The 135,487-nt window shown below is 36.4% G+C and overlaps 10 protein-coding genes and 1 pseudogene across 11 annotated transcripts; 6 read left to right on the forward strand and 5 right to left on the reverse strand.

Annotated features, from left to right (window-relative positions):
- The first annotated feature begins 4,175 nt into the window (after positions 1–4,175).
- Positions 4,176–21,359, forward strand: LOC115953816 (regulatory-associated protein of TOR 1). Its single transcript, XM_031071614.1, has 23 exons — positions 4,176–4,934; positions 6,836–6,938; positions 7,753–7,835; positions 7,911–8,069; positions 8,248–8,364; positions 8,481–8,629; positions 11,938–12,092; positions 12,200–12,344; positions 12,423–12,501; positions 12,791–12,892; positions 13,342–13,425; positions 13,503–13,613; positions 14,964–15,317; positions 15,413–15,602; positions 16,122–16,742; positions 16,849–17,181; positions 17,301–17,424; positions 18,000–18,130; positions 18,237–18,382; positions 18,505–18,606; positions 18,911–18,996; positions 20,220–20,295; positions 20,444–21,359. The coding sequence occupies exons 1-23, from the start codon at positions 4,623–4,625 to the stop codon at positions 20,780–20,782; spliced, it is 4,101 nt and encodes a 1,366-aa protein (XP_030927474.1). The 5' UTR covers positions 4,176–4,622; the 3' UTR covers positions 20,783–21,359.
- A 1,435-nt stretch (positions 21,360–22,794) lies between these two features.
- LOC115952917 (TOM1-like protein 6) lies at positions 22,795–28,615 on the reverse strand. 2 transcript variants are annotated; one of them, XM_031070269.1, is made up of 10 exons: positions 28,259–28,615; positions 27,460–27,538; positions 27,195–27,293; positions 25,923–26,036; positions 25,233–25,396; positions 25,028–25,109; positions 24,851–24,936; positions 24,386–24,679; positions 23,670–24,205; positions 22,795–23,627 (listed from the first exon to the last, which is right to left on the reverse strand). In XM_031070269.1, the coding sequence occupies exons 1-10, from the start codon at positions 28,375–28,377 to the stop codon at positions 23,140–23,142; spliced, it is 2,061 nt and encodes a 686-aa protein (XP_030926129.1). In that variant the 5' UTR covers positions 28,378–28,615; the 3' UTR covers positions 22,795–23,139. The 2 variants fall into 2 exon arrangements, with proteins under 2 accessions (XP_030926129.1, XP_030926128.1); XM_031070268.1 differs by having other exon boundaries at positions 22,795–24,205; positions 28,259–28,613.
- A 7,467-nt stretch (positions 28,616–36,082) lies between these two features.
- LOC115952213 (protein LURP-one-related 10-like) lies at positions 36,083–37,519 on the reverse strand. Its single transcript, XM_031069292.1, has 3 exons — positions 37,019–37,519; positions 36,693–36,920; positions 36,083–36,340 (listed from the first exon to the last, which is right to left on the reverse strand). The coding sequence occupies exons 1-3, from the start codon at positions 37,478–37,480 to the stop codon at positions 36,197–36,199; spliced, it is 834 nt and encodes a 277-aa protein (XP_030925152.1). The 5' UTR covers positions 37,481–37,519; the 3' UTR covers positions 36,083–36,196.
- Positions 37,520–38,731: 1,212 nt separating this feature from the next.
- Positions 38,732–42,855, reverse strand: LOC115953940 (protein LURP-one-related 10-like). Its single transcript, XM_031071772.1, has 3 exons — positions 42,278–42,855; positions 41,714–41,941; positions 38,732–39,171 (listed from the first exon to the last, which is right to left on the reverse strand). Exons 1-3 carry the CDS (start codon positions 42,542–42,544, stop codon positions 39,025–39,027), a joined length of 642 nt encoding a protein of 213 aa, XP_030927632.1. The 5' UTR covers positions 42,545–42,855; the 3' UTR covers positions 38,732–39,024.
- A 16,509-nt stretch (positions 42,856–59,364) lies between these two features.
- LOC115954237 (protein LURP-one-related 15-like) lies at positions 59,365–71,156 on the reverse strand. Its single transcript, XM_031072145.1, has 3 exons — positions 70,813–71,156; positions 69,857–70,084; positions 59,365–59,675 (listed from the first exon to the last, which is right to left on the reverse strand). Exons 1-3 carry the CDS (start codon positions 71,104–71,106, stop codon positions 59,541–59,543), a joined length of 657 nt encoding a protein of 218 aa, XP_030928005.1. The 5' UTR covers positions 71,107–71,156; the 3' UTR covers positions 59,365–59,540.
- Positions 71,157–74,642: 3,486 nt separating this feature from the next.
- Positions 74,643–76,502, reverse strand: LOC115951195 (protein LURP-one-related 15-like). The gene is made up of 3 exons (XM_031068384.1): positions 76,233–76,502; positions 75,563–75,790; positions 74,643–74,915 (listed from the first exon to the last, which is right to left on the reverse strand). The coding sequence occupies exons 1-3, from the start codon at positions 76,476–76,478 to the stop codon at positions 74,763–74,765; spliced, it is 627 nt and encodes a 208-aa protein (XP_030924244.1). The 5' UTR covers positions 76,479–76,502; the 3' UTR covers positions 74,643–74,762.
- Positions 76,503–83,093: 6,591 nt separating this feature from the next.
- On the forward strand, positions 83,094–85,361 carry LOC115953567 (pentatricopeptide repeat-containing protein At2g38420, mitochondrial). The gene has a single exon (XM_031071298.1). The coding sequence runs from the start codon at positions 83,194–83,196 to the stop codon at positions 84,724–84,726; it is 1,533 nt and encodes a 510-aa protein (XP_030927158.1). The 5' UTR covers positions 83,094–83,193; the 3' UTR covers positions 84,727–85,361.
- Positions 85,362–88,157: 2,796 nt separating this feature from the next.
- LOC115952846 (F-box/LRR-repeat protein At4g14103-like) lies at positions 88,158–97,769 on the forward strand. Its single transcript, XM_031070176.1, has 2 exons — positions 88,158–88,225; positions 96,165–97,769. The coding sequence occupies exons 1-2, from the start codon at positions 88,212–88,214 to the stop codon at positions 97,672–97,674; spliced, it is 1,524 nt and encodes a 507-aa protein (XP_030926036.1). The 5' UTR covers positions 88,158–88,211; the 3' UTR covers positions 97,675–97,769.
- LOC115952845 (putative FBD-associated F-box protein At3g50710) lies at positions 88,200–105,724 on the forward strand. Its single transcript, XM_031070175.1, has 2 exons — positions 88,200–89,559; positions 105,447–105,724. Exons 1-2 carry the CDS (start codon positions 88,212–88,214, stop codon positions 105,641–105,643), a joined length of 1,545 nt encoding a protein of 514 aa, XP_030926035.1. The 5' UTR covers positions 88,200–88,211; the 3' UTR covers positions 105,644–105,724.
- Positions 101,491–103,399, forward strand: LOC115952847 (putative FBD-associated F-box protein At3g50710). Its single transcript, XM_031070177.1, has one exon. It carries the CDS (start codon positions 101,659–101,661, stop codon positions 103,174–103,176), a length of 1,518 nt encoding a protein of 505 aa, XP_030926037.1. The 5' UTR covers positions 101,491–101,658; the 3' UTR covers positions 103,177–103,399.
- A 318-nt stretch (positions 105,725–106,042) lies between the features above and the next one.
- On the forward strand, positions 106,043–107,531 carry LOC115952264 (annotated as a pseudogene).
- The last annotated feature ends 27,956 nt before the right edge of the window (positions 107,532–135,487 follow it).

The raw sequence follows: 135,487 nt of genomic DNA on the forward strand, positions 1-135,487 counted from the left end.
TAAATCTAAGAACTCATAGATGATATGAGACCTTAAGAACTATTAGGCCAACTTCTTAAAATTTAAAGATATTAAAATTAAAATTATCAAAAACACATTCATGAAATATTTGATCATATGAATTTTGCTTATAATAATTGAGTTAACTTATCCCTCTAATATTTCAAAAAACAAAAAACAAAAAATCAATTGAACGCGACTAAATCTTAAACTGATTTAGATAAGTCATGCATATTTTTATTGTTGTTTTAACCAGTAAAAAATCATGAATCTTTATTCTTAATAATATAGTTTTCAAGTAGCATAATGATCATGTAACATGAGATGAGTCTTGCTATGGAGTGGGGACATTTGGAAAATTAGGGACTGTTCGGTAGTGTAACTAGAATAACAATTTTCAGTATTTAAACAACATTACACGTATTTTCACACACTTTTTTATTTACAAGTATTTCAAAAAAATACAAACAACGTTATTAGAATAACATTATCAAAAACACCCCCTAAGCTGTGTAAAATTAAAATATAGTCTAATAATATAAATCTCATTGCACTAGTACCACAGTGAGAATTGCTTACATAAAACTCATAATTGTTGCAGTAAGTGGTAGAAGGAGATTTAAATTCTAGTCTTTTCTTATAAAGGAAACCAATCAATGTCATTGAATTTTCAAATCTTGTATCATCTATTAACTACAACAACTAGCTACTTTAAGGAAATATGACTACCATTTTATGCTTATATCAATATTACTTTTTTTCATTAGCCGAAAAAGAAGGCAAAAAAGATAAAGAATACAACAACTGGCTACCTAAAAAACCCTCGACTCTCTCACATTAGGACTTAAGGAACAACCTAGACACATAACGATAGATGAGGTCTTGTTAGGACTTAAGGAACAACCTAGACACATAATTATAGATGAGAGTTAGAGCCCATCTGCCCAACAAATCGATAATGATAAACTAACACTAGGCCTTGAGCACAAGAAGTGAGTATCTATATTGGTGGTTAGAGCTCGAGTATAAGAGTGTAGCACAAGGACAAGCTCGAGCTCAAATAACCAAGCATAGTATCCGGATACCGTTAATCGCATTATGAGAATCGATGGATATATACCCAAAATCTTGATTATAAAATGAACAATTACACACCTTATTACAAACCCACTTTAACCATAACGATAAGGTGACTGAAATCAAGTAAATCTCTCCAAGAAGAGATCCATAAATCAAGGTACTCAAAAAAACATTAATTCCACTAAGCATTGGAGCAACTATGCCAGTACCACTTCAATCTCTATTCATTCTTAGAGCTACCAAATTGTCTGGTCAACCATCTAACCATGAATCATTACAAACCAAAACAATAAACAACGATCATTCACATTCTCCTCTTCTCCAACTTTTCTGTTTATTGCACTTTAAAGTTTCATGAAAATAGCCACAAACTTGTTGCTGACAAAAATAGCCTGTATAATATGTTGATGCATCGGAGTCCCATCTGCACTAAAAAAGGTAAGAAATAAAGGCAAACATAGGGCTTGAGAATCTTAGAATCCTAGCTAGAAAGGGCCTCTATATCATCGTAGAGCGTGGAGACCATTTCACCTTTTCTTTTCAATCTTTGTGCTGAGACATAAACCATTCGACATGCTGTAGAGAGTCTAGAGACACATATATAGTTTACTACATCATTCCTTCTTCGAATGTAAGCATCTTTGCTGACACCTCGAGTGTACGCATGTGCAATTAGCTGTCTAATGTCAAAAACGACATCGATGGCTCAGTAGCTTCTACATTACTATTATTATTATTATTATTATTATTATATTTCAAATTTTCAATCCAAATTGCATTAAAAAAATAAATTTAAAAGCAACCCCCTAAAAAAAAAAGGATAAAGTTATATAATCCAACATGCTTTACATGGGTTTTGATTATATATATATATATATATATATATGTATTTTTTAGTGCTCTGAGTCGAACAAATTGGCTTAAAACTTGATATTGCTAAAACCCCCTAAAAAAAAAGGATAAAGTTATATAATCCAACATGCTTTACATGGGTTTTAATTATATATATATTTTTTAGTGCTCTGAGTCCAACAAATTGGCTTAAAAACTTGAAATTGCTAAAAATTTTGGGCAAGTTGCTTATAAAAATATATTTTGAGAAAGTTGCATTACACCAATGCGTCCTATTCTCCCAGAATTTTTGTCATTTGCTTTCTAAATATTAATATTATAGCTTGTAACAGAAATTCACGGGCTATTATGACATTGTGTAAACAAAGATTGTAAATTTGTAATCAATGAAATTGATTGAAAAAGAACAAAATATCAATTTCTTTACGTTACGCATGCACAACTCAAGTCTACGATGGGTCAAATGACTCAAATTATTTTATCTTCAAAGAAGATAAGTACGTTCTTTACTTAAGCCAAAAGAAAAAACAGAGATAAGTACATTTAAACCATACAATATTCGGTGCAACATATTTGAAATAATATATATATATATATATATATATATATATTGTTTCAAATAGATTAGTGGGACAAATTTAATGAAGATAATGCTGGCTACCATAATAGTGAAAACAACGTTAATTTGCAAAATGATAGAAATGGTTAGGAGGAATTAAAAGATTTCTAGTTTGATGACATTGTCTAATCTCCTTTATAAGGAGAAATATGATTCAAATCCCCTCTCTCATTTATCATAGCAATTGAATTATAAAAAGAAAAAGAAAATAATGATGAGGATAGCGTACATGTTGATTAATTTTGTCACTTTTAATATGTAAGTAATACTAGTAATTACAATAGGAAAGATGGTAATATATATATATATTTTTTGAGAATTAGGAAAGATGTATGGTTGAACTAAATTGTAAATGCAATTATTAAATATCAGCAAAAATATGATATATTGACAAAAACAACAATAATTATAGTATTCACTTTGATCAATTTGGTTAAACGTTTAATGTCATGTTAGTTTTGTTATAATAAGTATATATATAAAAAAACTAATATAGTAATAGCCAACAACAACCATTATACATTCACTTATCATGCTGATTCTACCAAATATTCAATTTTTATTATGGTTTATTATAGTTAGCTTAATTGGTATGCTTTTTTGTTTTATTGTAAAGGATTTGAAATCTAATATAACCTACACCAAACAAAATCCAATTATTATGAACTATACATCACTTGTTCAAACAATTACATGGTGTTTATTTTTTCGAACATCAAAAAACAATTCTAAAAGATAATAATTAAAAGGTGATTGGCAGCTTATGTAATGGTCGGTCTTATAAAGCTCGCTATGCTTCTCTCCCCCTTCCCTTATTAAATGAAGTGGAAAGTCTTCATTTAGCAGTTGGCATTCTATAAGCGACTTGTCAAGTCTATGAAACTTTGTCTTTTGTAATTGGCCCATAAGGCCTCCACTTACTTGCCTCCTTCCAGCTTGGAATGCAAAAAAGGAAGTGACAATTTTCATGCATTTTGCAAGGTATAATCATAGCGTTGCTCTCTAACCAATAGAGAATTTTTTCTTGCTCGAATGTGAGCAAAGCCGATTAGGTCATTGGTCCAACCGAGAAAGGCATAGGAGAATTTATTCCAAAGAGAATGAAATCCGACTAGTGTCCCTCTCGCTTACACTCTCCTAAAATGAAACTCTTGTAACTAAATAGTTTTTAACACAAGTCATCAATCTACTTGCCCACCCATGTTGGTTTTGAGTACAAGTACTTTTGTCGAAGGTCATTCGAGCCTTTCATGACATGAGTGACTACTTCCTAACTAATTCAATTACATATAATTTAGAGACAACATGAAAAATGAAAAAAGAAAAAGAAAGAAATAAATCATATTAATAAAAATGTAAGAGAAAGAAGAAGTGATTTATTACCTAACAATACTGGTGGGTTCTAAAGTTTCTAACATAAAAAAAGGAAAAAAAAAATTCATAATTAATTCTATTACAAAAAAGAAAGAAAAAGAAAGAAAAAAGACAAGCACAATATACACCAAGCGCTGCACACACTTTCACTCACTCTCACTCACATACACATACACATATACACACACGAGAGAGAGAGAGAGAGAGAGAGATTTATATTTATATTTGTATTTATTTTATTTTTCTGGGGGTTTTGTTTGGTTTGGTTTGGCTTTTGTTTTTCTTTCTTTTCATTTCGTCTATTTGTTGTGGCCGCCACGGTTTTTATATGCGCCTCCATCTTCATCTTCATCTTCATCTTCATCTTCTTCGTCCTCGATACCTAGGGTTTGCTCTAGGGTTTTCACAGTCTCTCTTCTGCGTTTTCCGAGCTGGATTCTCTATCTTTCCTCAGACGAATCTCCATGCGCCGCTGGTTCAGCGGCTTTGTTGATTAGTCTCCCTTTCTTTCTATCTCTCTATCGATTTCGATCTTTGCGATTCGATTTGAACCGGAAAAACCTAGGGTTTTTTGTGTGAACTTTTTTTTTTCTTCTGTATTTGGTTTCGTTTCTGGTGGAGTATGGTTTTCCAATTAGGGCAATTGATTGGGTTAGGGCGTTGAGGGAGGGGAGGGGAGTGGGGGAGTGGTTTTTGAATGGCATTGGGGGATTTGATGGCGTCTAGGTATTCGCAATCTCCGGTGGTGAGTGCGGTGGTTTCGAACCATTTCGATGACTGTGGCTCGAGTCACGAGGATGGTGATTTAGCTTCTTCTTCGCAGAGAAGGGATTCGGAGACTGCTAGTAGTAGTACTCATGGCAATGCCTCGGGTTCTACGGCGACTAGTATGGCTTATCTGCCTCAGAATATGGTGTTGTGTGAGCTTAGACACGAGGCCTTCGAGGCTTGCGTGCCTACTGGCCCGTCTGATAACGGATTGGTCTCGAAATGGCGGCCTAAGGACCGTGTAAGCCTGTCTTTCGCTATCTATTTGCAGCTCCTTTGTTATTGCTTTTGATGTTGAATTGAGATTGAAATTGATTGTTTAGTTTTATATATATATATATATATTTTTTTTTTTTTTTTGGGTAGGAAAAGATATGATCCAAATGAAAATATATATCTGGGTTGTCCACCAGTTTCAATAGATTGGGGTTGTATCAGGTCCTTATCATGGGTTTTTTGTCACCATGTGATTTAAACCATTTTATGGTGTTATAATGTGTTGCATTACAATGGCTAATAATATTAGTAAGAATTATGCACTTTTTTGATAAGTGAAAAGTATTGTGGTATTCCATATAGTGCATTCGGATTAGCTTTTTGCTGAAATCTTGTTTTTCATATTTGCTGAAATTTGGCAAAAGTATAGTTGTACTGTACCTAGAAAACAAATTAGGTTTTAAAAAGCTGTAAATAAGCAAATAAGCTAAAAAGCTTAAAGAGAAAAGCTAATCCAAGCTCACACTACCAAATGTGGTCTATAGGCGATACACAATGTATTACATGGGTGACAAGTACTTTGAGAATGTGAGGAGATTAAGATTTCAGATCTTCTTAAGTCAGTCTTGCAATGGAACCAAAAACTTCTATGTTCATAATTTAGTTAAAGTGGTTTCCAGCTTCATAAATCAGTTCATGGACTAAATAGACAACAACATTGAAATTAGGGTCTATTGCGAAATGGGCAGAGTTTTCCTCCAAAGTTGTTGGGAGAAAAGTTCCTCCAACCCACTCTGTGGCAACTTAAAAAACTATCTGCGTGTATTTTTAGTCACACAACCTACTTAAAAATCATATTATGTAATACACGTGGATGGTCTTATAAACAGCCACATAATGGGTTGGAGGAGATTCCTCTGACCCAGTTTGGAGGAAAACTTTTCCTTGCTAGATTATTAGACCCTTGTTGATTTATGAGTTTCTCTTTATAGAATTAAAATATTTTCATGAACCGTACCTATTTGAGTATTTGACAAAGGATGGTTGAAAGGAATAAAATCCAGATTCTAAAAAGTTTGCATGGATTGGGAAGTTTGTAATTTATGGATATTACATTCATTCTTAGTCAATTGTTTCCACCCAACCACACAAATATTGACTTTTAAAGGAATTAAGGATTTCCAAATATGCTTTGCTAGAAAAGAGTTGTCCTATGTGTTGCACCAGTGATAAAAATGATATGTAGTTAGCAATAATTATATTTTGCAATTGTGTAAAAGATTTTGGCTAAACAGAGCTTAGTCATATCGACAGCCTAAACTTCTACTGCCTGGGGTGCTGTGCTTAACTTCTTAAGATAGGCCCTAGCTATGATGATGCTGTCTACCTGATTGAAGTTTCGTTGTTATTGTTAGATGGGAATCTGTAAAAACCTGGGTGACTTCTTATATGTCACAAAAATAGTAAAATGTAAAGTATTTAATTGTCACTTAATTGCATTTACCCAGTACCCAGAGTGTTGACAAACACACAGAGAACAAACAATAGAATGTATTTGATTTCACAGTAGTTAGAGTTTCGGAATTAATATCATCACTTCATTATTGGGCAATTTGTTTATTTACCTTTAGGGCACAAAATTTCCCCCCTTTTTTTGGGTTTAAAAAAAGAATATTAGAATTTAATCAAGAAAATAAATTGTAGTATACAATTATTCTTGCGCGTAGAAGATTTTGTGAAAATATCTTTAATTTCAATGCCTTGGTTTTAATTTCTCAGTGGAGTTTTCTCTCCCTTGCTCCTTTTTTTTAATTATTATGTTCATTTTTTGTTATTTTTATCTAGTCTGGTAAATGGATCTTTGGAACAATTTTTTCTTATATACATGCATGTTTGCTTTGGATTGACTCCTGATTTTTTATGCAGATGAAGACGGGATGTGTCGCTCTAGTTTTATGTTTAAACATTAGTGTTGATCCACCTGATGTAATTAAGATTTCTCCTTGTGCCAGAATGGAGTGCTGGATAGGTGCATTTTAAGTTGCTGACTCCTTTCTATTCCTGTTGTTTTATTGTATGTGTACCAGTTAATATATTGTCATCTTAATTTTGTTCTACTTCGGTTGGTCTCTTAAGGCAGCTTTTTGGTCTGAGCTAACATATGCTGAACTTCCAAACACTTGCTGCTATTTCTAATAATTTGTGATAGAATTTTTGTTAGTGAGTCCTTATGTTCTTTGCCAAATGTTTTTCTTTCATTGTAATTTATTTATTATTTGGTGAGGTGTGCTGAGGAGGTTGTAAATGGTTTTTCGAACATATTGGAAACAGCTACTGTAAATTCTATTAGAACTTTAGAATCTTTATCTATTTTTAATGAACCTATTGTTTGTTTTCTTAAAGTAAATAATTGAAATGTTTAAAAGTAGTCATTGTCAATGCATGTGTCAGATGAACTAATTGTAAAATGTATTTAAAAGAAATTCATTGTCCTTGTTCAGTTGTAGTATTTTTCAACTCTAATTCATGCTGTTTTAATTTTTAAATCTTGATTTATTCTTGGAATTTTTTTGATGACTCCTATGCTGTGCTTATCTAATATTGTTCTTATTATTTATTAGATTTTCCTGTTTTTAAAGCTTGTGTCCTAGCTTTTTTTCATTGCCAAGAAAGTGAAGAAAAAGGCAACGCATTGCAAATTTTAGTCAGACTCAAGTTTCATATCATTCTTTTTCTTGGAAATTAAATGAAATATGATGTAGAATAGTTGGGACTTTTTTTTTTAAAAAATCGCAGGCAAGAGCCTTTCTTTATCAATTTATATCTTCTATCCATGTTTGCAGATCCTTTTTCAATGGCACCTCAAAAAGCACTTGAAACAATTGGAAAAACCTTGAGTAGTCAGTATGAAAGGTGGCAACCAAGGGTAAGAACATTTTGTCATGTATCTATGACATATTAATGTATCAAGTTTAATTTTAACTTGTTGAAACTTTGACAGGCTCGCTATAAATGTCAACTTGATCCTACAGTGGAGGAAGTGAAGAAACTTTGTAATACTTGTCGCAGACAAGCCAAGTCTGAGAGAGTTCTGTTTCATTATAATGGACATGGTGTGCCAAAACCAACTGCTAATGGTGAAATTTGGCTCTTTAATAGGGTCTGTAACAGCGTTCAAACCCCCCTTTTTATTTTATTTTGTCATAAATTAGGTGCTGTTTTGTTGTGATTAGTTGACCCCATAATTTTGGGATTACAGCTTGATTGTTGTTGTGCTGTTTTATTGTGTGATTATTTAAGAGGTTGCCATGTTTTTCTTACCAATAGTTTAATTGCAGAGTTATACACAATATATACCCTTGCAAATCAGTGACCTTGATTCCTGGTTGAAGACACCATCAATATATGTTTTTGATTGTTCTGCTGCTGGGATGATTGTCAATGCATTCAATGAGGTAGCAACAGTGTATTGTTTATTATTTTATATGGTAATTTTGTTTTCATGATGCAGGAACAGGTGTTATTATTTATTATTCTGACTCCTAATAAATGTTGGATTCTTCCTTGATAGCTTAATGATTGGGGTGCTTCTGGATCCTCAAGGGATTGCATTCTACTTGCGGCTTGTGAAGCACATGAAACTCTTCCTCAGAGTTCTGAATTTCCTGCTGATGTGTTTACTTCTTGCCTCACAACTCCAATAAAGATGGCATTAAGATGGTGACATTTATCTCCTTTTTAGTTGTTCAGTTTGACCAATTGTTGAAACTTTTATTTCATTCCAGAAAATATGACTTTTTTTTAAATGGATGCTGCCTCTGATCTGTGTTTCATTCAAGATAATATTGCATTGTCGCAATACAGTATTTTAGTTGTGCTCATTCCCTGGTGAAATATTATTTGCCGTCTTTGGCAATGAGCTCTAGCTCTTATCTCATCTCCACCTCTATAAGAGCAAGGTAGAGGATGGGGTCATGGGTTCAAGATCCACTGGGTGTCTATGTAATTATCAATAAAAAGGCTACATTATGAAAGACGTTGGATACATTGAGCCATAGATGTGATATCATGCATGACTGACAAAACTTGTGTTGTGCCCTTGTTATAACTAAGCCCTCTCTTTTGAGGCTTTTGTGAGATTAATTTTTTATCATTGTATTTGTTTTTGGTAGGCTGTAATTTTTGGTTGTTTGTTTGACAATTCGATAGTTGGGGGAGGGGGGATTTGAACTCTAGACGTCTTCGTTGGAAACCTCAGGAAGTGCCAGTTAAGCTACAACCTACAAGGCTCTTGGCTTTTGTAAGGCTGTAATTTGACTTTGATTTGTCGTAACTTCTTTTGTGTGTGAGTGTGTGTGGTTTTGCTTATCTGTTGTTGTTGTTTTTATTTTTTTTTATTTTTTTTATTTTTTTTTTATTTTATTATTATTATTTTTATAATAGTTGTCAAGTGCACCTTTATATATACTGAGCATACCTGTTGACATGTATTAGTTGAACTTAATTAATGATGCTTTCAGGTGTTAATCTTTTCATGCCTTGCACACAAGGCACCAACTATATGTTTCCTACTCTCTTTAGTCTGCACATAGAACATGACTTATTGGTTAATTCTCATAAGATGTACTCCTGTCCTGAATTTATAGTCTATTTGAGAGGGAAAAATATTGAAGGAGAGTATGCGTTAAATCCGTTCTCACTTTTTTACTTTCCCCATTTTGTCGCAGATTCTATTTCTCATTTGAAAAATGATTTATTTCTAAATGTTGTTTTTACTTTAATGGAGGTATTATGCAAAAAATGAGCATCAGTTTTTTTTTTTTTTAGTGTAAAAATATTTGTGGGACATGCCAAACAAAGCATGGAACACATGATTGGAAAATTGTTTTTGATAGCGCAGTAAATTAGGACAAAAATAGAGTTGGAGCAGCCCCCTACAGTATTGTTCTATGAGTTTTTCCACTTACACACTGAAAAGTAAATTTAATACCCATATGTTTTGTATTGGTATAAATGGTTTAGGGTGAAATACTAATTACACCCTCTTAAGTTTGAGGTTTCTTCTACTTGGTCCCTTAACTATAAAACATGCAATTTACACCCTCTAGTATTACAACAATATCAATGTGCCCTTTCTATCTAAAACTGTTAGAATCTTGCCGTTAACCCACTAAAAAATGGCATCATTTAGACAAAAAATAGATTAGAGGGTGTAAAGGGCATTTTAGTCATCTTAAGATAGTGGGCTTAGTATGGACTTGGGCCTTATCTATATCACACGTGGGCCCAGCTCCGTCATGTCCTGTGTGCGTGATGTCCAGATCAATTTTGCTGTGGGCTTTTACCTGTCAGGGTGCAGCCTAGTGATTGGAGGCTTGAGATGAGCTTTAGACCCAAACATCCTGGTTTCGATTCCCTTTAGGAGCCTTCCTGGATAACCTGATACACGGTTTTGGCAGGTGGGGTTCTGGATCTGTGGTTTACTCTCCAAGGGTGGGTCCAAAGGGTCCTGCTCACCTTGGTGAGGTTCCACGTCATAAATAAGGGCATTTTAGTCATTGGCTAATGTAAGAACCCAAGTATCTATAGAGTAATAACAGTGGGTTGTGGTCCTAAAACATACCAGAAACTTAGATTATGAGCTTACAATTTTTTCTGATATAAAAATTAGCAGAAGATTGTGTCATTGAGCAGTACATTTAGGTGTATAGCAAAGAATTATATAGAGGGAGCGCACCAAATAGGTACTATGTCTCTACCGTATTTGTAAGATTTGTTTCTTCCTCTTTACTTTGGTATTCAGTAGGTCTATGATATTAGCTTATATCAACTATGCTAATCATATTCTATGAGAGGAATTTTTTTTTTTTAATACCAGGTGCACCCTTATAACAGTCCTATTTATTTTCTCCAATTACCTAAATTGCTGGGTATGGTTATGATCCTTGTAGTCAATCCAGCACTGCCTTACAGAAATTTCTGTTGTTTTCATCTACTTTTGCTGCATTTTGGGTCTAGGCTTGCTTTGCCCTTCCAACATATGAAGCTTGGTTCTGATTTTATGCCATCCTATTCTCTTGTGGCATCCTTTGCATTTGAATATTTTATTTTGAAATTCAAGCTAATAAAATTTATATAGGAGTTATCTATTATCAAATCCCAAGTGGTAGCACAACCAGGTAGGGACCATGCCGCATGAAGTAGACATAGTTCGAACCTCCTCTATTCTCATCAAACATGAAGAAATTGTGACTTCCATCTACTTTGAATACATTCATCATTCATCCCAACAAAAATTGTGACTTCCATCTACTTTTTTGTTGGGATGAATGACGAATGTATTCACCCTCTTTTTCATTCATTATTCAGTTTGGAGTCTCCGATTATTCACCAGAGGATGTTTTCTATTTCTCAGAGTTTTTACAGTACATCTGTTGGTAATAGAAAAAGATACAACTATATCATCTTCTAGGGGAGTAACTCTATCCTTGTATTGTGGCTGCCTATAAACAGATACACCCATAGTTTCCCAGAGTTGCTGGGTTGGTTCTTGTCAGATGATGTGAACATTTGAACTGTAAGTTTATGTGTTCACATATTGCACTTTTACGTCTTGTGGAGTTGGCCATGTTGGTTAGGATTTAGTTTCTGGATTGGTTTGTGTGAATCAATTAATGACCTACATTTTGGTGTTTGATCTTTAGTTGCTTTTTAATTTGATTGGTTGTGAAGCTGTCTTTGCTGCATTTGTAAACCCCTAGTAAGTAATATATTCATGTTTCTGACCTTCATTGTTGCGTGTGCTTGGTATCTGTTTTGAATTTATATATTAGTGCTTCTAGTTTTCCCTGTATTCTTTGAGCTGTTGCTGATTTTTTGTGGAACATTTGAACTTTAGTACTGTGTGGTACTTTTATGATCTGCAACTTTGCTTATTAGATTGTTATGTTGTCTACTTTCTTTTTGTTAATAATCCATGTGTTAATTGGACTTGTCTGTATTCTAATTTTTAACGTTCTGTCTCCCAGGTTCTGCAGACGTTCCTTGCTGCGTGAGTCTGTTGATTATTCAATTATAGATAAAATTCCAGGCCGCCCGAATGACCGAAAAACACTTTTGGGTGAATTGAACTGGATTTTTACAGCTGTGACTGACACAATTGCCTGGAATGTTCTTCCTCATGGTAGTTTTTCATTTTCCTGATTTAGTGCATCGAGGCATGGTTTTTAGCTGTTCATTTATGGTTGATTTTGATGGTATATGTAGCCAATAGTTAGTTTTGTGCTGCAGATCTTTTTCAGAGACTGTTCCGACAAGATTTGCTAGTTGCCAGCTTATTTCGAAATTTTTTACTTGCTGAGCGAATCATGCGTTCTGCTAATTGTTCCCCCATTTCTCACCCAATGTTGCCGCCAACCCATCAGCATCATATGTGGTACACAGATCCTTTCAAATTTAATTTGGTTGTGTGTTTATCCAATTCAATTTTCACTTTCGATTTTGCACATTGCAGGGATGCATGGGACATGGCTGCTGAGATCTGCCTTGCTCAGCTTCCAACACTGATTGATGACCCTATGGCCGAGTTCCAGGTGTGTTCCTTGGGTTTTTCTTATATTTATTTGAATTACTCTGGACTGACATGATTTGTTAGAATTTAGAACCCCAAGGGGTAGCACTATTTGGAACCCTGCCTCATGAAGTGGAGGTCATTTGTTTGAATCTTCCATTCTCTCCCCCTTGTGGCAAAAAACTGCTTATCAGAAAGACTTGATAGAGTTTAGCTTAATTGTTAAGAGCAATATGAATATGCTGTAGTTTACTCCAATCACACTCTTTCTATTGGTCCTCTTTAAGTAAAACATGTTTGTTTTGTTTCAGCCTAGTCCATTTTTCACTGAACAATTGACGGCTTTTGAGGTATGGCTTGACCATGGATCCGAGCATAAGAAACCGCCAGAGCAGTTGCCTATTGTTCTTCAGGTGTGGCACTTCTCTTTAGATCTATAATTCTGGCTCTATCATTTAATCACCTTTCCTATATTATATTTTCTTTAGTTTTTGGCAGGTTTGTTAGTGGCATAGCCTGTAATTACAGTATAGTGTAGTAAGAGTTTTTTTTTAAAATTGGTTTACTAGTTCTAATTCTCTAATTAACTAAGGAAAAATAAGATAGAAGGCTTGGGTAGTGATGGCCATTGTGTCATGGTCGATGTAAATTGCTTTAAGTGGCGCCATTTGAAGTTGTGCCTGCTGGTGTGTAATGATTTTTATTTTTTCAAGATTAATTTTTGTCTTTATGTTCTTTCCTTCCCTAGCTCATGTCTTGCCTTCTTTTTACCCCCATGCTGAATGGATTCTCTTCTTAATTGGGTCAGTGCTTGGTGTTTCCTTCCTTATAATAACAAGTCTGTCAATTATCTTTGTTCCAGGTTTTGCTTAGTCAATGCCATCGATTTCGGGCACTGGTTCTTCTTGGAAGATTCCTTGATATGGGACCCTGGGCTGTAGATCTGGTAGTTTTTAATAGCTTTGTTGCTTCTCTGTTTCATCTTGTAGTGGCGTTTTATGTAATGATTAATTTTTTTCCCAGGCCTTGTCTGTCGGAATATTTCCATATGTCCTGAAGTTGTTGCAAACAACAACACCTGAGCTACGACAAATTCTTGTATTTATATGGACGAAGATTCTAGCACTTGATAAGGTATATACCTAAATCTGCTTCAAAATGTTTCAGCAAATTTTGGTTTTTTTTTTTTTGCATGGTTAATTTGCAGCCTTTGATTGATACATTGATGGTTGGGGGTAGGGAGATTTGAACTCTAGATGTTTCTATTGGAAATGCCAGGAGGTGCCAATCTGCAGCTTTTTTTAATAGAATTAATTTTGGTAAAATTTGTTTTCACCAATGTTACATGTGCCTGCCTGGCAATGTCTGGAATTTTGTTTTTCACTAGAATTTTGTTCTCTTTTTAGCAGTATTTTTATAAATGTGAATGTAATTATCTTTTTTTACACGCATTTCATGTGCAAGTCAACCTCTACGGCCTATATCATCATATTAAATATCAGTTACCTATGAACACCACAATCTAATAATGTTCTGATGGGTTATAATGAACAAAATTTTAGTCAGTGACCAAACAGAGGAAATTGTTTGTGGTGTGTATCATCCATTGTGATTTGAATTCAGTTAACATGACACAGAATAACTTAAGTTTTTAGTTTCATTCCAAACCCAACAAAGTCAACATTATGAGTAATTCTTTTTGAGTTTTCAAATGTTGTTATTGTTTTATGTTGCAATAGGTTTTGATTGATGCTATGTGAATTTGTTAGATTCTTAGTAATTTGTTAAGGATCACCTTTTTTTGGAAGATATTGAAAACAGTATCTGGTCAAAATCACATGCTAAAAGAGAAGACTACAATGACCAACTTTCATATGATGCTATAAATCTACTAAGGTACTGATAACTTTTCATTAGTTTAGTAGTCCCCGTAGTAGCTGTTCATGTGGTCTGCTAGCTTGGATTGTGTTATTCATTATGAAGGGAAAAAGATGATGGTTCAGTAAGATTATTTCCTGCTATGGATTACTGTGGAATCTTCACAACTTGCCATAACTTTTCCCATCATTATTGGCAGTTAAAGGAAATTTAGCCATAGAATGGCAAGAATGAAATAGATTAGATTGTAGTAGTCTTGAAACTTTGGTTCTACAACCACAATTTAGCAAGCTGAAAATGGTGAGTTGTTCAAGTAGATCCTAACTATTTTTTATTATTTATTTTTACAATATGAGATGCTGCACATTCTGATAAATGAGTTATTCTTGTTCTAAGAATACTTACGATATAAATTCAGATTGATCTCTCTCTTTCCTCTTTACAATATGAGATGCTACAAATTCTAATAAATTTAATTGCGGTCGCTTCTTTATCTCTTTCCCCTTCCTGGTTTTTTGTAACGAGGTTGTAATAAATCTCTTTTTTGTTTGATAAATATATTCAAATAAAAAATTGATAATGCTATTTTGTCTTGTGGGACAATAGTCATGTCAGGTTGATCTAGTAAAGGATGGGGGTCATACATATTTCATTAGATTTCTTGATAGCATGGACGCATATCCTGAGCAGCGTGCAATGGCTGCATTTGTTTTGGCTGTAATTGTGGATGGGCACAGAAGGGGCCAGGAAGCCTGTATGGAAGCCGGTTTGATTCATGTCTGCTTGAAGCACCTTCAGGGTTCAACTCCAAATGATGCGCAAACTGAACCCTTATTTCTTCAGTGGCTTTGCCTCTGTATGGGAAAGCTGTGGGAGGACTTCCCAGAGGCCCAAATAATGGGTTTGCAGGCAAATGCCCCTGCTATATATGCTTCTCTACTGTCTGCACCCCAACCAGAGGTTTTACATCCTACTCTATAAACTGTGTCTGTGTGTGTGTTTTAACTGATGGGTGGTTTTCATTTTGCATTACAGCTCCATTTATTTATTTTCAGGTTAGGGCTTCTGCTGTATTTGCACTTGGTACCTTGCTTGTTATGGGGGGTGACTCGTGTAGAGATGGTGTTGGTGGAGATGAAGATTGTGATGATGATGAAAAGATTAGGGCTGAGATTAGTATTGTTCAAAGCCTTTTAAGTGTTGTTTCAGATGGAAGCCCGCTTGTCAGGGCTGAGGTTGCTGTGGGTACGTGAGCAGTCATCAAATTTTCCATATTCATCTGGTTGGATTGTTTTTTGCATCTGAAAATTTTTAATTAAGTAAATATTTTTGTTCTTATTTGATGAAAATTGTAGAGATTGGACACTTTCAAAATGATTTGAAGGCACCACTTTTCACACATTGAAGTTGGACAAGTTATATTTGGTGGAAAATTGAGAAAATGATGTCATTTCTCTCATCGTGTTTTAGCTGTTTCAAACTGTTATATGGTGATATTCAAATTATTTGAAGATTTGTTGAATTCTGAAGGCCTTCAATTGATAATGCTTGGCCACACGTCTGACCAGCAATTTATTAGAACTTTCTATGCCCTCTCTCCTTTCACACACACACACACACACACACACACACACACACCTATATTATGTTATGCTTGTATGTCTCTCCTAACTCAGCTACACCCTTAACCGTTATATATTTTAGTTTGGATATTCTTAGTTGTTTGTGTAAGCTCAGTCTAATTTTTTCCTTGTTTCTTGACAGCTCTGGCACGCTTCGCCTTTGGCCACAATAAGCATCTCAAGTCAATTGCTTCTGCATATTGGAAACCTCAGTCTAATTCTCTGCTGAATTCCTTACCTTCTTTGGCTCATATAAAAAGTGCAGGCAGTAATTATAGTAACTCAAACCAGTACATGCCACATGGAAGTATCGTTTCATCCCAAATTGGTTCTCTGGTGAGAATTGGCAATGACAGTCCATCACTTGTTCGAGATGGAAGAGTCTCCACCAGCAGCCCTCTTGCTAACGCTGGAATTATGCATGGTTCTCCTCTGTCTGATGATTCATCTCAACATTCTGATTCTGGAGTATTGAACGATGGTGTCAGCAACGGGGTTGTTAACCATTCAAGGTCAAAGCCACTGGACAACGCCATGTATTCACAATGTGTTTTAGCTATGTGTACATTAGCCAAGGATCCATCTCCACGCATAGCTAGTCTTGGCCGGCGGGTACTGTCCATTATAGGGATTGAACAAGTGGTGACAAAACCTTTGAAGCCAACTAGTGGCAATGCTCGGCCTGCTGATCCCACAACAGCACCTCCCACTCCTAGTTTTGCTGGACTAGCTCGTTCATCTTCATGGTTTGACATGAATGGAGGTAAATTTTTGTTGGTGAAGAATATGGGATCACTTTTTTGTTTGGAATTACTATATGTATGCACTCTTTTATGCGAATCATGATTTACTTATGCTGTTGTGAGCAGGTCATTTGCCTTTAACCACCTTCCGAACTCCTCCAGTCAGCCCTCCGCGACCTAGTTACTTAACTGGAATGCGAAGAGTTTGTTCCTTAGAGTTCAGGCCTCATTTGATAAATTCCCCAGACTCAGGATTAGCTGACCCTCTTTTAGGTTCTGGGGGCCCCTCTGGGGCTTCAGAACGCAGTTTGCTTCCACAATCAACAATCTACAATTGGAGTTGTGGCCACTTCTCCAAGCCACTTCTTACTGCATCAGACGATAGTGACGAAATACAAGCTCGAAGAGAAGAGAGGGAAAAGCTTACGTTGGACCACATAGGAAAATGCCAGCGTTCATGTGGGTTTTTTTTGTTTATTTATCTTCTTTTCCTTTTATTATGTACTCCTGATAAGCTTAGAAAAAGTTCATTATAGTTTTTGATTATGAAGCCAATATGATTTTTGTTTCTTGGTCAGCTGTTAGCAAGTTTAGTAGTCCAATTGCTAGCTTGGATACGAAGTTTGAGACTGGTACCAAATCAATACTGCTGCAACCTTTCTCTCCTATTGTTATTGCTGCAGATGACAATGAACGGATCAGGTATGCAGCTTTGCATTTATTATAGTTTCTATTCGAGCAATGCTGTGAACATGCTTAGTATGTCCTGATTACAATAAATTGCATGTTGGGTTGATGTTGAATTTATAGAGGTTCATATTTGAGTATGAATTGATATAAATGGGAACCTGGCGTTCTCTCTCTTCTTTGGCTTTGGTAATGGCTTTTATATTGCTACTTTATGTATCCAGTTATATTATAACTTTTGATATTGCAAAAACTTGAAAATGGGAAAAAGGGAAAAAAAATACTTGAAAAACGAGGAAAATTATGGAAGTTGGTTATTTTGTATCTTTCATAAATTCCATTCAATATGGCTGATGGCTATTATAAGCTTTGATTATTTGGTTTAATCAATTAAACTTGAAATGATATTTTTTTTTTTGGGGTGCCCTATATGTTTTTATATCATAGCTTATATACAATATGTTTACTTGGTTTCCAATTATTTTAGATGCTGTCGCTTTATTGAATGAAGTCTTGTGATTCCTTTGTTTATTGCCTTGGCTTATCCACATCTTTATAATTATTAACCATTTGTGTTTGTTTATTTGCAGGATATGGAACTATGAGGAAACCACAACTACCCTGCTCAACAGTTTTGATAATCATGATTTTCCTGAAAAAGGAATTGCTAAGCTCTGCCTTGTAAATGAGCTTGATGACAGCTTGCTTCTTGCTGCTTCATGTAATGATCTTTACAGCTGCTTTAATGAGTTTATTGTTGGTTACAGAAGCTTATGTGTTGGAATGTCTGAAATTTTGGGTCAATCGAACTACTTATGTGCATGTAGGTGATGGAAATATTCGAATTTGGAAAGATTATAATGTGAGGAATAAACAAAAGCTTGTAACTGCATTCTCTTCAATTCAAGGTCATAAACCTGGTGTGCGAAGTTTGAATGCTGTTGTGGATTGGCAACAGCTGTCTGGATATCTGGTACTTGATTTGTTTAAAAAAAAAAAAAAAATGTAAATCCAGTACTTTAGGACCCACTCTTTGTATTTTGAGCTTATATTTTAAGGCTAATTGTTTTTAAATATTTCAATGTTGTTCATTAGTATGCTTCTGGTGAGATATCCTCCATTATGCTTTGGGATCTGGAAAAAGAACAGCTTGTTAATTCCATTCCTTCATCATCGGATTGCAGCATCTCAGCTTTGGTGAGTTTTATGCGTTCCTCATACTCATTTAGTTATACTACGCTGTAGCTGGGTCAAAAATATTTGTTGCCTTATTTTAAAGTCAACTTGCTGCAAACATGTCTGTTTATATGTAACATGCCCTAGATTCACTAAAGAAATATTGGATTTCAGAATGAATGTAGTGAATCACACACTTCTCTCTCTTTTTTTTTCATCAAGATCTGTTGTAATTTTTTTCTTGTTCTGTTAGTTTATCTGCTATGGCCAATGTGAAGATTCACACTTACTTTTCTGGCTTTTTTTCTATGCATGTAATGTTTAGGCTGCTTCTCATGTTCACCGCGATCAATTTGCAGCTGGTTTTGTGGATGGTTCTGTAAGACTCTATGATGTTCGGACGCCCGATATGTAAGCTTTCACGTGGAATATTTTTATGGCATGATAAAAATGTTTAGTTGTCTATGAGCTGTGACATTGTGCAATAGTGCAGTCTTTCCATAGTTATAATGTAAAATTCATATGCGACATGGTAATTTCCTAGCATTTTAAAATAGAAATCTTTACTAGGGTTTTCTTTCCTGCAATTTCAGAAGATATTGCAAATTGTGTGGAGAAGAGGTGGCACACGTACAGAAAAATTAGCATATTTACATCCAAACATATCAATTTTTGCTCAGTTCAGTCTACTATTAAAATCATCCCTTTGACTTGTCAATTATATGTTATTTTGACATTGCTGTGGTCTTGAGTTTCAGATTATTTCAGCATTTTGTTAGACATGATGTAGGACAATAAAGGACCTGATCAATGCACAGTAGCTATTTGGACATTACTATGGCCTTGAGTTTCAGATAATTTCAACTTTTTGTTAGACAGAGGTGTAGGACAATAAAGGCCCTGATAAATGCACCATATAGCCATTTTAGACCATCTTGTATCCCAACTCTATTGTTTTAGAACATTGTTGCGATTTACACTGCAAAATTAGATGGACCAAGATGTTTAGTTCATTAGTTCCGTTCTAGATATTGTTAAAAGCCAATTTATTGTTGTCTTCATTTTTGTTTTCGCATACATGATGCCTAAATCTCTATATATATATATACATGGTTGTCCTGGGCATGAGCGTAAACTACTTAGCCCGTTAGGGGGAATGCCCATTATCCGGCAACTAGTTCTAGCGGGTGGGGTTGGCCATAGGTTTTACCATCTAAATGACTCTTCTTTAGAAAGGTTGTCTACATTATCAATATATATATAAATTTTTGTTGAGACTTTCTTTTTCTATCTGCATATCTGATGGCTATGTGTATGTATCTTAGTGCCTGTAATTCAAAATGTTACCATCTGATGCAGATTTTTGAAGTGTGGGCTATTGAATTAGAGTTAAGCTTATATGCATGCACATTTCATTTATTAGGCCCATCTGAAAGATCATGATGCTGTATGGAGATTGAAAGATACAATATATGAATTGTTGGTCTGGGGTCGATTATAGTTGAATGTCACAGTAACTTTGCTTCTGGATGTTAAATTTGACAATTAGTTGTCACTGTAACTTTGCTTCTGTCCCTTGTATGTGTTTGATTTTGCCTTCATTGCCTTAACATGTCATGTGTTGTAATTCTTAGGCTTGTCTGTACAACACGGCCACATACATACAAAGTTGTGGGGATTGGATTTCAACCTGGACTAGATCCAGCAAAGGTATACATAACTCCTTTTGTGTTACGTGCCCATTTTGAGAACACATTGAGTGCATTGAATATAGAAATCCTTGTTCCTTTTGGCTATTTTAATTCGGTATTTATTTATGGGAAGGTGAAGTGTACCTACTTTACATATTTTCTTTCAGATGATCAGTGCAGCTCAGGCAGGCGACATTCAGTTTCTTGATACCAGAAGTCACAGGGATGCCTACCTCACAATTAATGCTCACAGGGGCTCCCTCACAGCTTTAGCAGTTCATAGACATGCCCCAGTTATTGCCAGTGGTTCAGCCAAACAGCTTATCAAAGTCTTTAGTCTGGAGGGAGAACAACTAGGCACCATTCGATACTACCCTTCGTTCATGGCTCAGAAGATTGGTTCTGTAAGCTGCCTCACCTTCCATCCCTACCAAATATTTCTTGCTGCTGGTGCTGCAGATGCATATGTCTCTATCTACGCTGATGAGAACGGTCAGGCAAGATGAATGCACACTATTTCCTGATTTCTTTTTGATATAGTGTTCTGATCAGAGACATACAAGTACATGAGACTTCCATTGGAGTCACTGATGCATTTGGATCATGACATGCAACACATTCTGCTGCCCTAATTCATCTTCGGTGTCGATGTATCTTGAAATACTGGTAGGGCGCTTTCGACTGATGGTGTACGCTAGACATTCATTAGCCCCCGGTGTAGAGGGTCACAACTGTTGGGAAGAAAATGCTGCAAATTTATTGGGGGCTTTGACAAATAATTTGTTAAATAGGTAAATGCGTGTAAATATTTTCTTTTCCTTACATATATATAATATATATTTCCTCTTTTTGGTGTGTTCTTTTTTTTCTTCTGTCCTCGAAAATTTGTAAATGCAGCACACTCTTTTCTTTTTCATAATTCAAGTGTTGCAGCTAGATAATGCTGTGGGTAGTTGACTCCTGAAAATGCGGGGGCTTCTACTCACACATTTGTCCTTAAATTTGTATGATGATCACTTGCTTATTTTATTAACGATCATTTAACTTGTAATTAATTTATTGAGTTATTTGAGCTTGTGTCCATTTCTTCTCTTCAAATTTTGCGTGTATATCAAGGGAGTCAATATTGAATCGGAAAGGATGTCAATATTGAACTGTAGGTTGTTTCAATGTGGCCAAAGAAATGAAATATTTTGATATTGGTGTATTGTTTCGGATTAGCACTGAAAATAAAAAAATAAAAAAATTGCAATCCACATGTTTGTATAATCCCAATATATTAACTTGATATATATATATATATATATATATATATGTATAGATATAAAATTGTAATAGTTTTACAAAATAAATTTTGTTAGACTTATATTATCTTTTAGTAAATATGGGCCAATATGCATCATTTATTTGAATTATGTCTCTTCCATAAGTCCAACTAGTTCCATGTTTTCAGTTTTCCCATTTCCACCCGCCTATAAGCCATGTTTTTAGAAATTTTAGGGTATATTTAGTAATTGTTTTTATAAATTTTAAGGTATATTTAGTAATTGTTTTTTTTTTTCCTATTTTCTGTTTTCAAAAATAGTTTTCTATTTTTGAAACAAGAAAATTTGTTTGGCAACCCAAAATGAATAAAACTAAAAGTGTTATCTAAAATCAAAATGTGGAGGAAATTGAAAACCAGTAAAATGTTGTTTTCAGTTTCTAGTTCTTAAAAGCCAATGGAGCATTAGAGTTGAATCTTAGTGAAAACCAAAAAAGAAAAAAAAAAAAAAAATCCTGATTTAATAAATCTGTCCCATTTAAGGACTTTTATTTTTCCTTCTATTTATTAATGACACATGGCAAATATATTGACAGATATTATTTGTTCATATAATACCAATTAATTGTAGGAAATTGTCACGTCATTGTAGTGCACTTTAAGAAACGAATTGTTCGTTTGTCATCGTTAAATGCATCCATGTTTGAGATTCTCAAAAAAAAAAATGCATCCATGTTTGAGATTCTACTTTTATTATACAGAGAGAGAGAGAGAGAGAGAGACCTCAATAGTACACAAGAATGTCCACTACATATTTGTGTCTTTTGTAACTTGATGAGAGTGATTTTAGCCGAGAAAATATCCTCAATTTCATTTAAATGCATCATCTTTTAAATTACCAAATTTTAAGAATTTTCCTTTTCAAATTCAGGCAGGCATCTGATCTTTGATTATGAGACTTAACAGTTAGTTATTAAAATTTTGAAACTTGAAAAGCTGTTGCTAAAAGACTGGAAAATATATACCTCAAGCTAAACCACATGCTTCTTGGTGATGGCTATGGGTTAAGAAAAATCAGAAAGTTTTATTAGCCAAGTAACAGTACAAAGACCATCAGGGGAGGTAAAAACACCCCCACATAATTATGGGCCATATGTCCAGGACCCAATGCTACTGCACCAATTTGTTTATGAGAGGAAAAGGGGGAGGATATGGGTAATGACAGTTGCCTCCAATTTATATACACTAGGCAGATACAAGTACGCAAAATAGTATTTTGCAATATAAAGGTAATTTGGATCCACCATCCTAATTCAATGATCCATATAAGCTTCTATTTGAAACCTTGATTAAGAGGGCCAGGAAAAGCCACAGCAAACAAAATACAACGCATGGGCTGGAAAAGAATGTTACATTTTTTTTTTTGTTGGCAATCAGAGTTGCAACCTACACACCAATATTGATTATCAATGACAATCGTAAAACTTAGGATTGTGTCTAAAGAACTTTAAATACAATGTGAGCTCGAAGGTACTGATACCGATATACACCATATTCACATGGATGGATCCCTGTTTTGAAAGCTGTACCATAAACATTTCACTTCCTCCCGCCAACCATACTTTGGCCAGAAGCTCCTGACAGGCTTGATGATGTGCTGCCGCTTGTGACATTGCCAAAAACATTAAGATCTTCAAACAATCTGTACGAGGGAATAAAGGGCTTTGGTGCAGCTGCTGGGGCAGGGTTCCTAGGTCCTGGACTCACCCGTGGATCTCCATTCATAGCTGACCCATTGCTTCCTCTTATGGGGAAAGAGTTATAGTGCTGCAAGCTTGGTCTCGTTCCTTGCGTGGGTGTGTACACTGCAGCTGTATTGGCCCGTGGATTCGAAAGCATATTAGTGGTAGATAAATGATTCTGGTTAGAATAGCCAGGGTTTGGAGCCCAGGGTGGAGGAGGATAGCCAGACGAATATTGAGGATATTGGGGTTGCATTTGTGGCTGGGGTTGAGGTTGAACTTGTTGAAAGCTTTGAGGTTGTAACTGAGGTTGAGGTTGAGGTTGAACTTGTTGAAAGTTTTGAGATTGTAACTGAGGTCGAGGTTGAACTTGTTGAAAGCTCTGAGATTGTAACTGAGGTCGAGATTGAACTTGTTGAAAGCTTTGAGGTTGTAACTGAGGTTGCGGTTGATGTTGAGCTTGTTGAAAGATTTGAGGTTGTAACTGACGTGGTTGTTGATGTTGAACTTGTTGAAAACTTTGAGGTTGAAATTGAGACTGTGGTTGTGGTTGTGGTTGTGGCTGGGCCCAAGGAACAACATAACTATTGTTGGTTACCTGCCCTTGATTTCTGGGATCAGTCTGGGTAGCATAGGAATACCCTTGGGCACTGGGGGAAACAGGCACCTGATGCATGTTTGGGTTAGAGGCAGGTGGAGTGTGGGGAGTATGGGGGGAGGCATATGTTGTTGACAAGGTGATACTCAGAAGGTCAATCATGTCCTGCTCTTTTGTGGTCCTAACTGGTGCAGGTGGATCAGGCAAGGCCAATGCATTACTCGGGACAGAGGTTGAGGCTGAAGAGATTGATGACGTTGATGATGGACCTTCAGGGGAAGAGGTTCCATTGCTTTGAAAAGGCTTTGGCTGTGTTTTTGAATGCCTGCATTGAAAGAACAAGTCAACCAATTATGAACCAAACTATACCAAATTAGATTTCTGACCTACAGAAACAAATACAATATGCATGCATGCTAAACACCAGCTTAAAAAGTGACACTCTTATGATCCCTGGGAGGTAAAAATTAGAAAAAAGAAAAAAGAAAAAAGAGTTAAGAGCAACCTTCGAGCTAGCTGTGCAAATTCATCTTCCTCTTCCTCCTCTTCGTAAATCTTCTGGGCCTTTGTAACAGCGAGAACTGGTTGTGTAGTAGTAGATGTTGGGCTAGAGTCTCTTGGACTAGAGCTTACTACTTCACTTGGTTTAGGACTGGAGGCACTTACTTCAGTTGGTTGGGGACTGGGATTTGTAAGTAAAGCTGGCAGGGGAGATCCAGAAGCTATAGCATCATGTTTTGCAAGCAAACCTTGTAAAATGTCATTTAATTCAAGACCCCGGCCAAGAAGTTCCTCGTCCCTGCCACGTAAACAAATGTCAATGTGAGCAATTCTAAACAAGCCCGAAAATGCTCAGAGCGAAATGCACAGGCATACAGGGACTGCACACATGATAAAACAAACTACAGTGGTTCATGCCTTTGCAAAAACCAAGTTATGCCTTTATAAGGGAAGTCTGGGGGGAACTAACCCAGTCGTGGTAAGCATCTGCATCAATTTTTTCTGGTTGGAACGACAACGGTTGACAAGATCAACTATAATTTCATCTTTTACGGCCTATATACACAAACAGAAAATCAGGTAATAATCCTACTTATTTACTTAATAATTTGCACTAAGGAAATAATTAAACCACCAATTAACATACCTCACGGTCACTGGGGTTCACAGCTTGCAGCATGTCACTTAAAAGCTCCATAACATTCCACATAGAATCCATACTTGACAAACTAATATAATTATGAAAAATCAAAAGTGGCACATACCAATCTTTGACCAAAACCCAGAAAAGAAGGAAGCAGAAAGCAGCAGCAATAAGGGACAGGGTGTGCACACAAAAGTTAAACCCTCACCTCAAACTTTCTATTTCTGTTGCCATTGTTTCATCAAGCCTTCTTGAAGAATTGCTAGGCATTCCATATCCTGCTTGAGTGTTTCTCAGGGTTGGATGTGTTACAGGTGGTGTAAATATAGGAGCTGCATCTAAAGAACGCTTGGGAAATTCTACTCCAGATCGCTGCCATTCATAAAACCCAAAACTTTATTTAATATTTCCTTTTGGTTTACTGCATGCACAGAACTTTATTTTTCATTAACAAGCATGTAAATAATTGTTTAACCTAAAAGGAATAAAGGGAATAGTAGTAAGTAGGCTCATCAAGGAGCCAGGACACTTTTGAGGTCAGTGTCTTAACAGAATAGGTGCAGCGATAGAGATCAATCTTATATGCATTTCTAGATTCGTAAGGTATATATTACTGATGACAACGCTCATAAATTCAACTCAAGACTTAATCCCAACCTGATATAAATCATAAATTGAAGTAGTTTTTCACATAAAAATCTATGAGATGTGGTTGAACTAATGTGACATCCCCTGAAATTGCTATCTACTAGAAGGCACTATGAGATGTGATAAGAGCTATTAGCCTATGGTCAATTGCTGTAATAGCTTGAAAATAAGTCAAATCTACAGATAAATCCAGAAATGCAGGAAAGGATCATTAAGCAAAATAGTTGAGTCTAGGTAGCTATGGGCTTACCCTTAGTTCCTCATATGCGTGGTAGTACTGAGGATATTTTCCTCCTGGCCCCCCAAAGGCTTCTTGCCAAGAGTCCAGCAATCCCAAAATTTTGTCCCTCACCTGCATATCTGCCTGCAAAATCCATCCACATAAGTACTTATCACCCAAAAAAAAAAAAAAAAAAAACCCCGATAATGATGATGACAATAGTATCAACACCAGCAACAACAAGGATCCATCGATGTGTCTTCTACACTGAGGCAGAATCAGTATAACAGAAAGAACTATCAAAAGGAGCAAAAAAACCCATAACAGCCAAGCCTTAATCCTGAAATTTAGAGGTTGGCTACAAATCCTCAACAGACTAGTCAGTGTCTGCCACAAATTATCGCATTACCAAGAGAAAAATTTTAATGACTAAAATTTCTGAATAAAAAATAAAGGGACTTCAACATATCCTACATAAACATTACAAAGATAAAAAAGAAAAATCTTCTTTTAAAGCACAGGTAGAAGCATATAATCAGATTATACCATGTCATGACAAATGCATCTCACCAAACACAATTGAGTTTACCTCAGGTTTCAATAAACATTAATGCTTTATGGGCAATCAAAAACATTCACCAAATGAAAAGTTCTTTCCCATCAAGCCACATGATCATTAGACAGTGATTGCACTAATCAAATGACCTCAGCCTCCTAGTTCAGGTGGCCCAGACTTTAGAGTTACCAACCTCATATTAACATACTGTAAGTATGTAAGTATAATGTCCAAATGTTCTAGATAACAACGATCGCTTCAAATTAACCCCCACAGACACAGAATAGGAGTTCCAAATCAAGTGCATTGAACTACTCACTTTGATTACTTATAATTTGGGTCGAATTGTTAAGCAAAAAGGACCAACTAATAACCCAACAAACCTATTTAACATATATTTTGCACTCAGGAAAAACCGCAGATGACAATTTTCCAAAAATAAAAATAAATTTCAACAAGTCATATAACTTAAGAATATCCTATCCACCAGAGTCCATAGTTAAACCCTTACACATGCAACACAAGTTACTTACCTATCATGGGTGGCTATTACTTATCTGATCCCATCAGTTTCCCACTATAAGTGCTCTAACATGCACATACGCAAATATCCATAACACCATATCTAGGTTCCTTTCAAATGTTTTCTTCCTAGCACAAAATGACCTCTTCAAACCAGTTGCAGCAAGTAACTGATTGCATGAAATCCACAGGCCATCCATTCTGTTAACATGTATTAGACTCACCTTCTTCCTGACAATTTTGATCATCTCCTCCAGTATTTTCTTCTCAGCAATTTGAAAATGGACATAATCACCACAGTTCTTCACCATCGTCTCCAAGAGCTACAAAAGTTGTAGATTTACACAATTAATCCCATTAACAGATTCTCCGCCTACCCCCACCCTCCCAGGAAAAAATGGTAGTAGAAATTTACAGTTTTGACTAAGATAACACTTTCAGATGAATCAAAAGTAAAAGTAAAAGATAAAGGTTCCAAAAACAAAATACCGTCAAAGAGAGTAGTTGAACTTGGGAGTTCCTATTCTGCAATCTTTTCTTCACAGCTTTCACAACATCTTTTGCTTGCCTGAGAAATTAAACACATACCCATCATTTCAATATACCAGCATAACTTTTACTTCACTTTTCCAAATAAAAAAACCATGAAATTAAACCCCACAAACTTTACACGATCCGCTTATTTCAAAGAAATTTAATTATGAACACAATTTTTCCAAAACAGAAAACTTTTTTTTTCCTTCATATACCCAATTAATCTTGTACAGAAATTTCTCAGTGAAGTTTGCAACTTTATCATGACCCTTCAACTAACTATAGCTTAAAAAAAAAAACCTATTTATACCACAAAAAATTCCCACCTACTATAATCTCTTTCTCTGATTAATACAAGTGACTAATTGAAAACCCAAAAACCAATCATAAAATTAATACCTTTCACTTTTCTTGGCTCTGCAATTTCTATCACACACATAAATTTAAACCCAAAAAAAAAAAAAAAAAAAAAACTTTTTCAAAATCATAAATTGTAGCAAGTAATCCAAATTAAATTCTAAACAAGAGACTATATCAATATCATATTAACAAAAAGTAATTAAGTAAAAAATCTTTCAAAAAATAAAAAATAAAAATAAAAACATTAAAAAAAAGGAATATGAGAAAATTGCATGTACAAACACATAGATACATCCAAAGAACCAAACTTTCGATGAAACAGAAACCCTAGACTCCATCAACCGTCAAAGTCAACCCTCCCAAACACCAAAGAGACACAGAGAGAGAAAATTACCATTGATGTGAGTTGACGGAATCGCATATATCGATGTTCATAGTCCAATCAGGACTCATCAGAAGATCGCTCGTCGCTTTTTCCACTGCCACTGTTGCCGATGACGAAGACGACGCCATCTCTCTCTCTCTCTCTCTAAAACACGCGCACACACAGAAAAAAGCTTTAAGCTTTAAGCTTCTTTTCTTCCTTTCTTCCTTGTTTGTTTCTCGAGAAAATTGAAAATTGAAAATTCAAAAGCCTTTTCTAGGTTTCACTATTATCTTCCTGGAGCTTCATAATTTTGGGAATTTTGTTCCTCCTTTCTGTTCTTTGCTCTCATCGCTAAATTTTTTATTTAATATTTATATATTTTTTTCGGTGAAACTTTTTTTTGTCTTTCTATCCCGCGAATTCTGTTTTTTTTTTTTTTAATAATTAAAAAAAGAGAGACTTTTTGTTGTTCTATATTCTAAAGCTTCGAGAAAGAGCAAAATTTTATTCTGTGTCAGTGTGTCACAGTTTTTTAGGGGGGTGTTTGTTACAAAATAATTAGAGTTTTTTGAAAGAGCAAAGTAATTAGAGTAATTTGAAAATGGTTGTTTGAAGTTTTTTAAAGTATGTGTGGGAAAAAAAGTGTGTGAAAATATATATAATATTGTTTAAAATGTGAAAATGTGAGTTTGATCTCGCTTAACAAATAGACCCTTAGTTTTAGTTTTTTTTTTTAGGGATGTGTGGTCACACCTTGGATACTTATGACCTTGGTTTCGTCACTTTTTTTTTTTTTTTTAGTTTTATTATAAGATTTACGCTTATTTAAAATTATTAAGTCGAATTATGATAAAATGAAACTTTGTTAAATCAATAAAATCGTTTAGGTGAAAGTTTTTTAATAGAATAATAGTGAAGGAGGAACGTGGTGCACCGTGAGTCTACGTAGTTGCTTTGAAAAACATAGGTAACATAACCCACTAGCTGGTCATCAATTTTGATGCTACGTGGCTTAAGGAAAAAAAGTAGAGTTTTATTTATGCCTTTATGTTCCTTTCTTGTGCGTAAAGAGTAGGGAGTATTTTTTTTTTGGATGAAAGAGTAGGGAGTAGTTGGTTTCAAAAGTGAGTATAATGTTGTTGGTTTTATTTATTTATTATTTATATTTAAGTTTGGGGAGAGTGGTGAGAATTGGGGAAAAGTATATTTGGCTTTTATAAAAAAAAATCTTTTTTGATATTTTATTGTCTAATAAGTATAATTAATCAATGAAATGGAAAAAAATTTATAATCTTTTATAATTAAAAAAAAAACAATGAAAGAGCATAATAGTCTAATAATAAAAAACTGAGAAATCACTTTTTATATTTTAAAAAAAGAAAATTTTTATATAAAGTCTGTTAGTTAGTGTTGTTTTGAATATATTGATAAATAAATAATATGTTTGAATCTAATTGCTATTTTGTATAAAAATCACATGATTGCAACATATGTACAATTAATTATTGTCAATGAAATATAACAATTTTTGTATTGCATTTGTCGACCTGCGTTTAGATCTTGATTATAAACTATTTTTTTCCTCTATTATTTATAGGTCTAATGTGAGTCCCATAAAAAGAAGCTTTTTTTTCTTTGCTTTTGGTAGCCTGCTGCTGCATAAGCCTAAGCTGGTTGCAGGTCACATTTTTTTTTTTTTTTGGGGTCAAAAAATCAAGTCCAATTAACTGTTTATGGGTCCCAATCTATGATTTTGCTTAAAATGTTAAATTCTTTTTGCTTATTGTGGGCCCACTCTACTCTTTTATTACATCAAAAATCAACCAACTTATTTTATTTAACTTTTATCTAGTAAAAAGTTGGATAAATGGTTCAAAAATAAACACTTCAATAAAAATCACATGATTAAATCTTATCCAGAAATTTAAGGTACTATCATCTTAAACTAATTAAACTGACCTAAATTTATCACTAAAGATTTTGGACAACAAAGTAGGCTTCATTCATTCATTGGTCAAAGGAAAATGTAGAAAAACCAACCGTCAATTTAAGATTTTAAATAGAGAAATGATAGGGGTACAATATTTTTACAATAATTTAACGACAAAATTTATGTGGCAAATTATTAGTGATAGGTAAAAGGTAATGTCAGTGATGGATTTAAATGAAAACCAAATATCAGACTGAAATCTAAGATTTGCTGTAAAAATGCTGTGGATGTAATGCTCATCTTTTAAGGGTCTAGCTTGTTTCTAGTAGTTTTTTAACTGAAGATCTAATTTTGTTTTAATGAGAAAATATCACATCATCCACTAACTAAATTTTTAGTGGAGATTAAAACTCACTACCACATCATTCTATCTCAATAAGAAACTAACTAAATGTTTCATTGAAAAACTACTAGAGGCAAGCTAAACCCCTCTTTTAAATATAGACTAAAACTAGATTTGCCAACATATTTATATAGAGAAATATTATATTTACAATTGAATGCTCGGATTTGTGTGAAAATACAAGAGTTTGTTTAGACCCCCAATAATAAATTACAACTTAATTGCTTTTACTCTAACTTATCTAAGTGCGGAATAAAAGTAAATAAAGTGCAATCACCAGATGTACTCTAGTGTATACACATGAAAAATAAACAATAAAAGTAAAGCATAAGAGTAAGGGAAGAGAGATGCAAACACAAAATAACACCAAGACGTGTTATCGAAGAGAAAACTGAAGAACTCGGCGAAAAACCTTTCCGCAACCCTCAAAGTTGAAATTAATCCACTAGAGAATAAAGTTGGAGTACACAAATAATAAAAAAACCCTCCATGCCTAGTTTACCCCATGTACTTGAGCCCTCCAAACTCCTGCTACCAACTGACTTCTCGGAGACTTGTTTTTTATAGCTCTCCAAATCCCGCAATACTCCCGATTGCATCTGCTCAGCCTCACTGGCTTCTTTTGGCAAATCTCCAAAGTTTCTCAAGTTTCAAAACACTCTCTATACTCTGAAAAGGTGTAGGTTGTGTTTGGGTACAAATCTCCTCTCAAGGTATGACAATGGAAGAGGGAAGGAGAAGAGGTTACAATGATTTCTCACTAAGGATGAGTAGCTCTCTTTGTAAAAGATGGGTGTGTTGTGTTATGGAAAACCTATCTAGGGTTTTTTTCTCTTTGAATGACCTTTCATACTTTTGTGGGTAATGAGGGTATATATAGTATGGGTGAAGGGTAAGAAAGTCACACTTAAAAATCATCCAAGCAAAACGTTTCGCGAGTATTTCGCAGGAAGGTCTTACCCGCGAGATACTTGAGAAATCGACAGCTTGTTATGACTCTTCAGCTTCCAGCATGTGCTTCTCACGTGACTCTTTCACGAGTAGGCTTCTCACGAAACACTCGCGAAATCCACTTGTTCATCCAATATATGCTTGATTCTTCACCAACTTAATACTAAACCCAATACAATAAAATCCCACAAAATACAAGGAACAAAATAATGCAAATACAACACTTTTTATCATGGAATAAAATCAATATAAAATATAGTTGTAAATCACAACTTTACAACAACATTTTCACAACATTATGGGGAGAAAGCATTTCATTTGAATTTAGAATGACTTCGTTTTGTGAGGATAAAATTAATGAGGGGAATGTTAACCAATAACATGACCCAATTAATAAATAAAAGATTTCTTTGTTCTTTTTTTCCACTCTCCAAACATTCTATCTCTCTACCACGATAACTCTTTCAATTCTTCTATTCTTTGTAGTTATTATTGCAACGTTTATAAGATTTTTTTTTTTTTTTTTTATAAGATAGAATTTCTACTCTAACCTAATCTAAGTATATACGCGTGTAAAGCTCTCTCTTGAAGACTTGAACCTCGGCTCTTGCCCCTCAAACCTCACAAGCATTTATAAGGTTTTCAATCACTTAAAAGTTTCTCTCTTTTTGTGGATTAACTTTGCCACTAAGAGCGATAGCTTTTCACTTTCTCAAAGTTAAACTATTTTTCTCTAATGTTATTGATTAGTATGTTTTGAAACAAAAATATCTATGCTAATTATTCTTATTAGTGATTATAAATTTCTTTTGTTTCATCACAATTATTCCTTTTTTTTTTATTTACAAAAAATGAAAATTACAAGGAGGCAGATCAGATCATTGGATGATAGATTGTTAGGCATATTTGAGGTTGCATTTATCTCTGATTAAATTGTGTTTATTTCAAAGTCCAAACTAACCGAATCGAGCACACTGATTGATAGAAAACTCCCCAACATGGAATCAATCCAATACCCACACCAACAACAACACCATTAGTTTTGAATTTATTGACATCAATTACTTTGTTATAGTGTGAAAAACTTCAAAATACTCGACTGGCCACATTGAAGAACAATTTACCTAATTATTAAAAATCTCTTAAATATATCTAACTCTAGAACTCACTTTATCCTTAATTGTATCTTTTTCTTCTTCTTTTTTGCTAGTTAATTTTATAAAATTTTAACAACATCTAAAATTTAAAGTACCAAAGTTTTCAAAATTCTTGTAAGTTCAAATTGTTATGTTTTGTTTTAGAATAGTTATTGTTATTATTATTATTATTATCTTCTGCTAAAGAATAGTTATATTTTTTTAAAGAGCAAGTATGCGTGATGACACATATATGAGGCTAGTAATAATAAATTATAATTTTTGTGAGAGGGATAAGATTAGATTAGATTAGAATAATAGGGATTAGGGGGTTCTTTTAGCCTTTATGGGGTGGTGATAAAATCATAAAAGTCATAGTGGGAAATAATGCACTAGGGTGGACAGAAAGAGATTATTGCAAGTCTCTATCGGGGCCGGCTGTGTCTCTCTTGTTTTTTATGTGTTATTTTTGTACTGGTTTGGTCCAAAAGATTTTGAGATTAATGTTTGGATAATGCCAATTTTGTATAGAATTTAGAGCAAAACCCAAAGCAAGGCATGGAAGAGTCTGAATTTTTGTTACTGTTTTTGGTTTGACCTTTCCTTGTTAAGGTTCATCTAAAATATTCTTTGTTTTTTCAGGAGGGTAAGTATCTATATAATATAGTTTAACGCCGTTCGTTTATTTTTTAAAATTAAAAACACATATTAAATGGGAATTGTTTATCTTCTACTTGATTCTCATGCACTTCATTTTTTTTTATTAGCTAGTTTAATGTACAATATGTTTTTCTTTTTCCTTAAAATTGGGGAAATTTTAAAAAAATTTTGGGGAAAAAAAGCACGCTTTGTAGGTCTTATGATGTCATGAATCCTCGGGCAAGTTTATCAGATCTTTGTTTCTTATCCAATACTGAAAATAATACTATTTAATTCTGGAAAATGCTAATGAATGCACTTAAGACATTGATTAATAATTTATTTAAAGAAAGCTTTTATAGGAAAAGAAAAAAAAGTAATTAATATTTTGATAACTTTTTTAATTTCTCGTAAAAGTAGTATCAAATTTTTTCTAAAATAGATTTTTAATTAATACTCTAAAGACACTCGTTAGCATGACCTCTTAATTATAATGATAATTATTGTTAAAAGGGTAGGATAGACATTATGTTTTTTCTATAAACTTTCCACCATTGAAAATTATACAGAAAGAGATGGAACCGGCATTATTGGTTGGAACTGTAAACCTTTGACTAAAACAATACAATTTGAAATGATTAATAAATATGGTTTACTTGTCAGCTTTATTATTTTTAATTATTTTAAAATTATTTTCTTGATGAATAATTTATACCCACTAAGTTTTTTTTTCTTTGACCTCTGAAGATATTGTGCATCATGCTCTCAGCTCAATTTGGACATGTGAGTCACACTAAATTGTTGGGCCTTGCATGGGCTTTTAAGTTTTAATGTGATATATGAGTTTTAGTTAATTTAATTGGTAAAGTATCTGATTGTTGAATAAGAGATTTAAGATTCAATCTCTACTTACACCAAAAATTGAGTGGTGTTTTGGTTTAATAATAAAGAGTTATCATTCGAAGTGGTTACATAAATTTAAACTCTCTATCAGAGAAAAAAAAAAAGTTTCAATGCGGTAATGGGAGAGTGTTATAGTGATATAACACTAAAATATGAATGTGTAAACTTCATGAGTCATGAGGATATTGCCATTTGATTTAACTGCTGCTTACAAGTTGGTGTTGGTGATGGATGGTAATGCTAAGTTGTGAACCACAAAAAATTGTCAATCTGAACCAGAAAAAAGAAAAAGAAAAAGGCATAGTATGGTTGCAAGAGGGATACCCCCATCATGCCAAATCTCACCACAGAATACAAACCAGTCCAAAGTGATGGAAAAGAATGGCCAAGATTGAAATTTCAATTTCAAGTTTGAGCAAATATTATATTACTTTTTCCTCTTATAATGTTTCCAAAACAAGAGCAGAATTAAAAAAAGAAAAAATTTTGTTTCTTTGGCATCAATTTCAGTTTTTAGAAAAAATTTCCATACAATTCTTTTGATCTGAAGGGGAAGAAAACCCTCATTTGATGGATGTCATCATCACTTTGCTATAGCATCTTTACAAGGTTTGACACTTTCAATGATCCTTAGGAACATTCAAAAAGTCATGAAAGCATATACTAGTCAACAGTTCTTTCTATCAATCATGATCGAACATTTACTGTGATAGAATATGTTCCATGGAAACACAATCACTCCCCATTACTGCAAAAGCAGCAGCCATTTATGATTAGAATTGACTCTTATTTTTTGATGATAAGGCCTTGTCCCAGCCCAAAATCATCATGGGCTTCTAGTATACACCACAATCTACAGAACTCACTGTATTTGCTTTTCAGGACACAACACTACCATACCAATACCATTTTCATTTTGGTTTATTTTGAGAGAGAGAAAGACATAAGATTATTAGAATAATGGTAATATATATATTAAAAATGTTTAAGCTTTTGGGACAACTAAGTATAGTTTGTCATATTCCTTGAGAGTTCTCTATGGATGGAGCTAGCTTAAAGAGGCGAGAGCATCTCTCAAAAAGGGTCTTTGTATGCATTTTAGTTGTTTGTACTTTGTAGAACTTTGATTTATTACAAAATGCAAGACTGCTTGGTTTATATTTTTAAATTGAAATTTCAGAAAAAATTCACAGGAAAACTTCATATTGTGAAAATAAATTAGCTTTTATCCTTTCTCTTTTTATCAATGTTTTGCATGATGTTTCAAACCAACTTGTGATCTTAAAATCATGTCTAGAAGTAATACACCTAATTAGGTATTGAATTGGTTGATGATGACATTTTGGCACTGAAATCAAATCTTTAGAGTCTAAATCACTAAATTCAAGATCCCCAATGTGCTGTCTGTCAATGAAAAAGTGCTCAAACATGTTGAGATGCATCATATAATGGTCCATTATAACAAGGATAAGCCACATGAAGTTGAAAAATCAACATGTATTTAAAATGCGAAGCCCAAAATTCAGTTGGAAGAATTGAAACTTTTTGGTTTTCAGTTATTAAACCAAATATGAAAGCCATGAAGGTCTTAAGAGATTACAATTTTGAGCCAATTCAAGGTGTAGGGTAGTGTTCAATACTAAAATTATTTTCCAGATATTGTAATGTTCCTCCAATGTTCTTATGAGAAATTAATAAAACCAGAAGGACCAAAAAAAAAGAAAGGTACATATCCAATATGCGTTCTAACATGATCGCAGTTCCTTTAACAAGTTAATAAAAAAAAAAAAAATATATATATATATATATATATATATACACACACATATATATTAGAAATACGAAGGCAACAAGCTAAGAACACCAACATATTTATGGCTCTAAAAAAATATTCAGTGGTTATGTTTTTCTTGTACATTACTATTTTCCCCCACTCCTTACCGTACAGCAAGCTTGAAGAGTTTAAACTCTTTATTTAGGCATATAACTGGAATTTCATCATCTCATTCTTCTTTGCTCTCCTGGTTAATCTCGTCTAGAATGACAATAAGTGCGACTATGAATGCGTAATCGATGTTAGGATAAATTGTCACTGAAAAGTTGTCCTTTCCCATCACGATGCTCTGAACGGTTTGCTTCTTGTGCATCTGCATTTGCCAAAATCATCAATTGAATTAGTCTTTGATGCTCTCAATTGTAACCTCCTAAAGAAACATCACTTTTCCTATGATACCTTTAATTTTAATTAAATTCATCAACAGATCAAGTTACACATTTTTTTTTTATTACTACTAAAATGCTTTGTTTTTTTTTTTTTTATTAGTACATAATGAAAATGATGTTAGTGATGGACAAATATGAAAATATTATACTTTCAATAAAATTTGCCACCTAGAAAATTTTTTGTATCACTAGCATTGCTGCCTAAATTTATAAAAGAAGTGATTTATATTGATTGCATGTTACATTAGGAACAATTAATGAGAAATAGGTTCTTACTTGGGCAACAATATTGGAAGATTCTCCATGATAAACGGTACAAGATTTTTCATTCCAACTGCCTTCAACTTTGTAGTCACAAACATCCTCTTGTGTATTATTTGCCAAGAACACATGTAATTTGACCTTGAATTGGAGGAATGAAGATCGCTTAGCGGTAAAGATTAGATTGCTGGCGTTCAGGCTATCACCCCTAAATGCAAGCCATCTATCATGTGCGGTAAGTAGCTACACAAAATTCAAAACAAATTAGTTTTAGTATATACAATTTAATTAAGCTAGCACATATATGTGTGTGTGCGTGCGTGCGTTAAAAAATATTAAACCTTAGGTTTAAGAGTCATAATGGGGGTTCCAGCAGCATCAAGTATGAGACGACGTGTTTTGATGCTAAACAATACTCCTTTAACCTTGAATATGACGTTGCCACCGGTGTCTGTGACAACAAAGTTGCCATCGCTTATGGTCAGGACCTTTCTAACAACTGAAAGATCTACAGGGTAAGGTGCACAATACTGAGGACCAATGACTGCTTGGGGTTGAACAAATTGTGTACCACTTGGTTGAGGTTGAGGCATTGGGGGGTAAGAAAATTGTGTAGCATTAGGTTGAGTTTGAGTCATGACTGCGGGGTTTACAAATTGTGCATCATTTGGTTGAGCCATGATTGAGGGGTTAGCATATTGTGCACCATTTGGTTGAGCCATGATTGCGGGATATTGTGCACCATTTGGTTGAGCCATGATTGAGAGAGGGTTATCAAATTGTGCACCATTGGGTTGAGCCATGATGAGGGGGAGCACAAAATTAAGCCTTAATCTATGATAGGTAGCCCTCTTGTTCCAAAATCCAAACCCTCTTCCCTCTTTCAAATTACTATCATTCTTTTGAAGAGAATGGTTTAATAAAAGAGCACTTTAGAAATATTTGTTTGAGATTAGGTAATTATTTGTGGTCATAGTGCAAAGACACAATATTTTTAGAAAAAGGAAATTGGCCGTACAGCTGTTATGTACAAGAAACTGGTTGAGAAGAACTAATTCATGCTTTTGAGAAAAAACTATTATCAATCTGTTCAGTGTGCGTTTGAATTAGTTTTGTTTTTTTTTTTTTGATTTTTTGTTTTTGTTGTTGTTGTTAAAATTGATTTGTTTATTAGTTGAAAACTTGCAAAAATACAATTTTACCGCTAACAAGTGAGGTTTTAAAAAGCGTACATGAGCCAATAAGAGAAAAACTTATCCAAACGTACCTAACCCTTGTCTAAGAAAAGATCACAAAGAAAAAAAAAGTAATCCCATAACTCTAAGTAATAATAAAGTTAAAAAAAAATAGTGTAGCAATTTTTTTTTTCTCTTTTAAAACTAAATGTACAGGCGATCAACGCACTCTATTTAAAATATATTTAAATTTCCAAATTTTTTGTGAAGTATGATTCTTTTCAGAGTTTTAAATAATACAAAAATGTTTATCAACAAAATGGTGAGGTATCACCTTAAGAGAAATAACTCTACGGATACACTCATCTTAACATATTGTGAAAAATATGTTAAGATGTCAAATTGTAATTAAAGTAACATACTATATCACTTTTACCTAGGTTTATCACTGATATTACTTTTATTATAGGGAAAAACTTAGGTACAGTACTTATGTGTTGTTCTTTAGGTTCCCCTCTTAAAATTCAATCATGCGACTTTACTTAACTAAAAATATATTTTCACCCAATGAGAAAAAAGTCATATATATGAATCTTAAGAGGGGAATCTAAGAAATAATACCTAAATATTATATCTAAGTTTTGTACTTTATCATATAGGATTAATTATAACTTAACACCTTTAACATGTAAAATTGATTGTGAAATTAGGTTTGTTCTTAAATTTAATGTAAAAGAAAAAGTAAAAGAAAAGAAGGTGAAGTAACAGAACAACAAAGTGGTAACAGTAATACAATCTGGACAAAATGTTTGGGTTGAACGATTCAAAAGCCATCTCTCACGATGTTACTTCAGAATTTGCTGAAAGTGGCTTTACTGATTAGACTCAACTCTGTGGTGGCTTTATTATTCAATGTTCACACAAACTACCATAAGCAAACACACCCAACTCATTTCCTTCAATCATACAATACAAGGATAACATGAGATTACAATTTACAAGAGACCTAGTGGCCCAGACCATCATACAATGCAATACAAGGATAACATGTTCAACTATAGCTACAAACTACAAAGCCCATTATTTAAGTAAATAGAGGAAAGTGCAGTCGTGGTGAAAATAACAAAGTGGCACACATTAATTTCCTTCTAATTGTGCTGTTACAAACCATCTCAATCGTCGACTTTGGCCTCATCGTTAATGTCATCAAGAATCACAATAAGCGCAACAATGAAGGCATAATCGATGTTAGGGTAAACTGTTACCGAGAAGTTGTCTTTTCCGAGCAAAACACTTTGTACGTTTTGCTTCTTATGCATCTGCATTTTCCACATTAACCAGTTGAATTAGTCTAACATTTAAGCCTGCTAAGTGAAGCATGTAAATCATTAATTTCACTAGAACCAAAAAGGTGCAAACGTCTCGATATTTTGGAAGTACTCAAACACTAATTTATTTAGGCTAAAAAGTCAATTACTTCTACAATATATTATCACTATTCACATGTCATATCACATTCATAATAATTGCAAATGTGAGTTTCGATTAGGTTAGTTGCAAAATTTATTGTGGTCATGAAAAAAAAAAAAAAAAACAAAGGGGGTCTAATCTTGCCTACATTCAGCATCTTGAACAAGAGCAAAACCACAATCTTTTTTAGTAAAGCAACAAATGTTGAAGCGAAGAGGGCTATCAAGGAGGCTTGGGTGTGTCAGAAATAACGCATTATGAAAGATACTTGGGTCTCCCATCTTTTGTGGGTAAAGGAAAGAAGGCTAGTTTCAATTATATTAAAGAAAAGGTGTGGCGGAAACTCCAAGGGTGGGAAGGGAAGTTACTTTCTTAGGCGGGTAGAGAAGTGTTGATTAAGTCGATAATCCAAGCTATTCTTACTTACACAATGGGGTGTTTCAAAATTCCCATTTGCTTATGTAATGAGATCGAGGGCCTAATCAAGAAGTTTTGGTGGGGTCAAAGAGGAGACCAAAGGAGGATTCATTGGGTTAAATGGGAAGATATGACAAGATAAAAAACAATAGGTGGAATGGATTTTCGAGAGCTTGCTTTGCACAATGATTCTCTCCTTGCAAAGCAAGCATGACGTTTATTGCACAATACCGATTCACTATTTTACAAAGTTTTCAAAGCCCGATTTTTCCCTAACACTACTATTATGGAAGCCACAGATTCACGGATGGGCTCCTACGCTTGGAGGAGTATCCTTCATGGTAGAGAAGTTTTACAGAGAGGTGCTAGATGGCGGATTGGTAATGGGCAGAAGATTAAGATATGGCAGCACCATTGGCTGCCAAGGAATCACCCACCTTATTTACCGGAGTGTTCAATTCAAGACTTTGAGGATTCAACGGTAGATACACTCATTGATCCATTGAACAGGCAGTGGGTAGTGGAGCTGGTCGACGGTCTTTTTACAAGGGAGGATGCCGAGATGATTAAAAAAATTCCTTTAGGCCGAGCTTCATCTGAGGATACTCTGTTTTGGCCCCATTCAAGCAACGGTGTCTATAGCTGTAAATCCGGCTACAAATTTCTAAAGGAGGAGGCAGCTGCTTTGGGTGACGTTGCACAGGATCAACAGAACAGGGATAAGCATATTTGGAAGAGCATTTGGTCTATGCGTACACCACAAAAGGTGAAGACCATGCTGTGGAGGGCCTGTCGTGAAGCTCTGCCAACAAAGCAAGCCTTAGTCTGTCGCAAAATCATTGAAGATCCAGTTTGTGAGCGATGTTGTAACTCGGCAGAAAACTCTTTACATGCTCTGTGGCGGTGTCCTGAACTAGATCCGGTGTGGGCCAATGCGGAGCTGTGGGGTTTCAGAAGTTCAGTGCACTTCCTGGACTTCAAAGAGCTATTGTCATGGTTGATTCTGCAGAAAAAGGATGTTGAATTATTTGCAGCAACGGTATGGATGATTTGGAACTAACGGAACAGAGTCAGACTTAATATACCAACTGATAGTCTTCACCAACTTGCTCATACCGCCAGGACATGGCTACTGGAATTTCAAAGAAGGCAAGTAGATCATGCACCCCAGGTACAACAAGAAACGCGACGGACCAGAAGCAGGTGGAAGCCTCCGAGGAGTGAGTTTTTGAAAATAAATTACGACGACGCGACCTTTCCGAAAGAAAATAAATCAGGGATAGGAGTGGTGATAAGAGATGGAGATGGTGAAGTGATAGCTTCATGCTCGAAATTGTTGCATCAAGCCTATAGCAGTAGAGAGGTTGAGGCGATGGCGGCTGTTACAGCCCTTTCCTTGGCATCAGACATAGGAGTTCAACAAGCTATCTTAGAAGGAGACTCACTAGAAGTTTTTAAGGCTCAAACGGATGATTCGGTCCCTTTAGCTCCATTTGGTTTATTCATAGATGAGGTGAAAAGTTTATCCTCACAATTTGTTAAATTACTTTATTCTCATACATTTAGAGAAGGTAATTCTTTAGCTTATGGTCTGGCTAGACATGCCATTGGCATACCAGATTTCCTAGTGTGGATGGAAGATGTTCCACCACATCTTTATTCTGTAGTTCAAGCCGATTTAAGAGGCACTTTTTAATAAAAATTTCGATGTTTCCCCTAAAAAAAAAAAAAAAAAATAAAATACAAAAAGAAAAAAGAACAAAAAATAAAATAAAATAAAATAAAAGAGAGTAATGTTAGGAAAAATATATATATATATATATATATATTTTTTTTTTTTTCATAATGGTTATGATTAGGGTAAAATCACTTTCATGTCATCACTAAACCACTTTTATTACGCACCATTCACAACAGATTATACCAGTACTTATTAAAAATGTTATGTCCAGAACTCATTGAAATGAATCTCACCTGGGCAATCACCGTGTTAGATTCTCCGGCATAAATGACGCAAGATCGTTCACTCCAGCTCCCTTCGATCCTATAGTCACAAACATCCTCTTTTGTGTTATTTGCCAAGAACACATGTAACTTGGTCTTAAATTGGATCATTGAAGATCTCTTAACGCTAAAAATGAGGTCTTTTGCTTCCACACTTTCACCCCTAAAAATTTTCCATCTATCATGTGCACTCATTATCTGCATAAACAGAAACAAAATATTTTGGTATAATTAAGCATTTGCAATTGCATAGGCTGTAAAACTCAAATAACATGATCATTTGCAAATAGCCAAAAAAACAAAAATATAACAAAATCAAAACATAGAACCATGAATTTAAGAATCACTTCATACTGTCTGGACACCATATTTTCACAACTTTTATTCATGTATCCCGTTATGTTCGGAGAAAAACGTTACTTTCAATTGAATTCATCGATAACACCACTTTTATTATGCGCCGATCAACACAGAACAAGTCAACGGTTGTATTGCTAGACTCAATAGGAGAAAAATAAAAAACAAAAATCAAACCTTTTCTCGAAGAGTGAGAATGGGATTTCCAGCAGCATCAAGAAGAGTACGACGGTCATGAAGGGTTAGTAAGGCACCTTTGACTTTAAAAATGACGTTACCATTGATGTCTGTGACAACAAAGTTGCCATCGGTAATGGTCAAGACCTTTTTGACAATAGCAAGATCAACAGGGTAAGATGCACAGTACTGAGGGCCGACGATCGGAACAGGGCTAGTGAATTGTGTACCAGCTGGAGTTGGAGCTGGAATAGGCTGATAAGCCATGATCAAAGAGAGAACTGGGATTGAATTGAAGAGGAATAAATTAAAAAGTAAAGACTCGCACTATTCTTGCTTTTGGGTCTCAATTTTGGTGTGAGGGACCGTTAAATGTGGATCGTACTGATAAGGCACGAGAAGATGTTTCACACTACGCTCGTTTGAAGAAGATTACAAGGGAACTCGACAAGTGAAAACCCGTGTCTAACTAAAGGATTGTTGGTGAATAATTGCCAAAAACCAAAAAAATGAAAAAGAGAAAGGAATCATTTTGTATTGAACATGTGGTGCCTCTTCTTGTGTCAAATTCAGAATCATTACTCGTTGATATTTTTTTTGTAAGGAGAACTTGTTGATATTTTGGGTATGTAAGTTTGTCATACTAGTATGTCACATGTGCACTGCGCACGCGTCATTATTTTTATTTTTGGCAAATTAAAAGATTTTTTTTGGGTAAATCAATTAGAGATATCTTTGCATATAGGGCATGCACTCAACACGTCGGCACCATAAATTCTTATCCATCCAACCCAATCCTAATATCCTATGCATAAAGTTACTTTTTTAGGTTAATGGGTTGGTTTTGTTTTGTTTCTATTTTTTGGGGTTAGATTGGGTTTGGGCTAGAATATGACTAACCCAACCCAATCTAATAGATTAAAAAAATATATGTATTTTGAATTTGTTAATTTGATTTATTTTGTATTTTAATTTTTTTTATAAAAATTTTCTGTTCGATTTATTTCACTATTTTGTGACTTAGATTAGATAAAATTGGAATATTAAACAAAATTGTGTAAATTGTAATTATTTATTGAACAATAAATTTAAATTGTTTAATGAAAACCCAATTTTTAATTAGGCTTAACAATCAACCCCATGGCCCGTTGGGTCGGTGGCATCGTTGGTGGGTTCCAGCCCACACTTGATAGACTTGCAGCACTTGTTCATTAATGAGCTTGTCTACCAATGTCTCACAAGCTACATCTCGTAATGAGCTGTTGCCTTAAGCGTGTTAGTGTGTTACACGCTAAAAAAAAAAAGGAGCTGAGGCAAAGTAAGGACATTTGATGCCAGAACATTTTGCATAACTTTTCACACAAAGAAGATAAATTTGGTGGTGATGATGTCAAAAATTGTCAGTAAGTCGCACAGTCCTTACATGCTCTAGACAACACTTGCAAAACAGAAACAAAAAAGATATTGTAGAGATTATCAGTGTGGTACCTACCAAATACCCTCTGAATGTCAAGTTAGAGAACTTTCACAACTCTAGAGTGGCAGAGCTAAGGTAAATTATACGTATCTTGGTTTGTGAGGGTTTTGAGGGTTTTTATAGTAGTATAGAGTTGACATTCATTTCTTGAAGGAGAGGGTCTTTCCTTGTGGAGACGATCCTCGTTAATGCGTGTATCTTGCGAGATACTTTCCTTATAGGGACCCTCTTGATTAGGGTTAACCGTGGGGCATAAGATGTTTCCTTATATACTCATTCATGGAGTCCAAGCAAAGCCATGTTGGATCTGTCAAAAGCTTCTTTATTCCCGTAAGCTTCCTTCCGTCAGTTTCCTACCACGTCTAGGTGTTCTGGTCGTCCCACCGAAAAGCTGTTGGCTTTGAGGTGGAGTCGTCAGTTTTGAGAAGGACTTGTCGGCCTCACAATGTCGTTGTTTTCTTCTTTGAATGCAGAGTATGGCTGACGGGTTCTTTGAGACCGATGGCTTTATCTCATGTGAACGAGTTTAATACATTTTTTAAAATTACCCTTATTAGGTGGATTTCTCTTGAGAATTTTTGAGTGCTACAACTATAGAGAGTCAAAGTGAGTTAAAGTGTTTAAAAGAAAAATCTTTTCTATTGATTTTGTGGTTAGATTGTATTTACTCCATGATATTTATTTGTAGTATATCTAATTTATTGTGGATAGGAATGGCAATGGGTCGGGTTCAGGTCGGGTTTTTGCATACCCGGACCCCACCCGCAGGCCAAGACCCGTGGCCCGGACCGGTCCGTTTACTAAACGGATTTTTTTTTCGGGGCCTAGACTCGCCCCCGCCGGGCTCCGCGGGCCCCACTAAGCCCAACCAGAAAGGAAGCTTTTTTTGAAACAAGCCTTAAACTCAACATCAAACCCACAGCCAAACAACCAATCCCAAAAATCCCTTCTTTTCAAATCTCAACAGCAACACCCAAATATTAAAAAAAATAATAATAATAAAAATCCCATTTTCAATCCTCAAACCCAAAAATAACCAAACCAACGAAGAAGATTTCGGATCAAACAAAAAATAAACATAAAGAAGAAGATAAAAATAGAAATGGAGAGAGAAGAGAGTCTTGGCCCTAAGTTGGAGATCAGAGAGAGAGAGAGCTTCAGGTCTTTGGCCTTGGGTTTTAGATCTAGAGATAGAGGGAAGGGTGTTTAGGTTCAGCCATGGAGGCTCAACTTGGGGCTGGCTATTGAGCGAGAGAAAGAGACGGAGTTGTCTCAGATGGTGGGTCGACGTTTTGAACAAGTTGGTACCTTTGTCGGACTGAGGGTGTGTCGGAGTGACTGAGTTGAGGGAGAGGGAGTGTCGGACTGAGATAGAGAGGCTGTTGAGTTCAGTTGCTGCTGAAGAGAAATGAGGGATTAGGGTTAGATTATAGGTATATATGTAGAGAGAGGGTATTTTTGTAATTTCAGGGAACCGGGTTTTTATCTGGGCTGGGTTTCGGGTCGGGTCTCGGGTTTTTTTGATAAAGCCCGGACCCGCTTCGGGTTTTTTTATTTTAAAAAACCCATACCCGACCCTATTCCTAATCGGACAGGGTAAAACCCGGCTTATTAGGGTTGGGCAGGACCGGGTACTCGCGGGTCGGGCAAAAATTGCCATCCCTAATTGTGGACTCAAGTTTGGCATAAATTTGATAGTTGTAATCTATTTCATAGTGGATACTTTTTGGAGTTGTCCTGTTGTTTTTCCCTCTATACAGGAGGGGTTTCCATGTAAAATTTGGTATTTTTTTATTGATGTGTTGTCTATTGATGCTTGCTAAAATTTATTGTTTCCATTATATTGCTATTTGTTTGATAGTCATTTATTTTACTTTATTTCCACATAGACATTGAGTGGACTCAGGATTTATCCCCAAGGCCCCTAACCTGACAACCCAACCTCATACGATTTTTATGGGTTGGGTTGAACAATATCGTAAACCCAATCTAACCCAACGGATGTATGTGTTTTGAGTTGCTAGAAAGTGGCTCGAGTTCATTAAAATGCTTTGTTAGGAAGAGGTGTCAAGGTTTGGACTAAAGTTTGTATGCATCAAGCAGTGGCATGATACCATTTGAAGAAGTAGTAGTGTTCGATTTTTATTATTGGCACAATTTTGTAGTGTGGACATTTCTTTGCCTTGATTATTACTGGTTTCTTCAATATGAATTATTAATGATATGGTCACCTAAATACATATTTGTCAGTATTTGTTCCCAGTTTTATGTTTCAAATGAGTATTGAGCCTTTGTGATAGACTCAATATTCATGTCAGGAGAAGCAAACTTATTCCAAGCAATTTGATTTTTAGATACTGTCTCTATAACTAGTGTTTTGTTGAATAATATATAATGAGAAACGGAATGAAGATGGTGATATTACTGGCCAGCACAACCTTCATTCATCCCTTAGAATGCAAAGTTTAGAAACTGTGCTTCATTGTTTTGCCTTTTGCATTTCTATTTTATTTGACTACTTTATGGTAGTTGTCAATTCTTCTTCTTTTTAATTAATCTTGTTTTATCACAGTTCAGAGAATTTGTATATTCTAAGAATTTATGTATTCTAATTTTCTTTGGTTTTGAAATGTGTGTATAATCAAATTTAGGCCAAGACTATGTGGGAAACTTTTATCGAAATGCACTAAACTCATGTTTTTTTGTTAGTACTATTCAAGAGTTATGTAAAACAAATGCAATGACCAAATTGCATACAGCACACCAATGTCCCATGGACAATCTTCTTTCTCTTTGCAATATGTTCTCTTTGGCTTTCCAGAAACACATTAATATTTTTTTTTGGTAATGAACAATTTATGCTACTGAAACTACGTATGCTCACAACTGATTGATCATGCCATTGATTTTCCTCCCTTAATTTGATCCCCCCAAACCTCCAAGGCTGACTAGAGAGTGTTTCATACAATGGAAATGTTATGAATTGGAAATAAAATGATAAGTTAGTTGTGTTCGAGATGACCAATCTCCTGAATAGGGGTGAGAGAAGAGAATTTTGGATTAAACTTTGCTTGCCTATTTATTAATTGCTTCTGCTCTTAAATTGTCTCAAGCAGAGTACTCAACTAGGAAATTCAAATTACATCTTGATAGTTCTGCAGTAAATTCAAATCACGACTAATCCTAACCAACAACTCATCCTAATCAACAAATAACAATCCTAACCAACATCTTATCCTAATCAACAACTCATCCTAATCAACAACTTGAAATAACATTTGAAATACCAATCAGATAGCCATCAACTCCCTATTAGCTCACTCCTTATCTAATGCATGCTTATCTCCTCCCTCTGTCTGAATCATAACATTCTCATCCCCTTGAAGACGAATCTTGTCCTCAAGATTCATTTGAGGAAAGCGATGTTGCAACTCATCATATGCCTCCCATGTAGCATCATCTGCACTCGTGCTTGTCCAATGAACCAAAGCCTTCTGAACCACCTTGCGCCCATGCTTCACCCAATAGAAATCTAATATCCAGTTAGGTTGTAAAATGACTGAACTTCATTTGTGACCTTTGGTAAATTAGTAACAGTTTGGTCTGATCGCCCAAGCTACTTCTTGAGTTGTGAAACATGGAAAATAGGATGCAATCGAGAATGGGATGGTAACTCCAAACGATAAGCCATTGTATCGATTCGTTCAAGGACTTGAAAAGGGCCATAGAACCTTGGTGATAACTTCATATTTCCTCGAACGCGAATTGATAATTGTTGGAATGGCTGGAGCTTGAGATACATGAAGTCCCCTAGTGCAAATTCTTGTTCTTGACAATGGCGGTCAGCATTTAGCTTCATTTGAGCTTGGGCTGTTGTAAGGTTCTCCCTTAATAATTTCAGTAAAGCATCCCACTCATGTAAATTATCTTTAACCTATGCCACTAGAGTGGACCTGCATTCGTAGCAATGTATGGTGGGTGGGGAACGACTGTAGAAAATTTCGAAGAGCGTCATATGCAGCTGTTTAGTATGAAGTGTTGTACCAATATTTAGCCCACGGTAACCAACGACTCTACTGTTTTTGTCTTGAACTTGCAAAGCAACGGAGGTAAGTCTCCAAACACCGATTAAGGACTTCAATTTGGTTGTCAGTTTATGGATGATAAGCCGAACTCAACCTCAACTCCGAACCTTGCAGTCAGAAATACTCCTCCCAAAATTGGCTTGTGAATACCGGATCTCTATCGGACACTATGGATCTAGGCATCCCATTAAGGTGTGTTATTTCCTTAATTAATACCTCTGCAACTGTCTTGGCTGAGTAAGGATGCTTAAGTGCAACAAAATGTCCATACTTAGATAGCCGATCAACCACAACCATAATGACTGATAATCCTGTGGAGTGAGGAAGACCATCGATGAAGTCCATTGAAATGTCTTCCCAAACTCTATTGGGAATTGGTAATGGTTGCAGTAGCCTCGCTGGAGTTTGTGTGTCATACTTATTGCACTGGCAAGTATCACATTGTTGAATAAATGCCTTGATGTCTGACTTCATTTGAACCCAAAAGAAATTCGCCAATAACCTCTTATATGTTCACAAAATCCCAGAATGTCCACCCATTAGAGTATTATGAAATTCATGAATAATTTGCTGCTTATATTGGGATGTTGGTGGTAGTACCGGCCTTCCCTTATGCCATGGTAGACCATCTTTTACTATAAAGCTTGCAGCAGAAGGGTCACCACGTGCAACTGCTTCTCTTGTCGCCACCAAGTCTGGATGGTTACGAGCTTCATCTCGAATAACATCTACCCAAGCAGGTTTTGGGCATAACACAGCAAGTAAATCTCCAGGTAATCAAGATAGAGCATCAGCCGCCTTGTTTTCATGCCCTTGTTTGTACTCAATATCATAGTCAAAGCCCATTAGTTTAACAATCCACTTTTGCTGATCTGGAGTAGTAATCCGCTGTTCAAGTAGATACTTCAAGCTACGATGGTCTGTGCAAATCAGGAATTTGTGGCCAAGCAAATAAATCCTCCATTTGTGGATTGCCTTGACAATTGCCATTAGCTCCTTCTCATATGTGGATCTGCCCAAGGCATGGATGGATAAGGCTTTGTTGTAAAAGGCGATAGGACGACCGTCTTGTGTGAGGACTGCCCCCAGACCACTACCTGATGCATCAGCTTCAATAATGAATTTCTTTGTGAAGTTCGGAAGTGCGAGTACTGGGGCTTGCACCATGGCCCGTTTGAGTTGCTGAAATGCTTCCGTAGCTTCTTAAGTCCATTTGAACCCATCCTTCTTCAAGAGACTTGTGAGTGGGGCAGCAATGACTCCATAGCCTTGGTGAATTTCAGATAATGCCCGGTCAGGCCAAGAAAACCACGCAAGGCAGTGATGGTGGTGGGTGTATGCCAAGATTCCATGCTTTGAATTTTTTCAGGGTCAATTGAAACTTCATTGGAACTTATAATATGTCCCAAATAATCAACCTTTTGCTAGCTAAACAAACACTTGGAACGATTGACATATAATTGGTTTTGCAATAGAGTATCAAAAACCATTGTTAAAGAACTAAATGCTCCTCCCATGTTTTGCTATATATTAATATGTCATAAAAAAAGACTAAGACATACATCCTTAGTGCTGTACGAAAAATATCATTCATCAGATATTGGAATGTGGCCGGTGCATTAGTGAGGCCAAAAGGCATCACAAAGAATCCATAATGTCCATTGTGAGTATGAAAGTCTATTTTGTGAACATCTATAGGCTGAACTTGGATCCGTCGCCTTGTTCAAGGTGTGATAATCCACACAAAAATTCCATGAGCCGCCTTTCTTCTTCACTAACAATACCAGGGATGAGAATGAGCTTGAACTTGGCCTGATAATCCCGATTGCGAGCATCTCTTTCACAGCATGCTCAATTTCATTTTTTTAGATATGAGGGTAGCGATAGGGCCTAACATTAATTGGGTTGGATCCAGGCCCAAGTCTAATGTGATGGTTGTGCTTCCTTAGGGGTGGCAGAGTTGTGGGTGTTTGAAAAATTGCCTCATATCGAGCCAAGAGTTGGCCCAACTCTTTATTATCTCTGGCCGTTTCTTGGGTAGTAGATGTAGAGTCCCCTGTGGTTACTATTTGCATAAAATAAGCATCAACCTCTTTGCCCATTAATCTTTGTATCGTCTGTAGGGATTTTGCAGCTACTTCTCTGGTTGTATCATCGCGGATGAAGTGCTTCTCTTCGCTAACATGAAACTCCACTGTCAACTTTTCCCAGTCATGCAACACCTTTTCGTAACTATTGCATTCCCAAAACGATGCCTGAGCCTTGTAAATCCAAGGGATACACATTGGTTTGGAAATGGTATCCTTGTATCTCCATTGGAACAACTAAGTAAATCTCATCGCATTGTAAGCACTCTTCGTTGGTCACCATAACTCGAAATGTTGGTGAAGGAACCTTACAACAATCTAGCTTCCTTGCAAACTTGGAGTTCACAAAGTTGTGGGTACTCCTACTATCGATAAGGATGTGTACTAGCCTGCCACAAATTACCCCGTTCACACGCATTGCCTGTAGGGTGGTTACCCCTGAGAGGGCGTGTAAGGATATCTCTGGTATAGGAAGTGGTTTGGCTTCCTTCAAGGCTTCTATAGTGTCCTCATCAATCTCTGGTTCGATCATGGTTTCCAAAATAAAAACCTGTTGTGTCTTAGACTTATGACCTGGTACAAATCTCTCATCATAGTTGTAGCACAAACCTTTGTCTCGTCGTGCTTGCATCTCAGTCCAAGACAATTTTTTGAATCCTGTTCCTGGGGGCAATTTCGGAGTGGTGGTTAGGGGGCTTTAGTGGTGTTGGAAGAAGTCTTGGCCATGTAAGGCTATGCCTTTATCACTGCATCTTATCTTCTTGTAAATGGGCAAGGCTGGTAGCATGTACTAGGGTAGTGGGATGAAAAAGTTTCACCTAAAATCGAATCTCATCCTTCAATCCTCCTATGTAGCTTCCTACTAAGGCACGATTTGGCCATTCCTGCACCCTTGATGCCAGTCGCTCAAATTGGGTTTGATATTCTCTAATCGATCTCATCTGACGTAGTTTTGCTAAGGCCTTATCAAAATTCTCATAATTAGAGGGTCCAAATCAAACACACAGGGCCTGCATAAAAGCTTCCTATGAAACTTCGGTTTGTTATTTCTCAAACCACTGGTACCATCGAAGAGCATTATCTTGCAAATTGAAAGAAGCAAGCAACACCTTTTCATTATCCCCAGTACTCTAATATCGAAAAAATTTCTCTACCTTATAAATCCAACCTGTTGGATCCTCCCCATTGAATTGCGGAAAGTCTACTTGAGAAAATCGAGTTTGTATTACTCCTGTAGTTCCTCCATTGGATACCTCTGTTCTGTTATTGCGGTTGGCTAAGCCTATTTCTGGTTCATGATTTCTGCTAGTGGAGCCACCATTTTGGTTGTCGCTATCTTGGCTGTCAAGTCTGCGTCCCATCTGAGCTATAGCATTAGAAAGGGCCTCCATGCTTTCCTTTATGTTAGTAAACTCCTTTGCAATTTTGTCTCCATAGGTGTTGAACTAGCTCCGTAAAGAATGGTTGCTAACTTCCAAAGCCAACAAGCAATCGTCATTGGATGTTGAACGTGTGGGTGGTGGGTTGTTCATCATCTAGCTCTAATACCAAATGTTATGAACTGGAAATAAAATGATAAGTTAGTCATGTTCGAGATGACCAATCTACTGAATAGGGGTGAGAGAAGAGAATTTTGGATTAAACTTTGCTTGCCTATTTATTAATTGCTTCAACTCTTAAATAGTCTCAAGTAGAGTGCTCAACTAGGAAATTCAAATTACATCTTGATAGTTCTGCAATAAATTTTTACAACTAATCCTAACCAACAACTCATCCTAATCAACAAATAACGATACTAACAACTTATCCTAATCAACAACTCATCCTAATCAACAACTTGAAATAACAATCAGATAGCCATCAACTCCCTATCAGCTCACTCCTTATCTAATGCATGCTTATCTCCTCCCTCTGTTTGAATCATAACAGGAAACCACCTCAGCTTTTATGGCGATTGGTTTATCGCAACATTTATTTGGAAAATGACTCTTTGTTAGCCATTAATTAAGTAGTTGGAAATTCTCTCACACCCCTTTTCCCATTATTTGTCTCTCTTGATTTTGGAATTGCAGGTTCCTTTTGTTGCCTACATGGAAAGTAGAGTTAGATACATTTTCCGTGAAGTGAAGCAAACAATTAAGTGCGCAGACCTTTTGGCTTTCAAAGGGGTTTAACAACGAAATGGGAAATTTCTTTGTTCGTAAATAAAACTAAGGAAATGTTAATGGATTCTATAAAAACATTGATTTAGCAATTATTTTTATAAACTTTATATTGAAAAAGAAAAATAACAGTAACTAAGGGCCCGTTAGGTAGAGAAGTTTGAGTAATGTTGTTTGTAGTTTTTTGAAATACGTATGGGTAAAAAAATGTATGAAAATGTGTGTAATATTGTTTAAAAATTGAAAAAGAGTTATTTAACAACTTTATCAAACGGGCCTAACTTTTTTGATATACTAGGCTTTTCTATCATGCGTGTAACTTTTTTTTTTTTTTTTGATAAGACCATGCGTGTAACTTGTAAAATACAAAACTTCTCTTTGTACGGTTGTTACTTTTAAGTTTTAACTAATAATATTTCTCATTTTTCATGCAAAATAAATAAATATCTTTAGCATTGGCTTTAAAGTATTGTTTCAACTAAAATTGGCTGCTTTGTATCTTAGTAGCATCGTGACATTATCTATTATTGGTTTGCAAACAACTTTTCAAAATCATTTTTTTTTTCTCGGTTATAGTAAGGAAAAAAAAAAAATTATATATATATATATATATTTATATATTTTGCCCACGTTGACTGAAATAATTCATTTATTAGCTATGTTGTAACTAATAAAAGATACACATCAAAAGTTTTGTAATTCAACACCTCCTATATATATATATATATATATATATATATATGTAAGGACGCAATTTGGGTCCTAAGCCCAAAAGGTGGAAAAGATCTAGGTCCAAAGAGCCCAATATAATGAATTTGTAAAGAGTGAGTTCGAAAACTAGGCTCTAATGAGTTGGGTAACAATTATAATGGATTCAGATCACAATAAAGCAAAGATAGAATGATTTTATCTACAGAAAATCATCCTCGGCACAATCCAAGGAGATCAATTCTTGTATATATTTCATAAATTTGGTTACAAGCATAGTTCTTGTTACTACAGTGTCTTTCTCTTAATTTCCCGATCTCTTTCCCTTAGAGTTCTCTTTCTATTTTATACTATCTTCCTTCTTTCATCTCTACCATCCATGTGTAGATTAGATTGTTGGTGTTGATCCTTGTCCCATCAGCACCTTCTTGAAGTCTTTGGAGAGTAGCTGTAAGCTTGAAAATTACAGTTTAGGTATCACTTTCTCATTAATGCAGCCAGAGAGTTAGTTACAGAGCATTTAATACTTTGGTAGCAGTTTTCTCTTAGGTATTATATGGCTTCCCTCTGTCCTGTGCTTTTAGGATGCTTGTCCTTATCAATAGAACCTCTTGGAATGTTGCCTTGGATGGCAGACCACACCGTCGGACCTCGGCTTTACTCAGTCGAGGAGGCATTCATCCTAGGACCACCTTCTTGGACTCTTATGACCAAACCTCACATCTTCATTCACTAACACGGACTCCCATAACAGTGTTTTACCCGTCCTCGGACTACTTAATGTCCTCGGATTGGGCCCCTGGCTCAATATATACATAGATACATTCTATTGGGCCTATCACCCCTACAATATATAATAATAATAATAATAATAATAATAGGTGAAGTTGAGAGAAACTTAAATTAGAATTCCAAATTAGAGTTTCAATTTTTCACCATGTGTCCTAATTATTTATTCTTAAAAGTTTTATTTCTTAATTTTAGAATCAAATGTGAGACCACATCATAAATATTCATCCAAGTGAGTTATTAAGTACAAAACCCAAAGAATTTAGAATAAAAGAATTGTAAAAAAAAAAGTGTTTCACAATAATTTTTTTTAAAAAACATAGAATATTTACATTTTATCTCTAATAATATCCTTACAATTTTTTTTTTGAAGAGTTAACAAAATATAAAAATGACTATCAATCGTATTAATGCGTGATCTATAAGCTTATATTTTATGCATGATCTACATAAAAACAAAAGAATTTTTTTTTGGGGTCTAAGCATTATTTGAATAGACTTCAAAAGGATAAACTATTCTAGCTTTTTTTTGAGGTTGGAAATGTGACCTTCTTATTTTAGAAAATGACATTTCTCTTTTGGTTTTTATTTTTGTTTATCATGTAATTAAGCTAGCTAGTAAACATTATTTTAAAGTTATTTTGGATTAGTATTTATTCTCAAAAATAAGTATTTTAACTCACAATATTTATCGATAGTTTGGAGCGGGTGAATTTGAACCATGAATTTCTTCGTTGGAAACACCAGCAACATCAATTAGGACATGATGGTCATAAAGGCTTAGTAAGGCTATTGATAAGTCGATAGTTAGGAGCTCTTGGCTATTTTGACTCAATTTTAAATGGCAAACAAATAAATAATGTTAGTTAGATTTATTATATAAATAAAAATCTTTGGGATCAAAGAGAGAACTGGGATTGAATTGAAGAGGAATAAGTTAAAAAGTGATGACTCAAACTATTCTTGCTTTTAGGTCTTAATTTTGGTGTGAGGCTTGTTTTATAATTAAGTGTGAGGGCCGTTAAATGTGGATCATATTGATAAGGCACAAGAAAGATGTACATTAAAAGTTCAATAAGTGTATAAAACACCTTGAACGATTAGACCCCCAATTTACAAATTACCAATTCAAGCTTATTGTCAAACAATTAATATGTGGAATATGAATACAAGCTTAACACAGAATTGATAAACAATCTAAATCAAATAAAATCACATCCATAGCAGAAATTAAATGGCAAAGATTAAGGGAAGAGAGATGCAAACACAAGGACAACACAACGATGTGTTATCGAAGAGGAAATCGAAGCCCTCGGCGTAAAACCTCTCCGCTGTCCTACAAGCGGTAAACAATCCACTAAAGAATGTAGTTGGAATACATGAACAGCAGAAGACCCTCCAAGTCTAATCTACCCAATGTACCTAAGCCCTCCAAACTCCTACTCCAATGTGGTTACGCTGAACCTATTTCTTCTTTAGCTTATCGGATTCCGCTACTTGACCATAGCATCAACCAATATGAAATTGGTCCCTTCTTAATTGCTTCCCAAACACCAAATGGCCTTCTCACAGATATGGGTATGGTGAGAAAAGGTTTTGGTAATGTCCCTCTCAAGGATTTGACAATGGAGAGGAAGAGAGTAGAGGAATTTGAAGAGTCTCTATGTGAAGATTGTGGATGAATCAATCTTGTTTTTCTTTAGGGTTTCTCTCTCAAAATTCTCTCTAGAAGCTCTCTCAATATCGTGGGTATAAGGGTATATATATAGTAGGGTGAGAAGGAATGTGAAAAATCAGTTTTTCCCAAACAGGGTGTTCTGGCGACTTGGCCTTGCGACTGGGTTGAGTTGCGAGTTCAAGCCGCGAGCTAAAGGCCTGGCCAGCCTAGGACTTTTGTCCTGTAGTGCAACAGCTGGCGTGACTCTTCAGCTTTTGGCATGCTTGGCACGTGTGCAACTTTTGGCGGCTTGCAAGCCGCGAGCCACTCGCAAGATCCAGTCACAAGTCCCTGCTTCTTTGCAAAATTTTGAGCATTTCTTCAACTTTCTCACACACTACCCTTATATGATTCCCACTTAAATATAGGGTTACTAATTGCTAAAATACAAGCAAATCTGGAACGGAATAAAGCCAACAAGATGGTTGATAAAATTCAACCTTACATACATGTTTCACTCCTATGCTCGTTTCAAGAAGATTACGAGGGAACTCGACAAGCGAAAAGCTGTGTCAAACTGTTTGGAAGTTTAGAGAGGGAGGAGAGTAGAGGGGAATGGTTCCCCTCCACATTGTTTGAATGTTTTTAAAATTAGTAAGGGGGAATGGAGTATTTAGCCATTTCCCTTGTTTGGATGTTTTAAAAATTAGGATGGAGAGGAGATGAAATGATTAAAATAGACAAATTTACCCCTATTTGAAAATAGACTTGCAACATTGGTCTATTATTAATTTAGAAATGGTAAATTGAGAAATTTATCTAGTCAATAATTTATCTACTCTACTCTCCCTTCAAATCTCTCCAATTTGGAGGAATTAAAAATGAGGGGTCAGAGGTGGTTGAAACCGCTCCAAACTCCTCCCCCTCCTTACTTAAAAACTTCCAAACAAGATAATTGAATGACTCTACCTCCCTTTACTCTACTCCCTCTCCTTTTTTAAACTTCCAAACAAGCCATAAATTATTGTTGGTGAATAATGGCCAAAAACCAAAAAATGAAAAAGAGAAAGGAATCATTTTAATTGCATTGGTGGTACCTCTCCTTGTGTCAAATTCAGAATCGTTACTTTAACTTGTTGATATTTTGGTATGTGAGTATGTCATACTAGTATGTCATATGTGCACTGTGCACTCGTCATTATTTTTATTTTTAGTAAATTAAGAGATTTTTTTTGGTGGTAAATATAAGAGATATCTTTGCATATAGGGCATGGACTCAACTCATCAGCACCATAAATCCTTATCCATCTAACCCAATCCTATGCTTAAAGTTCCTTTTTTAGGTTAATGGGTTGGTTTTGTTTTTTGTTTTTTTGTTTGTTTGGGTTAGATTGGGTTTGGACTAGAAATATGACTAATCCAACCCAACCCAATCTAATAGATTAAAATATAAATATATATTTTTTGAATTTATTAATTTAATTTATTTTGGATTTAAAAAATTTGTTTAAATTTGTCTGTTCGATTTATTTCAATATTTTGTGACTTAGATTAGATAAAATTGGAATATTAAACAAAATTGTGTAAATTGTAATTATTTATAAAAAAATAAGTTTAAATAGTTTAATGAAAACCCAATTTTTAATTAGGCTTATATAACAATCAACCCAAGGGGTCTGTTGGGTGCATGGGCACCATTGGTGGGTTCGAGCCCACACTTGGAGAAATTATACAGTCCTCTATTGGACTATGTCACTTGTCCATCATTTCATTAAAAGAGTCCCACTTGTTTAAAATAACTGAGTCAATAACCAGTTTCTGTTTAAAAAAGATTTCTAACTCAATAATTTTAAACAAGTGAGAGTCTTTTAGTGGAATGGTAGACCACGTCACTTGTCCACTATGAAGATTTTATAATTTCTCCCACACTTGATAGACTTGCTCATTAATGAGCTTGTATCCCAAAGTCTCACAAGTCAGCCATCTCTTAGGGTCCGTTTGTTTGGAGGGGTGAAAAAGTGGGAGGATAGAAAAGTTTTTATTTTCTCTACTTTTTGTTTGGTTGAGAGTGGAAAAATGGAGGGATGAAAAAATGAGTTTGAATAAATTTACTCATATACTCTTGTTAAATAATGATGCCTAATTAAAATAAAAAAGTGAAAAATAATCACACAAAAAAGAGCAATCACCCAAATTTATTATAAAAATAGAAATCACGTCCCAAAAAAAATCATGTCCAGCTAAAAAAAAAAAACTACTACACCCAAGCCTTAGAAAATCAAAAGAAAAAAAAAAAAGAGCAACGTTAATGCTAAAAAGACAAAAAAAAAAAAAAAAAAAAGAGGCAATTGCCCAGAAAAGAAAAAGGGGGGGGGGGGGGGGGAACGTTACTGCAGGAAAAAAAAGCAACTTGATGAAGCCCATATACATATGGGGCATTTTTGTCAATCAAGAAAAAATTCATCCCCACTCAGTTTTTTTCCCATTTTGGAGAGAAAACATTTTGGTAAGCCTGGGGAAAAAAATACTTGAGCCCCACTATATATTTTTCTTCCTCCCTACCCAACCAAACACACTTAAAAAAAGTTTTCCATTCTGTTTTCTCTTCAAAATTTTTCATCCACCCTATTTCACTTTCAAACAAACACACTCTTAATGAGATGTGGCCTTTAGTGTGTCTTACACCTGAAACTGAAAAGGAGCTGAAGCAAAGTAAGGCCATTCAGCCTTAGAGAAAAAGCTGAAGCAAGAGGTCATTGGACCAGGAGTAATGTTGGTGCTACATAAAATGACACTATTTGTATCACAACTTGTTTATATGGTGAGTTGTGAATAGTAGAAGTATGACTCCACATAAACCCATCATCATATTTTTTAGTTTAATATAATTAAAAAAGGGTTATGCTAACGAGTATCCTTAGGGCATTGGTTAACAATTCAATTAATGAAAATTTTTAAGGGAAAAGAAAAAAAAAATTAATGTTTTAACAAATTTTTTTCATTTTCCATAAAAATGATGTCAATATGAAACCTAAAATGAATTGTTAATCAATAGCCTAAGGACACTCGTTAGCATTTCCCTTAAAAAAAAATTATATAAAATGAGTATATTGTTATTAACTAAATTTATTAATATATTTTTTTTTTGGTAATAAAACTTAACATTAGGGGTCCTTCTATACAAGAAACCTTCTTGGAAATACATTTTTTCCCATTTCCCGTGTCCACTCACGTGATTTGCACTACATCCTAATAAATTTTTTTTACTTTTGTCGTCTCACTCACCTACCTCTCATTATTATTATTCTTTCTTTCTCACCGGTACACTCTTCTATCTCCTCTCCTGCTTCTTCTTTTCCTCTCTTACATGGCCTGCCTCTTCTTCATCAGGTTTTAATGGGACCTGCGTACAACCGCGTCTAAGCCGCACGCCGCATCCTAGAAGAGTCCAACATGGGTGCGGCTACCAAATTGCCACACCCATGCTTCCTAGAAGACTATAATGTCTTTCAGATAGTCTAGTTTAGCCGTTTGTTCAAATGTCTGGATTTTTTAGAGGATCTTTAAACTAGTAATCTAATTATGAAAAAAAAGGTGAGCTCCAATTAACACATTTTAACCCACAAAATTATCACTTTATCCATGTATTCCCCTTCCATTTTTACCATATTGTATGTGTGTACATCTCAAGAGCAACAAGGACAATGCTCCTTTATATAGTGGAGTTAATTAAGTATAAATATTATATATCAAGTGTTGTACAAATAGCACACTAAGACTTAAATCAATAATAGTAAATAAGTGAAAATTAAATAACAAGTACACATAAAGAATACAAGAATTTACATGATTTGACAAATTGTCTACCATACGATGATGATGGAAAAATTTCACTATTAAAATCGGAAGATACAATAATGCACAAAAATACTATCAAGAAACTCAAATTCTAATTACATCCTTGTGCTCTCTCACACAAAATACATAAAACTAGAAGCTGACCTCATCTTTTTTCTCTATTCTTTTATGTGGCTATACTGCTAGGTTATTGGAATTCATGCCTATTGCCGCACTTCAACAACTAGTATTTAACTTAATGAGATATAGTATTTTCATACAATATTTTGCAACAACAACAATATTATTATTCATATAATGTTTGAAATACACATGCAAGGACGTTCATATTGTGAAGTGAACACACTGCTCAATTTCTTAACTTCCGAAGTAGAATGGAAGGATGACTTATTCATATAGATAAAGCGAAACTGTAGTTTCTGTTACAAATCATCTAGACCCTAGAAGGTCTGGTTAATAGCGTCTAGAATGACGATAAGCGTAACTATGAATGCATAATCAATATTAGGATAAACTGTCACCATGAAGTTGTCTTTCCCGATCAGAATACTTTTAACTGTCATCTTCTCATGCATCTGCATTTTCAACATTAACAAACTGAATTTAATGTAAGGTTGAAGCCTTCAAATGATAAACCTTAATGTAAGGTTGAAGCCTTCAAATGATAAACCAAGAAGAGGACTTAGTCTTTACATTTAATATAAGGATGACTATATAAGTCTTCAGATGATACACCGAAGAGAGGACTTAGTCTTTCGATTGGAACAAATTAAAACATGACGTACAAAACATGACGTACCTTATTTTGGCTAAGAAGTCCAGTACTTCTATATCATCAATTATTATTCACGTGTTATAACATCTTCCAATTAGGGATATAAATGAATAAAAATGTTTATAAATAATTTCATTGCGTCTCAAGAAAAAAGAATAATTTTATTCGTTTATTTTTGCAAATAAGTCAAGTTCAAAATCAAGTTTAAGTTTGACCATTAAATAAGCTAAGGTAAAATTAAAAAAATATGTTCATTAACAAGTTTGTGAATATGAAACTTGATTTAAGCATATATATATATATATATATGATATTATGTTTGTATGTATATATGTATAAAAACATACTCACATAGCCTGATATATTAGATTGCGTAAGTTTGTGAATACATTCATATATAAGATACCAAATAAGTATTTGTAAATTATTGATAGTTTAAATAGTATTCTATTTTATAGTAAAATTTATAATATAATTTTTAACAATGCAAGGTTGTTGAATCTAGTTTTTATAATTTCATAAAAAAATCATTCTAACTATCTCAAATGATATAAATTTGAAACCATAATTTAGTTATTGATTATAGGAAGGGAAAAAAATTTAGTCGTGTTGTTTACTATATATGAGGATATAAGAAGCTTGTGAACAAATTCAAGTTATTTGACCAAAAAAAAAAAAAAAAAAAAACTCGAACATGTTAGCTGTAGTTGCACGATTTTCCTGGCCCAAATTCTATTGATCAGGCCTTGGCTCAAAGCGCAACCCACAATAAATATTTGTAGAGGATGGGTCAAAGAACTTAACCTCAGTGAGCCTATTCGGTCTGGTACATGGACAATATTATTGCAGAAAACAAAAGCATAAGAATGGATCTCTCAAGTGTAATTCTATTTCTTCAGTTCATAATACAGTTTCTCCGTCCCCTTCTTTGAGGGACTCCACTAAGACTGCCCGAGAACATCTTCTATCCTCAGGAGATCCGAGAGAAGCCTGATGACGCCCAAGTGGCTTTAGAGCAGGACCTGGTGGTGCCTGATGCTGTCCTTGTGCCTGATATGGCGAAGGATCCCGTCGCAGACTCTACCATCGAGGTTCCTCCTCCTCAGCCCGAGCAGAAAGAAGATCCTCCTGCTAAGGCTTAGCCTTCTAGGCTTTTGATCTTTGTACTCTTTCCCCCTTTTTTTTTTTGACTGAGAGTCGTCCTATTTTTCCATTCTTTTGTAAGGACCTCTCTTTCTAATGTACTCGGAATGTTAATATAAAATGTTCGTTTTGCCTACTATGGATGCATGTCAGTAGCGCTCTTCTTTAAACATTTGCAACGATGTAGATACAGATAAACGGTCAAAATAAAATGGGTTTTTGGGCTGCGCATTTGAGGGTTGCGATGGTGCCAGACTGCGCGCACGCATTAAAATGATTTCCTTTAAGTAATAATCTCCCAATCTATCATAAGTAATAATTTCCCCTAAGTCTGTGTTCCGAGGAGCCATGCAGGACTTAGGTTCTGTTTAAAACTATGAATAGTTGCCTTGAGTAATAATTTCCTCTAAGTCTGTGGTCCGAGGAGCCATGCAGGACTTAGGTTCTGTTTAAAACTATGAATAGTTGTCTTAAGTAATAATTTCCCCTAAGTCTGTGGTCCGAGGAGCCATGCAGGACTTAGGTTCTGTTTAAAACTTATAAAAATTGTCATGAGTAATAATTTCCCCTAAGTCTGTGGTCTGAGGAGCCATGCAGGACTTAGGTTCTGTTTAAAACTATGAAAGTCGTCATGAGTAATAATTTCCCCTAAGTCTGTGGTCCGAGGAGCCATGCAGGACTTAGGTTCTGTTTAAAACTATGAATAGTTGCCTTAAGTAATAATTTCCCCTAAGTCTGTGGTCCGAGGAGCCATGCAGGACTTAGGTTCTGTTTAAAACTATGAATAGTTGTCTTAAGTAATAATTTCCCCTAAGTCTGTGGTTCGAGGAGCCATGCAGGACTTAGATTTTGTTTAAAACTTATAAAAATTGTCATGAGTAATAATTTCCCCTAAGTCTGTGGTCCGAGGAGCCATGCAGGACTTAAGTTCTGTTTAAAACTATGAAAGTTGTCATGAGTAATAATTTCCCCTAAGTCTGTGGTCCGAGGAGCCATGCAGGACTTAGGTTCTGTTTAAAACTATGAATAGTTGCCTTAAGTAATAATTTCCCCTAAGTCTATGGTCCGAGGAGCCATGCAGGACTTAGGTTCTGTTTAAAACTTATAAATAGTTGTCTTAAGTAATAATTTCTCCTAAGTCTATGGTCCGAAGAGCCATGCAGGACTTAGGTTCTGTTTAAAACTTATAAATAGTTGTCTAAGTAATAATTTCCCCTAAGTCTGTGGTTCGAGGAGCCATGCAGGACTTAGGTTCTGTTTAAAACTTATAAAAATTGTCATGAGTAATAATTTCCCCTAAGTCTGTGGTCCGAGGAGCCATGCAGGACTTAGGTTCTGTTTAAAACTATGAATAGTTGCCTTAAGTAATAATTTCCCCTAAGTCTGTGGTCCGAGGAGCCATGCAGGACTTAGGTTCTGTTTAAAACTTATAAAAATTGGCATGTAGACCAGCAAGCAGTGGATAGTCACGAAACAAAATGTGGGCGAAGCCATTTTCATTAATAACAATATCTTCTGAGGTTATTTACATTCCATGGTCGAGGTACAGTTTTTTCATCCAAATCTTCTAGGTAGTAGGCGCCTATTCTGACCACGGATGTGACACGGTATGGTCCCTCCCAATTCGGCCCCAACTTGCCCCAAGAGGGGTTTTTTGCGCTGCCCAGAATCTTCCTCATCACGAGATCACCTGGACCCAGAGGCCGCAGTCTGACGTTAGCATCATACCCTTGTCTCAGCTTCTGGTGATAATAGGCCATATGAATCATCGCTTTTTCCCTTTTTTCTTCGGCTAGGTCCAGACTCCGCTCCAATAGCTCGTCGTTATCGTTTGGGGTAAACGATCTAGACCTTAGTGTGGGGAAGTTGTTCTCGATTGGGAGCACGACCTCAGCCCCATAAGTCATCGAGAAGGGGGTCTCACCGGTCGATCGTCGCGGCGTCGTCCGATATGTCCATAAGACGTGGGGGAGTTCTTCTACCCATCTCCCCTTTGCCTCGTCCAGTCTCTTCTTCATTCCGTTCACTATGACCTTGTTCACGGCTTCGACCTGCCCATTTCCTTGAGGGTAGGCGGGGGTGGAGTATCGGTTAATAATTCCAAACTCGCGGTAATACTCCCTAAAGTTCTTACTGTCGAACTGCAGACCATTGTCGGAAATGAGTGCACGCGGAGTCCCGAAGCGGGTGATGATGTTCTTCCAGATGAATTTTTGGGGGTCCACGTCCCTAATGTTGGCCAAGGGTTCGGCTTCCACCCATTTAGTGAAGTAATCAGTTCCGACTATTATGTATCGCTTGTTCCCCGCAACTTTGGGGAAGGGTCCGACTATATCAAGGCCCCATTGTGCGAACGGCCATGGGCTAGAGAGGGGGTTGAGAACTCCTCCAGGTTGGTGGATATTCGGGGCGAATCTTTGGCACTGGTCGCACTTTTTAGCGTATTCTTGGGCCTCTCTTTGCATGTTCGGCCACCAATACCCTTGGGTAAGTGCCCTGTGTGCCAGCGACCTTCCTCCAGTATGACTTCCACAAATCCCCTCGTGTAACTCCTCAAGCAGAGATTCAGATTCTTCTAGATGTACGCAGAGTAGGTACGGTCCAGAGTAAGAGCGTCGATATAGTTTGTGGTCCTCTGATAGCCAGAACCGAGGAGCATTCCTTCGTATTTTCTCGGCTTCCAATTTTTCCTCCGGCAAGACGTCGTTTTGAAGGAAGTTCTTTATGGGGTCCATCCAGCTGTGACTCTTTCTGATCTGATGGACTCTGGCCGGGCTTCTGCTGATGGGGCTTGCCTGGGCTAGATCTTCGACCAGGATCATTCGCGGCAGATTATGCGCCGAGGACATGGCGAGAGTGGCCAGCGAGTCTGCATGGGTGTTTACACTCCTGGAGATGTGCGTCAGATTGAAGGATTCAAAATTCGCCTGTAGCCGCTTGACTTGCCCCAGATACTCTTGCATCCTGGTGTCTCGAGCTTCCAGATCACCCATCACTTGTCCGACCACCAGTCTGGAGTCCGAGAACGCTTCTATTATTCTACCGCCCAATCTTTGAACCATCGTCATCCCTTGAAGTAAGGCTTCGTATTCGGCTTCATTGTTTGTGGCCGAAAACTCGAGCCTCAATGATTTTTCAATGACAGCACCGTCCGGGGATGTTAAAACTATCCCCACTCCTGACCCTCTCTGGTTAGCTGCGCCATCCACGTAGACCTTCCATTGCATGGTCCCAACTGCTGAAACCGCACCAACCGATTTTCCATCCCCGTCTTTCTTCTAGGTTATTGTTTCTATGGAGGGCTCAGCAAACTCCGCCACCAAGTCTGCGAGGACCTGTCCTTTGACGGAGGATCTGGGCATATATTTAATATCAAAGGCTCCCAAGAGCGCACTCCACATGGCGATCCTTCCTGTATAGTCAGCGCTTCGAAGTACTGCTCGAAGGGGAAGCTGAGTTAGAACGATGACCGTATGCGCCTGAAAGTAATGAGGAAGCTTCCGGGTTGCGTGCACTATCGCCAGAATTGCCTTTTCTAGAGGTAGGTATCTCACCTCAGCCTCATGCAAGGATTTGCTCACATAGTAAACCGGTCGCTGCACCCCATTATCATCCCGTACCAGTACCAGGCTCACAGCATGGGGAGCTACAGCGATGTACGCAAACAGCACCTCGTCTGCCTCAGGGCTGGACATGATGGGTGGTCGTGACAAGTATTCCTTAAGCTGCTGGAAAGCCCGAACGCAATCCTCCGACCATTCAAACCCTTTCCATTTGTTTATCAGGAGGTAAAAAGGTCGACATCGGTCCGCTGATCGCGATATGAACCGGTTTAACGCTGCAATCATACCAGTGAGCTTCTGCACTTCCTTCGGATTCCGAGGAACCTGTAGGCTGTTAATGGCTTTGATTTGGTCGGGGCTTACTTCTATTCCCCTGTGGGTGACCATGTACCCCAGGAATTTCCCAGACCCGACCCCGAATGAACATTTGGAAGCATTCAGCCGCAACCGGTGCTCTCTTAAGATAGCGAAGATTACTCCGAGGTCATTCACGTGCTCGGAAACCCTTTTGCTCTTTACAACCATATCGTCTATATAAACCTCAATGATCTTGCCCAGCTGTGGCTCGAACATCCGAGTCATCATCCTTTGGTAAGTTGAGCCTGCGTTCTTCAGCCCAAACGGCATCACCTTATAATGATAGTTTCCGATGGGCGTCATGAAAGCCGTTTTCTCTTGGTCATCCAGCGCAAGGGGTATCTGATGATAGCCCTGGAAGGCGTCCAGGAAGCTCATTCGAGGGTGGCCCACGGTTGCATCCACCAATCGGTCGATTCGGGGTAGGGGGAATGGGTCCTTCGGGCACGCCTTGTTTAGGTCCGTGAAGTCCACGCAGACCCTCCACTTCCCTGTCTTCTTTCTTACCACCACCGTGTTTGCCAACCATTCGGGATAGAAGACCTCTTTGATAGCCCCTGCCCTTTTCAGTTTCGCCACTTCGTCTCTTACGGCACTAGCGTGTTCCTTCGAAGGACGTCGGGGTGGCTGTTTCTTCGGAGCTGAAGAGGGGTTGACGTTCAGGTGGTGACAAATAAGGCTGGGATCAACTCCCGGGGCGTAGTAGGCGTCCCATGCGAACACGTCGACATTTTCTCTGAGAAATCTGACCAGCTCCTCTTTTTCCTGAGAAGGTAATTCAGAGCCGACCTGAAAGAACTTCTCTGGGTCGTCGTTCACAACGATCCGATCTAAACCTTCACACCTTATCTCCTCGGCCAGCCCATCATTTTGCTCTGCCGAGGCGGCTGATTGCTATAAACTTTCAGGGGCCGAGGACTCGGCATGGGGCTGACGTAAGACGGCAGCCACCATACACTGCCTGGATACGGCCTGATCTCCTCGGATCTCTTCTACTCGTCTTCTGGATGGGTATTTTACTTTTTGGTGAAGTGTGGAGGTCACGGCCTCTAGGGCATGGATCCATGGCCTTGCAACTATTGCGGTGTAGGGTGAATAAGCGTCGACCACGATAAAATTCACCTCCACCACCTCCGCCCCAGTCTGTATGGGTAGTCGGATTTGCCCCTTTGGCGTAACCATCCTTCCCTCGAAGCTGAGAAGGGGGGAGTCATAAGCTGCCAAATCTTCTGGCTTCAGGTTCAGCCCCTTGTACAGATCAGGGTACATTATCTCTACTGCACTTCCCGAATCCACCATCACCCTTTTCACGTCGAAGCCCCCAATCCTCAGCGTGACCACCAAGGCGTCATCGTGAGGTTGAATAGTTCCTCTCTTATCCTCATCCGAGAATCCCAGTATCAAAAAGCTTCCCTTTTTTGACCTTTTGGGATCCCTTTGCCTGCCCTCGGAGGGGAGCCGATCAACAACTAACACCCTGGGGATGGGCGGCCCCGTTCTTCCTGGTACAGCGAGGATGACATGTATCGTCCCAGTGGGGGGTCTTAAGGACACGTCCTTTCGAGGCTTTTGTGTTGCTTGGCCGGGGTGGCCACTCGATGGGGGCAGCAGGTGACGTAACTTTCCCTCTCGGACCAACTGATCTAAGTGATTCCGTAGATTCCTGCAGTCCTCAGTAGTATGCCCATGGTCCTGATAATAGTGGCAGTACAGGTTCTGGTTACGTTTGGAAGGGTCTCCAGCCATCTTTCCCGGCCACCTGAAATAGGGCTCATCCCTTACTTTCTCCAGTACCTGTTGTACTGGCTCTCTGAATACGGCATTCACTGTTTGCGGGTTGCTCTGCCCAGCCTGCCGCGAAAAATCTCTCCTCGGCTGAACAGGGTTGTGCCGTTCCGTCCTGAAATCATTTGCTTTGGGGGGGATAACCTTCTCCTTTCCCCTCCCTTGCAGCTGATCTTCCTCCACTCTTTTGTACTTGTTGATCCTATCCCTCAACTAATCAATGTTGGCAACCGGTTTACCAGTGAGGGATTTCCTTAAGCCATGGTCGGTGGGGAGCCCGCTTTTGAATGTGCTGATAGCGACAGTATCATGGTTGTCATCCAGGTCGTTATACACTTCCCAGTATCTATCTGAGTATGCTTTCAGAGTCTCTCCCTCGTGCATGGATAAGGACAATAGCGAACCGAGGGGCCTGGGGACTCTGGTGTTGGTGATAAAGCGGGAGCAGAAATCCCGAGTGAGCTGCTTGTATGAGCTTACGGAATTTGCTTCAGGCCGTTGAACCACCTCATCGCCATTGATCCCAAGCTGGACGGGAAGATTTTACACATAAGGGTTTCATTTTGCGAGTAGATCGCCATCTTTTGGTTAAATTGACTCACATGCTCTACCGGGTCTGCTCGACCGTTATAGATGGCGAATGCCGGTTGGTTGAAACGTCGAGGCAGCTTAGCCCCTTCAATTCTATACGTGAAAGGGGACCTTGAAACCTGGTCCAACGCCTTCTTCATGGCGTCGTTCCCTGAACCTTTGCTGGATGTGCTCTTATACTTCCGCACAGGGCGTGGTTCCTTTTCGTAGGAAAAGGTTTCACTTGGGGGGGTCCTTGACCTCTGTCGGTAACTCACATCCTCCGCATTAGAGGATTCGTCTGAGTCTGAAGGAGATCGTCTTCGTTGTGCCCGTCGTAGCTTCCTCTTCAGATCATCTATCTCTCGCTGCATGGCCTGGTGACTATTTTGCCTCTGGGACACGTGACTACCTATCTGAGTGTGACTCTGGCTTGTTCGGATAGTATGCACACTTCCCTCACGATTTCCCCTGTGGCCTGGGTTGACGGGGTTATTTTGCCTCTGGGACTCGGCGGGTTGTGTCTGTTGGGAGTTAGCCTGGTGAGGATTCTCCTGGTGCGGACCTAGTTCTGCCATGCTTGACCGTTGTGCTAGCTGATGCCCTAGTTCTTCCCACAGACGGCGCCAATTGTAGTTGCACGATTTTCCTGGCCCAAATTCTATTGATCAGGCCTTGGCCCAAAGCGCAATCCACAATAAATATTTGTAGAGGATGGGTCAAAGAACTTAACCTCAGTGAGCCTATTCGGTCTAGTACATGGACAATATTATTGCAGAAAACAAAAGCATAAGAATGGATCTCTCAAGTGTAATTCTATTTCTTCAGTTCATAATACAGTTTCTCCGTCCCCTTCTTTGAGGGACTCCGCTACATTATATAGTTCCCCTCCTCTCATCTCAACCTTACACTTGTTAATCATCTAAGCATCTACTTGAGTACCTGTCCCATCAGACGCCCTCATCTCTCCCTTTGTGAGTTGCAGAGGCCAAGGCGGTACTGTTCAGGGGTCTTTTCCTCATTAATGCGGCCAAGAGGGTGGTTGGGGCGCAATTAATGTGGTGGTAGCTCTCCATAAGATATTTTGGATTTTATTCATTTTATATGTTGGGAGGATGAACTGAAATGGCTGGGGAGAGTTCCTCGTCTGGGCTTCGTGATGTCCGAGGAGGAGTTACTCCTCGGACAGGTTTCCTTGGCGTTTATTGGGATTGGGTAATGCTTCATATGTGGTTTTTCTTCGGACAGGACGCTCCTCGGACGGGCCTGAATTTGGAATAGCCCATTATTTCTGGGCCGGGCCCCACATTAGCTTAGTAATAATAAACTTGAATTCGCCTTGTGGTCTGAATAAAAAGTTTTAAAAATTATGATTTTTTTTCTATCTTTTACTTTTATTTTTAATCTAAAAATGAAATTTGATAATTATGATAATTCTAATTATGATTTGGTAATATTCTAATGAAGAGTTTAAAATTTTAAATATTGAATAGAATTTAAATAATTAAAAAATATATACTAAAAAATAATGATGTATATAATTGTGAATTCTCCAAAATTTATGTGATAATATTAGAGAAAGTTAATATATATATATATATATATATATATATATATATATATATATTGTAGGGGGACAATTTTAGGAGCCCAAACCCCAATCGTGTGAAGTCTCGATCCAAAAAGTCCAACACAATGAATTTAGTAGAGTACGGGTTTAAGAACTAAGGTTAGATAAGTTAGACAGAGATTTGCATTGGATAAAGGTACACATGGACAAGAACAAAAACTATTACGTTGAAAAATCTCACAGTTCGAGGAGATTCAAAGTCTAATTTATGTATACAGACCGGCATATTAGGGTTTCTTTGCATGCCACAGTATTCTCCCCTCTTTTTTCTATCCCCCTTTCTTATGGGGGTTTCTATACATTATATAGACCCTTCTTTAACATCTGGGGCTTTACACTTGTTGATCATCCAAGCCTCCACTTGAGCACCCATCCCATCAGACATCTCTTTCAATCCTTTGTGAGTTGCGGTGACCAAGACAACACTGCTCAGGGGTCTTCTCTACATTAATGTGGCCAGGAAGGTAGTTGTAGTGCATTCAATGTGGTGGTGGTAGTTTTTGCTGAGATATTTTGTGTTTCCATCATTTTCACGTATTTAGGGGATGTGCTTCAGTGGCTTGGACGTACCTCTGCTCCGGATTTTTAGTGTCCGAGGAGGAATTCCTCCTTGAACCTTTTTCTTTGCCTCTCGTGATAAGGCTTAAAACGTGGATCGCTGAGCCACGTTGCCTTCTCGGACGGGCCCAAGGCCCAACTCATTATTTTGGGCTGTAGCCCCTACATATATATATATATATATATATATATATATATATTTTTTTTGATGAAAATTACGGTAACTTTAATATTAAGTCAAAATTTATGTGATAATTTTAGTTATATATATATATATATATATATATTAATCTTTAACATTTAATAGTCAGTTTGTTTCCGCTCGTTTATAATCCAAATTCTTCTACTTCCACTTTTCAAAGTGGGGGACCTTACCTGGGCAACCACAGTGGAAGATTCTCCAGCATAAATGATACAAGATTTTTCAAACCAGCTCCCTTCGACCTTATAATCACAAACATCCTCGTTTCTGTTATTTGCCAAGTACACAAGTAACTTGGTCTTCAGTTGAAGCAGAGAAGATCGCTTTACGCTAAAAATTAGATCAAAGGGGTCTTCACTATCACCCCTAAAGACTTGCCATCTGTCATGAGCAGTCATCATCTACATAAAAACATGAAAAGGATAAAATAAAAAGGATAAATTATTCTAGCTTTTTTTTGAGGTTGGAAATGTGACCTCATATTTACTTAGAAAATGACATTTCTCTTGTGGTTTTTATTTTTGTTTATCATGTAATTAAGCTAGCTAGTAAACATTATTTTAAAGTTATTTTGGATTAGTATTTAATCTCAAAAATATGTATTTTAACTCACAATATTTTTAGGTAATTCAATAGTTTGGAGCGGGTAAATTTGAACCATGAATTCCTTCGTTGGAAACACAAGCAACATCAATTACGACATGACAGTCATAAAGGCTATGATAAGTCAATAGTTAGGGGCTCTTGGCTATTTTGACTCAATTTTAAATGGCAAACAAATGATTAATGTAAGTTAGATTTTTTTTTTTTTTTTTGAAGAGAGTTTCAACTTATGACGTACACTCCTGATGATAACTTTTTATTATCAGACCAAGACACTAATCAGTTTTTGGTGTATACGGAGATTGAATTTCAAATCTTTTATTTAATCATCAAAGACTTTACTAGTTGAGCTAACTAGAACCTACATAAATTAGATTTATTATATAAATAAAAATCTCTAGTGATGCATGCAAATCGTTTTCATTAAAAAAAGGAAGAAGAATAGACTTACAACCTCTCTCCCAATCTCGAACTCAAAAGAATTTAAGTATAATTAAACCAAATAACAAATTCAAAATCTTCAAACCTTCTGTCGAAGAGTGACAATAGGATTTCCAGTACCATCAATCAGGACACGACGGTCACGAAGGCTTAGTATGGCTCCCTTCACTTTCAAAATGACATTCCCATTGGTGTCCGTGACAACAAAGTTGCCATCGGAAATGATCATGACCTTTCTAATAATTGCAAGATCAACTGGGTAAAGTTCACAGTACTGAGGGCCGATAATTGGAACAGGAGTGACAAAAAGTGTACCAGCTGGAGCTATAACTGGAAGGGGTTGAACCATGAATGGTTTGGCCACGACTGGTTTAGCCATGATATTGAGGCAAGAGTACTATAGGTGTTTGTAAATAACACTAGTCTTGCTTTTGGGTCTTTTGCTAAAAGATTTTTGAGTGAGGCCTCTTTTATAGATATTGCTAGGAAGGAACTTTGAATAGAAGTGAGTATTTTATGTGTCGGATATATGCATCATCTTCCTTATTGTGTGTGGATTCCGGCCACATTATTGAAATGGATTAGGAAGAACATATTTTGCAACTTTATGCTGGAAGCTAAGGCGGCTTCCTTTATATTGTTGATGCTAGAATATCTATGCGAGACTTCTTTTATAGGGCACTTAGTAAATCTTTAGATTTATAGTATTTAATTAAATAAGGAAATGGAAAGTATCATTTGCCTCTGTGCACATAATATTTTGCCTTTATATATATATATATATGCTGGAATCTGTGCAAGGCTTCCTTTATATCGGTTTGAGCCTTTGAGGGACCGTTAAATGTGGTTGGGATGAGGCAAAAGATGCAATGTTTTAAAGCCTGACTGAATCAGATTTTGACTCTTCTTATCCAGAGCAAAAATATACAGGCCACATTGTACTTAGAGCTTAAAATGGTCCTCTCAGTCTAACGAGATTCTTGAAATATTTTTCTCAGAAAAAAAGAAAAAAGAAAAAAAAAAAAAGGATTCTTGACATATTTTAATTAGCTTTTCTATATAACTAGTAGCAAACTCATGTGATGAGTGAGAATAAATAATTATTTTGTATTGTAATATAATGTATAAATTTTTATCTAAATTTTTTTGAAGATAATTTGTTCTTCTTAAAAATTAGACAATTTCTATTTGGTCCAATTCGGTTCACTCGATCAATTTCGGTCTCCCTTTAGTCCATTTTAGGCTAATTGGGCCTAAAATTGATTCTTTTTGTAGGTTTTCTTTTCAATCTTAGCTCAAAAATTCCTTTTTGTTTTAATTTTTGGGTTAAAAATTATGAAATTTTATTATATTTGGGCTAAACGCTTTAGTTTTGAGTTAAAAAATACAAAGAAAATACTAAAATAGACGTTAAAAATTAGAAATATGAGCCCTAAAAATGCCATAAAAATGATAAATATTCTGAAAGCTCAAATTAGTGTGAAACACTATAGCTTGTTTAGACGCCCAATTTTAAATTATGGCTAAATTGCTTTTACTTTAACTTATCTAGGTGCGGAACAAGAGTAAATGAAGCGGAATAAACCAGAACTACTCTAGTGCATGAACATAAGCAATAAACAATAAATGTAAGGCACAAAAAGTAAGAGAAGAGAGATGCAACCACAAGATAACACAATGATGTGTTATCGAAGAGGAAACCAAAGAACTCGGTGAAAAACCTTTCCGTGACCCTCCAAGTTGAAATCAATCCACTAGAGAATAAGTTGGTGTACACAAATATCAAAAAGACCCTTCAAGCCTAATCTACCCAATGTACTTGACCTTTCCAAACTCTTGCTACCAATGGACTTCTCAAAGTCTTGTCTTCCCTAGTTATCTGGATCCCACAATACCGCCCGATTGCACCCTCCAAGCCTCATTGGCAAATCCCAAATGCTGCCTAAATTTCAAAACACTTTCTACACTCTAAATAGGTGTGGGTTGTGTTTGAGTACAAATCTCCTCTCAAGGTATAACAATGGGAGAGGAAATGAAAAAAGACTACAATGATTTCTCACTAAAGGATGAGTAGCTCTCTCTAAACAAGGGTGGGTTATGTTGTAGAAACGTCTCTAGGGTTTTCTCTCTGAATAGCCTTCTCTACTTTTGTGGGTAATGAGGGTATATATAGTATGGGTAAAGGGTAAGAAAGTCACACTTAAAATTCTCTATACAGAGAGTTTCGTGGGTATCTCACGAGATGGCCTTTCTTGCGAAGTACTTGCAAAATACAGCTTGACACTTGACTCTTTAGCTTCTAGCATGTGCTTCTCACGTGATCTTTTCACGAGAACCTTTACTTGTGAGCTTCTTACGAGATAGTCGCGAAATTGCACTGATCTTCATTGCAAGCTTAATTCTTCACCAACTTAATACTAAACCCAATACAATAAAATCCCACAAAATACAAGGAAATAATTTATTGCAATTACAACACTTTTTGTCATGGAACAAAGCTAACATAAAAAATAGTTGTAAATCACAACTTTACATATTCAAAAGTCTTATTTGGTCCACATTGGTTCTATTCGGTCCATTCTATCCTCTTCGGTCCAATCTAGTCATATTCGGTCCTATTTAGTCCATTCTGTCCACTAAAGCTCTATTTGGTCCACTTTAGTCCTATTTGGTTCATTCTGTCTACTTTGGTTCAATTTGGTCCTATTCAATCCACTTTGATCCACTTCAGTCCTATTCAGGCCATTCGGTCTACTTTGGTCCTATTCAGGCCATTCGGTCTACTTTGGTCCTATTCAGTCCATTTTATCCACATTGGTTCTATTCAGTCCATTTTTTCCACTATTCAGTTCATTTTGTCCACCTTAATCCACTTCAATCCTATTTGGGCCATTCGGTCGACTTTGGTCCTATTTGGTCTATTTTGTCCAATTTGGTTCTATTTGGTTCATTCTGTCCACTTCGGTCCTATTTAGTCCACATTGGTCTTATTTGGTCCACTTTAGTCTAGCCTGTCCATTTCTGTCCTATTCGGTGCAATTTGTTCCTATTTGGTCTATTCTGTGCATTTCGGTTCAATTTGGACTATTCATTCTTATTCGGTCTATTCAGTCTTATTCAGTCCACCTTATTCCTATTCTGTCCGATTTTGTCCATTTTGTCCACTTTGTTCCATTTTGTCCAATTCAGTCCATTTGGATCACTTCGATTCATTTTTTTTTTCTACTTAGATCTATTTTTGTGTACTTACATGATGAGGAAATACATGTTTGGATTTGAAAGAACCTAATCTGGGGGGCTTCTTTTATATCGTTGATGCTAGAATATCTATTTGCCTCTGTGCACATGATATTTTGCCTTTATATATATGCTGGAATCTATGTAAGGCTTCCTTTCTATCGGTGTGACCGTGTGAGGGACCGTTAAATGTGGTTGGTATGAGGCAAAAGATGCAATGTTTTAAAACTTGACCAAACCGTTAAATGTGCTTGATACAACTTGCACCTTGAAATCTTTAGGATTCTTTGCAAAAGAAAAAAAATCTTCAATATCCAATATATGCTATCTTCTTTGTATAATACCCCATCAAAGTAAGGGATATCATTAAAATTTGGATATCATTAAAATTGAGAACGTGTTAGTTAATAGGTTCACTATGAGCATAGTTGGAAGTGGGGGGATTTGAATCCTAGATTTTTATGTTGGAAATGCTAGGAGGTACTAACTAATTGTGTTACAAGGCTCTAGGCAAAAATTATTGAAATATTGAGAGAAACTAATAACAAGTATACTTTAAAAAAAGAAAAGAAGATGCACAATATACTTAAAAGAAGAAGGAGAAGCCGACGATGAAAATATCAAGCCAAACTTCATTTATTACTATACATCATACAAACTTATTGTTTCCAACCAACCTTCTCAATTTCATTGTACAACATCAGTTTTTTTAGGGGTGGGGTAAATTTGATAGTTTTATAATGGGAAATGACATATTTGAATTCTAAATATCTTTGTTAAAATTACATACCAGTTAAATTACACAACTACTACTGCTTTACTCGGACGGTTAATTTCATCTAGAATCACAATAAGGGCAACTATGAATGCATAATCTATGTTAGGATAAACTGTCACCATGAAGTTATCCTTTCCAATCAAAATGCTTTGAGCCGTGCGCTTCTTATGCATCTGCAATTCCCAAAGTACCAATTGAATTAGTTTAAGCTTTTTCCCAATATTTGTGTATTGAAATTGCGCATTGACAATATTATTAAAAATTCAATTTAGGGTGCTCAAATTCATTTCTTTAAAAGGGGGAAAATGCATATGCCTCAACATATTAGAAATACCTTACTGTGAGAAAGAGCTCAAAAACCACATTTTAAGTGCATCAATCCAAAATTCACAAAGTAATAAAACTCAAATTCATCTATAAATTCCATTGATAGAAAAAAAAATGTTTTGCCAATTTATTTATTCAAATGATTTAAAATATAAATTGAAGAGGAATGGGCTTCAAAAATAAAAATTTGAAGAGTAATGAGAAGGATGCAACTTTTTTCACTAACACTATTTTTATGATTGGAACAGCATTACTTTCACTTACACTTATCAATAATATTCTTTTTTTTTTCACTAATTACAATAGGTAATGTAAAAATTTATGTCTAATATAATGACTCTAGAATTAATGAAAATTGAAATCCAAATTTATCTTTGAATACATCTATCCAAAGCTATAAGGGTAATTGATTATATTAATCATATATTATGAGGTGGTTTTTACCAACTAAGAGAGATTTTGTGCATGTTTAATTGTGCAGTGAATATCTTACTTTGGCAATGACTGTGGAAGAGTCCCCAGCATAAATGACACAAGACCGTTCGAGCCAACTCCCTTCAACCTTGAAATCACAAACCTTCTCCGTTGTGTTATGTGCTAAGTACACATCTAATTTAGTCTTGAGATAGAGCACAGAATGTGTCTTAGCGCTGAAGAGCAAATCTTTAGAATCTGTGCTTTCTCCCCTAAAAGCTTGCCACCTGCTATGTGCACTCATTACCTGCATTAAGGGAAAAAAAAAAAAAAAAAAAAAGCTTATTTAATGTTTCAGATCAAGTAGTATAAATATAAAGATGTATTTAGTGTCATGTAAATTAAAATTTTAAATAACATGACAACATATATATGCATGCACCAGATTAGATATCAATAAAATAAAAATAAAAGCTTTGCCCAGAACACAACATTAATGTCGACTGGGTTCTGCAGCGACACTACTTTTACTACATAACATACCATGTTAACAACGGTGAAAAAATTTGTAAAAATTGTTGTTCCTAGACTCTTTACATAAAAAAGATAAAATTTAAACCATGAAATATACGTGTTGAGACAGGGAAACGGGCACTTATTTAGCTAGCTTTCTTCTCACTGCTAACAAATCAATAAATTTATTTTTTCTTGATCTAAGAACAAATCACTAATTAGAGGTTGGTAATTACCTTATCTCGAATAGTAACAATAGGATTTCCAGCAGCATCAACTATGATCCGACGTTGATGAACGAGGGTTAAGAGGACTCCTTTTACTTTGAAAATAATGTTGCCATTAGTATCGGTGACAACAAAGTTGCCATCACTTATGGTAAAAACTTTCCTGACAATTCCAAGATCCACAGGGTAAGGGGCACAATAGTGAGGGCTAATCACCCAAAGGGGATTAGCTTGTGGTGCACTCGGTTCTGCCATAATGATGGGATTCAAGCTGTTCTATGTTCTATACTTCTATCTTGTTGGTAAGTTTGTCCTAAGAAATTTTGAAGTTTCTTATTTATATGCAGTGGGGGCCTATCCCTTTGTGTATGAAATTCAAGACTAAGAAAATGTTTACATTGCAGTATGCCCCAGAAATTTTCAATTGACAAGTATGATTTTTTTTTTTCCATCCCCACATGGGCTACGGGTTCAAATTTCAAACTCTCAATCCTTGGCAGACTAGAACTTTTCAACTTAGTTGGAAGAGTGAAAACTCAAAAGCTCTGACTTAAGCTACGCTGTGGCCTTTGTGCAGCAGCATTGCCTGAGGGCCTTTTCAACTTAGGTTTTTTTATTTTTTTTTTATCATCAAATTAAAATACCAATCGGTTTTTGTCTTTTTGGTATAAGCTGGGATTGAACTCTAAGTCTCTTATTTAACTATCAGAGATTTTACCAATTGAAATAACTGGAACCTACAATTAATTAGTTTTCTAGTTGCATAAGCATAAATAAATTAAATAATTCAATAAGTTTTGTCACACAAAATTTTCAATAAATGTGTTTTAAAGAAAATGCTAAAATTATTATCATACTAAAAATTTATGACCAAGCGTTATAATAATGCTTTAAAAAAAAAAGTGACAATAATGTAATTGATGTTACTTAAATAATAGAATAAATAGTGTTTGAATTTTGCTTTTGTGATTGTTAACTCATTAATTTATTAGTTTATAAGGTTTATAAGTGTTGCAACACTCATTTCATAATTCACATGAAAGCGATGTTACTCCCGTTAATTTAGGACTTTAACAAGAAAGAAATGAGGAAAAAATGGGAATTACTGATGATAATTGGTCAATTGTATGGTTACATTTTACAAATAAGAATAGAAGACAAATGTTTGCATTTATATGTCCTAATATGAACCAAGATAAGAAACAACACGTTTTGACTTGACTATAATCGTGGAAAGTAAATGGGTATGAAGTTAAATTCCCAATTGCATAGTCAAAACAAGGTCTAATCTGGCAGGCTTGAGTCACCTTATATTAGTCATTCTCTCGCTTTCAAGTTTCAACCTGTAAATGGATTGAAAGAGGGTCTTTATTTTGGCGTGGTCGAAAACTATACCCCGAAACCACAGCTTGATCTTGACAACAGATTGGCTAAAATAAATTGTAGTTCTGTAATTCGGGAAACCCAATTTTTTATAGACTTTTTTGCATCTCACTCATATGCATTTTAAAAGGGTAATAACTAATAACCAGTGCACACATGAAGTCATGAGTTCAGTGCAAAATTATACGAGTACTTTATGTGCAATAGTGTGTGTGAAATAATATCACTCGTAGAAAGCACACTCAATTATGAATTACATATGTATTATTCGTGGCTTATCCGTTATGAATGTTGAACAAGTCCATAGTCTTTAACATTACGGTTCCAACATTTTTTTTAAGCCTCCTTTGACCTATCAATTAATTTTCTTTGCCCAGTATTCCAAACGCGTAGGCAACATGATAATATTAGAACTAGGAATTTCTTTACGTACGGTGCACTTTCTATTCATTTATTATATACATACCTATTTTTTTGAGAAAAATATACATACCTATTTAATCTTAATAGTTTATCTATTATTATACGAACAATGCTATATTTATAATATTTTCATAATAAATCTTATGTCACTTATCTTTTAGTTCAACAATTTTAAATTTAAAAATACAATCTAGTTAAAAGAATAATTTACTATTTTTAAAGAATATGCTAGAGATACAAACAATTTTACAAATTTTTTTACAAACTGTTGATGTGGTGAGTGGCTATTAGTAAATGAAAAAAGTGATTATTAATGGTGGGCCTAGATAAAAACCAATAAAAGATTGGCCACATCAACATTTTGTAAAAATGTTGTAAAATAGTTTGTAAATGTATCATTATTCTAATAATATCAGAACTAGGAATTTCTTTACGTACGGTGCACTTTCTATTCATTTATTATATACAATACCTATTTAATCTTAATAGTTTATCTATTATTACATGAATAATGCTATTTTTACAATGTTTTTATAATATTTTTATGATAAATCCTACGTCACTTTTTTATAATATTTTTACAAATTATTTTACAACAATTTTACAAACTGCTGATGTGACAAATTCTTACTAATTTTAATATAGGCCCATCACTAACATTTCATTTTTACTTACAATAATTATTTGAAAAATACTAAAGTCACATCAACAATTTGTAAAAATGTTATAAAATAATTTATGTCTATAACATTACTCAACAATGTTAAGATAAAAGGAATACAAATGTTGCGCCAATCAAGTAATGATTTTATGGGTGATTGTTATCCTAATCAATGAGGTGTGACTAGAAGGCTTAATTCTCATGGTGACTAGAAGGCTTAATTTGACTTAGCTGGGCCTTTTGAGATTGCTAGTGACATACAACCAAAAGTTACACCCTGTTAGGGTACATTTTTTTACACCTAATATTATTTAAATAACACCTATTTATTTTTCAAACGTCACCAACAAATTATTGGCCATACCTAAATATTTTTTACTATTACTATGCTAGCCTACAACCATTCTTCTTTCCATCACAAAATTGGGCTACAAATGTAAAACACTATAAAACCCAATATTTTTGTAAAGCCTAGATTATTTATTGAGCAAGTTAAAATCTCATTCTTTCTAAAGCCCAAGAATTTTTATGCTTAGCAATATTTGAAAAAGCCCATGATTCAAATACATGGCAAAACAATTTTATTAATGGAATTCAAGTTCATAATTAAAGCCCATGATTCAAATTCATGGCAATGATATTTTATCAATGTGATTCAACCCCATAATCAAAGCCCATGATTCAAACCCATAAGCCCATGATTCAAACCCATGGCAAATTATTTCATCAATGGAATTCAAATACCATAACCAAAGCCCATGGTTCAAACCCAAGGCAAATTATTTATCAAAAAGCACAGTTCTCATTAGTAACATCAAAAAGCCCAGTTCTCACTGGTAATATCAAAAAGCCTAATTTTCATTAGCAACATCAAAAACCCAATTCTCATTGGCAACATCAAAAACCCAGTTCTCGCTGGCAATATCAAAAAGCCCAGTTCTCGTCCAATTTACATTGGCACTATTTTATTAAAAGCCCAAGATTATTAATGCTTGGCAAAAAATATTATGTTATAATTATTTCACTTAAAAGCCCAATGATGAACAATGTTTTAATTTCTTAAACATTACTATGACAATCATCTCAAAAAACCATGGCATCATTTTATAAAAGCTCATGGAAAGTTATCTTGAAGGTTATGATATTTATCTCATAACATACTATAAACCCATAAAACTTATGGTCATTATTTACATCATAACATCCATAATATTTATCTTCAAAGCTCACAGTAACCATTCATCCTACAAGCTCACCATCTAAATTATGATGTGATTTATGGAGTTCATCATTTCAAAAAAATAGTATTTACAAAAGCATTTTGAAGTAATTAAGCTTATACTATTATTTTAAATTTTACAACTCATTGCCCAAAGACCCATTACAAATATCCATCAAAACCCAAAAATGTTCACAAATAATAAGAGTCCATGAGGGATGAAAACCCATGGCAATGTGTGTTATTGATGTCCATTTTGTAGGTTCAAATATGGGATGAACACAACCCAGCCCCGAGGGTCCAGTCCACATGAGCAAGCTCGATCCAAAGAACTCCAACAAGGGCAGAGAACTGAAATACACAACCAACTTCCCTCTTATTCATCCTTGACCAAGGTACAGCTGGAGGCCTCTACAAGAGAACCAAGTCTTTAAGAATGAACTATAGGTTGTCCCATTAACTTTCTGTCACCCTCTACCTGACGTGAACAGTTCCCAGAGGTTGTGATATCAGCGGAAGTCTAATGGGTGATGGAGGTTCATCATTTTCCTTAAGACTACATCTCTAGTGGAAGGGAGCTGAAACCAAGTTATCCAAATCTCAACAAATCAATGCCATAAATGTCAAAAACATTCAAGACATGATTCATGTGCCAAGCCCATGAATCCTAAAGGGGAAAATTTGGGAACATGTGGTTTGGAGGGCATAAAGGGATCTCCAACAGAACCCTTTGAAGTTGGCTTAAACTTTGACACTTGGCTTGGGGTGTTGAATCCTACTTCCTAGGATTCAAATCTCAGTTGCAGCACTAAGATTCCTCCTTGATACTTGCCTTAATCCTATTGATTAAACTCAGCTTCAGAAATCTTGACATTTAATGCAAGATTACCCCAAATACTCACCATGTGTCATATTACCCAAAGAAGCAAAGCAAATCTCCCATTTATGGCCAAATCCTAAGATAATTAAGTTTGTTGTCCTACCCCTGATCAGTCCTACGTTTTTGAACTTTTGTTAATTAATACCTCCCTAAACATCACTATAAAAGGGTAAGCACACCAGCCCATAAAACACAGACCAACCCCTTTGAAATTTCTGGTTTTCTTGCCATTTTGTTGGTGGTTTAGCTGTCCCCAAGCTCAAAAATCATTCCCCTTAGCCCACACTCACTTAGCCTTAGACATTCCCTTTCCTTTTCTACATATTCACAGCTCATAAATGATTCTTAATCAGTCACAAACAACTCTTTACCTATTAAATCCTTAACCTCAACATTAACTCCATCACACCACCACAAGCTTAAATACCCACTCACTCAAAATAGCCTACACTACCCCATTCATGCCCTATGTATATATATATTCCCCAAAATCTTAGTTCAACATTTGCTGCACTGAGTTGGAATCTCTCTCTCCCTTCACACCATGCCAATTAACCCCTTTCTTCTTCCCATGGAACCTCTAATTTTTACTTTTTGTTTTACAATTGAAGGATATAATGTATTTGTAACAATGGAATTATTCTCTTATATTGATGTAATGATGGCTGAAAGTACAGTAAATCCCCCTGACCAAGACACACAAGGACTTTCAGAAGTGTATGCTTTCTTAAATTTATTTAATAATTGAACTGTTGGACTTTATGTGTAATTTCACCCTACCGCTGGAGAATTTGTTTTTCTTGTATTATCAAAATAGGACTACTAATGTACTAATTAACTATTGTGAAGTATTTTTATTGGGCTTTTGTTGCTATTTTGTCAAAGTGCAGCCTTTATTTCTTGCTTGGATATGCTTATCACCACACTGAAAGCCTTTGGGGCATCATCTCAAGAGCCCATCGTTGAGTTTCGACTTGGCTACTCCATATTTTATTCAGAGGCATCAATTTCCCCCTCAACACACCCCTTGAGAAAACTAGCACAAAATGGAGTTGGCACATGTAATTTGATCCATCTAGAGTAACTTAAATACAATGAGAAATCTTAGTTTTGGCTATTTAGAATTGTCAAATGCATAAACAAACTAAAAATATGAGATAAGCTTAAAAATTGAGTAGGGGACACTTAACGTGTGCTTGGTTTACGCATCCGCGTTTTGCGTTCGCATTTTTGGCCTTTTTTTAAAATTTTTTTTTTTTTAACCAGAAGTTGGTTTCATATGGGACACAAATCTGCCAGTGGATCCTGTGTACTGTGCATGAGACCCATTAACACTTTGAACATCCACACATTGGTTTGAAATGGCATTATCAGTGGGTCCCGTGCACTGTTCACGGGATCTACAAACCTCACTTTTCAGCAACTTTTTCATTAAAAATGAGTCCCACGATACTATTCACACATTTAAAAATTATTTAGTTAGTGTTTTCAGTTTTCAGCAAAATAAACTGTATCCAAACGGACCCTTAGTTAAAAAAAAAAAAAAAGAGTAAAAAATCAATGGTCAAACCTAGTCAGATGTTATTGCTGATAAAAGTGATGATGAGTGGCATATTTTGATAACATGGCATGCTGTTGTGGCAATGGTAGAGTACGAGATGATGTGGACAAAGGGTTGGCATGGCAACTTATGGGAGTGACATATGTTTGCCAACAATATAAGGACAATGTAGGCGTGTAAGAAGCTGATTTGGCATGTCGAGGTGTGTGGTAAAGGCTTTAATCTACCCTTGAGTGTAGACGTCTTCGGTTTCAAGTAAATAAAGATCAAATCTTTTGAGTGATATGGTTGATAACTTAAAACGTTGCTTGAAAGGCTCGGATCTAACAAGGATAGTGCTCAAATGAAAATATAAATAAGAAGTTAAGAACACCGCACCAAGCAGGTATGGTGGTCACTTTACAAGTATAAATACTTGTGCGGTGTGGAAGGTAAGGATCGGGGTTAAAGTTTTCAAAAAGAATTTTCATATACATATACACTTAAATTAGGTTAGTAGAAATTTTTTCTTGTATTAAAATATATATATATATATATATATATATATATATATATATAAAAAGAGGAGGGAGTAATACTCTAGACTACTTAATAAATTTCCTTTAAAACAAGAGTGATACTAGCTGCTTCTTTTCATTGCTTTTTAACTTCTTATGCTAAACGGTGTCGTTGCACCCCTGTCTTAGACTCAATTGCCACGCTTCAGTTGTTGCCAATTGTTACTTTTTTTCATCACTCTTTCATCCCTCTCCGAGTCAGAGAGCTAGGACCTCGTACTCCCATTCCCCAAACTCATATTTCTATCTCTCAATTTCTACGTCCATTTTAATCCCTACTCTCAAAATGGTCAGACTCTCCTCTCTCAAATCCTCCACCAACAACTTCCTCAGAAAACACAGAAAGTGGCCACACTCACCTTACAAAACCAAATGGCACCAAATCTTCAATCAAAACCAAGCCATGCGAACACTAAAACAAACCGCAGCAACAACAATAAAAAATGAACCCCCACAACAAGAACAAATCTCAAACAAACAACCCCACCTCCTCTCAACTCTCATACACACCTTCAACACCTACAACTGTGACCCAACCCCAACTGCCTTTAACTACCTCATCAAAACCTTTGCCGAAACCTCTCAACTCCACCACATTCCACACGTGCTCCACCACCTCAAACGTGTCCCAAAATTCCAAACGCCCGAATATGTTTTCATTAACCTCATCAAAATTTACGGCAATGCCAATAAACTTGAAGAGGCTGTTTCTTTGTTTTATGAAATACCCAAGTTTAGTTGTGTACCTACAGTGTACTCACTCAATACTTTGCTCTCAGTGCTTTGTAAAAAAAGTGATGGGCTTAAATGGGTTCCTCAGGTTTTGTTAAATAGTCATCGGAAAATGAATATAAGGATTGAAGGGTCAACTTTTAAGATATTGACTAAAGCTCTATGTAGAACTAGGAGGGTTGGATATGCTATTGAGGTTTTGGACTGTATGATAAATGATGGGTATGATTTTGATTCAAAGATTTGTTCTTTGATATTGAGAACTTTGTTTGAACAAGAGGGTTTGAGTGGTTTTGAGGTAATGGGGTTTGTCGAAAGAATGAAAAAGTTGGGTTTTTGTCCTGGGATAATGGATTATTCTAATGTAATAAAGCTTTTGGTGAAGGAAAGGAAGGGTTTTGATGCTATGGAGGTTTTGAATCAGATGAGAATAAATGGGATTAAGCCTGACATTGTTTGTTACACTATGGTTTTGAAGGGGTTTATTGTGGAAGGGGATTTTGGTAAAGCAGATGAGTTGTTTGATGAATTGCTTGTGTTGGGTTTGGTTCCTGATGTTTATACTTACAATGTGCATATATATGGTTTGTGTAAGCAGAATAGTGTGGAAGCTGGGATTAAGATGATTGGTTCAATGGAGGAATTGGGGTGCAAGCCCAATGTGATTACTTATAATACAATATTGGATGCATTATGTAAGGCTGGGGAGTTGAGTAGGATGAGGGAGCTTGTGAGGGAGATGGGAGACAAGGGTGTTGAGTTCAATATTCGGACCTATAGGATTATGCTGAAAGGTTTAATTAGTGAAGGTGAAATTATGGAAGCTTGTGTTTTGTCTGAGAAAATTTTGGACAAATTTTTCTGTCCTCAATGTGAGACATTTGATGAGGTAATATTTGGATTGTGCCAAAAAGGATTGGTTTGTAAAGCAATGGAATTAATGCAGAAAATAATTGGCAAGAATATTGCTCCTGGGGCTATGGCCTGGGAAGCCCTGCTCCTTAGCTCTGGATCTAAACTTTGTTTTTCAGAGACTATTTTGGCTGGTTTGGTGAATGGTGAACCCACTGTAAACTCACCCAGTTAAGTTGCTGGAATGGCAACCTTGAATTGGTGAATGGTGAACCTACTATAAACTAACCAATTTAGGTTGCAGGAACAGTAACCTTAATTTGGTGAATGGCAAACCCAATATGAAGTGGCCACTTTATGTGTTTTTTCTCGTTTCCTTCACTTTTTTGGTGGTTCAATTCTATTGTTTTTGGTTGTAAAGGTACCATAATAGCATTAGTAAAAATTCAGTATGAAGGAGTCTGGGGTAAGTCACACCCCATGCATCAGCCTCAAGGTGGCTTCTAACAAAATTAGGAGAACAGAAAATGCAAAAGAGTGAACTAGAAGGCAGCCTTATTTTGCAAGATGATATGCGCAATAATTTCTCTCCTTGTGTGAGTGGCACAAATGATGGGAATCCAGCTTACTAAGGTACCTGCAAGCAGAAAAAAATTGGTTCATACTAACTCTAGATCAGGCTGCTGTTCCCCTCTACTGAGGGCTGTGTCTTGCATTAGATCATAGGTGATTTGAGAACAATTTTCTTGTTAAGTAGATAATAGAATAACTTTCCTCCTTTTCATATTTATGTATAGCATGTCTTCGCATTCATCTGTTCTTATCATCCATGTCCTCATTGAATTAATGGAACTATTTGGTTCTTATAAACTATATGATACACAATGATTGTCTCTCTAGACTTAATTATTTTCTTTTATTTCTATCATGAAAAGGTATTTGATAAAGACTTTACCTCTATAGATGTCTGATTGCTTTCTGTTTTGGGTATTTACTTTTTGAAGTCTAATATTTTACTTGTGAAAAGTATAGCTTGAGATTCCTCTAACTCTAAGCACTGATGTGATGGTCGATGTGTTTCAAGTGCATTTGTCTTCACATGGAGGAATCCAAATACCCTCAAATTTTCTCTGATTGTCTAATCATATGTTGGAGTCGGTTTGTTGCAAAAACAAACTTGCTGCAGATTTTTTATATGACTAGGTAAGCTGCATTGTAATCCAGGCTGCATAATAGGTGGAGTCTAAACCCATATGCATGCTAATCCAGACCAATGCCTATTATTCTTGAAGGTGATTGAATCACAAGGCTGTTTTGTGTATCGATTTTATTTTGGTGACAATGTGATTTCTTTAGGCATATAAGAGCTTTACTGAACATAAATTGGATTTTCATCAGTAATATGGAGGATCAGAATCAGATGATTCAGTTCATTTAATCAGAGGCTAGTTTATTATAAATGATCCTTTGAGACACCTGCTAATTTTTAATTGGTTCTGCCGAAATGCATATCTCTCCCTAATGCCTACCTCCAATTTATAGGACTTATATCAGTGCGTTCTTGTTGAGCAAGATAGAGGGTAACATCAAATATGAATATATCATGTCTAATCTAGCACCAGGTGCCATATAAAAATCACATATCAAATTAAAATAGAGGATCACTTTTTTAACACCTAAATTTGTTGATAAGAACTAAACAAGGCAAGTTAAAGTGAAATTAATGAAAGCTAGCTTATTATTTCGGAGTCTTCGTTATATTGATTATATTTCCTGCATGCTATATATTTGAAGTAATTTCATACCATCAAGTGCAGTGATATAATAAATTATAGCTTTCCTTTTATCACTTCATAATAAACTTTGTTAACGTGTAAAATTTTCTGAATATTAAAAAAAAACCTTTATGGCTCTTAATATAATAGTCAACATTCTTATCTTATTGTTCATATATTATGAATATATAAATTCCTTTTGTCCTTATCACAGCCAAGTAAAATTGTCTTTGTGGGTTCTAGTTAACTCAATCGATAAAGTTTCTGATGGTTGAATAAGAGATCTGATATTCAATTCCCGCCTACACAAAAAATTGATTGGTGTTTTGATCTGATGATAAAGAGTACAACTATCAGAAGTAGACGCCATAAGTGTCTCTGATGGTTAAATAAGAGATTTAGGTTCAATCTTCACCTATTCAAAAAATAAGATTATTTGTTTGTAATGGGAAGTTTCCTTGTACACCACTTTCATCTATTAGGAAGAATTGGGAAGAGTTTTTGTTTGTATTTTAGTTTATACTTGAGATGGGAAGTTGTGAGCCGTGGGATTAGAGGTTTTTTATTTTTTAGAAATAAATGAGGAATTTGTATCCATCTAAGACTCTTGGTAGGGGTGGCAATTCGTGTTCACGTGTCAGTTTCGTGTCGTGTAAACTCGTGAGTATTCGAATATATGAGTTAACACTAACTCAACATGTTTATTAAACGGATCAAGACTTCTGAACCCTAACACGATTCATTTATTAAACGGGTTAATCGTGTCGACATGTTCATCAGATTTTATCAAAATGAAAAAAAAAATTATGAAAAACAAACAAATAAATATTTTTAATGTTAAATTTAGAACTAATGAGTAATTGCATCACAAATAATCATTCAAAATTAAAGCATATCTCAATATCACAAATAATTAATTATAATATGTCAAAAAAATACACCACAACAACTAATAAATTTATATACTTAGGGTTTAAAGGGAATATTGGTAAAATATTATTTAATTAAACGGGTCAAACAAATTTCATAGGTTGAACACTAACTCAACTCATTTATTAGTCATGTCAACTTGAATATAACATGAACTCATTAAATCTCAACCCATAACTTACTAATTTCATATTGTGTCGTGTCGGGTTTACGAGTCGTGTTTAATTTTGTCACCCCTAACTCTAAGGAAAAGTTATAGGAAATTTATCTAATAGTTTTTTGTTTTTGAATTTGATTGATATACAATTTTAGTCTTGTTATTATTTTTAAGGAATGAAAACTATTTAATTAGATTATGAGAATTTTTGATAATTTAGATAATGGTAAGAGATAATAATTTTTTTTTGTTAAAATTTAAAAATAATTGTCGGTCCACACTACCCAATTCTTCTTCTTCTTATTCTTCTTTTTATTATTATTATTATTATTATTATTTTTTAACTTCTCTTATTGTTATCCACACATTTCACTTCAACTAACTTTTTATCTTCTCGATTCTCAAAAAAAACTTTTTATCTTCTCTTACCAGCCTTCTCTTGGGGTGAGGACCGAGGACATGCAAGAGAGTTCTCTTTATCTCTCTTGTTTCTCTAGAGATGCCACCGGCACTTCCGGCGAGGTATTAGGCGGCAATAACGACGTTTCAGGCAGCAAGGCACGAGGCGGCGACATCTAGATGATTCCGTCGAAGCGTGAGGCGTGGTTGCCGTGGTGACTCCGGAAAGGAGTTTGGTCACCAGCAACGGTAATATGTGTTCAGCTATTGAGTTTTTTTCATTTTGTGCGTTTTCGTCTTTAGAATAGAGTGGCTAAAGTTGGGTTTTTACTTTTTAGGAAAAGGGTGTACCTTACCAACGGTAATATTTATGTTTGAACTAGAGTGAGTAGAAACCCACCGACTCTCTGATCTCATCCCAAAAATTGAAACCCGTTTCACTCACTCAAATTGGACAGCATGAAGCGGCAGATGATAGAAACAGAGGAGAGGGAGAGGAGAGAGAGGCAGAGGATTGAAAGAGCAGAGAGAGCAAAAATGAGAGATCAGGCATGGCTGATAGATGTGACAAGTACGAGTCGCCGCCGCCTATCATCTGTTCGACAAAATGCCCACACTAACACTGGTGATGGCGAAGACATAATTAGCAGTCTACCAGACTCCCTCCTCTGCCACATCCTCTCCTTTCTCCCAATCCGAGACTCTGTCGCGACAAGCATTTTGTCGAGCAGGTGGAGGCCTCTCTGGACCCTCGTCCCTATTCTTCACTTGGACCAGAAACAACTTATAGAGCCATACCCTGATGAAAGGAATAAAAAATTTAAGTTTGTGGATATAGTGCTAAGAATCTGGACTCTTCGAAACGCCATTTCCAATCCCACCCCCCCACTACACAAACTGTTCATTCATTGGTATCACTATTGTCTTCCCTTCTATGTTGACACATTGGTCCGTGCGGCCAATCTGCGTGATTTGCAAGAGCTTGATCTCCATTTATGTAATTATCATCCTCATCAACCTTTGGAGTTGCCCCGTAGTCTCTACTTTTCTACAACATTGGTGGTTCTGAAATTGGGGGCTGATATTCGTCTCAATCCTCCTTCTGCTTGTGTGTTCCCTTGTCTCAGGATTCTACTACTAAAATGTGTTACATTTGCAAACCGCGACTCTCTCTCCACCATCCTCAATGCCTGCCCGGTCCTTCTAGATTTGTCCCTCCATGTGGTTGATAAATATTTGAATAATTTAGACGAGTTCAATGTCATTGTACTTGTAGCTACACTGAAAAGATTACATTTACATTGGAATGTTCATCCTTCGTCGAAGTACATATTCCAGATAAACACCCCAGCTCTCGAGTACATTCATTTCAGAGGTTATTTGAACAGGGATGATGTGTTGGAAAAACTCCCAGATGTGGTTGAATGTGTCATTCAAATTGAGGATTGTGAGAAGAGTGATGATTATGCAAAGAGAGTATGGGACTTCATGGGAAAACTCTATAATGTTATATCCATGGAATTGAGCATAATTACCGCACTGATCCTCTTCCAAGGTTCTAATCATGAAGATATTCCCACATTTCATAATTTGTCCTGCTTGAAGTTTTGTGGTGACATTTGGTTTGACTGGAATGCGTGGCATGTGGTACACCTCTTGCTTTGTCAGGCTCCAAAGCTACAAACACTTAACTTTGAACATTCAATCTTGCTTGGCCTTAATTTTTATAAACCTAACCCTTGCTTGGAAGAGCCACTTAATATTCCTGAATGTATGTCATCACACCTTACAACGTGTCATTATAAAGGATTAAGAGGGACTACGAAAGACATGGAACTTATTAGAAAAATCCTGGAGGCAGCAAGAGTATTAAAGACAATGAAAATCACCTTACTCAGTTATCTAGGCTCAAGGAGAAAGCTTTGTATTCGCAATGAATTGAGGAAGTTTCAAAGGAGCTCTCAGAATTGCCAAATTGCATTTGACGATGGACATTTCACATGATCTGGCATTTTGGTTCGTTCCTCTTGGATATTGCATGTCACGTGATTTGCTTTAATATCTTTTGGTATGGCTATATGCATATGTAATTAGGTCCATGTTTGTGTACTTCATTTGCTGTTTTTCCTATGTTGAGGTTATTCCTATGCTGCAGGGCAAAATGCTTGAAGATATAATTTGTATTTGCTCTCTCTTTCAATTATTCTAGTTTTTAGTAAGCATGTTTTTTATTTGGGATTTTTCCCCTTGATATAGAAACCAACCAAAAAAAAAAAATCATTTTCTGGATTAAAAGCCTACATGGTAAACTGCATAGAAAACAATGGCAAGACAACAACATTAGGAAAAGGCCTGCTTCTTTTGGATAGCACTTTGGCAGAGGATAAAAAGATACAATGCACACCTTTTCTTCTTTGATGAACACAATGCATACCTTTTTAGCCTTTTGATAACAACATATTATCAATTATTTCAACCTAGTCTGCAAGTTACATGTCTATAAGTCTCAAATATATTTAGTCATTCTGGAAGTAAATTCTCAAGGAAAAGGAGAGGCGATCAGGAAGGAGAAAAATAAAAATCATGGCTTCTTTGTGGCTGAATGTAAATGAAACTTCAGAAGTTTCTTGCACTAGTGCAACCCATACTTAAGCTTGTTATTGGGTTTTTACTAAATTTAAAGGACTATTGTGTTTACATGTTTGATGAGACAACATATAAGCTTCTTGGGACAGTATCAACCTTATTAGTTAAAATGTGTCATTTAGGTAATTCTATATTGATTGCATGCTAGCTATGGAACCATTCAATGTTAGAGATATTCTGGACATAAGCCATACACTGAATGGTTAATGAATATAAAGGTTGAAGGGTCAACTTTTAAGATAATGACTAAAGCTCCATGTATAATTAGGAGGGTTGGATATGCAATTGAGATTTTGAGCTGTATGATAAATGATGGGTTTTTTTTTTTATTCAAAGATTTGTTCTTTGATATTGAGAACTTTGCATGAACAAGAGGGTTTGTGTTTTTTTGAAAACTTTTGTGGAAAGAATGAAAAAGTTTGGTTTTTTTTTTTTTTTTTTTTTTGGGGATAATGGATTATTCTAATGTAATTAAGGTTTTTGGTAAAAGAAAGGAAGGATTTTGATGCTCTGGTGGTTTTGAATCAGATGAAAGTATATGGGATTAAGCCCGACATTGTTTGTTATCCTATGCTTTGGAAGGGGATTTTGGGAAAGCAGATGGGGTGTTTGATGAATTGCTTGTGTTCAGTTTGGTTCCTGATGTTTGTACTTATAACGTGTGTGTTTATGGCTTGTGTAAGCAAAATAGCGTGGAAGCTGGTATTAAGATGATTGGTTCAATCGAGGAGTTGGGGTGCAAAGTGCAAACCCAATATGAAAACTGCTTGTGTTGGGTTTGACATTGTCTGTTATACAATGTGGTTATTTATAATGTAATATTGGATGCATTTTCCAAGGCTGGGAAGTTTACTAGGATCTAGGATGAGGGAGCTTGTTAGGGACAGGGAAATAAGGGTGTTGAGTTCAACTTTCAGATGTTTTGAATTCTGCTGAAAGGTTTAATTGGTGAAGGTGAAATTATGGAAGCTTGTGTTTTGTCTGAGAAAACGTTGGACAATTTGAACTGTCCTCGATGTGAGATATTTTATGAGGTAATATTTGGGTTGTGCCAAAAAGGATTGGTTTGTAATGCAATGGAATTGATGCAGAAAAATAATTGGCAAGAATGTTGCTCCTAGGACTATGGCCTGGAATCCTTGCTCCTTAGCTTTGGATCTGTACTGAACTTTACAGAGACTATTTTGGCTGGTTTAACTCACCCCGTTAATTGCTGGAACAGTAGCCTTGCATTGGTGAATGCTGAATCAAATATGAACTAACCCATTTATGTATTTTTTTTCTCTTTTCTTTTACATTTTTGTTTATTCAATTCTTTGTTTTTGATGTAAAGGAACCATAATAGCACTAATTAAACATCGGTGCAAACAAGTCTGGGTTAAGTCACACACTCACACAGGATGGCCATGGGTAGGGTATGGATCGGGTATACCCATACCCTACCCGAAAAGTTTACCTATGGATGCCCGAATATCAATATCCATTAGTATCCATACCCAAATCTTACCCAGATATATTATCCATAGATATCCATACACTACCCGAAACCCATTTAATTATTATTATTTTTTAAATCCAAAACATTTTAACTTAAAAACTAACCAATAGTTTTATCACCCCTCCACGTGTATTTTTTCCCACTCTTTGTTCTGTTACTGTATATATATATTATCTCCTCAACCAAACAAAAACTTAGCTCCACCTCAGTTGTTAAAACAAAATCCAAAAGTAAAATCAGAACACAAAATTTTCTGAGCAAGCAAACAAAGACTAAGAGAGAGAGAGACCATGGAGAAGGTCGTAAACTCGATCAGAGATTTGGAGGAAGGTAAGGGCGAAAATGACAGCGTCGGGAGTGATACCATTGCAGCATGGAGACATAGTGGAGATGAGAGAGAGATCAGCTGGTCTGACCAAGGTGGAGCAGCGTGATTTCGTTCTTCTTGATGATCCGCCTCCGACGCTGTTGCTGGAGTTGGCGAATCTTTCCGATAACGGGAAGAATCCTCTTCATCGAAAAATGGCGATTTCATTCCTTTGCAATCACATCTGACAGAATCACCATCTTCACAGCCTTCAACGAAGAAGACGACGACTTCTTTTCCATGAACTTCTTCACCATTGTGGCTAAGTTGGGATTTGAAGGCTTGGATTTGGTGTGGGGAAGACAGATCGGACGGCTTGGAGGACTTTTTTTTTTTTTTTTTGGAGAAAGGGAGGACTTTACCAACGAGTGCTTTTGTCTTTAAAGGACGTAGTGGGTTCAGTTAAAAAAAAAAGGACGTAGTGGGTTTTTTTTTTTTTGGATAGGTCGGGTTTGGATAATATCCATATCCTACTCAAATAATTCAGGTAATATCCATATCCTACCTGGTTAAGCTCTACCCATAAAGAATTGGTATCACCCAGAACATTTGGATCGGGTAGGGTTGGATATCCATTACCCAATGGATATGGCCATCCCTACTCACACCCCATGCTGGCCGTGCATCAGCCTCAAGGTGGCTTCTAACAAAATTAGGGGGATCAGAATATACAACAAAAGAGTGAGCTTGATGGCAGCCTTATTTTGTAAGATCTGCACAATAATTTCTTTCCCTATGTGAGTGGCACAAATGATTGGAGTCCAGAGCTGATTAACGTAACTGTAAACAGTCAAAAATGTGGTTCAAACTAATCAGGCTGTCGTTCACCTCTACTGGGGGATGTATATTGTATTAGATCATATGTAATTTGTGAACAATTTTCATGTTAAATATATAATAAAATCACTTTCCTCCATTTCATATTTATGTATAGCATGTCTTGGCTTTCTTCTGTTCTTATCATCCATGTCCTCTTTTTCTCCTTTTTGATAGATATCCATGTCCTCTTTGAACTAAGATAAATGGAACTTTTCAGTTCTTAGAATCTACATGATGTGTTGATTGTGAAAAGACTTTACCTCTATAGATGTCTAGCTTGAGATTCTTTTAAGCATTGGTGTTGCTTTTGTCGTAGTAGTACACATTACACACATTTTTTTTTTGGAAGAGTCAGGACAATCAAGTTGAGTGGTGCCTAGTAGTGATATCATGACGCTATCATTTGATAAATACAGGTAGTAGAACCCATTGAATTTGCTTTTGAGATCCACTTGACTAAATTTTATACTTAAGTTATTTTTTGTTAAAAAAAAAAAGGGTTGTTCACATATTATTTAGATAAAGTTCATTTTTATTGGAGGAACATATCACGCAATTAAATACATATGATACAATAACACCATCTAATGGTAATTTACACGTGCCTCAAAACTAGTAATGTCAACTAATTATGCAAAGAGCATTTGAACTATGAAATAAGCGAAACATGATATGTAAAAAAAAAATTTACAAAGTGAATAGTAAGAATAAAAGAAGCACAAACAAGTCAAACCAAAATTACATAGATATCATAATTGTGTAGATTGTAAACCATAGATGCTTCCAGTAGCAATGCATGCTAGCAACTACAATTCTACAAGGTCCTGCATTTCTATAAGAAATTCATGGATAGTTCCAGTTTGAAAAGATTTTAACCCCCTTTACATCAAGTAAAATTTTTTCCAGCATCTAAATGTTCCATTTAGATACACAATGGAACTAGGCTATTTTATACAGTTGCTACCCTACATTTGTCTATCCTCACTGTAGGGATATTAGGTCCAATAGAATGTATTGGGTCGGTGGCCCAATCCGATGACATCTCATAAGCCCGAGGATGGAAAAACATGGGATAGAGGTCAGCACTAATAAATAAAGGAAGGAATTTAGGCGTTATGTTTTAGGGAAGTGGTTCGAGGATGAATGCCTCCTCAGCTAAGTAAAGCCAAGGTCGGAAGGTATGGTCTGACATCAAAGGCAACGTTTCGGACAATTCCACTGATAAGGATAAGTATCAAGAAGGAACAAGATATAGGGAAGCTATGAAATATCTGAAGGGAAAGCTTCTACCACCGCATTAAAGGCTCTATAGCTAACTTTCTGGCCGCATTAATGAGGAAGTGATATCTGAATAGTAACTTTCAGCCTTATAGCTACTACCCAAAGATTTCAGGAATGTGCTAATGGAACAAGGATCAACACCCACAATCTAATATGCACGTAGAAGGTGGAGATGAAAGGGGAAAACAGTATAAAATGGAAGGAAGATCCAGAGAGAAGGGGATTGAGAAATTAAGAACAAAATACCGTAGCAATCAAGAACTGAACTTGTAACCAAACTTGAGAATCAATATATAAGAACTAATCTCCTTGGACTGTACCTATGACAATTTTCTTTAGATTAAACTAGTCTACTTACATTTTTTTGTCACCTAGATCTACTTTACTTGTTGTCTAACTCACTAAAGTCCGGTTTTCCAACCCACTCTCTACAAATTTATTGTATTGGACTTTTTGGGCCTGAGTTCATTTATCCTTTGGATTAGGGACCCAAAATTGTGTCCTTACACTCACCATATTATTCTCACACCAAAATTATTTTAGTTTTAAATGAACCTTAAGTGAAAGGCATCACTTGAAGATCTTTCAATATATACTAAGGCATGTTGTAATTAATGGCCTGTTTGGAAGTTTAAAAAAGGAGGGGGAGTAGAGTAGAGGGATGGAGAGTAATTCAATTACCTTGTTTGGAATTTTTTTAAGGAATGAGGGGGAGGAGTTTGGAGGGGTTTGGAGGGATTTCAACCACCTCTAACCCCTCATTTTTAATTCCCCCAAATTGGAAAGATTTGGAGGGAGAGTAGAGTAGATAAATTTTCCAATTTACCCTTTCTAAATTAATAATAGACCAATGTTGCAAGTCCATTTTCAAATAGGGGTAAATTTGTCTATTTTAATTATTTTCTCTCCTCTCCATCCTAATTTTTAAAACATCCAAATAAAGGGAATGACTAATTACTCACTTCCCTCATACTAATTTTAAAAACATCCAAACAAGATGGAGGGGAATTATTTCTCTTTACTCTCCTTTCCACTACTCTCCTCCCCCTCTAAACCATAAATGTTAACATGTTTGCTAAAGAGATGCCATGACTTTCTTCTCCCTCTATTTTAAAATTCAGAAATAGATGAAACTAGTATTCTAATAAAAGATTAACACCTGGCTATGGATTAAGGCATGTTACCAAAATCTTCACTTGAGAAAGGAGTATAAAAATAGCTCTATTGGAAGGATAATGTCAAATCTTACCATAGGAAAACCTTGGGCTGCTTCAAGAACACCTTCTTCAACAGCAATTTACAAAAATGGTGATTTTGGAATCAGATTATACTCTCTCTAAGAGAAAGGGAGAGAGAGAGAGAGAGAGAGAGATAAGATTTGATACAAGCTACTCGATAGATTGTTCAAATTGTTCGGGGCAATTCATCAAAGGCCATAGTGATGACAATTAAGCACAATGTACTTTTTTTTTTTTTTTTAATGAACAAATAATAATTAAAACAAAGTTTAAAAACCCTATTCAAATGTTAACTACCTTAACGGCTTAACCGAATCCACTAAGAAAAGGGAATCACCAATCAACGAATGACACCACTTAAACAAAACGCTGTGGCCTTTTGTGATAGCTGTCTCTGGTAAAATGCGCTGCGTTTGGTAGCTCTGTTACAGATTAGCAATGAGATCTGCCTTTGTTGCTTGAGCCTTTAGAGCTACTTCTGTGAAATACGATATCTCTCTGTGAGTAGAAACCCACCCACTTGACTCAGTGTCACTCAAATTGGACAGCATGAAGCGGCAGAGGATAGAAACAGAGGAGAGGGAGAGGAGAGAGAGGCAGAGAATTGAAAGAGCAGAGAGAGCACAAAGGAGAAATGTGAGAAGTGAGACTTGCCTATCAGCTGTTCGACAAAATGCCCAAACTAATACTAATGACTACAAAGACATAATTAGCAATCTACCGGACTCCCTACTCTGCCACATCCTCTCCTTTCTCCCAATCCGTGACTCTGTCTCGACAAGCATTTTGTCGAGCAGGTGGAGGCCACTCTGGACTCTTGTCCCTGTTCTTTACTTGGACCAGAGAGAACTTGGAGAAGAATTGTTTGATGAAAGCAATGGGAAATTTAAGTTTGTGGATATAGTGTCTAGAATCATGACTGTTCGAAAGAATCGAAACACCATTTCCAACCCCATCCCCCCACTACACAAATTGTGCATTCATTGGTATTACAGGTGTCTTCCCTTCTATGTCGACAAATGGGTCCATGCCACCAATATGTGTGATTTGCGAGAGCTTGATCTCCACCTACGTACTTCTTCGCGTCAACCTATGGAGTTGCCCCGTAGTCTCTACTTTTCTTCTACATTAGTGGTTCTGAAATTGGAGTTTGCAATTCATCTCAATTCTCCTTCTGCTTTTGTTCTCCCTTGTCTCAGGGTTCTACAACTAAAATGTGTTACATTTGCAAACTGCGACTCTCTCTCCACCATCCTCAATGCCTGCCCGGTTCTTCTAGATTTGACCCTCCATGTAGATGATAAATACTTGAGAAATTTGAACGATTTCAATGTCATTGTACTTGTAGGTACGCTAAAAAGATTACATTTAAGTTGGAATGTTCTGCCTTTGTCGAAGTACAGATTCCAGATAAACACCCCAGCTCTCGAGTACTTTCATTTCGACGGTTATTTGAGCGGGGATGATGTGTTGGAAAACCTCCCAAACGTGGTTGAATCTGTCATTCAAATTGAGGATTGTGATTCAGTTAATGATTATGCAAAGAGAGTATGGGATTTCATGGGAAAAATCTGCAATGTTATATCCATGGAATTGACCACAATTACTGGACAGATCCTCTGCCATGGTTTTAATCATGAAAATAGTCCCACATTTCATAATTTGTCCTCCTTGAAGTTTTGTGGTGACCTTTGGTATGAGTGGTATGCGTGGCATGTAGTATGGCTCTTGCTTTGTTGGGCTCCAGGGCTACAAACACTTGTCATTGAACATTCATCCTGGCTTGGCTATCTTAATAAACGTAACCCTTTCTTGGAGGAGCCACTCGATGTTCCTGAATGTATGTTATCGCACCTTACAACTTGTGTTTATAAAGGATTTGGGGGGTATGAGAACGAGATGGAACTTGTTAGACAAATCCTGAAGGCAGCAAAAGTACTAAAGATAATGAAAATCACTGTTTCAAGTTATCCAATCTTAGAGAATAAGCCTCATTTTCGCAAGGAATTGAGCAAGTTTTACAGGGGCTCTCAGAAATGTCAATTTGTATTTGACGAAGGACATTTCATATGAAATGGCATGTTGGTTCGTCCCTCTTGGATATTGCATGTCACGTGATTTGCTATAATATCTTGTGGTATGGGTATATGCCTATATGCATATGTAATTAGGTCCATGTTTGCTTAATTCATTTGCTGTTTTTGCCATGTCAAGTTTATTCCTATGGTACCAGGAAGAATGCTTGAAGATTTAATTTGCAGTTGGTATCTCCTTCAATTATGCTAGTTTTTAGTAAGCATGTTTTTAATTGGGAATTTTCCCCTTAATACAGCAACAAAAAAAAGAAAAGGAAAAAAAGAAAGGGATTTCTAGATTGACGGCCTACATGGTAAATTGCACAGAAAACAACTGCAAGACAATATAAGGAAAAAAGCTGCTGCTTTTGGACAGCGCATTGGCAGAGGATAAAAAGACACAATGCACACCTTCTCTTCTTTGATGAATGCAATGGATACCTTTTCAGCCTTTTAATAACTATGTTATCAATGTTTTTCAACCTAGTCTGCAAGTTACATGACTAAATTCTCAAGGAAAAGAGGAGGGGATTAGGAAGGAGAAAAAGAAAATTCATGGCGTCTTTGTGGCTGAATGTTAATGAAACTTCAGAAGTTTCTTGAACTAGTGCAACCCATACTTAGAGCTTGTTATTGGGTCTTTACTAAATTCAAATGACTATTGTGTTTACATGTTTGATGAGAAGATAAGATATATAAGCTTCTTGTTTCAGTCTCAACCTTAATAGTTTAAAAAGTGTCATTTAGGAAATTCTACATAGATTGCAAGCTATGAAACCATTCAATGTTAAAGGTATTTTGGACATAAGCCACACAGTGAATGGAGAATGAATTTAAGGATTGAAGGGTAGGATATGTTATTGAGATTTTGAATTGTATGATTATGATTTTGATGGGTATGATTTTGATTTAAAGATTTGTTCTTTGATATTGAAAACGTTGTGTGAACAGGAGTGTTTGTGTGGTTTTGAGGTAATGGGGTTTGTGAAAAGAATGAAAATTTTTGGTTTTTGTCCTGGGATAATGGATTATTCTAATGTGATAAGGATTTTGGTGAAAGAAGGGTAAGAGGTTTTGAATCAGATGAAAGTAGATGGGATTAAGCCTGACATTGTTTGTTATACCATGGCTTTGAAAGGGGTTATTGTGGAAGGTGATTTTGGGAAAGCAGATGAGGTGTTTGATGAATCGCTTGGTTTGGGTTTGGTTCTTGATGTTTATACTTATAATGTGTATATTTATGGTTTGTATGAGCAGAATAGTGCGGAAGCTAGGATTAAGATGATTGGTTCAATGGAGGAGTGACACATAATTTCTCTCCCTGTGTGAGTGACGCAAATAATTGGAGTCCAGAGCTGAATAAGGTAACTGCATGCAGACAAAAATGTGGTTCAAACTAATCAGGCTGTCGTTCACCTTTACTGAGGGATGTGTCTTGTATTAGATCATATGTGATTTGAGAACAATTTTCATTTTAAATATATAATAAAATCACTTTCATCCATTTCAGATTTATGTATAGCCTGTCTTCGCTTTTGTCTGTTCTTATCATCCATGTCCTCTTTGAATTAAGATAAATGGAACTTTTCGGTTCTTATAAACTATATGGAATGTGCTGATTTTGAAAAGACTTTGCCTCTTTAGATGTCTAGCTTGAGATTCTTTTAAGCACCGGTGGAACGGTTGATGTGTTTCTCAATCCACATACCTCAAATTTACTTGTAATTGCTTTTGTTGTAATACACCTTACACACATTTTGCTTTCTTTTTCTTTTTTTTTGGGAAGACTCAGGACAATCAAATTGAGTTGGGTGCCTGTAGTGATATCATGACACTATCATTTGATAAATACAGGGTAGTATAACCCATTGAATTTGCTTTTGTGATCCACTTGACTAATTTTTATACTTCTTCTATTTTTTGTTTTGAAAAAGAGTTGTTCACTTGTTATTTAGATAAAATTAACTTTTATTGGAGGAATATATCACGCAATTAAATACATGTCATAGAATGCCACAATCTAATAATTTACACGTGCCTCAAAACTAGTAATGTAAAATAATTATGCAAAGAGCATTTGAATTATGAAATAAGCAAAATAGGATATTTAAAAAAAAAAAAAAGAAAAAAAAAGCGAAATACGATGTGTAAAAAAAATTACAAAGAGGATGCTAAGAATAAAAGAAGCACAAATAAGCCAAACTAAATTTACATGAATATCATAATCGTGTGGACGGTAGACCATAAATGCTTCCATTAGCAATGCATGCTAGCAACTACAATTTTACATGGTCCTGCATTGCTATAAGAAATTCATGGATAGTTTCAATTTCAACAGTTTTTTTTTTCCCCTTTACATCAATTAAAATTTTACCAACATCTAAATGTTCCATGTAGATACACAATGGAACTAAGCTATCTTAGTTTCTCAAAAAAAGAAAAAAGAAAAAGAAGCTATCTTATATGATTGTTTCCCTACATTTGTCCTTCCTTGTCATAATATTCTCCCACCAAAACTATTTAAGTTTTACGTGAACGTTAACTGAATGGCATTACCAATTTTAATAATAAATAAAGATTTTTTAGTATACACTAATGCATGTTGCAATTAAATGTTAACAGCTTGACATGTTTGCAAAAGAGATGTCATGACTTTCTTTTTCCTCTATTTAAAATTTCAGAAACGAATGAAACTAGTATTTTAATATAAAATTAATTCCTGGCTATGGATTTAGGCACATTACCAAAATCTTCCCTTGTGAAAGGAGCATTGTAGGGACACGATTATTCACGACCCAAGAATGACGTTGGGCTCGTATGTAAAGGGCCCGAATAACATAATTTGTAGAGTGTGGGCTTGAAAGGTTAGACCTTGATCATTGGACAGCGTTCTAGTCGTGGTTTTTATGGAAACTCATATGAGGATGGACTTGGCATGATTGACAAAACCTTTCCTCAATGCAACCTCTGGGGTTTTCGTCCTCGGACAGGGTCCGAGGAGCTTAGTGTTCTTCTCATTCTTCCTTTTTTAGGACTTCACACCCTGAGGGATCCCCTTTCCCCTTGGTTCTTCTTCCCTTTTATACTAGTAGTTACTTCACTTTCAATGTCCACGTGTAAGTTTTACCTTCTGGGATGGAGACTTGTCCTATCAGCCCATACCTAAAGTGGTTGGGAGTAGACGTAAAAGTTGAATAGCATGGTGAAGAGTATGGGCCTGTCAGACGTAGAGTTCTTTATTACAGTATTAACAGCTTTTTCACTTATCTTGTCCCTGCATTAAACTCGTCCTTCTTTTTTAGATGTCTTGTGGGATGCTGAGCGTGAGATCGTCCTCGGCCACACCCTTGACCTTTTTGGGGCTTTCATTATGCGTCCTCGGCAATAAGTCTTCTCGGCCTGGGTCTTGAGCCCTAATATAAAGTGGGCCGAGACCACAAATTCCTCAGCCCCACAAGCATAAAAATAGCTTTATTTGTAGGATAATGTGAAATCTTACTACAGGGAACCTTGGGTTGTTTCACGAACACCTTCTTCATCTGCAATTTACAAAAATTGTGATTTTAGAAACCTAATTGAAGAGCCTTGGAATCAGATTATACTCTCTCAGAGTTGTTTAACCTCATTGTTCAGGGAAATTCATCAAATCACATAGTGATAATATTAAGCACACTGTAAATATTTTATTTATTTATTTAATGAACATATAATAATTAAAACAAAGTTTAAAACCTATTCAAATGTTAACTACCTTAACGACTCCACTAAGAAAAGGAATCACCAATCAAAACGCTGTCGTATTATGTTTCTCCAATTAATGAAACGCTGTGGTCTGGGTTGAAGAAGATTTTGTGCTTTGCTTTGTTTTTGGCCCCCTTGGCCATATGATATGATATTGATATCTCTCTGCGAGTAGAAAGTAGAAACCCACCTACTTTCTGATACCATCCCAAAATTGAAACCCTTTGTCACTCACTCAAGCATGAAGCGGCAGAGGATAGAAACAGAGGCGAGGGAGAGGAGAGAGATGCAGAGAATTGAAAGAGCGGAGAGAGCAGAAAGGAGAAACGTGAGCAGTGAGACTTGCCTATCACCTGTTCGACAAAATGCCCAAACCAACGCTGATGACAGCAAGGACATAATTAGCAGTCTACCGGACTCTCTCCTCACCCACATCCTCTCCTTTCTCCCAGTCGGAGACTCTGTCTCGACAAGCATTTTGTCGAGCAGGTGGAGGCCTCTCTGGGCTCTTGTCCCTGTTCTTAACTTGAGCCAGGTAGCACTTGTAAAAAGATACTTTGATGAAAAGAATGATAATTTTAAGTTTGCGGATGTGGTGTCTAGAATCTGGACTCTTCGAAATGCCATTTCCAACCCAATCCCCCCACTACACAAATTGTGCATTCATTGGTATAACAATTGTCTTCCCTTCTATGTCGACACATGGCTCCGTGCCACCAATATCCGTGATTTGCGAGAGCTTGATCTCCACCTACTTACTTCTCCTCATCAACCCATGGAGTTGCCCCGTACTCTCTACTTTTCTGCCTCATTAGTGGTTCTGAAATTGAGTTTTGCAATTCATCTCAATCCACCTTCTGCTTTTGTTCTCCCTTGTCTCAGGATTCTACTACTAAATTGTGTTACATTTGCCAATTTCGATTCTCTCTCCACCATCCTCAATGCCTGCCCAGTTCTTCTAGATCTGACCCTCCATGTAGATGAGGAATACTTGAAAAATTTGAACGAGTTCAATGTCATTGTACTTGTAGCTACGCTGAAAAGATTACATTTACGTTGGAATGTTCAGCCTTCGTCAAAGTACATATTCAAGATAAACACCCCAGCTCTTGAGTACTTTCACTTCAGCGGTTATTTGAACGGGGATGATGTGTTAGAAAACCTCCCAAACGTGGTTGAATCTGTCATTCAAATTGAGGATTGTGATTCGATTAATGATTATGCAAAGAGAGTATGGGACTTCATGGGAAAACTCTGTAATGTTATATCCATGGAATTGAGCACAATAACCGCACAGATCCTCTGCCATGGTTCTAAATATGAAGATAGGCTCGCATTTCATAATTTGTCCTCCTTGAAGTTTTGTGGTAGCATTTGGTTTGAGTGGTATGCATGGCATGCAGTACGGCTCTTGCTTTGTCAGGCTCCAAAGCTACAGACACTTATCATTGAGCATTCATTTCTGCTTGGCTCTAATCTTAATAAACCTAACCCTTTCTTGGAGGAGCCACTCGATGTTCCTGAATGTATGTCATCACACCTTACTACTTGTCTTTATAGAGGATTTGGGGGGTATGAGATCGAGATGGAACTTGTTAGACAAATCCTGAAGGAAGCAAGAGTACTACAGACAATGAAAATCACTGTTTGCAGTATTCCAAAGTTAAAGAATAGGCCTCGGTTTCACAAGGAATTGAGCAAGTTTCGCAGGAGCTCTCAGAATTGTCAAATTGCATTTGACGAAGGATATTTTGCATGATGTGGCATGTTGGTTCGTTCCTCTTTGATATTGCATGTCACATGCTTTGCTGTAATATCTTGTGGTATGGCTATATACCTATTTGCATATGAAATTAGGTCCATGTTTGCGTAATTTATTTGCTGTTTTTGCCATGTTGAGTTTATTCCTATGGTACCTGGAAGAATGCTTGAAGATTTAATTTGCATTTGGCATCTACTTCAATTATGCTAGTTTTTAGTAAGCTTGTTTTTAATTTGGGAATTTTCCCCTTGATATTGCAAAAAAAGAGAAGGACTTTCTAGATTGAAAGCCTACATGGTAAATTGCACAGAAAACAACAGCAAGACAATATAAGGAAAAAGGCTGCTGCTTTTGGACAGCACTTCAGAAGTTTCTTGAACTAGTGCAACCCATACTTAAGCTTGTTATTGGGTTTTTACTAAATTCAAATGACTATTGTGCTTACATGTTTGATGAGAAGATAATATATATAAGCTTCTTGTTACAGTCTTAAACTTCTAAGTTAAAAAAGTGTCATTTAGGAATTCTACATAGATTGCAAGCTAGTGCTGAAACCATTCAATGTTAAAGATATTTTGGACATAAGCCACACAGTGAATGGAAAATGAATGTAAGGATTGAAGGGTAGGATATGTTATTGAGATTTTGAATTGTATGATAAATGATGGGTATGATTTTGATTCCAAGATTTGTTCTTTGATATTGAGAACTTTGTATGAACAGGAGTGTTTGTGTGGTTTTGAGGTAATGGGGTTTGTGAAAAGAATGAAAGTCTTTGGTTTTTGTCCTGGGATAATGGAGTATTCTAATGTGATAAGGGTAGGAGGTTTTGAATCAGATGAAAGTAGATGGGATTAAGCCTGACATTGTTTGTTATACTGTGGCTTTGAAAGGGGTTATTGTGGAAGGGGATTTTGGGAAAGCAGATGAGGTGTTTGATGAATTGCTTGTGTTGGGTTTGGCTCCTAATGTTTATACTTATAATGTGTACGTTTATGGTTTGTATGAGCAGAATAGTGTGGAAGCTGGGATTATGATGATTGTTTCAATGGAGGAGTTGGGGTGCAAGCCCGATATGATTACTTGTAATACTATATTGGATGCCTTGTGTAAGGCTGGGGAGTTGAGTAGGATGAGGGAGCTTGTGAGGAACATGATAGACAAGGGTGTTGAATTCAACTTTTGGACATAGAATTATGCTGAAAGGTTTTTTGGTGAAGGTGAAATTATGGAAGTTGTGTTTTGTCTGAGGAAATGTTGGAGAAGTATTTTTTGTCCTCGATGTGAGACATTTGATGAGGTAATATTTGGGTTGTGTCAAAAAGGATTGGTTTGTAAAGCAATGGAATTGATGCAGAAAATAATTGAAAAGAATTTTGCTCCCAGGGCTATGGCCTGGGAAGCCTCGCTTCTTAGCTCTGGATCTAACCTTAGCTTTTCAGTGACTATTTTGGCTGGTTATAAACTCACCCAGTTATATTACTGGAACAGTAGCCTTGAATTGGTGAACGGTGAGCCTACTTCAAACTCATCAATTTAGGTTGCTGGAACAGTAACCTTAATTTGGTGAATAATGAATCCAATATGAACTCGCCCATTTATGTGTTATTTCTCTTTTCTTTTACTTTTTTGGTGGTTCAATTCTTTTGTTTTTGGTTTATGGTAAAGCATAATAGCACCAATTAAACATCAGTACAAACAAGTCTGGGGTAAGTCACACCCCATGCATCAGCCTCAAGGCGTGGCTTCTAACAAAATCAAGGGGAACGAAAAATACAACAAGAGTGCAAGCTAGATGGCAGCCTTACTTTGCAAGATCTGAACCACAATTTCTCTTCCTGTGTGAGTGGCACAAATGATTGGAGATGATGTGTTGGAAAAACTCCCAAATGTGTTTGAATGTGTCATTCAAATTGAGGATTGTGAGAAGAGTGATGATTATGCAAAGAGAGTATGGGACTTCATGGGAAAACTCTATAATGTTATATCCATGGAATTGAGCATAATTACTGCACTGATCCTCTTCCATGGTTCTAATCATGAAGATAGTCCCACATTTCATAATTTGTCCTCCTTGAAGTTTTGTGGTGACATTTGGTTTGACTGTTATGCGTGGCATGTGGTACACCTCTTGCTTTGTCGGGCTCCAAAGCTACAAATACTTACCTTTGAACATTCAATCTTGCTTGGCTTTAATCTTTATAAACCCAACCCTTGCTTGGCTTTAATCTTTATGTCATCACACCTTACAATGTGTCGTTATAAAGGATTAAGAGGGACTACGAAAGACATGGAACTTATTAGAAAAATCCTGGAGGCAGCAAGAGTATTAAAGACAATGAAAATCACCTTACGCAGTTATCTAGGCTCAAAGAGAAAGCTTTGTGTTCACAAGGAATTGGGGAAGTCTCAAAGGAGCTCTCTGAATTGTCAAATTGCATTTGACGATGGACATTTCACATGATCTGGCATTTTGGTTCGTTCCTCTTGGATATTGCATGTCACATGATTTGGTTTAATATCTTTTGGTATGGCCATATGCATATGTAATTAGGTCCATGTTTGTGTACTTCATTTGCTGTTTTTCCTATGCTGCAGGGCAAAATGCTTGAAGATATAATTTGTAATTGCTCTCTCCTTCAATTATTCTAGTTTTTAGTAAGCATGTTTTTTATTTGGGATTTTTCCCCTTGATATAGAAACCAACCCCCCCCCCCCCCCCCCCCCCCCCAACAAAAAAAAGAAAAAAAAAATCAATTTCTGGATTAAGAGCCATGGTGAACTGCATAGAAAACAATGGCAAGACAACAACATTAGGAAATAGCCTGCTTCTTTTGGATGGCACTTTGGCAGAGGATAAAAAGATACAATGCACACCTTTTCTTCTTTGATGAACACAATGCATACCTTTTTAGCCTTTTAACAACAACGTATTATCAATTATTTCAACCTAGTCTGCAAGTTACATGTCTATAAGTCTCAAATATATTTAGTCATTCTGGAATTAAATTCTCAAGGAAAGGGGAGGCGACTGGGAAGGAGAAAAAGAAAAATCATGGCTTCTTTGTGGCTGAATGTAAATGAAACTTCAGAAGTTTCTTGCACTAGTGCAACCCATACTTAAGTTTGTTATTAGGTTTTTACTAATTTCAAAGGACTATTGTGTTTACATGTTTGATGAGACAACGTATAAGCTTCTTGGGACAGTATCAACCATATTAGTTAAAATGTGCTCATTTGGGTGATTCTATATTGATTGCATGCTACCTATGGAACCATTCAATGTTATAGATATTCTGGACATAAGCCATACACTGAATGGTTAATGAATATAAAGGTTGAAGGGTCAACTTTTAAGATAATGACTAAAACTCTATGTATAATTAGGAGGGTTGGATATGCAATTGAGATTTTGAACTGTATGATAAATGATGGGTTTTTTTTATTCAAAGATTTGTTCGTTGGTATTGAGAACTTTGCATGAACAAGAGGTTTTGTGTTTTTTTTGAAAACTTTTGTGGAAAGAATGAAAAAGTTTTGTTTTTGTTCTGAGATAATGGATTATTCTAATGTTATAAGGTTTTTGGTAAAGGAAAGGAAGGGTTTTGATGCTCTGGTGGTTTTGAATCAGATGAAAGTACATGGGATTAAGCCTGACATTGTTTGTTATACTATGGTTTTGAAAGGGGATTTTGGGAAAGCAGATGGGGTGTTTGATGAATTGCTTGTGTTGGGTTTGGTTCCTGATGTTTGTACTTATAATGTGTGTTTATGGCTTGTGTAAGCAAAATAGCGTGGAAGCTGGTATTAAGATGATTGGTTCAATTGAGGAGTTGGGGTGCAAAGTGCAAACCCAATATGAAAACTGCTTCTGTTGGGTTTGACATTGTCTGTTATACAATGTGGTTATTTTCAATATAATATTCGATACATTTTCTAAGGCTGGGAAGTTTACTAGGATCTAGGATGAGGAAGCTTGTTAGGGACAGGGAAATAAGGGTGTTGAGTTCAACTTTTGGATGTTTTGGATTCTGCTGAAAGGTTTAATCGGTGAGGGTAAAATTACAGAAGCTTGTGTTTTGTTTGAGAAAATGTTGGACAATTTGAACTGTCCTCGATGTGAGATATTTTATGAGGTAATATTTAGGTTGTGCCAAAAAGGATTGGTTTGTAATGCAATGAAATTGATGCAGAAAAATAATTGGCAAGAATGTTGCTCCTAGGACTATGACCTGGAATCCTTGCTCCTTAGCTTTGGATCTATACTGAACTTCACAGAGATTATTTCGGCTGGTTTAACTCACCCAGTTAATTGCTGGAACAGTAGCCTTGAATTGGTGAATCAATTATGAACTAACCCATTTGTGTTTTTTCTCTTTTCTTTTACATTTTTGGTTATTCAATTCTTTTGTTTTCAATGTAAAGGAACCATAATAGCATTAATTAAACATCGGTGCAAATGAGTCTGGGGTAAGTCACACACTCACACCCCATGCTGGCCATGCATCAGCCTCAAGGTGGCTTCTAACAAAATTAGGGGGATCAGAATATACAACAAAAGAGTGAGCTTGATGGCAGCCTTATTTTGTAAGATCTGCACAATAATTTCTCTCCCTATGTGAGTGGCACAAATGATTGGAGTCCAGAGCTGATTAACGTAACTCTAAGCAGTCAAAAATGTGGTTCAAACTAATCAGGCTGTCGTTCACCTCTACTGAGGGATGTATATTGTATTAGATCATATGTGATTTGTGAACAAATTTCATGTTAAATATATAATAAAATCACTTTCCTCCATTTCATATTTATGTATGGCATGTTTTGGCTTTCTTCTGATCTTATCATCCATGTCCTCTTTTATCTTTTTTTTTGATAGGCATCCATGTCCTCTTTGAACTAAGATAAATGAAACTTTTCGGTTCTTAGAAACTATATGCTATATGTTGATTGTGAAAAGACTTTACCTCTATAGATGGGGGATATTTGGAGACTAGCATAGTAAGGAGATAGAATATCGTTAGTTAGCAAGGTTTTGAAATCATTTAGGAAACTAGCATATCAAGTCTCTAAAACTCGAGCTCGGTGACAAAATCGAGCCTCAAAGACTCGAGTTTTAGTGCTAAGATGGAGTAATTTATTCATGTGGAACTTGAGTTTCTTAGACTCGAGAAGTATTTAAAGAACAAAGATGAAGATGGTCTGAAGAACTGAACAAACAAATCCGAAGGAAGAAGAAGATATGATCTGAAAAACGTAGATTCGAAGAAGAAAAACAAAGATTTGGAGTGGAGAATGTAGAACGATATGAATTGGAAAACGCTGATCCGAAGAACGCAAAACGATCTGAATAGAGATTTGGAGTTGAGAACGTAGAACTGAAAAATAGAGGTACTCGAGTATTATAAACTTGAGTTCTATCATGAAACTCGAGATGCTATTTTTTCACATTGTTTTGCAAAAATCACCACTAACGAAATTGTTAGAAATTTAAGGCCAAATGGAAAAAAAAATTCCTATAGATGTCTAGCTTGAGATTCTTTGAAGCACTAGTGTTGCTTTTGTTGTAGTAGTACACCTTACATTTTGCATTTTTTTTTTTGGGGAAGAGTCAGGACAATCATGTTAAGTTGGGTGCCTAGCAGTGATATCATGACGCTATCATTTGATGAATATAGGTAGTAGAACCCATTGAATTTGCTTTTGAGATCCACTTGACTAAATTTTATACTTAAGTTATTTTTTTGTTAAAAAAAGAAAGAAAAAAAAAGAGTTCACATATTATTTAGATAAAGTTCACTTTTATTGGGGGAAGATATCATGTGATTAAATACATATGATACAATGACACTATCTAATTGTGATTTACACATGCCTCAAAACTAGTAAGGTCAACTAATTATGCAAAGAGCATTTGAACAATGAAATAAGCGAAACATAATATGTTCTTACATTTGTGTTCTACCCGTTCAATTTGTTTATCTTTGACATTTTAATTTTCTTACATTTGACATTTGTTTAACTAAATGTAAAAAAAGAAAAAAAAAGAAAACCAAAGTTTAACGTATTTATCTATGATTGCTTTGAAACAATAATAGAGTATGCACTATAATTATACTCCAACTACTGCTTTCATATTTTTTGACTCAATGGTTCTTTTTTGTTGTGGAACCTTTCTCAATTTTTGTTTGGTTTCAACAAATATTATGTTTAGCACACTTTTTCTTATTATGTGCGGCACATAATAATTTGATTTTGCAGTCCAATAGACAATAAAAAATCTACCTCAAAAGTTTGGTCACGAGGAAATTGAAAATCTCAAAACATGATTGGAGGTTTAATTTTTATCTGATTTTGATAGTGCTAAATGTGGAATTTGGTTCTTGTAGGGTTTAGGATCATTGACCTAGATACATAAGAAACTTTAAGAGAAGAAAGAAAGTTTTTTTTCTTTCAAAACTTCCATTATTATATGTGGTATAGATATGTATAGATATTGTTTTTGGTTTTTGATTCTTCATTGATTTCATGCTTTAGTTATTAAGAAAAACCCTAAATAATAGAACGAAAAGGGATAATACTTTTAAGAATAGTTCAATTTTTAAGGAGAACAAATTATTTTCAATAATTTTTAGGCGTAAATGCACTTTTAATCCCTAGATTTTGGCTTTTTTTCATTTTGGTCTCTACATTTTAATTTTACCACTTTTAGTCTCTAAATCAATTAACGCATGTTATTTTGATCCTTTCTATCCAACAAATGGAAATATCTGAGGTGGCTGACAGAGAACTTAAATATTATTAAAAATTCACATCACCCATGACACATCAGCAATTTTCGAATCCACGTCATCCATCATAGAATCCACGTCAACCTCTAACTTAAAAAAATAAATTTATCAATTCTAAAAATTACAAAATTATAAAAAAAAAAAAAAAAACAAAAACAAAAAATAATGGAATTTAAATTTGTGTGTGATTTTGTTTGTACTTGTTTCCTTTTCTTTTTTATTTTGGGATAATTACACATAACTCACCTGTGGTTTGGGCGAAAATCACTTTGCCTACCCGTGATTTGAAAAGTATCACTTAATCCACCTGAGGTATGTTTTCGTCACTCTCCGTAACCCACCTTGGTCTCTGCCATTACAAAAACACATTTTAACCCCAAAACAGAACATAACGCGAATCAAAACACCCAAAACTCAAAAAAATTTCGAGAGAGAGAACTGAGGTGAGATCAGCTTGTTCTTCGTGGTTTGGAGCGTCTGGAGGGGGAGAAAACACTTGTTTTGTATCATCGAAGCTAGGCAAGGAATGTGTGATTGCTATTCATCGCGACCCACCCACGTATTTGTGTCTGTTCTTGATTTAGGGTTTCAGATTTTGTTTAAGTGCGAACTTACTGTGTGAAAGTCTAAATTTGTACTTCCCAGGAATCGTGTTATGTTGATATGTCTTCATCAAGTGGTAATTTCTCGGGTTCATGTGGACATATGTGCAATGAGCAAACTTGTGTTTTGAGAACAAGTTTGAGTTTGTACAATTTTGGGAGGAGGTTCTTGGGTTGTAGCCGTTATAAGGTTGGTCCTAAGTGTCCTTTCTTTGTTTGGGTTGATAACCCAACCTGTCCTCGTGAGAATGAAACTGCACATTTGGCTCTAGAGAAGATGTCTAGGCTTTTGAGTGCTCTCCAACTTGCCAATGAGAGGGAAAGGGCAGCTCTGGAAATGGCATAAGAAGCTAGGCAAATGGCAGAAAAGACTCTTAAAGAGGAAGCCAAAGCCAAGGAGAGGGAGAGAAAGGCTCGAGCCGTCTATGCAAAAGCTAAGGAAAAAGCCATGTTTGCTGAAGAGAAACAGAGAATGTGGAAGTCTGCATGCATTTTGTCATGGATCTTTTTTGTTATTGTTATGTTGTTATGTTTTGGTTCAATTGAGTTCTTTGAAATGAAGAGACCTATATTGTTGCCCTGAAGTAGTTAATTGGTTAGTAGAGATAGTTATGGCTGGTGTTAATGAATTTGCATTGTAATAGCACTAGCCTACTGATGTAATGTTTTGATGTGTCAATGAATGAAGAATTGGTTAATTATTAAGTATTTTGTGCAAACCATAACAACCATTCAATGGAAGAAATATTGGTCATGCCACTAGTCTGTGGGCATATAATGAAAGAAGTATTGGTCAATTATCAATGACCTATGCATACCATAACAACCATTCCATCATAAAAACTTCCATACACTATATTGGAAAAATATACTTGGACACAATTTGTAGTAGCAATAAATAAACTTCCATATAATTTGGTTTGGAAAAACAATGTTCCATACAGTTACCTACACATACCATAACAACCATTCCACAATAACAACTTCCATACAATCTATATTGGAAAAATCTACTTGGACACAATCTGTAGTAGCAATAAACAAACTTTCATATAATCTAGTTTGGATAAATATTGTTCCATACAAATTGTAATACCACAACTTTCATATAACAACCTGGAGTGTATTGTACCTTAATTACAAAAAAGCACATTCCAAGGCCAGCTACATCTATATATATATATATATATATATACACATCTATACATATACATATAATTGCTCAAAACAAGGTGATTGTTTTTTACACTAATTGATAATTACAAAAAGCCAACAGTAGTTTTCACAAAAAAAACAAAAAGGCTCACATGTTCCCACTAGCTTTACTCCCAATGCTGGCATGCGTACCCACTAGCTTCATTCATTTCTTGCCTTTACTCTTTCCTCTTTCCACCCACTAAATTCATTTTTGGTGGCCTTTGTGCAACAAGCTGTCCTCTAGTCCTCACACCATCAGTGCTCCTATTTGCATGTGAAGGCTACAAAATAAAAAATAAATCCACTTGTTAAAAAATATCCCAGTCTACACAAACATCCAGGAAAGAGGTTACTCAACTAAGTTACTTGTGAAGAACTTGGTAAGGTATCCCAGGTCTCCCTAGGTGTGTGAAACTCTAGCTGTGAGGAAGAGAACCATCCTGCTCTCCTGTGAAATGGCCTAGGTTGATTTCCTTGCTGTGAGGATGAAGGCTGAGTGGCAGACATCATGTTGTAGGTCTGGGTAGGCTGCTCGGATGGTGGCTGAGGTGCAGGCTGAGGTGCAGATCTAGGTGTAGGCACCTCTCCCTTTGCCTGCAACAAAACCCAGTTTCAATACAGTGTTTATTGTAAGTTTAAAAACAAGTTTTTTTTTTTTTTTTTGCCATTTAAATCCTAATTACTTACAGTTTTTTCTCTTTGAAGTCTTTGTCTCCTCTGCCATGGTGTCTCCCCAGTGATGTCAGCCTTGCACCCTCTTGAGTTATGCTCTTCCTTTTTGCATTTCCCACATCTTACAGGTCTGTTCAGCCTACTTGCTTTGTAAGGGTTCCTAGGCTCATTAGAAGCCTTCTTTCTTTGCTTGGGTGGTCTGCCTGGTGGTTTGTATATGTGAGGTGCCAGGGGAGCAGGCTGTCCAATCTCAGCCCATTCTGACTGGCCAGGCATGGGAGGAAGTACTTCCTTGTATATCTCCATGTAAGTTTCTTTGAAGTAACATGGGTGGGTATAGTCTTCTGGTGTCTCAATGTTTGTATAAATGACTGTTATGGCATGTTTGCAGGGAATGCCATTTAAATCCCAAGACCTACAGCTACATGTCTTCTTCACCAAATCAACTACATGCCTCTCATACTGACTGCCTACCTCATAAAGGAAATTGCTAGCTAGGGTAGCACTAAATGGCTTACTTTCAACCTTCAATTTCTCCAACCTATCTTGTATGCTTGGACACAACTTTCCAGCATACTTCTGTATCCCTTCCCTTTTTGTGTAAAGCCTAGTCATAAGTCTAACCCTAATCCACTCCAACATTGCCAAGATAGGCTTATCCCTAGACTTCAATATCATTGCATTAAAAGACTCACTTAAATTATTTACCAAACAATCTGTTAAGGCCCTAGGAGTGAAGTGTGACCTTGTCCATTGTGCAGGTGCAATGTTTGCAAGATACTCATATGCATTTTCATCCAAATCTCTTATGTACTACATGCATCTCTCAAACTCCCTTACTGTTGTGGCAGCAGCACACCTCCACAGTGCATCCTTCAGCTCCAATCCCTTGTGATCAACTTTGAAATTGTTATAGATGTGTTTCACACAGTATCTATGCTCCACAGTAGGGAATAGTGTCTCTATTGCAGGTATAAGCCCCTGCAAAGAAGCAAACAAACAAACAAACAAAACAAGTTAGTTCAGCAAACAAAGTAAACTATTCAATTGTAACTGAACAAAAAAAAACTTGCATACATTTTGCCTATTAGAAATGAAGACCAACTGAAGCTCCTCTGGCCTCTCTATATCATCAGCAAAAATTTCCAAAAACCATATCCAAGACTCCTTGATTTCTTGTTCCACAACAGTCATGGCTATTGGAAAAATGTTGTCATTTGCATCCTTGGCAGTGGCAGATAAGATTTTCTCACCAAATATATGCTTTATGTGACAACCATCTAAACCTATAAATGGCCTACATCCACCTAAAAATCCTACCTTATGAGCATTGAACCTAACATATATCCTCTTAAATTTTGGCTGGGAAGTCTCATCAGCCATTTTTGTCTGTAGTATAACCCTACTCCCCTTGTCTACAATGGTTATCATTTGTGCATAGTCCCTAAGGACACCATATTGCAGTTGCTCATCTCCATTTATCAAATCCTATGCCTTTCTCTTTGACCTATACACTTGGTTTACACTTAGGTCAACAGATAAATTTTGCATCACATGGTTGTGTACACCACTCACCTCCCAATTTGGATTTTGGCTAAAATCCTCAATGAACCTCTTAGCAACATAAGCTAATGTTGCTTGGCTGTTTTTAAAAGACTTGGGGCAAGTACAGTCATCAGTCAAGGTCTTAATTTGAAATGTTAGCTTTTCACTTATTTGAGATGCATAACATCTCCACCCACACCCATTCTTGCATTGAACTGATATCTTGGTCCTCTCATTAAGCTTGAATTTGATGTCAATAGGTTTTTTAATTGCATACTTCCTCAAAGAAGCTCTGAACACCTTTGCATTAGGAAACTTCATCTCCTTCTTCAGTACAACATTTCTCATGTCACTCTTAGCATTAAACTCTACTTGCTCAAGTACTTACTCATCATTAGACCCATCCATGCTTATCAGGTCATCCTCAAGGGCTAGCTCAGCCCACTCAGGGTCTGCATGGAATGCATTGCTTGATTCTGGGGCTGTGTGGGATGCATTGCTTGATTCTGGGGTTGTATTGGGAGCAGAACCTTATGGAGCTGAGTTTTGAGCACATGGTTGTGGAGCTGAGTTTTGAGTAGCAAATATATCATCACCAAAGTCATCCCCCTCTAAGCCTTCATTTAGCCAATCATCATCATCATCTCATTCAACATTCTGTTCTTCATCTCTTGCACCAATCTCAACATCCTCATTCTCATCATCATTTTCATCATCTTCACTATCCAAATCTATTTCATCCCTTACTGCATCACCACCTAAACCACCTACATCACCACCTACACCATCTGCCACTCCCCTTCCATCACCACCTACACCACCATTTGCCACTCCCCCTCCATCAGGATACTCAACTGCCAGTGACTCCACATTTATGTCAATATAGATTATGATTTTTTCAGCTGGCCATGCCCTATGTAAGGTAGTCATGTTTAGGACATTTGCATCTGTTTCTATGTCTTTTAAATCATCCTGTAGATCACCTTCAGGAAGTAAATACTTATATCTACTGTGTTCTTTAGGAGCACCAACTAGATGGCATAAATCCCGAATTTCAATGAAACTCAACTTGTCAGGGTCAATCTCTGTCAGTAAACGTACAGACCCACCCACATATTCAATGGTTGGCTCCTCCACAAAACATCCCCTAACATGAATTTTAATGTCAAATGTGAAGTTAACCATCTGCAATTAAAATAAGTAGTTTGTTTACACATTGACATGCAAAAAATAACAAGAAGCCAAAAGAGACAACAAGCCAACAAAGTGACAACAAGACAACAACACACGGACAAAGGACCACATAAAGCACATGCAAAACCAGATTCCCAACAAATTCATAGGGACCACACTAGTCACAGTTCACAAACAAGTGCAATCATTGACAAATAAACTTGATTCTTTCAGGTATATGCATTATATAAACAACCATAGCAGTACATTAGCTACATCCTAAGCGATTCTACATATAAATAGCAAAATGCACATTTAACATACAAAAAAAATTTAAATGTATAGATGAACAGCAAAACCTAACTACGTGGGTGGGTCACGATAAAAAAATGACATCAAGAACCCAAATGCAGATGAACAGCAGTCACACATACCTTGCCTAGCTTCAATGATGCAAAACAAGTGTTTTCTCCCCCTCTAAACGCTCCAAACCATGAAGAACAAGCTGATCGCACCTCGAGTCTCTTTCTCGAAAAGTGTTTGAGTTTTGGGTGTTTTGATTTGCGTTATGTTCTGTTTTGGGGTTAAAAAGTGTTTTTGTAACGGCAGAGACCGAGGTAGGTTACGGAGAGTGACAGAAACATACCTCAAGTGGGTTAAGTGATACTTTTCAAACCACAAGTAGGCAAAGTAATTTTCGCCCAAACCATAGGTGGGTTATGTGTAATTATCCCTTTTTATTTTCTTCTTTCTTTTTCTTTTTCTTCCCCAGATCTCTCTCTCATTTTCTTCGCCTCCATTCTTTCCTTTTCTTCTTTCTTTCTTCTTCTTTTTCTTCTTTCTCCCCATATCTTGGTGCTTAGCCTTCTTGAACTCTCTTTATCTCTTGATTTTGCTCAAACCTAAACCCATATGCCTCAAGCTCCTCTCTCAAATCAATGGGTCTCTCTCTTTGGCTCAATACTGTGCTTTTCTCTCTCTCTAGCTCAAATCTCAGTGGGTCCGATCTGCCTTGGTCTGTTGGTTCCAATCAATGGTTGTGAAGCAGCGGTCTGTTGTGTCCGGTAGGTGCTGGGTTGAAGGGTGGGTTTGTCGTTGGAGTGGGTTTGTTTTGGTGTTCTTGTTGTTCTTGTTTGGTTGTGGGTTTGTTGATTGTTGATTGCTGGGTTTAGAGAGAGGCTGAGATGTTTTGCTTTGTGTTGGTATGGTTGAGCTGGGTTTGTGTTGGTATGGTTGAGGGATTGAGCTGAGTTTGTTCAATTTTGTGGGTATATTGTTAATGATTGTATTGATTCAATTTTTGGATTTAAATATATTTTTCTTTTGGATAATTTGGTTTGTGTATATATATGGATTGATTTTGTTTTGTACAATATTCTTTTATGATTTTTCTGTGTTTGATTTCTGGGTTTGTATGATTTTTCTGGGTTTGTGCTCGTGTGTTCTTGATGGGTTTGTATGATTTTCTGGGTTTGTCTGATTTTCTGGATCTAACGTGGCATTTATTTTGAGAGTAAATAGTTTATGTTTGTTATTGTGTTCTTCGTGTTTGTGATCTTGTGTTAATGTTTAAATTTGAGTTTGTGTTTGGGTTTGTGCTTTATGTTCTTGTGATGATGTTTAAATCTGTGATTGTGTTCTTGTGTATTCTTTTTCAAAATGAATTAAATCTGAATTTATGTATTTTATTGTTTTTAATTTTTTTTTTTTTAATTTCGTTAAAATTGATTAATAAATTTTTTTATATTTAGAAGCTGACAAGGCATTTTTTTTAAATGCTAATTAAAATTTTTTATTATTTTTTAATTAGCCACGTCAGCGTTTAATGTGCCAGTAGAGCACTCAATTTGCCACCTAAGCAATTTCCGTCTAACGGAAATAACCAAAATAACACGCGTTAATTGATTTAGCGACTAAAAGTAGTAAAATTAAAATGTAGGGACCAAAATAGAAAAAAACTAAAATGTAGGGACTAAAAATGCATTTACACCTAATTTTTAGAGAATAAATTATACATTATTGCATATTATAAAATAATTAATTTATTTCCACACATCATGTGGGTCTATGACTAATCTATATATATAATAATAGGTGAAGCAGAGAGAAACTCAAATTGCAATTCCAAATTAGAACTCTAATTTTGTGCCATGTGTCTACATCTATGTGGCAATCAGTTCATAATTATCATTCAAATTGTTCAATTAGAATCTGAAATTGAAGTTGAATTTTGATCCATGTGGCTAAATGTATGTGGGCTCATTCTCATTAAAACCACTTCTATGTATTGGGTCAAGTGAAATACTGTGTTAATTAATTTTTTTCTTGATTTTGCAGTCAAACGTGAAAACCAAAGAGGCTATTTTTATACCCAATGAAATCACTGATTTCACAAGAGACAGCGGAAGCCTCAAATAATTGAGTAAAAATGGACTTTTGGCTTACTTGGTGGGTCATGAGAATTTTTGTATTTGACTGTTTTGGAAACTTATATTGCCTTAGGTTGTTGTGAATGATAAAGAGGAGGAGGAGATAGTGGAAGCCTCAAATATGGTTGAGCCTGTTGATCCAAATGCTATTGAAATAATCGGCAACATTGTGTTTCAGAAGCTTCTTGTGAGTTTAAATATTTGCTCTCAAATGCCAATTTTGAAAATACAATTCCTTTTGAAAGGCTTGGTTTGGTATCTCTATGATTTCCATTCTCTCAACGGGGGCCAAGGTATTTTGATCCCCCAGATAGCGGTTGGGGAGCATGCTTTAATTGTTTGAAGAAGGTCATACAGTGGAAAACTGTACAGCAGCTAATCGGAAGAAACCTTGCTTTGTTTGTGGGAGTTTGGAGCACAATGCAAAGCAATGCTCAAAGGTTCGTTGAATGAATATTGGATTTTTATTATTATTTATTGTAGGACTTATTTCCTGCGCTACTAATTGTTGTTATATTTACCCGAAGTTGTATATATGTTTTGCACATACATACATGTAATGTGCACACTAGCTCGTACATATGTGTTTGTGGGTGCTCATGTGCATCTGTGCATTTATCTATTTATGATGGGCCTTTGATTCTGATCATCATTCATATTTGGGTGTTTGATTTACTGCTTGGTTCTTTTTCAGGGCCAAGATTGCTTTATTTGCAAAAAAAGTGGCCACCAAGCAAAAGACTGTCCTGAAAAGTACAAGGGTGGCTCTTTAAGTTTGAAAATTTGTTTAAAATGCGGAGATTTAGGACATGATATGTTTTCATGCTGGAATGATTATTCACCTGATGATCTCAAGGTTTTTTTCCCCTTCCCTTCTTTCATACCCAAAGAAACAAAACCAGTCACTCTGCCATATTTTTCTACCATTTGGAGAGGAATGAAAAACAAAAACATCTCATGTTGGGGAAGATAGAGAGACATCTCAGGCTAGCACCACCAACAAACTGACTTTGGAGTCTAATTTTCCTCCATCTGTCTGAATTTAAGTTGGATCAGTTGTAATTACACTCACTTTCATTTAAAAAAAATGTCGTGCTCCTCTTTTCTTTTCTTTTTTGGCTGAATAAAACATTCTTCTCTTCCACAATAATCACACCCGCATATTTTCAAGTTCACCTCCCCTTCTACAATAATCAAAACCCAAAATCCTTCATCTCCTTCAATATACAGCTCTCCTCTTCTTCAATAAATGCTATGGAATTTCAAAAGAATCTCTCGGTATCAATGGTTACTTTTATTTGAGTTTTCCTATTAGATAGGTTTAGATTTGATTTGTTTTTGTTTCAGTTTTTTAAAACACAGAACGATTGAGATTTGAGAGGGTTACAGAAATAGTGTTCGTGAATGTCGTTGCCACCATCAGATTATCAGAACTGGCGCCGGTACATTCTTTTCCCCTTTTTAGATTTAGGTATGAAATTTGATTTTTTTTTTTTAAATTCTTTGATAGGATAGGTTTTTTTTTTTTTTTTAATTTAAATTTTTAATTTATTATTTTTATAACTTACAGAAATTACAAAAAATAAAAATAAAAAATTGATTTTAGTTTTGGCTCTTCATCTTGGTTTTGATTCCTTTTTGTTCTGGGTTTTTGGGTTCTCCATGAAAATGTTTGGTTTCTCAATTTTTTGATATTTTTTTCTCCTATTTTGGATTACAGAAATCACTAAGCCTTTCCCTATTTTTCTAATATCTGCGTTCCTAGTTTTTTTTTTTTTTCCCCTTTCTGGGGTCTCTGATTCTGGGAATTGAAGTTGCCCTCGAATTATGAACTTCTTCTTCGGAAAGTATTCAATGATTGTACTTAGGTATTGCTCTCTCTATCTTTGTGTGTGTTTGTCTTCTGTTTGGGTGCTGAGAAAGTGTGTGAAAATTAAAATTTTCAAGTTTTTAGATATGGATTTTGATTGGTTGTGATGGGGTTTTCGTTTATTAGGAAATAAATACAACCCTGTGATGGGGTTTTAGTTTATTAGGTTTTGAGAAAATGAGGGGTAGAAAATAATTTTTAATTTAGGAATCTTAAACTTTATTTTAATTAATTGAGAGGGGAATAAAATTATTTGGTTTTGTTGTGATAAAGTTTTGGTACCTCCCTGATATGGTTCTCTGGCTTATTTCCTGTTTGGATTATTCATATTATATGATTTTCTTGATATGGATATGTTTTTGATGAATTTGTTGAAAAATTGGCTTTATGTAGAGAGTTTGGCTGCATAAAAGAACGGGTGGTGTTTATTTGTCCATTGCTTCAAAAGGGTTAACAATCACCGGGATAGGTGATTGAAGATATTGGAATCATATCCCAACTGAAGAATCTAGGTGAGATTCATTCAATTTTTTAACCCTCTTTTTTTAGTTTTTATGTATTGATTTTTCAATGGAAATGGGAGAAAAATTGTATTTTTCTTCCCATGTATGTTTTAGATGGACGATCAAAACTCTAGCCAACTGTGGAATTCCCTTACTGGAATATGTCTGAATAGGCTTTTTCTTTTCTTTTTTTTTCTTTTTTGGTGATCTTTTCTATCAATTATGATTGAAATTTTAAAATTTATTGTGTGATGCTATCATAATTGCAAGTGGTTTCATAAATCATAATAACTTTATTAGCAAGTTTTCATAAATAATAAATACGGGTCATTTGAAGGATGTGGTCATTTCGAAGGATGTCCAATACCATTGAGTTTGTTTGGAAGTTCTTAATGTTTAAGGCAGTTCTTATTGGTAATAAAATGACCATCATATTATTGAACTTGAAGTTATGCTGTCTTTGAGTTGGAGTAACACATTTGATCCTTTAAAAACTAATTGCTATGAGAAGAATCATGACAAGCCTGAAAATCCTCCCTTCAAACTTTCCATTTTCCCTTTTCTTACATTGTTGCTGTGCTGGTCGAAAAGTAGGCATTTGTAGTCTCTCAATTGCTATTAAAAGTGTGAGGAAAATTATTAAAATATAACAAGATGCTAACTTTTGTTTTTTGCTTGACTTTGTGATTCATTAGATTGATTAGAAAAGCTTTGAGAAATTAAAAAGCTTTTGTTGGTTTTTGAAGTGGTGCTTCAGTCTCTCAACAATGGAGAACTACAAAGCTTTTCATCTGTTCTGGTGCTCTTTTTGCAATTGTATTTGCTAGAATATGCTGCCTTATTTCTTGGACAACTTTTCTGCAAAATTTGTTTGAAGGAATCTTTGCCAATCAATTACATTACATAGCGATTTAGATAACCACCTACATCTATTAAATCGTACTATTCATTAAATCATATGCACAAGGCACATGATTACTAAAGATGTCATAATTAAATACATGTGAATAACTGTTTTTTATCATTTCTTTTCTTGCTTAGTGTAAGGGAGAGAACCTTTTGGTTGAAGTCCAGCTTGTCTTCTTTTCTTGGTTTGCATGGAATTGGACATTTATTAATATACCATAAACCGGTTGTATCTATCCTCTCTCTCTCTCTCTCTCTCTTCTTGGGAATTTCAGATTTTAGATAAAGGCATTTGATTTTCATAGGAATTGAAACTTTATGGAATATGTTAGTGTATTGGGTCAAATATTTTCAAATCTTAGAATCTATCTAGAGATGGTTTCTTTGAATAGAAGGGTACCCCATGCATAGCACAGGTAATAGGAGGAGGTGCTGCCAAGTTAGGAGAAAATCACGCTTAAAATTCTGACACATGTACATATTAAAAGAGAAAACTCAGAAAAGTTAGTTTTTTTTTTTTTTTTTTTTTTTAAATTTGTTTTTTTAATTCCTAACCTGCATGTCACATTTTTATTGTCATTTTGGAAGTGGTATTGTGTTTTGTGGTGTAGAGTTTAGGAAATCCTTATTCATATTTGTGTTTGGCCTCTTTGTACTTTGTAGTCTAACGAATTTGAAGTAATTATGCTTTAATTGTGTAAATAAGATCTACTCAGGGAAAGGGTATTTCTAAATTTAAGTTAAGCATATGGATATGGTATCTAATGTAGAAAATATTTGCATGTTAATTAATCCTTTGAATAATTTACAAAATCATTTATTAAGGCTTAGCAGTCATAATTGGATGAAAATTGAAGAAGATTTTCATTATTTTAAATTGTGATAGTTATGAGAGGATGAAAAATGAAAGACCATGTTACTTAATGTAGAAAAGACCATGTGGACACAGAAACTCCTACTGTTTTGTATGTGTTAGCATATGGGACAACAACAATGGTTTTGGATACCACAATATTGATTGTAAATTTGTGACTATCAAGACTTGATTTTACACAAATCTGTAAGATTTTCCTGTTGGGTGATTTCACAAATGTTAGAGTTGATTTATCATGTTCATTGTGTGTGCATTATATTTTGATTGCTTTAATATATTGTTTTAAGTTATCGTACAATCTAGGATATGTTAGCACTTAGCACAATTAGGCAATATAAGGAGTTCCTGTATAATATTCCATTTTTTAAATCATCATTTGTGAAATTATGTTTAGTTTATGAGAATGTTGTGAGCTAAAATTTTCCTATACTTTTTGTAATACCCAAAAGAGAAAAGGGGAGGAATGGGGTTAAAAGTGGTGATAAATTGGGTTTAATCTACAGAAACAATAAGAGATATTTCTTTTATTTTAACTTTTTATGTGCTTCTTCATTGTGGTTCCTTGGAATAGCAGATATGGTGTTTAAAATTGTCATGTAAGTTTTAGATTTGTGTGTTTTAAGCTTTTATGTGGTTTGGAAATTTTTTTTTTACTTAGGTTTGTTTTTGTGTATCAATTTTTGTAGGTTCTTGCTTGGAACAAATTAGTAAATGCTTTAAAAATAAAATGACCTTAGCAGACTGTTAGTGAGATTAGTAAAGGGCAGACTATTGAAAGCCAAAACCGTAGAGCACTCCACTGCAGAGTGTACTATGCAAGCCATAGTCCAAGCATAAATTTTATAAATGTGGTTTTTTTTTTTTTTTGGTATTTTATTGGGTTTGTTTATGTGAGGAATAATGGTTAATGGGTGTTTGATTAATTATATATTGAACTGAATTTACAATGATGGGCATGGATATCTAATGTTATCTACACTTTTTTGTGTCAATTGTATTGGATTCAGTTGCCAAGGTTAGATCTTTTTGGGTCCTGTTTATTGTGGTTTTTTTAGTGAGGAATAATGGTTAATTATGCGTTGAACGTAATTCACAACGATCTATACTACTAGACATTAAATACATTTCTGTTGTGAATTGACGTGGACTTGCCAACCAGTTATGCATGGCATCATAATTCAGCTTCCAAATTGATTTGTAACAAAATTGCAATAGAACTTATAATACCTAGAGCAATTTTCATGTGAATTGGAATTACAGGAGATGACACATTATATGAGTTTGTAATAATACTATTAATACTGAATAGAGATGAGTCGAAAGGGATTATTCTTTATAAAGGTTGCCTTTTAATATATTTTCTTGATGGTTTATATATTATCTAAATTACAGACCTATTATCTTTCCATTATGTAATCATTGTCTTCATGTTTTGTATTAGGTTTCATCAAACTCCTGACAAATTGGTGCTATAACTATTTTTTACAGTGATATTTTGGATTCGCTTAATTTTCAGGTGGCTTATTAGAAATAGGCCCTCAAAGATTAAGAACAAATGTCCCGTCATAATATTATTTACGACAAACCCTTGATGAATATCCTCCTCAATGTACTGACTCGACTTTGAAGATTAGTCCTAAATGTTTAGACAATGATGTTATACCAACTCATTTGGATATATTTGCACTATTTTCTAAATGATTTCCACTGTAATAAATTGTTATTATTTGTTTCCCCTTATTTCTAAGTAAGTTATGATGTCAAAGTAAGTCAAGTTTTAATTGCTTTGAAGATATTGCATTTTTGCATGCAAAATAGAGAAGCATTCTAGAGAATTCCCTTCATTCAAACTCATTTGAACGCAATGGAAGTAATAAAAGTGGTGGTTGCTCATTTCATATGTTCCTCTGATGCAGCGTAGGCATGTAGAAGCAGAATCTAAAACACACAAATACTACAACTCTTCCACTAAACCTAAGTTCTACAAGAACACTAGGCTAATAGGCACAGTAATAGAGAAAACTTCTCTAGCAAACTTTTATTCAAAACACACATAACAATAATCAACCTCTCTATAAAGAGTATTTATAGGAATAGAATTTCTCCTACTCCTTTTAGGAAAAAAAATAATAAACCTACGCCTACTTGAAAAAGGAAAAACATTTTAACTTGGAAAAGAAAAACAATTAAAACCCTAATTCAACTATGAAAAAAGAAAACAACATAAAATATTAAAATATTTTATTCTTCCTTAACGTATCTGCATCATCCTCTCAGGGTTGGGGAAAACTCATCCTCGAGTTTTGTGGCAATCTTCCATGATAAATTGGAACCCCGAATAATCCTTTCCATCCTATTCATCTACGCAATACAAGACGAATCAGTATGCTACTTATCAATCTTTTCTCACTCATAATAAATCTTGATGTATGGATTTTTATTCTTGACTTCTTTTGCAATGGTGGGATATATGAAGCAAGTACTAAAAAAGAATCCATGCACACATTCATAAACTTCATATTGCCTACTCCACAAAGATTACTTAATATCACTTGTTCACACCTCTTGTTGACCTCTATCAATTCTTGTTCAATAAAATCCTCCCAGAAGGGATCAATAACGTTTTCCATTAATCTTTCCAAATTGATGTTAACTGTATTACCAAAGAAATTTGAGAGAAGCTCATCAACCCCAATGAAATCATAGTGTCTAATGTGTTCAAGTTCAAGCTTTAATAGATTGAAACTTTGTTCATCAATTGAGAACTCGTCTACTACTGAACAAACTGATTGTACCAACCTATGATTGTAATCAGTAAAATCAATAACCTTTTGTCTTTGAACGTCGAAAGTCTCATCAATGGTGTGAGTTATGGGCTCACCTTGTATGTATATGACTTTATTTTTATCAAGCTCGATCTTGTCTTCTTGACTAAAATCTTTAGGATAGTCATCATAAATTGGTGGAGAATCCCAGTTTATTACATAGACTCTTTCAATTTATTCATCCTCCTTTTTGATATTGTAGTCCTCGTCCTCAACATCAAAATACTCCTCCTCCTCCACATAACATGGATTTGGATGGCAGTTTTAAGGTTGGTTTTCAACGGCTAAGGCGGCGGGCTGCTTTGAAAGCGCATCAAACCACTCCTCTGTTCGTTGAAAGAACGCCTCTAATTGTGTATCGTGTGCAACCTCATCGCATTCATACACATCATCTATGGCAACAAGTCTTCCCCCACATGCTCCTCTTTGTGCCATGGTAGGAACCTAGCCTTGCTCTAATACCAATTGATGCAGCGTAGGCGTGTAGAAGCAGAATCTAAAACACATAAATACTACAACTCTTCCACTAAACCTAAGTTCTACAAGAACACTAGGCTAATAGGCACAGTAATAGAGAAAACCTCTCTAGCAAACTTTTATTCAAAACACACATAACAATAATCAACCTCTCTATAAAGAGTATTTATAGGAATAGAATTTCTCCTACTCCTTTTAGGAAAAGAAATAATAAACCTATGCCTACTTGAAAAAGGAAAAAAAATTTAACTTGGAAAAGAAAAACAATTAAAACCCTAATTCAACTATGAAAAAAGAAAACAACATAAAATATTAAAATATTTTATTCTTCCTTAACGTATCTGCATCATCCTCCAAATGGTCTATTGGAGAATGGAATACATACGTGATGTGAAAATTGAATTAAGGTACAAGCCATATCATATAAGGTTTGCTGGCCTACTCGACTAAAATTGTGCTTAATTATCATCTCCTCTTCCCCTCCTCCTTTAATCTGTTCTATCTTATCCCACCACTCATTCTCATCAACAACTTCCATTTGCACATAAATATCATTTTAAACCACAAAAATGGAACAAATAATATATATATATATATATATATTTATATTTATATATATACACTACTAAGTTTTGTTAATGAAATTTTCTGGTTAATAATATGAATTTAGACTTAACTGAGCCTTTTAAACATGAATAAATTTATGATTAATAATATATTCATTCCCGTGCAGTAACACGGGTTACATACTAGTTTTTAATAATAATTAAAGATATTTCAATATACACTATGGCATGTTGCAATAAAATGTTAACAACTTTACATGTTTGCAAAAGACATGTCATGATTTTCTTTTCCCTCTATTTAAAAATTCAAAAATGGATGAAACTAGTCTTCTAATCAAAGATTAAGCCTTGGCTACGGATTTAGGCATGTTACCAAAATCTTCACTTGTGAAAGGAGCATAAAAATAGCTTTATTTGAAGGATAATGTGAAATCTTATCATAGGATAACCTTGAGTTGCCTCACAAACACCTTTTTCATTTGCAATTTACAAAAATTGTGATTTTAGAAACCTAATTAAAGAGCCACAGTGATTAATTGTTTAACCTCATTGTTTGCGGCAATTCATCAAATCCCATAGCGATAAATTTTTTTTCTGGTTAATATCTATGGAATAGCGATAAAAATTAAGTGCATTGTATTTTTTTTAGTGAACAAATAATAATTAAAACAAAGTTTAAAACCAATTCAAATGTTAACTACCTTAACCAACTCCACAGAAAAGAAATCACCAATCAACAAATGACCATAGTTTTTGTGAGAGTGCTTTTTTCAGGATGCTCAGGCCCAAGGATCCCGAGCCTAAATGAAAAAAAAGAAGGATTTGGTGGACCGGGCCTTGACTCACCGCAGCTAACGAGCTGTTTAAGAATCAAGTAGGTGCAGAGAATACTCCTGACAACATACAGAAAGACAACAAACAAGGATATCGTAGAGTGCCAAAAATATTAACAACGTAAGTTCAGAAGAAAAGACAGGATTAGCAAGACGATAAAGAAAAGATGCTATGGGGATCCTGGGAATTATGAAGCAGTGTTTCATTAACAAATTATCTGTTCGATTACAGAAAGCTCACTAGGACGTGATACAAGGTCCAATCAAGCTCAAAAATTGCAGTCTTGAATGGCTATTTCAGCCTTCAAAACTTGCAAAGTTTGATTCTCGTTGAATCCGAGTATGTGCATTAGTGGCCTTTACAGGATATCGGGAAAACAGTATTTGTTCTTCCCTTAATATTTTCTTTCTGCATAGATTTTTTCTGATGGTTCTTCCTAGAGAATTTCTTCTTTCTTGTGTTTCTTTCTTTTTTTTCTCGATACCTTCTTCACAACCCGTCCCCTCCTTTTATAATGGAGTTTTTCTGGGTGTCCCGGGTTCCCCTGTTTTGTTCTTTTGCAAACAGAGCATGTTCTGTCTCTGTCGCCTCGGTAAGTCCATTTGCTGTTTTCTCTCACTCTTTCCTTCTCTTGGTTCTGATTCCTTCGAAAGCTTCTGGTTGGCCATCCTCTTTGGGACGTGCTGAGGTATGCCCTTCTCGGCATCCCCATTTCTGGCGTATTCCTTTCTTTCCTATTTGGGCGGAATCCTGTTTTGCCATTTTTGAAAGTCATTCGTTGCCATTCTTCTTCCCTGTCCTGGTTCCCCGAGGCCCTTTTGCTGTCTGTGCCATGAAAGGTCGCTCGCGTTTCTTGTTTTTTTCTTTTCCTGTCTTCTTTCTACCGATCTGTCCCAGTCTTCCTTTTTATTTGTGCTTGAAGGGATTTGAGGATCCTTGCTTCTCTATATTTTGCCGTGGTCTCTTCTTAGGATGCTTCTTCCTTTTCTGGGCTTCAGGATCCTCTGGGCCTTCCTTTTATCCCCCATGGGTCATTCGTGCCTATTACTTTGGGCTTAGCCTGAGATTTTTTCCTTTTGGGCTTGACTTGTTCTTCTGTTTTGGGCTTATTTCATTATGACTCTTTTTAGACCTCAACATTTAGCCCCCCGAGCTAGTGGGTTGCCTGAAACCCACGTGTGAGTGATTTAGGTTTCCTAAGATTTTCGTGGTATCCCCCTTTTTTCGTCTTCTACTGGGTTCCCTTCCTTTTTTACTTGGGATCCCGGCCCTTTTCTGCTGCTTTTAGTCACCTCCTTTTTGCATGTTGTATTCCCTTATAATTATTACCTTTTGCAGTTTCCTCTTTATGCGGAACGTGGCAGTTGGGTATTTGAGGTAAAACTCCTCTACCCACTTTTCTCGTTTCCCGTTATTCCTCATTAATAACTACTGATCACTTCAAATTAAATTTCTTGGCAACTGGCGCGTCTTTCCATAAACTGTTTTCCCCAACTGCTATTTGCGCCTTTATTGTAGCCGTTTCACCTTATCACTTTGCTTCTCTGAGTTTTTCATTCTTTGTGTTTCTCTTTCTTTTTTCTCTTCTTCTCTGTTACTCTGGTCTTCCTCCCTTTCGCACTTTCAATCTCTTTTCTTCTCAGAGCGCGTGTTGTTTCGATGGCTTCTTCTTCTTCTCGAAAGAGGAGAGAGCGTACTCCCAGTCCTTCTGAGGGTGAAGGTTCTTCTGGTTCTGCTCCGAGTGATTCTCACGAGGTTACTGAACGTTCGGCCTTCCCTTTACGGGATCCTTGGTATTCTCTCAGTTTATTTTTTCCTCATATATCTCATGGTGAGGCTCCTCCATCCCCTCACGTTTGGATGTTTTCTGGTCAAGCGGGTTTCGCTGGTTCCGCCCAAGTTCCTGGCCCTAGAGAGATTTTTGATCTCCAGATCAGACAAGGAATCCGAGAGGCGGTTCCTATTTTCTTTGATTTTGTTTCAGGAAAGATTCAGGGCTGGCCTATATGGGTAGACAAGGAACTGTCTGATGCTGAATTTGTGGGTCGTTTGGAGCGCGCCGGTATCCTAAAGGCAGTGGCTATTTCCAGAAACCTTGAGGGCTTCAGAGACGCCAAAGGGCTCAGGCATCTGGTATGTCGTTGGTGCCCTTCCCTTCATACTTTTTTCTTTTCTACTGGTGAATTGACAATCACCTTAGAGGATGTGGTTAATAACTTCCTCCTCCCAGTGTTTGGTGAAGAGAATCCCTTTGATATTAACCTTTCTGGTGAGGATCTCGTGGTAGAAGAAAAATTATTTGGTCACTTCAGTGGTCGCGCCGCCTCTTCTGGTGGTAAGCCGGCTAGGATGGGGAGATGGGTGATGACCCTCTCTCGTGAAAAAGATAAGGAAGTGAGGTGGGCCGGTTTCCTGGCTTTTTAGCTTAGTAAGTTTTTGTTTAGTGAGTTCCCTGGGTACGGAGTTAAGTCTTCGTTTTTTCTGTTGGCAATCAAGTTGGCTCGAGGTACCCAGTATCCTTTGGCCCCTCTGTTTTTGGGTCACGTTTATTCTCAATTGGACTAGCTTCATGGAGATGAGGCTGAGGGTGATTCTTGTTATGTGATCACTTCATCTCTTCATTGCGCTATTCTTCAGATTTTCATGTGGGACCGTTCTGCAGCTACTTTGGCTAAGTGCAGGAATTTGAAATTTGTGAAGGACAAGTTCCAAGGATCCCCCGACATAGTGAAGGGTCTTTGTGGCAATTCTACTGATGCCTTTCCCATTATTTTTCGTTGGATTAGCTTGAAAGGTGGTGGCCTCAATCTTGTGGAGTTGTTTGACCAAACAGGGAGCTTATATTGGAGATCCCCTCGTGAGTTTGGTCCTGGCTTTGCGTGTGATTCTGTGTTGTCTTCTTTTTTATCTTCTACAGGTAATACCTTTGACTTGCGCCGTGGTGATGAGGGCAGTCTGGCTTATCTTGCCTGCATTAGCCCCTCCTGGCTTCCTGTGCCTTCTTCAAGTGGCCCAAAATATACTCATTATTCAGCACACCGGGTGCTCCGGCAATTTGGTTTTGATCAGGACATTCCTCCAGTTTTTAAGGATGTGGTGCCATCCCTTCCTTCCTTGGATCCTTTCTTGAGGCTGCAGGCCTTTTCTTATTGGTCACGGAGGAGCCCCCAATTTGCAGTGCCTAACTCCCAGAGAGGAGTCTTTGCTTCTAGTGGCTATACCAGTTATTGGAGAAGAGTACAAAAGTCCTTTGTTGATTATGTTGGCACTGGTACAGTTTGGGATGCCCCGAATCCTAGCATTGTTTCCGCTCTGACATCCAATAGACGTTTATCCCTTCCAACTGCTGGGATTGTTTCTGCTGCTGCAAGCAGCAAGACTGGGTTTGCAGAGTGGCATGCCTCCAGGGGAGGTTGGGTGGCTTATGGACAGGATTTTCCTGAGACCTGGCTGGGTGATAGTCTCATCATTGGTGCTTCCTCTGGGGTGCCCATCAAAATGGGTGCAACAGAGACAATTAGTGCTGCCACTGCTCCGAGTAAAGGTAAGGATGTCAAGTCGAAGAGAATGAAAGCTGCTGATGTTAGCGAAAGTACAGAGGGTGTGGAGATAGGCTCTGAAGCGAAAAGAAGGAAAGCGGGAAAATCTCAAGCACACTTGGCATCTCAGGAAGGCAAGGATGTCAAGGAACCTTTGGTTTCAAGGACCCGGAAGAAGACCAAGGTAGAGTCTTCTTTTCCCCAGGTTCCTGTGACTGCTTCAGTCCATGGTTCTTTAGGATCCTCTGGTTTGGTATCCCAGCCTCCTTTAGGACCCTCTGGGCGTACTCGTAGTAAGCAAAAGACTTCCAGAGAATCTGTAGAGAGAGAGAGAAGGGCAAGACTTCTTTCCTTCTTCTCTTTTTTTTTTTTTATTTTTTATTCACCTTGTTGCACTTGTTTCTATTTTGCTGACGAGTGGTGATTTCCTTTACAGTCCAAGCGCAAGTCTGATCACAAGACGGGTAAGAGCCAATCTTCTGGAGACGACGTGGTATGTGTTCCCCTTTTTCTTTTGTTCTTTCCCTTTTGTTCTGACATTGTGTTGTCTGCATTTCCTGCTGTTGTGTTTTTCTCTCCCTTTCTTTTTGACACTGCCTTCTCCTCTTCTTCTTCCTTTAGGTGGAGGTATCCCCCCCCTATGACTGATAAGGCTCTGGGGGAGGAAACTATCACAGCTCTTTCCGTTGTTTTTCCTGTTATGGGGGAGGAGCCCCCTACTGATGACCCAGCTGAGGAAACTGGGCAACCAATGCAAGGTTCCCAGGATTCTCAGGATCCCAAAGCTTCTAGGATCCCGTCATCTGAAAGTCCCCATATTGAGCGTACTCCTAGTCCTATCAGGACTATGTTTCCTCAGTCCTTGTCAGATAAAGGTGCTTTGGGAGACACTCCTTTATCCAAACAAACAGGTAAACCTTGTTTCCTTGGAATAGCGTTATATTCTACTTTCTTTTCCAGTTTTTCTTGAGTTCCTCCTTTTCCTTTTTCTTTTAGGTCAAGCCAATGAGAAATCCGCTCCTAGTGTTGCCTCTTCTTTAGAATCAGAAAGCTCAGAAGGTGAGTGCAAGCTACTCCCATCGTGTTTTCCTTTTCTTCCCCCTCCCTTCTTTTTTTTATATATGGCGAAGCCCCCTGCATCTATCCATTCTTTTAGCCACTTTGCCATTGGTCCTTCACCTTTTCTTCAACTTGCCTTATATTCCTACCCAGAATCTTCGGGGAAGTCAGGAGATCAGGAAGAAGAGGCTCTGCCCCAAGAAGCTGGAACCGGTTTGTTCTTCTTTTTCTCCCCTTTTTTTTTTTAGACTAAATCCGTTCTTCCTTTTCTTTTCTTTTCTTCTTTTTTTTTTTGAATATTGATACAGGCTTTGCAGGTTCTGAGCCTGTTATTCCTGAAGGAATTGTGAGACCTATTCAAGTTGCTGACCTTCGTCCAGAGCAAAAGGCTGCAAGTCCTCCTGTCTCTGCAAGTGGTGACACAGTGATGAGGGATGTCTCGAAGATGACTGCCTCAGATCTTGATTCAAGGCTTTCTTCTTTTCTGGCTCGCTTTGATCTCTTGGAATTCAACAGTCTTCCTGACAGCCACTTCCATGTTTTTGGGTCTTCCTATGGCAGCTTCCTGCGTTTCTCTGTTCCTGTGGAAGGCCTGCCGCTGCTAGAGAGTCTGCTTAAGAGTCACGGGGATTTTACCAGCGGCTTCAGGGGAGGCGTTTTTCTAGGCAATATTTTAATGGAGTTGCTGTGTGCTGTGCTGATTTCCCTAAGGAATTCCTCTATAGATTCCTTGTCTGAAGAAAAGCTTCTGGAGTGGAGAGGGGTGGTGCAAGACCTTCTAGAGGCTAAGTTTAATTTGTCTTTTCTGCTGGATCACTTGCGTCTGCTGGCTCATATGCTGTTTCAGAGGCAATCATTCAAGAGTATAGACACTGAGATAGCTGCTGCTGAGGAAGCTTTGGCTCGTGCTCACAAGGTTTTACAAGACTTGAAGGTCAAGCGGCAGAGGATCCTTGCTACTTTGGCTGTGCCTGTTATTTCTCCGGATGCCTCCCTGTTGGCCGGCCTCATTCCTTAGCTTTTTTTTTTTTACATAAACAATTTGGGATTGTATAAGTTTTTCTTTTTGAACATTGTTCTGCTCTTTGCTTTCTCTTTTGTGTTTCAAAACTGCTTCTTTTTTTTCTTAGTATGTGAATCTGCCTTTTTCTTTGGTATATTGCCTTTTCTTTCCTATGGCTCTTTTCTTTCCTGAGTCCTGGACCATGCTCTTCACAGGCTTCACTGTAAATTCTGGTCCAGGTACCCGGTAATCTATTGTGCAAGTACTGAACTGGGTACACTGGTATCCTTCCCTATGTACATATTTTTCTTTTTGAGACACGGTCCCAGTTCATGAACTTTGACAGGTTCCCCTTTTGCCAAGTGCTAGGCTAGGTATCCTAGATATTTTACTTTTATTCTGTGATCCTAGACCTATGCACTTGGGACTGTTTGTGGGATATCTGAAATTATTTGTGAGGTGAATCCTGGGCCATATGTAAAAGGGTATTACATACTCTCCCCTTTTTTTTTTTGACTCAGGTATCCTTCCTTAAATTTATCCAAATTTGGTTTTTTCTGCAGTATTTAAAGAAAAACTTAAATGTTGAAGAAACGGGAATTTCATTAAAACATGGTCATTTTCAAGGAACAAAGAAAAAGTCTTTTGGTGCAGTATTGACCACAAAGTGTCAATCTATCACATGTTCCTGAACAAAATTATCTTAGACCAGAATTCATGATAAAGGCTGAAAAATAAAAAGACAAAAAATAAAAAGAACTTAGCAGATAGTGAAGCTGGTGAAAGGACCCTGAGGTACCGGGATCCCCTTGTCCTTATGCATAATATTGCTTCAGCCATTTCCCGTTTATGGGCTCTGTCAGGACTGTTTCATCTTCTTTGGCAAGGTAATAATACCCACTTTCATGAGCTGCATTGATGATGTAGGGTCCTTCCCATTTTGGGGTGAACTTGGAAGGCCCTGGCAGGTTCCTCCTCACGTGCTCCGCCATCCTCAGCACTAATTGCCCTTTACTAAACATTCTTGGGCGTACTGCTTGTGCATATGCTCTGGTCATTCTTTGCTGGTATCTCTGGCTCCTTTTCTTAGCCAGTTCTCTTTCTTCTTCTACTCCTTCTAGATCTGCTAGCCTCTTTTCATTACTTGCGTCCTCACTTTCTCCCTGGTTTTCCTCCAAAACTACCCTTGGTGTAGGAATGACTAACTCCACAGGGCTGATGGCTTCTGTTCCATAAACCAGGGAGAATGGGGAGAATCTTGTGGCTGTCTTTATAGAGCTTCTACATGCCCAAAGCACATCTGCCAGATGGTCACTCCATTTTCCTCCATACTCATGCTTCATTTTCTTAAGGATTTTTAATATCACCCTATTAGTAGCTTCAGCTTGGCCGTTTCCTTGTGAGTAGTATGAGGTAGATCTTCCATGCTTGATGTGGTATGCTTCAGTTAATCCCTTCATATCTTTGTTTATGAATGGGGTTCCATTGTCGCTGATCAATCTTTTGGGGATCCCGAACCTTGTAATGATGTGGTCTCGAATGAAATTTGCTACAGCTGCTCCAGTAGCTTTTTTCAAAGGGATGGCCTCTACCCATTTTGTAAAGTACTCCGTGGCTGCCAGGATCCATATATAACCATTGGATGGAGGATTTATGGGCCCTATGAGATCGAGCCCCCAAGTATGAAAAGGCCATGGCGTCGTCATATCCTGCAAGACGTTTGGGTGAGTGTGAATTGCATCTCCTAGGACTTGGCAAGCATGACACATTTTGACCAGCTCCTCAGAGTCTCTTTTCATCGTTGGCCAGTAATATCCCAACAACAGTAACTGTTTATACAGTCTTCTTTTTCCTGGGTGACTTCCACAATCTCCAGAGTGCACCTCTCTGACTACTTCTCTAGCTTCCTTTGGTCCCAGGCACCTGAGGGGATCCCCATGGTATCCCTTTTTGAATAAAATGTCGTTCTGCAAGAAATACCTGCACGCTAGTTTCTTGAGCTTGTGGGCCAGTTCCTTGTCGGTTGGCAGGATCCCCCGAGCCAAGTATCCTATGAAAGGAACCCGCCAATCTTCTGCAATGAACACCGCGTACCTTTCTTCTTTATCAATTGCCAAACGACATTCCTGGCATTTCCCCTGTATGATTGCTGCTTCCTTGTCCATATCCGGCCAGTAATATCCCATGCGTTGCATCCTTCTGTATAGGCTGACTTTTTCTGCAACTCCACATGCTTGGGCATGTAATTCTTCTAGTTTCGCCTTTCCTTCCTTCTCGGTGATACATCTGGACAGTATTCCTCCTGGCAGTCTCTTATATAACTCTCCTTCTATCTGAGTGTAATCCATTAGTTCTTTGATGTTCCCTCTAGGGCTTGCTTCTTTCATCCTTTCTTTGATTTCGTCCCTCCAGTCCCACTGTTTGGATTCCCCAGGGTACATCCCTTGGAGGATCCTTACAATAGAATGTTCCTGCCTTCCTATTTTTATCAACGTATCCCTCCCATTAAATGGTATTTGGGATCCCAGGGTGGCGAGAGCATCTGCAAACTTGTTTTCACTTCTTTGAGTGTATTCTATGCTGAAGGTTTGAAATTCCATCTCCAGCCTTTGTGCCCAAGTCCTGTAGGCTGCTAAGCTTTGTTCCCGTAATGCAAAGTCACCTTTCACTTGGGAGACTACAAGATTAGAATCTCCCAGCACTCTCATATGTTTCACTCCTATGCTGAGTGCTATAGTCAACCCAGTTAAGTATGCCTCATATTCAGCTGCATTATTAGAGCATGAGAAACCAAGCTTGAAGGACAGGGGCATGATATCCCCATTTTCGCAGCTTAGTACAATTCCTACCCCATTTGAAGTTGCTGTAGCTGACCCATCAAACCTCATGGTCCATTTCTTCCCTGGGATCTCCATCACTGCTACCTCACCAGGGATTTCTTCACTCAGCGGGCCTTCTTCCTTTCCTGGGAATTGAGCTAGCAAATCTGCTATGGCCTGGCTCTTAACAGGCTTGGGAGTTCTTATACCTATATCATATTGTGAGAGTAACACTAGCCATTGTGCTATCCTTCCCGTGAGAAGGGGCTGGTGCAGGAGTGCCTTTATGGGGTGGGACTTGGTTACCAAGAGGATTTGGTGAGCTGAGAAGTACCTCTTCAACCTTTGGGATGCATAAATGATCACTAGGCAGGCTTTCTCTATTCTGGGGTACCTGGTCTCGGTATCCTTGAGTGTTCTGCTTACATAATATATGGGCTGCTCATTTCCTTGGTCATTTTCTTGTGCCAGCAAAGCTCTTATTGCCTGAGAGTTTGATGCTAGGTATAGCAATAGAGGTCGCCCACGTACTGGTGCCTGGAGGGTGGGCAGATGATTCATAATGCCCTGAATTCTTTGAAAAGCTTCCTGCTGCTCTGTTCCCCAGGTAAATTCATTTCCCTTTTT

The sequence above is a fragment of the Quercus lobata genome, chromosome 7 (genome assembly GCF_001633185.2).
Source record: "Quercus lobata isolate SW786 chromosome 7, ValleyOak3.0 Primary Assembly, whole genome shotgun sequence".
Lineage (NCBI taxonomy): Eukaryota > Viridiplantae > Streptophyta > Magnoliopsida > Fagales > Fagaceae > Quercus > Quercus lobata.

What these genes read in the sequence shown, in the direction of transcription:
- LOC115953816 (XM_031071614.1), top strand. Translation starts at nt 4,623, where the DNA reads ATGGCATTGGGGGATTTGATGGCGTCTAGGTATTCGCAATCTCCGGTG. An exon ending in ATGAAAGGTGGCAACCAAGG is followed by an intron (nt 7,836 to 7,910) that starts GTAAGAACATTT and finishes AAACTTTGACAG; the next exon opens with GCTCGCTATAAATGTCAACT. An exon ending in TTGTCAATGCATTCAATGAG is followed by an intron (nt 8,365 to 8,480) that starts GTAGCAACAGTG and finishes CTTCCTTGATAG; the next exon opens with CTTAATGATTGGGGTGCTTC.
- LOC115952917 (XM_031070268.1), bottom strand. Translation starts at nt 28,377, where the DNA reads ATGGCGTCGTCTTCGTCATCGGCAACAGTGGCAGTGGAAAAAGCGACG. An exon ending in ACAGAAATAGAAAGTTTGAG is followed by an intron (nt 25,110 to 25,232) that starts GTGAGGGTTTAA and finishes TAATTATATTAG; the next exon opens with TTTGTCAAGTATGGATTCTA. An exon ending in TGAACCCCAGTGACCGTGAG is followed by an intron (nt 24,937 to 25,027) that starts GTATGTTAATTG and finishes TTGTGTATATAG; the next exon opens with GCCGTAAAAGATGAAATTAT.
- LOC115954237 (XM_031072145.1), bottom strand. Translation starts at nt 71,106, where the DNA reads ATGGCTAAACCAGTCGTGGCCAAACCATTCATGGTTCAACCCCTTCCA. An exon ending in TTGTCACTCTTCGACAGAAG is followed by an intron (nt 70,085 to 70,812) that starts GTTTGAAGATTT and finishes GTTTTTATGTAG; the next exon opens with ATGATGACTGCTCATGACAG. An exon ending in CTTCCACTGTGGTTGCCCAG is followed by an intron (nt 59,676 to 69,856) that starts GTAAGGTCCCCC and finishes TTGAAAATGCAG; the next exon opens with ATGCATGAGAAGATGACAGT.
- LOC115951195 (XM_031068384.1), bottom strand. Translation starts at nt 76,478, where the DNA reads ATGGCAGAACCGAGTGCACCACAAGCTAATCCCCTTTGGGTGATTAGC. An exon ending in TTGTTACTATTCGAGATAAG is followed by an intron (nt 75,791 to 76,232) that starts GTAATTACCAAC and finishes CCCTTAATGCAG; the next exon opens with GTAATGAGTGCACATAGCAG. An exon ending in CTTCCACAGTCATTGCCAAA is followed by an intron (nt 74,916 to 75,562) that starts GTAAGATATTCA and finishes TGGGAATTGCAG; the next exon opens with ATGCATAAGAAGCGCACGGC.
- LOC115952845 (XM_031070175.1), top strand. Translation starts at nt 88,212, where the DNA reads ATGAAGCGGCAGATGATAGAAACAGAGGAGAGGGAGAGGAGAGAGAGG. An exon ending in TACAACGTGTCATTATAAAG is followed by an intron (nt 89,560 to 105,446) that starts GATTAAGAGGGA and finishes GTCGTTATAAAG; the next exon opens with GATTAAGAGGGACTACGAAA.
- LOC115953940 (XM_031071772.1), bottom strand. Translation starts at nt 42,544, where the DNA reads ATGGCTTATCAGCCTATTCCAGCTCCAACTCCAGCTGGTACACAATTC. An exon ending in TTCTCACTCTTCGAGAAAAG is followed by an intron (nt 41,942 to 42,277) that starts GTTTGATTTTTG and finishes CTGTTTATGCAG; the next exon opens with ATAATGAGTGCACATGATAG. An exon ending in CTAACACGGTGATTGCCCAG is followed by an intron (nt 39,172 to 41,713) that starts GTGAGATTCATT and finishes TGGAAAATGCAG; the next exon opens with ATGCATAAGAAGCAAAACGT.
- LOC115952213 (XM_031069292.1), bottom strand. Translation starts at nt 37,480, where the DNA reads ATGGCTCAACCCAATGGTGCACAATTTGATAACCCTCTCTCAATCATG. An exon ending in TTATGACTCTTAAACCTAAG is followed by an intron (nt 36,921 to 37,018) that starts GTTTAATATTTT and finishes AATTTTGTGTAG; the next exon opens with CTACTTACCGCACATGATAG. An exon ending in CTTCCAATATTGTTGCCCAA is followed by an intron (nt 36,341 to 36,692) that starts GTAAGAACCTAT and finishes TGGCAAATGCAG; the next exon opens with ATGCACAAGAAGCAAACCGT.
- LOC115953567 (XM_031071298.1), top strand. Translation starts at nt 83,194, where the DNA reads ATGGTCAGACTCTCCTCTCTCAAATCCTCCACCAACAACTTCCTCAGA.
- LOC115952847 (XM_031070177.1), top strand. Translation starts at nt 101,659, where the DNA reads ATGAAGCGGCAGAGGATAGAAACAGAGGCGAGGGAGAGGAGAGAGATG.